This window comes from Cervus canadensis, chromosome 28 (genome assembly GCF_019320065.1).
Source record: "Cervus canadensis isolate Bull #8, Minnesota chromosome 28, ASM1932006v1, whole genome shotgun sequence".
Taxonomy (NCBI): domain Eukaryota; kingdom Metazoa; phylum Chordata; class Mammalia; order Artiodactyla; family Cervidae; genus Cervus; species Cervus canadensis.
The window spans coordinates 42,552,378-42,667,178 of record NC_057413.1 but is presented as its reverse complement, the minus strand read 5'-3'; the positions used below and the strand labels follow the sequence as shown (position 1 = coordinate 42,667,178).

General features: G+C 44.5%; 2 protein-coding genes across 3 annotated transcripts; one reads left to right on the top strand and one right to left on the bottom strand.

Annotated features, from left to right (window-relative positions):
• Nucleotides 1-22,117: 22,117 nt before the first annotated feature.
• Nucleotides 22,118-88,230, bottom strand: TBC1D22B (TBC1 domain family member 22B). Of its 2 annotated transcripts, XM_043449934.1 has the most exons (13): nt 88,027-88,230; nt 75,193-75,249; nt 66,271-66,578; nt 63,872-64,051; nt 63,252-63,322; nt 61,761-61,889; nt 60,104-60,169; nt 56,311-56,425; nt 39,029-39,135; nt 38,365-38,440; nt 35,740-35,867; nt 35,371-35,466; nt 22,118-23,170 (listed from the first exon to the last, which is right to left on the bottom strand). In XM_043449934.1, the coding sequence occupies exons 1-13, from the start codon at nt 88,080-88,082 to the stop codon at nt 23,042-23,044; spliced, it is 1,518 nt and encodes a 505-aa protein (XP_043305869.1). In that variant the 5' UTR covers nt 88,083-88,230; the 3' UTR covers nt 22,118-23,041. The 2 variants fall into 2 exon arrangements, with proteins under 2 accessions (XP_043305869.1, XP_043305870.1); XM_043449935.1 differs by lacking the exons at nt 22,118-23,170; nt 35,371-35,466; nt 35,740-35,867 and adding an exon at nt 35,880-38,120 and having other exon boundaries at nt 88,027-88,226.
• Nucleotides 88,231-88,364: 134 nt separating this feature from the next.
• LOC122429535 (transmembrane protein 217-like) lies at nt 88,365-108,920 on the top strand. The gene is made up of 3 exons (XM_043449936.1): nt 88,365-88,434; nt 107,675-108,350; nt 108,602-108,920. The coding sequence occupies exons 2-3, from the start codon at nt 107,780-107,782 to the stop codon at nt 108,613-108,615; spliced, it is 585 nt and encodes a 194-aa protein (XP_043305871.1). The 5' UTR covers nt 88,365-88,434; nt 107,675-107,779; the 3' UTR covers nt 108,616-108,920.
• Nucleotides 108,921-114,801: the final 5,881 nt, after the last annotated feature.

The following is a 114,801-nucleotide window of genomic DNA, read 5'->3' as shown; positions in this document are numbered from 1 at the left end:
CTACCCTTTCCCTTTGATAACCAGAAGTTTGTTTTCTAAGCCTGTGAGTCTGTTTCTGTTTTGTAAACATTTGTGTTTTTTTTTTAGATTCCACACAAAAGTGATATCATATGGTATTTGTCTTTCTCTTTCTGACTTACTTCACTTAATATGATAATCTCTAGTTTCACCATGTTGCTGCAAATGGCATTATTTCATTCTTTTTATGCCTTAGTAATATTCCATTGTGTGTATGTGTATACATATATATACACACACACACACACACACATACACACAATGGAATATTACTAAGGCATAAAAAGAATGAAATATATATATACACATACACACACCACATCTTCTTTGTCCACCAATGGATGAATTTTATGGTGTGTGAATTACCCTCAACAAAGCTATTAATTAAAAAACAAACAACTTTAGACTCTTTCCTTTGACTCTCCAGTATGGTCTGGTAACTGCTCCCTGTAGTAACTACATTATAACTCAATGCCGCCTTTCATCTTTTAGTTTTTCAGTATGTGGTTAACAATTTTCTTAAATTCTGTTGGCAGAAAATATATATACTAAATAATGAATCATACAAAATGAGATAGTAAATGGCTAACATTTATTGTCCTTTAATACAGTTCATGAGATTCTCATGGCAAGTATACTGGGGTGGTTTGCCTTTCCCTCCCCCAGGGGATCGTATGTTGTCAGAACTCTCCGCTGTGACCCGTCCAGCTTGGGTAGCCCTACACAGCATGGCTCATAGGTTCATTGAGCTATGGCAAGCCCCTTCATGACAAGGCAGTGAAGGAATTAGGGATCAAATTACCAACATTCGCTGGATCATGGAGAAAGCTAGGGAATTCCAGAAAAACACCTACCTCTGTTTCATCAACTCTGCTAAAGCCTTTGACTGTGTGGATCATAATAAACTGTGGAAAGCTCACAAAGAGATGGGGATACCAGACCATCTTATCTGTCTCCTGAGAAACCTGTATGGGGGTCATGAAGCAACAGTTTGAACCCTGATTGGTTCAAGATTGAGAAAGGAGTACAACAGAGCTGTCTGCTGTCACCCTGTTTGTTTATACACTGAGCACATCATGAGAAATACTGGACTGGATGAGTTTGAAGCTGGAATCAAGATAGGCGGGAGAAACATCAACAACCTCAGATATGCGGATGATACCACTCTAATGGCAGAAAATGAAGAGGAAATAAGGAGCCTCTTGATGATGGTGGAGGAGGGTGAAAGAGCTGGCTTATGACTAAATATTAAAAAACTAAGATCATGGCATCCGGCCCCATCACTTCATGGCAAATAGAGGGGGAAAAGGTGGAAGTAGTGACAGATTTCCTCTTTTTGGGTTCTAAAATCACTGTGGATAGTGACTGTAGCCATGAAATAAGAAGACAATTGCTTCTTGGAAGGAAGGCTATGACAAACCTAGATAGTGTGTTGAAAAGCAGAGACATTACTCTGCTGACAGAAGTCTGTATAGTCAAGGCTATGGTCTTCCCAGTGGTCACGTACGGTTGTGAGAGCTGGACCATAAAGAAGGCAGAATGCCAGAGATTTGATGCTTTCAAACTGGTGCTGGAGAAGGCTCTTGAGAATCTCTTGGACAGCAAGGAGATCAAACCAGTCACTCTTGAGGGAAATCAGGCCTGAATACTTGTTGAAAGGACTGATTGATGCTGAAGCTGAAGCTCCAGTATTTTGGTCATCTAATGCAAACAGCCAACTCATTGGGAAAGCCCCTGATGCTGGAAAAGATTGAGAAGGAGAAGATTGAAGGAGAAGAGGGTGTCACAGGATGAGATGGTTGCATGGCATCATTGATGCAATGGACATGAACTTGGGCAAACTTCAGGAGATGGTGAGGGACAGGGAGGCCTGGTGTGCTGCAGTCCATGGGGTCACAAAGTGTCGAGCAGGGCTGGGTGACTGAACAACAACAATAATATTTATTGAGAGCCAAGTGTCAAGTACTAGACCAAGCAGCCTATGCACTTTATCCTGATGGCTTCTCATAAACAATATGATGACAGTGGCTACAATTATAATTTCTACTTTAGGAATGATGAGAAAAGAGGCACAGAGAGGCTTAATAATCTTCCCAGAGTAACAAATTACATAGTGGTGGAGGCTGCCAGTTCAGGTCCATTTCCAGAAACTAGTTTCCTAACTAGACTGCAGTCCCAGCCTGGAACATTTTGTCTGTGTGCCTTTGAGTCAGGAAAATTGGTGGGAGCTGTGCCTGCACTCATGGAGATGCTTCCCTAAGCTTTGGATGAGTCTCTGTCCTCCCTCTCCACTTCGTGTTCTGTCCCAGCAGCAGCAAGTGCACCTGAAGGCCATCTTGACATTTAGTTATCACGTCTCCTTAGGCTCTTCTTGGCTGTGACAGTTTCTTGGACTTTCCCTGTTTTTGATGAATTTGACAGTTTTGAGGAATATTAGCTAGGTATTTTGTAGAATATTTCTCACAAGGGACTTGGCTCATATTTTTTTCATGATTAGATTGGGGTAATGGTTTTGGGGAGGAAGACCACAGGGATAAATTGCCGTTCTCATAGCACATTAAGGGTACATGCTATCAACGTGAATTATTACTATTAATGTTAATCTTGATTACCTGGCTGAGGTGGTGTTTGTCACGTTTCTCTGCTGTGAAGTTACTCTTGCCCTTCTTTGCCTGTGTTCTTTGGAAGGAAATCATCGCACAACCCACCCGAGTCGAGAGTGACGCTCCACTTTCTTAAGGGCATGGTATCCACATAAATTACTTGGAATTCTTCTGCAGGAAAAATTTGTCTCTTCTCTCCCACTTATTTATCAAGTCATTTATGACATCAGTATGAACTCATGAACACTTATTTTATACTTTGTGCTATAATACAATACCACTTTGTTACTCAAACTGTTCCCACTGTGGCTGTTGAGAACTCTTTCAATTGGCTACATTGTTTCTTTGGCATACTTCCATTATTGTGTTTTACTGAGGACTTTCTTACTTTCTAGCATAAGATGCTCTCAACTTGGTATGAGCCATTTCCCCAAGGAGCGCTGGTTCCTTTTATTGGAAAATGGTATTAGAAACCAGGATCTAGGCACCAGGTATGCTCATTGCTACTGGGATGTTCTCGCTTCTAGGTTCTCTCAACTGGCAGAGCAATGAGTATATGTCCTGGGAAGCCATACATGCGAATACTAACCCTTTTATATCCATATGGGCTTACCCTGGTAGCTCTGTTGGTAAAGAATCTGCCTGCAATGCAGGAAACCCCGGTTCGATTCCTGGGTCAGGAAGATCCCCTGGAGAAGGGATGGGTTACCTACTCCAGTATTCTTGGGCTTTCCTTGTGGCTCAACTGGTAAAGAATCTGCCTGCAATGTGGGAGACCTGGGTACCGTCCCTGGGTTGGGAAGATCCCCTGGAGAAGGGAAAAGCTACCCACTCCAGTATTCTGGCCTGGAGAATTCCATGGACTGTATAGTCCATGGGGTCGCAAAGAGTCAGACACGACTAAGCCACTTTCACTTCTATCCATATATCAATGAATATGTATGTATGCAAGCATGTATGCTGTGTGTCTATGTAATAACAAGTGTATATACATAAACATGCATATAAACATAAACATATATATCTCCATCTGTGAATTAAACATGTGCATATTGATGTCTTACAATGCTAATGCATTACTGCTGGATCATTCTTGCTTACCTGTGACCTTCCACTACTCCAAAAGTGAGAAGCCTGGCTCCCACCATGTGCCATCCATTTACTTAATCATCATTTCCAGTATACACGTACAGTGGTTTCAAAATTGTTAACCCATACACCCATGGAAAACAACTTTATCAGTTACACTACACAACTTACATGCAGGTCTTTTGCCTTTGGTCTCAAAGACTTAACTCATTTTCAAAGTTACTTAGGTCAGCACCCTTTTCCCCTATCCCCTTCAGAGAGGCTGTTTCATACAGTTAGATTCTTTTGCCACCATCTGCATTCTATCTGAAATTCCCTGACTGCCTAAATGATTTTTTAAAATTTATAAACATTCAAAGTTTCACTCTTTTGAATGCAAAGTTCTACAGGTTTTGGCAAATGTCTAGTGTCATGCATAGCATCACAGAGAATAGTTTCATCACCCTAAGAAGATCTCCCTTGCTTTAGGCATTCAACCGTCTCCCACGCCTGCACCTTACTTGTCTTATTTAACTATATCACAGCCATCACTCCCATAGAAGTATATGCACATTGTCCTCCTTCCCTTTGCAGGTGTATGTTCCTCCGCTGTGCTGAGGTACCACTGTTTGTTGATATATACCTTACTGTATACCTTACTGATATACAGTTGGGTTCTTTTCAGTTTTCACTATCACAAATAGCCCTGCAATGAATCAGTAGGTACATTTTTGAGTACCTACTACATGACTTTTGTATATTACCTTACTTGATTCTCATTTACCATCCTGCACCCATTTACATGTGAGGAACCTGGGGCTCCTGGGTTGCCCATGATGTCATTACCATGAGCTTCTTGAGGGGTTATGTCTTATTTTCCATTGCATTCCTGGCATTTTTATTGAATCATGAGTGACACTCTACTAATAATGGCAGCACAGGGGACTGAGTCCAGGGCTGTGAGGCTGGGTCTGTGTAACCCCAAAGCTGCATTCATTATGGTCCAGCAGCGGTCTCTAAGGTGGGATGTCCACATCTCAGGGAGTGCACAAGATGGGCCCATTTGCTTGTGGAAAGAATATATCAGGATATCTAATTAGGATTTTATCCTGTTCTTTTTAAAAATGTCCACTTTGGGGACTTCCTGGTGTTCCAGTGGTTAAGAATCCTCCTACCAATGCAGGGGACCCAGGTTGTATCCCTGGGCTGCGAAGATCCCATAGTCATGAGGCAAGTAAACCCCTGTGCCACAACTTCTGAGCCCGCACTCTAGCCAGCGAGCCTCAACTACTGAAGCCTGTGCACCTAGGGCCTGTGCTCTGCAAAAAGAGAAGCCACAGCAATGAGAAGCTCAGGCACCATAACGAAGTGTGGCTCCCTCTTGCCCAACTAGAGAAAGCTTGCACGTGTAGCAACAAAGACCCAGCACAGCCAAAAATAAATAAATATTTAAAATGTCCACTTGTGTGAATACTTTTTACTTACATAAAAGAACATAGAGAATATGTGTAGACTTTACATGAATAAGTAAATATTCATTTATGAGACTGTATGCTCAGACTGCTCTGGTGCTAAGAGTGCATGATGAAAACAGTTTGGAGTTACTGCCTTCTAAGATTTGGGGTATTTATTAACTCAACTCCTCCTGTGAAGTGAAAGTGGCTCAGTCGTGTCCTACTCTTTGTGACCCATGGACTACAGTCCATGGAATTCTCCAGGCCAGAATATTGGAGTGCGTAGCCTTTCCCTTCTCCAGGGGATCTTCCCAACCCAGGGATTGAACCCAGGTCTCCTACATTGCAGGTGGATTCTTTACCAGCTGAGCCCCGGGGGAAGCCCCAGAATACTGGAGTGGGTAGTCTATCCATTCTCCAGCAGATCTTCCCAACCCAGGAATCAAAACATCCTACAAACAAGATAGTCCCCACAATAAGAATTATCTAGTCCAAAGTGTCAATAGTGGTAAGGGTGAGAAATTTTGCCTTATACTCATCCCAAGAGGGAGAAATGGAGACAGCAAGAGAGCAGGATGCAGATAAGGAAGTAGGGTGTTATCTATATCTGTGGATCTAACACCTGTCTCATTACATACACCCAATTAATGTTAACTGAACAGAGTTGAGGAATGTTAGAGTTGGCAAAGGAGAGGTTTGGGGAATGGGAAAGGAAAATGACAAGAAGAAGAAGTACAGGGCAGGAAGAAGAAAAGGAAAAGGAGGGGATAAATATGGGGGAAAGTGCAACAGATTGTTTTCCAAGATGATTGCAACAAGATCACCCATGCCCTGCACTTTCATAATGTGACATTGACATTCCTCACATTGCAAGATGGCATCTCTATTTCCTTCCCTTGAATCTGGGTGGGTATGTGACTCCAGCAGAAATAATGCTATGCCATCAATGGTGATATAGCTTCCACCTGGCTTTTTGGGATGCTTTTAGAATCCAGTCAACCATGAGGAAGTGGAGAGGTCACCTGATAAGGCCACGTGTACATTTTCTGGCCAATAGGCTGAGGTCCCAACTAATATGCCAGACACAGGAATGAAGTTACCCCCTAGGGGATACCAGTCTTTGAGTCATTCTGCTGAGGCCCCAAACGTCATGGTCAGTCAGTCAGTTCAGTTAGTTCAGTCACTCAGTCGTGTCCGACTCTGCTACCCCATGGACTGCAGCACAACAGGCTTCCCTGTCCCTCACCAATGCCTGGAGCTTGCTCAAACTCATTTTCATTGAGTCAGTGATGCCATCCAACCATCTCATCCTCTGTCGTCCCCTTCTCCTCCTGCCTTCAATCTTGTCCAGCATCAGGGTATTTGGCCAAAATATTGGAGTTTCAGCTTCAACATCAGTCCTTCCAATGAACACTCAGGACTGACCTCCTTTAGGATGGACTGGTTGGATCTCCTTGCAGTCCAGGGGACCCTCAAGAGTCTTCTCCAACAGCACAGTTCCAAAGCATCAATTCCTCGGTGCTCAGCTTTCTTTATAGTCCAGCTCTTACATCCATACATGACTACTGAAAAACCATAGCCTTGACTAGACAGACCTTTGTCAGCAAAGTAATGTCTCTGCTTTTTAATAAGCTGTCTAGGTTGGTCATAGCTTTTCTTCCAAGGAGCAAGTGTCTTTAATTTCATGGCTGCAGTCACCATCTGTAGTGATTTTGGAGCCCAAGAAAATAAAGTCTGTCACTGTTTCCACTGTTTCTACATCTATATGCCATGAAGTGATGGGACCAGATGCCATGATCTTAGTTTTTTGAATGTTGAGTTTTAAGCCAGCTTTTTTACTCTCTTTCACTTTCACCAAGAGGCTCTTTAGTTCCTCTTCACTTTCTGCCATGAGGGTGGTGTCATCTGTGTATCTGAAGTTACTGATATTTTTCCCGGCAATTTTGATTCTATCTTGTGCTTCATCCAGCCCGGCGTTTCTCATGAGGTACTCTGCATTTAAGTTAAATATGCAGGATGACAATATACAGCCTTGACATACTCCTTTCCCAATTTCGAACCAGTCTGTTTCTCCATGTCCAGTTCTAATTGTTGCTTCTTGACCTGCATACAGATTTCTCAGGAGGCAGGTAAAGGGGTCTGGTATTCCCTTCTCCTTAAGAATTTTCCAATTTGTTGTGATCCACACAGTCAAAGGCTTTGGCATAGTCAGTGAAGCAGAAATAGATGTTTTTCTGGAACTCTCTTGCTTTTTCTATGATCCAATGGATGTTGGCAATTTGATCTCTGGTTTCTCTGCCATTTCTAAGTCCAGCTTGAACATCTGGAAGTTCTTGGTTCACGTACTGTTGAAGCCTAGCTTGGCAATTTTTGAGCATTACTTTGCTAGACTGTGAAATGAGATGATCCTAAAACATGATGTTGTGAAAGTGCTGCACTCAATATGCCAGCAAATTTGGAAAACCCAGCAGTGGCCACAGGACCAGAAAAGGTCAGTTTTCATTCCAATTCCTAAGAAAGGCAATCCCAAAGAATGCTCAAACTACCGCACAATTGCACTCATCTCACATGCTAGTAAAGTAATGCTCAAAATTCTCCAAGCCAGGCTTCAACAATACATGACCGTGAACTTCCAGATGTTCAGGCTGGTTTTAGAAAAGGCAGAGGAACCAGACATCAAATTGCCAACATCCACTGGATCATCGAAAAAGCAAGAGAGTTCCAGAAAAACATCTATTTCTGCTTTATTGAGTATGCCAAAGCCTTTGACTGTGTGGATCATAAGAAACTGTGGAAAATTCTGAAAGAGATGGGAATACCAGAACACCTGACCTGTTTCTTGAGAAATTCATATGCAAGTCAGGAAGCAACAGTTAGAATTGGACATGGAACAACAGACTGGTTCCAAATAGGAAAAGGTGTACATCAAGACTGTATATTGTCACTGTGCTTATTTAACTTATATGCAGAGTACATCATGAGAAACACTGGGTTGGATGAAGCATATGCTGGAATCAAGATTTCTGGGAGAAATATCAATAACCTCAGATATGCAGATGACACCATGCTTATGGCAGAAAGTGAAGAAGAACTAAAGAAAGCAACTTGATGAAAGTAAAAGAGGAGAGTGAAAAAGTTGGCTTAAAGCTCAACATTCAGAAAACAAAGATCATGGCACCCAGTCCAATCCGTTCATGGCAAATAGATGGAGAAACATTGGAAACAGTGGCAGACTTTATTTTCTTAGGCTCCAAAATCACTGCAGATGGTGACTGCAGCCATGAAATTAAAGACACTTGCTCCTTGGGAGAAAAGCTATGACCAATCCAGACAGCTTATTAAAAAGCAGAGACATTACTTTGCTGACAAAGGTCTGTCTAGTCAAGGCTATGGTTTTTCCAGTAGTCATGTATGGATGTGAGAGTTGGACTATAAAGAAAGCTGAGCACCGAGGAATTGATGCTTTTGAACTGTGGTGCTGGAGAAGATACTTGAGAGTCCCTAGGACTGCCAGGAGATCCAAGCAGTCCATCCTAAAGGAAATCAGTCCTGAATGTTCATTGGAAGGAGTGATGCTGAAGCTGAAGCTCCAGTAATTTGGTCACCTGATGGGAAGAACTGACTCACTGGAAAAGACCCAATGCTGGGAAAGATTGAGGGCAGGAGGAGAAGGGGACAACAGAGGATGAGATGGTTGGATGGCATCGCCGACTCAATGGACATGAGTTTGAGTAAACTCCGAGAGTTGGTGATGGACAGGGAGGCCTGGCATGCTGCAGTCCATGGGGGTCCCAAAGAAGTGGACATGACTGAGTGACTGAACTGAACTGAGTGCAATTGTGCAGTAGTTTGAACATTCTTTGGTATTGCCTTTCTTTGGGATTGGAATGAAAACTGACCTTTTCCAGTCCTGTGGCCACTGCTGAGTTTTCCAAATTTGATGGCATATTGAGTGCAGCACTTTCACAGCATCATCTTTTAGGATGTGAAATAGCTTAGATGGAATTCCATCATCTCCACTAGCTTTTTTGTAGTGATGCTTCCTGAGGCCCCCTTGACTTCACATTCCAGGATGTTTGGCTCTAGGTGAGTGATCACACCATTGTGGTTATCTGGGTTGTGAAGATCTTTTTTGTACAGTTCTTCTGTGTATTCTTGCCACATCTTCTTAATGTCTTCTGCTTCTGTTAGGTCCATACCATTTCTCTCCTTTATTGAGCCCATCTTTGCATGAAATTTTCCCTTGATATCTCTAATTCTCTTGAAAAGATCTCGTCTTTCCCATTCTATTGTTTTACTCTATTTGTTTGCATTGATCACTGAGGAAGGCTTTCTTATTTCTCCTTGCTATTCTTTGGAACTCTGCATTCATATGGGTATATCTTTCCTTTTCTCCTTTGCCTTTAGTTCCTCTTCTTTTCTCAGCCTTTCTTTTCTTGGGGATGGTCTTGATCACGGCCTCCTGTACAATGTCACAAACCTCTGTCCATAGTTCTTCAGGCACTCTATCAGATCTAATCCCTTGAATCTGTTTCTCACTTCCACTGTATAATCGTAAGGGATTTGATTTAGGTCATACCTGAATGGTCTCGTGGTTTTCCCTACTTTAAGTCTGTATTTTGCAATAAGGAGTTAATGATCTGAGCCACAGCCTGCTCCCGGTCTTGTTTTAGACATCATGGGGTAGATCTAAACCATCCCTGCCATGCCCCATTTGAGTTCCTGACCTACAGAGTTTGTGCGCATAATCCAATGGTTGTGTTAAGCCATTTAGTTTTGGCATAGTTTTTTATACAGTTATAAAAAATTGGAACAGGAAGGGTGTGTGAGGGCTACCTTAGGAGAATTGTCTGCTTTATACAGGCTTCCCAGGTGGCACTAGTGGTAAAGAACCTACCTGCCTGCCAATGCAGGAGATATAAGAGATGCAGGTTCAATCCCTGGGTCTGAAAGATCCCCTGGAGGAGGGCACGGCAACCCACTCTAGTATTCTTGCTTGGGGAATTCCATGAACAGAGCAGCCTGGCAGGCTACGGTCCATAGGGTCACAGAGAGTCAGACATGACTGAAGAGACTTTCCACATACACACTGCTTCACATACTAGTTAGGGTAATGATTGCTGCTATAACATACAAACCCCAAATTTCAGTGGCTCTACACAATAAGGTTTATTTTTTACTCAAATAATTACTCAGTGCAGTGTTCCTGACTGGGGGACAGCCTTCCATTAAATCACCCAGAACTCCAACTTCTATTCCGTGGCTTCTCTATTCCCCAGGGCTTGGGTTCATTTGCATCCGGAAAGCAAAACAGGGGAGGAGAAAGTGGAGAAGGCACACCTACTTCTTAATGGTCTTGTTGCAAAAGGGATATATATTTTACTGGAACTAGTCACATGACACCATCTACATCCAAGGAAGGCTGGAAAACGTAGTCCCTGGTTAATCAGCCAGTTTCCAGAAACAGGGACAGGCCCTCTGGGAAGGGCAGCATGGATTTCAGTAGACAGCTGTCACTGCAGACTTTAGAACTCAAGTTAATGAATTAAAATGATTTGATCATAATGATCAAATCTTTCTCTTTCTTTCCACCTCTCTCATTTCCTTTATCTCCCTGGAATAGAGGTGGTATAAAACAATGGTGTGTAAGTGATTGCCTTTTGCTCTGTGTTTTTTTGTGAGGCCAACCCCTACTCAATTCCTTGGTAAACCAAAGGCTACTACAGCATGGTAGTGAGGTGTGTGGAGTCTAGAGCCAAGTTGCCTGGGTTCAAATTCCAGTTCTGCTACTTATTAGATGTGCGATCGTAAGTTACCTGACCTCTCCAAGCCTCACTTTTCCCATTTTTAAGATGAGGGTCATGAAAATGATGGCATTAAACTTACAGGGTTGTTGTGAGAATTGATTTGGTTTTGGCTGCACCTCCTTACAGTAGAAGTGTGGAGTCTTAACCCCTGGACTACCAGGGAAGTCCCAGAATTGATTTTGTTAATACTTGTAAGATAATTATGCTTGGTACATAGTAAGTACCAATAATTGTTAGCCGTTGATGTAGAAAATGGGTTTCCCAGGTGACTCAGTGGTAAAGAATCTGCCTGCCAATGCTGGAGATGCAAAAGATTCGGGTTTGATCCCTGGGTTGGGAAGATCCCCTGGAGAAGGCAATGGCAACTCACTCCAGTATTCTTGCCTGGAAAATCCCACGGACAGCGGAGCCTGGGGGGCTGCAGTCTTTGGGGTCACAAAGAATTGGACACGATTGAGCCATAGAAGAATGGTCAGTTTCTGCAGAACCCACCCCCTGCAGGTAAAAACTATCTCCTTACACCTTTTCTATACTCCCTTGTCCAGACATAAAAACAAGATGTTTTCTTCTCTTTTAATTGTTAAGTTATAAAGTAGAAGTCCCTTGAATCAATTTTAGGCTCTTTTATTACCCATCTCCACCATGATGGGTTTTTTAAATGTCTAAACCAGAGTTCCCTCTGTGAGCAAGGGTTGATCCACTCTGGGGGCATAACTCTGCCAACTGATTTGAAGCATGGTTCTCCTTTGAGAGGTTCAGTAAGGGTGAGGTGGGACTTTTTCATAGCGTTTTCAAAAGATAGAGCAGAGAAAAAAGGTGTCTTGATGTAGCATCTTAAGTGAGGTCCTGTGTTTCTCCTTAAGGACTCTTTAATCTTGAGATCACAGGTCAATTTTTCAATAGACTGCTACATTTAGTCACCTTGGGGATGGGGTGAACAGTGAGTGCACAACTGAGTCTCTTAGACTTGGAGGAATTCAGGGTGAGTGACTGTTGGAGAGATAAGGCCCCAGATAGGATGATCCAGCCTTTGTCTCTGGGGGTAGGGGGACAGGGGTGGCGAGGTGGGGCTGACAGCTCTACATTCTCTTTCATTCTACTTTTCTCTTATTCATTCATCCTCCCATCATCTCTTCTCTGTCCATCTTCAAAATGGAAGACTCTATGCTGAAAGAATCAAGGAAAGATGTCTTTTATTTTTGAAAGGGAACTTTTTAGAAAACCCGAAGTAGGCGAGGAGGGGGAAAGGGACCATCTGCTCTGGATGGCTTGCTTATTAAGTGCTATTTTATGTAAACATGGGGCTTCAAGTATAGAGCTGTAATATATTTCTGAAACCTTTAATCAAGTTTTATTATATTTTGGAAGTACTCAGGAGTCATTGAATTTATTATATTCTGCAGTTATCTGTAATCAGTAATTAGCGTGGATGATTTGGAGGTACTTGAAATTAGTACTGTAGGAAACGAACTTCCTCCTTTTTTGTTGGGGCCCTGGCTGTTTCTTTAAGCATCTACAACCTGGTTCAAATATTTATTACCCATCTGATTCTATTAAAGGGGGGTGAGGAGGTAGGCAAGAGAGAAGGAAAGAAGGCAGTGAGAATCAGCTATCAATAATTACCGCCTTGTTTTCCTCTCCTTGCAGAGTAGGCTTCAGACTGTTATTTTTGGAAGTAATACATGGTATCAAGCATCTAATATAAAATCAGGCCTGGGATGACTTACAATTGAATCAGATCACTGTAAGTTGGCTACTCTGGGACTACAAAAATCACAAAGACTCATAACTTAGTGCACCTTTGTCCAGGGTTGGGGAAAGGGGCAAGAGTGGGGCTGTTCATCATTTGCAGAAGCTTGGGTTCTACAAACCAAGGTAATAATGCAATTTTCATCACATGCTTTTGGACTCATAAATTTATTGCACTATCAGCTCTAGTATTTATTATTCAGGACTTATTGAAATATGCTTACATTTATTACAGCTAGTAGCAGCCTTCTCTCTTTCATTTCCATAATATTTGGAGTTGTGTTTTTCAAACAGGTTAACATTCAGTAATGAATCTTTTAAAACTAAGTATTAAAAAAACCTAAAGGTCATGGCATCCAGCCCCATTACTTCATGGCAAGTAGAGGGGGAAAAGATGGGCATAGTGACACATTTCCTCTTTTTGGACTCTAAAATCACTGTGGATGGTGACTGCAGCCATGAAATCAGAAGATGACTGCTTCTTGGCAAGAAAACTATGACAAACCTAGACAGTGTGTTGAAAAGCAGAGACACCACTCTGCCAACAAAGGTCCGTGTAGTCAAGGCTATAGTCTTCCCAGTGTTCATGTACGGTTGTGAGAGCCGGGCGGTAAAGAAGGCAAAGCGCCAAAGAATTCATACCTTTGAACTGTGGTGCTGGAGAAGACTCCTGTCCCTTGGACAGCGAGATCAAACCAGTCAACCTTGAGGGAAATCAACCCTGGATACACACTGTAAGGACTGATGCTGAAGCTCCAGTATTTCGGTCAGCTGATGCGAACAGCCGACTCATTGGAAAAGTCCCTGAGGCTGGGAAAGATTGAGGGCAGAAGAAAAGGGCGTCAGAGGATGAGACGACTGGATGGCATCACTGACAAAATGGACATGAACTCGGGCAAACTTCGGGAGATGGTGAGAGACAGGGAGGCCTGGTGTGCTGCAGTCTATGGGGTTGCATAGAGTCGGACAGGGCTGGGTGACTGAACAACAAAGAATCTTGACCACTATTTTTGAAAAATGGAATACAATAGAACAGGTCAGAGGCCATCACAAATAGTGAGGGCAGGTGCTGTTTGTGAAACGTTGCTCATATTTGTGTATGTATCTATATGGGTCTTTTTTTTTTTTTTTTTTTTATATGGGTCTTAATGTAAAATGTGGTGTTGTTTTCACTAAAGGTTGGAAGGGTTTTTGGTTCTGGACAAGATGGAATAAGTCCACTGTAGTTTCTCTGCCAACGGTTACAACTAAATATTCTGGACAAAATATAACTACCTGAGAACTCTGCAAAGTAAACAAGCAGGCAAATTAGGGAGCTGGGAGAAGCTATCTGTAATCGCTGAGTGTCTCAAAAATGTTTTCCTTTTTTCCTTCACAGCTTTTTTGATCAGAGAGTAGGCCCCCTGCAGGGGAGTTCACAGTAGCAGAGTCAGCAAAAACTTCAAGAGAAACCTACAGGAAAACAACTCTTGTTTCTTCCACTCTTCTCACAGCTTTACTTCTGACACCAGACCTGTGTGGGTTGTTTTCCACACCAACCAATTCTCTTAACTCTCCAGACACCAACTGGGTGTCCTGCAGTTCAGTTCTGACACTAACTACCTGGAGTTAGTGCAGACCTCAGAGGTTCCGGGCTCATGCCCACAAGGTTGTCCGTTTCAGATGCCAGTCACACATCTCAGGATACCACCTTTACTTCTGAATAACTAGCTACAAATCAGGGGTTCCCATAACCCACCTCTTCCTCAGGTTTGATAATTTGCTATATCAGAAACAAGAAAACAGAACTCAAGGAAACACTTGCTTACCTTTACTGGTTTATTATAAAGTAACAGCCAGATGAAGAGGTACATAAATGGAAGTCTGGAAGGAAGGGAGCTGAACAGAGGAATTTCTGTCCCTGTGAAATTGGGGAGCACCACTCTACCAGCATAGGGATGTGTTCAACTGGAATTTCTCTGATCCTCTTCGGTAAGATTTTTTATGAAGGCTTCATCACATAGGCATAATTGATCATTAATTCAATCCCCAACCTTCCTCCCTTCCCCAGAGGATGGGTGGTGAGGCTGAAAGTTTCCAAGCTTTTAATCATGACATAATCTATCTTGTGACCAGGCCCCCATCCTGAATCTATTCAGGAGCCCACCAAGAGTCACCTCATTAGAACAAAAGATGCTCTTACCACTCAAGATTTAGGAGATCTGCGTCAGGAACTGGGAGGTCAAGATCAAATGTCAGGAAAAAAGATAATCCTAACACCCCTTGTTGTTTTTCGGTTGCTAAGTCACATCTGCCTCATTGAGACCCAATGAACCACAGCCTTCCAGACTCCTCAGTCCTCTATTATCTCAAAGAGTTTGCTCAAATTCATGTCCATTGAGTCAGTGATGCTATCCAATAACCATCTCATCCTCTGTCATCCCCTTCTCCTTTTGCCTTCAATCTTTCCCAGCATCAGGGTATTTTCCAATGAGTCAGCTCATCAGGTGGCCAAAGCACTGGAGCTTCAGCTTCAGCATCAGTCCTTCCAATGAATATTCAGGGTTGATTTCCTTTAGGAGTGACTGGTTTGATCTTGTTGCTGTCTAAGGGACTCTCAAGAGTGTTCTCCAGCAACACAGTTCGAAAGCATCAATTCTTTGGATTCAGTCTTCTTTATGGTCCAACTCTCACAGCCATAAATGACTAGTGGAAAAACCATAGCCTTGACTATATGCACCCCTATCTCTCAAAAAATTAAATGACTTTAGGAGCTCTGTGGCAGGAACCAGAGGCAGAGACCAAACACATATTTCTTTCACAAACCCCATCTCTCTGACCAGACTTGGGAAAAGGGTCGTTCCAAGTCAGAATTCTCATTAACATTTTTTTCTCTCTCTCCTGGACCGGTCCCAAGGGTAGCCCTCAATTCTGGAGCAGTGGTGGCAGCAATATGGGCACCTGAAATTTCAAGAGAAACACTGTCATTCTGGCTAACTGATTGGGAAATGAAGCCTTGGTGAACCAAAGGGGATAGGGAGAATCCAAAAGAGGGGCCAGCTAGAGAAGGGGGGGGGGTCCCCTAATTTTGTGAGTGAACTGGCACAATTTTTGCATCATCAGAACAAATCCTAAATAGCCGAGCAAAGCCTCTGAAAAACTGAAACGACATTGGAACGACAGCCCACAGCCAAAGTGACAGAACCTGCAGTTTGAACCTAACTGGATTGATTTCCTGCTAAAACAAAACAAAACCAACGTTTTCTAGAGCAGGGGTCAGCACACTCTTTCCATAAAGGGACAGATATTACATAGTTTAGGCTTTGTGAATCATAGCCTATCACAACTACTCAACTCTGCTATTGCTATACCAAAGCAGCAATAGGTAATATGTAAATAAACAGGCAGGGTTGTATTCCAACAAAACTTTACTTATAAAACAGGAGGAGGGAACTCCCTTGTGGTCCAGTGATTAGGACTCTGCATTTTTCACCAGGTTTAGTCCCTGGTCTGGGAACTAAGATTTCAAAAGCCTCGCAGTGCAGCCAAAAACAATAAAGAACAAAACAGGAGGAGAGCTGGATTTTTAATAAGACCCAGAATCTCATTCAGTAGCTCAGCAGTAAAGAATCCGCCTGCAATGCAGGAGACGTGGGTTCAGCCCCTGGGTCGGCACGATCCCCTGGAGAAGGAAATGGCAACCGCTCCAGTATTCTTGCCTGGGAAATACCATGGACAGAAGAGTCTGGCGGGCAAGGAATTGGACAGGACTTAGTGACTAACGACAATAACAGAGGCTCATACACAGTACTCAAAATGTCCAGGATACAACCCAAAATTGCTCAACATAAAAAAAAAATTAAGAAATGTTAGAAGCCAAAACCACAATATTTGAAATTAATATTCCCTGTATGGGTTTAGTAGCAGAATGGAGGTGATGGAAGAGGAGTCAATGAATTTGAAGACAGATGAAGAGAAACTGTCCAGTCTGAAGAAGAAACTATCCAGTCTGTTCTGAAGAACAGAAAGGGGGGAAAAAAAGATTAAAGAACCTAATGAATAAGAGTGTTAGGGATTGTGGGTCTAACATTCTTTAGAATCCCAGGGGATGAGTGAGAGATTGGTGCAGAAAAAAAAAAAATTTGAAAATGTAGCTGAAAGATTCTCAATTTTGGTGAAAGACAAGATTACAGATTCTTGGGACTTCCTTGGAGGTCCAGTGGTTAAGACTCTGTGCTTCCACTACAGGGGGCACAGGTTCAATCCCTGGTCAGGAAACTAAGATCTTGCATGCTACATGGTGTGGCAAAAATTAGAAAAAAAAAAAAAGTACAGATTCAGGAAATTCAGTGACTCCCAAACAGGATAAATGCCAACCAACCAAACAAACCCTCCAAAAACCAAAGAAACAAAATGACCCAGTCAGACACATAATCAAACCCAAAGAAAAGAAAAAATATCTTAAAAGCACTCTCAGAAACAAAACAATATGGTGGTTCCTCAGACAATTAAAAATAGAATTACCATATGATCTGTCAATTCTACTTCTGGGTATATACCCCAAATAATTGAAAGCAGGGTCTCAAAGAGATATTTATATACTCATATTTATAGCAGAATATTCACAATAGCCACACACACACACACACACAAGAGGAAGCAAGCCAACTGGTGATGAAGGGAAAAACAAAATAAATTATATGCATACAATGGACTACTCAGCCTTAAAAAGGGAAGTCCAACATATGCTACAACATGAATGAACCTTGAGGACCTTATGTTAAGTGAAATAAGCCAGTCACAAAGAGACAAGTGCTGTGTGATTCTACTTATATGATGCACCTAAAGTGGTCAAATTCATAGAGGCAGAAAGTAGAATGGTGGCTGCTAGGGGTTGGGCGGAGGGGGAAATATGGAGCTATTAATGAGTACAGAGTTTCAGTTCTGCAAGATGAGAAGAGTTCTGGAGATGGATGGTGGAGATGATTGTACAACAGTGTGAAGGTACTTAACACTCCAGTACACACACACCCCTGGAGGAGGAAATGGCCACCCACTCCAGTGTTCTTGCCTGGGAAGTCCCATGGACAGAGGAGCCTGGTGGGCTACAGTCCATGGGGTTGCAAAGAGTTAGATAAGACTTAGTGACTAAACAACAACAATACTATATATATATATAACCATGCCACGTGGTTTGTAGGATCTCAGTTCCCTGACCAGGGATTGAACCCAGGTCCTGGCAGTTTTAACCACTAGACTGCCAGCTCATTCCCCAGAAATGATTAAGATGGCAAATTTTATAATATGTATATGCACATTTTGCTACAATTTAAAAAAAGCCAGTCTGGTAAAAATGGTTAATTAGGTATAGAGCAATGATTTCAATTGCTAGGGATTTCTCATCAGAAATTGTGGAAGTGAGAAGACAGTGGGACATCGTTGTCCCACTGAAAGTGGTGAAGTCCCACTGAAGTGCTGAAAGAAAATAACTATATCTAGAGAGAATAAATTCAGGAATGAAGGCAAAATAAAGTCAGTTCTCAGATGAAGGAAAATTTAAGAGGACTACATACTTCCTATAAGAGAAGTGCTCACGGGAGTTTTTCAGGCTGAAGGGAAATAATAGCAGAGGGAAACTTGGAACAGAAGGAATCAAGGAAGAACATAAACGGTCAACGTCTCCTCTTAAGTTCTTTAAAAATATATGTAACTATTAAAGCAAAAATTGTAACAGTATCTGGTAAGGTTTTCAATGTATCCTGACATAATTTACATAACAACCCTAACATAAAAGGTGAGAATATACGGTTGAGAGGCATCTACGTTTTACTCAAAGTGATAAAATATTAACTGTAGGTAGTTAGATTTGTGTATTATACTCCTGAGAGCAATGTCAGATATAACCAAAAGTGAATAGACATATTACAATGAAATACTAAAAAATATTCATATAACCCAAAAGTGGCAGGAGAGGGGAGAGATATAAACAAAAAACAAACAGAACAAACAGAAACCAAATAAAATGGTAGACCTAAACGTCAACCACATCAACATCATTTGTAAATGGCCCAAATGCATCACATTAAGAGACTGTCAGGTTGGATTGGAGATCAAGACCCAACTATATCCTGTCTCTAAGAATCCCACATTAAATACAGGTTAAAGGGCTGGAGAAAAAGGTTGGAGACCAGTGGCTTGAAGAGAAGGTCTGGGTTCTCCTCTCTCCGACAGCTGGGTGGGGTAGGACAGGTGTGTTAGGGTCACCACAGAGACAGGCTTGGTATCCTCACAGCAAGTTGTGGGGCCTCGGGATCTGGCTTCCAGATTCCCCACCTCCAGCTATCAGTTCAAGAAGGGACTTTCACATTCATCACTCAGGAGCCAAAGCTCACAGATCACCTGCTCAATCAAAATCAACATGGATTCTCCTTGCTTCTAAGAATGCTAATTGAACCTTTGCCAAAATAAGGAGATGCTCTGATTGGCTGTAGCTGTGGCTATCCTGGCAAGTTGGCACAGGCTCCAAAGAGTCTGGTTACATACAACGTGCTGGATGTTCTCTGATCCTGTGTGAATCTCACCTTTCTCATCGTCAGTCTAATAAATTGACTTCTTGGAGTCTGCAGCAGCTTTCAAAATGGTCTTCAACCAGGAAGGGAGAACTGGAAGTCCTGAGGAGAGGTATGAAGGGCTCAGTTACAGGGCCTTAGGTTCTGACTCCAATCCTTGAAGCTTTACAAAGCTGTCTCTGACGTGCAAAGTCCAATCCAAGACAAGCCAAACTCTCAACATGAGATTCACGCCTCTAGGAGCAACGAGGTCACTAGCTGAGGAATATGTGCCACTCTCTCCTCATGGATGAATAAAAACAGAAATAGGGCCTAGTTAACTGTAGAGGTTCTGATTGCAGAAAGAACAGATAAACTGCAGGTCAGAGTATGCCAAGATTTGTCTGAAAAGTTTTCACCAATTTTCTAGTCATGATTAAACATATTTCAGAAAATGCTTAACTTTCTACATAAATGAAAAACAGAATTTTTGAATGAAGCCAAGTCTAGGTCAGTTATTTTCTCTACCAGTCTCAGGAACAATGAATGACCTCAGTCCAAATAATATCATATAGAAGTACTGTCCATGTTTCATGAAAAAAGTTAAATTCTAAGTCTGAGCATCAACAATCACTTGAATTTCAGTCAGATCCATCCCCTATGCTTATCAGACAGTCTGGTCTCCATTTTCAAAAACTCTTATTATAAATAATGCCACTCGAATCCTAGTATCTGTTCTTCCCTTCCTCCATGGTTTCGAATCCTGATTCTGAGCCAGGCAGATGGTGTCCTGGAATAGACTAATCCCCTTACCTTGGGACTAAGTCCTAGCCTGTGAGTTGTAAGAGGAGATATTATGGAGCGGCCTTCAGGAACCTTATATAACTGCTCACACATTTCCTACATTTTTTCTCCTTTCTTTAATCCATCTTGTTGCTTGGAAAACGGATGTAGTATCTGGAGTGCTAGCTACCATCTTGGCCAAGAAGACCTGGAGGAGTCCAGGTTCCTAAAGACTTTGTGAAACACATTCATCATACCAGCCCTGGGTTGCCTACTTTTGGACACTCATGGTAGCGAGAAGTGAATCCCCATGCTGTGTAAACCCAGCTGTTATTTCTGGTTTCTGTTACAAGTGGCTGAATTTAATCCTAATATAGCTTCTAGTGACTGAAACCAAGCAACACTCTCCAGTGAATCCTAGGGGGACGTTCTCGGTGGAGAAACTACCATTCCAGTCCATTCTTTGTAGAAGAAAAATGCAGTCAACTGCCTTTCTTAAAACATATCACAGTAAGGTTCCCAACAGAAAAACTACCTACCACCACTGAAATCTCAAAAAAACCCAAACACAAACAAAATGACTCCAAGCCAAAACCTAATTAAGACCCTAAGTGAAGGGCCAGTCTGTGGAAGAACTGTCCTCTGGTCCTCACTCTTGATGACCCTTCCTTGGCCTTGGCCTGGGTTGGGTTTTCCTCTGTGAACAATGAGGGTATTGAACTAGATGTCTTCCTCTGTGAACAGTGAGGGTATTGAACTAGATGTCTCCAGGCTTTCACCTAGCGCTGAAAGTCCAGTCCATTTTCTAACCTCCATGAGATTATATACTCCTTTTGCATAAATGAAATAAACCTCACATGCTTTTCACAGTGCTTTGCACACGGCAAGGTGCCCTATACACATGAGCGGTGAAGAATCACGAATCACGTTTGCGTCCACAGTATCCGGCACAGAGGAGGCGCTCGCAAGTGTTTACCGACATCCTCTGAGGCTGCCTCCCGCCCTCCCGTCGATCCTGTGCCTGCCCTACAGAAAGCTCGCCCCCCATGCTTACAGGCATCATCACGAGGAGCCTGACAACAGGAGACCTTAGGTTCGGGGTTACGCAAATCCATGGCAGAAAGATCAGCAGTGGAGGAGGAAATACACTATTTATTTACAGTTCTTTCACTTTATCCACAATTTCCCATACAAACATAAAAACTAAAAAAATAAAACCACCACTTGGGAACACAAGTGTCTTTCTTTAATTTAGTCCGGTCGAGGGAGGACCACAGCCCTCTCACTCTGTGAAGGAGGCTATTGAGGCACACGGACGGGGAGAAGGAGAGGGCTGGAAAGAATGCCTGAGAAACAGCTCCCGGTGAGAAATGGAACATGCCAGCGCCACGGGCGCCACTGGGAGACTCAGGGCCTCGCCCACAGGGGGCACCGCCCAGCTTCCCCAGAGGGTGCCGGCTGCCTGCCACCTCCCCCTCCACCAGCATCCAACACAGGTCACCCACCTCGTGAGCTGCGTGGGGTGTGATGGTGACAGTGGGGGGCACACCAGATGCCTCTCTCTGGGAAGAGCCCCAGGCCCCAGGAACACACAGGAAACCCTCTCCCTTGGCACTGACAGTCAGTCACAGCTTATCTTGAATACAATGCTGACTTGTAAAAAAAAAAAAAAACGTGAAAACCAAAGCCCTCCCCCAATTCCAGGGGAAAGGCAGGGGGCTAGAAACATGCAGAGGGGCTTCTGCCTCTGCAGTCCTGTCCCTGGGGGCGGGGGGAACAGTTGGGGTGGAGGGAGGGGAGCTCTGACTGCCGAAGATGGGGAAGGAACAGGGCAAATGCGTCTGGAGGCCTGGGGCTGGGGAGGGGAGGAGGAAGACAGGAAAAACTCGGAGAAACTGATGCTGGGGAGAGCTCCCGCCATCATCAGAGCAGCTCCATCTGTCGGCTGTGCTCACTGTGGCCGACGCCCCTTCACTTCCCTCACAGGATGGGCGCCCAGGAACCAACCTGGGGGCGCTGAAGTCACCTGCCTGGCAACTTCCTCTGTGCTAGTGACCTAGATTGCTTTCACATGTTGATGCACGTTATAAATATAAAAATCATATCTGCTACAAAGAAGACATATATTTATACATCTTTACCCATATACATAATAACACAATTTACACATAATAATATCTTGGAGTGGGTCATCACGGAAAAAGGGGGGGGGGTTTCGGAGAGGTAATAAGCCCCTTCTCCCTCCCCTGACCTGATCCTTCTCAAGGGATGCGTGTATACTTGGTCACTGGGGCCCTTCCCAGCTGGCTGTTTGACGGGGCTGGTCCGGACACATACGGACATTCGGACGTGTAACTAAACGTTGATGGGTGTGTACACCCACATACACACACAGACGCAGGCACACGCACAGACATCTGTGTGAGAAAAGGAAAAACAAAATTCCGAGCCCTTGGCTGTAGGTCTCTCCCCAGAGTTATAAGCATCAGTGCCTCCTCCGACTGAGAACAAAGCTCCTAGGAAGCTGCCCCTCACTGGCTTAGACTTGGGCGGAAGGGGAAGGGCTAGGAGTTGGGGGTAGACGGGAGGGGACAGGAGTCTTTTGAAAACATAAGGCATTTTTGACCTATGATCAAATCAAACTATGTCACAAAAAAGCAACGGTGTCAGTTGGGGCTGGGAGGCAAGAGACAGCCAGTCCACGTAGGGCAATGTGAGTTGAGACCCTGAGCCTTCCCCTTCTTCTCTCCGGTTTCTCTTAAAGGGGCAGACAACCCTGTACCTCCTTTTCTGTCCTCTCCCAGAGCTGAGCCCATCCACGTGTCATGGAATACTGATAGTGGTCCAGGAGACCCGTCCGGAGACATGGAGTGGTGGACAGGCACGCCAGAAAGTTAAGACCTGGGCGGCGGGTGTGAGCTTTTTACAGCAGGGGTGGCTCCTGGCCGGAGTCCACGGCTCGCACAGTGGCCACAGTGATCAGATTGCCATCAGAGATGGGGGCGGTCTGGGTCCCCCTGGGGAGACAGCACCTATCGGCGGTAGTGATTGGGGGCGTCGGCGAACATGTACTTGAGTCTATAGGCCTCGGCGAGGAGCAGCCCAATCTCTTCGTTGCCCCAGTGTATCGTAGGTAGGTTTTGCAGCAGCATGAGGAGACCCTGGAATGCAAGAAAGGACTTTTATCATTTGATCACTGTGGGACTACTGACCAAGGGACCCGCAGGCCGTGGAATGGAGCCCCTTCCTCCTCGGTCACCCATCCCCAGGGTCTGGCCTCCCTCCTCCCCTGCGGCACACGGCCCTTGGCCCCTAGTTCTCCTTCAGGAAGCCCTGAAAAGCCTCTGCTGAGTCTCTGATCCACTAACACCTGCCTCTTTAAAAAGATTATTAAAAAAAAAAAAAAAGATTATAAATAGAGGATGACAACAATACATGAGCATCTTTAAAGGAGAAAAATAATCACTCATCCAAATATACCTCTCTTAATTTCAAAGTATTCCTTTTCTGTCTTTTTTTCACATGCACATTTCTTTAAATAGCTGTAATCATAATTATGATTTTACATGCTTTTTAATCATCCTTTTTTACTATAATTTTTGTGTTTTTCCGCACAGCCTTCAAAAATGATTATTCTCAATGTTAGTACTCCATCATGTGGCTATACTCTAATTTACTAAAACATTTCCCTTTTACTAGATACTTCATTTATTTCCTTTAAGGGAAAAAAAAAACAAAACACCTTCATGGATAAGACTGCTACAAACCTTTTTGCATTGGACAATCTTTCGCCTAATCCCAATGTTTGCTTGTTAATCACTGTATTTATCCTCTGCTCTGTTCCCCGGAGACTGTCCTCAACCTACTTGTCCAGCTTATGTCCCACTATTCCCAAGGTATGAGCCTCATCCAGCCGGGTCCATTTCAGCCACATTTATCTGTGCCTCCAGGGTTTAATTTAGGTTGTTCCTTTTGCTTGGAACACCTCCTCTTTTTCTCCTCTACCTATCTAAATCCTATTCAGTTTTCAAAGCCCAGGTCCCTCAATCAGCTCCATGGAGAGAGCCTATTAAAAAGGATATTAGAATAAAGAATGAATGTGAAATTTTAGGTTATCTCTATAATTTAGTTACCCTTGCCTTTGCTGCCACTTTGTGTTCTTTCTCTGCCTCTCTTTCCGAACTGGATCTTCTTATTTTTCTGATTATAAAAGAAACAGTAGCAAGACAAAACCCAGAAAGAGACTGACGGATTTGATACAGTTTTGAAACCTGATTATATCAAGGCACAAAAACAAGGTTAAAATAAAAGAAAATTGACTACAGGAAAATATTTATAACACTTATAAAAGACAAAAGGTTAATATCTACAATAAAAAAGGAGTACCTAAAAATCAGTAAGAAGAAAAGGAAAACCACTAACTGGAAAAAAGAAAAAAAAAACGGATGCAAACAGGTAATGTACAAAATGCCAATGGCCCATCAACATGTTGTAACCCTGCCACTGGCCGATGTGTGCCCTCTAGCAATGTTTCGTAGTTTTTAGTGAAGAGGTCTTGCGTATCTTTTATAATATTTCTTCCTTTAGTAACAGAAGTTTAGCTGGGCACAGAGATACACGGGAACATCACCGCTGTGTATGGCCAGTATGATAAGTTCTGGCCAATCTGGGGGGCAGTGTAACTCCTGGGTTCTGCCCTAAACTACTCCTCCCCTTCCTAGAAAATGGTGATGAATGGAGGAGTTTGAAGCAGTCACCTTAGACCCTAAGAATAAAGCTGTGTGTTGAAGATGGCAGAGCCAACAAGAGAGAAGAAACCCGAGTCCTTGCCACCCTGGAGCCACGTTAGCCCTGGACTCACACTCGGCCTCTTAATGGAAAAGAAGCAAACAGCTACTTTGTTTGAAGCCACTGTTATTCTCTGGTCTTGGTTTCAGGAGACAAGTTCATATCATCTTAACAAACTCAGGCCACATCTGTCAAAACCAGAGATGCAGGGACTTCGCTGGCAGCCCAGTGGTTAGACTCAGTGCTTGCACTGCCGGGGCCTGGGTTCCAGCCCTGGTTGGGGAACTAAGATCCTGCAAGCTGCACAGTGTGGCCAAAAAACAAAACCCCAACCAAACAAACAATACGCCTCTCCCACAAAACAGAACAAAAAAACAGAGGGAAAAAAAAAACAACAAAGGGGAAAAAATAAACCCAGAAATACACATGGTCTCTGATCCAGCAACTTAACTTCTTAGTACTTCTTGGGAAACATTTGCACTCCTGTACAAGGGCCAGCACCGCACCATTGCTTCAAATAGTAGGGAAGAGGACATGAGGGAGGCGCCTGTCAGTACCGGGCACTCAGAGAAAACAACTCTCCAAATTCTGAAATACAAGCAGCACCTATAATACGAAGCAGGACTACATGTGTCAAGGTGTAAAGATACCAAAAACATTTTTAGGGGCAAAAACAAGCAAGTTGCAGAAAAACAGAGTTATGATCCCACTCAGGTAAAAGAGAAAATACAACTATATGTTTATATATGCACGTATGTATGTAAAATTTTTAAAAGGCTAGGTGGTGAAACTGTTAACACTGGTTACCTTTGGGGATGCAAGACTTGCTTTCTCTCATTATATTTCACCTCATTTTCAATTATTACAATAAAGTCTTTGTATATTACTTCTGTTACAGAACATTTTCCCCCTAGTAATACGCATTTTCTGGAAGCTTGTTTACTTTGTTGAAAATAATAGAGCACAAAATAAACCACCCTTAACTTCATAATCAAGAGGAAGCTACTTTTAAACCATTTGGCATATTTCCTTCCAGTCCTTTTTCTGCACATTTTTATACAGATGAAACATTTTCTCTAAATACTTTTGAATCTGTGTAGCACTTAGCATAAGCATTTCCTCTAATATTAAAAACTCCTTTTAGACATTTTCAATGGTCAAAGAATTTTCCATGATGCAGAAGTACCTTAATTTACTCAGTATCTTCCTGTTTTGAGCATTTAATTATTTCTGGTTTTTCACTATAATGAAATTATAATGAACAGCCTTGTGCATAAAGCCGTATTTTAGATTATTTCCTTGGGCTAAATACCTAGGAATGAAATTACGTGTCAAAGGGCATGAACACCTTAAAGGTACCTAAGACTCATCCAGAAAAAATGCTCATGTCCCGGGATCTCGAACAGGGCTTAATACTCTCATTCAACAAACCTGGCTAATTGTAAACGCTGTCTCTGGGTTTCCAAGCCTGAGAATCGAACTGAAAGCCCCAAGTCAAGGGAATTCCCTGGCAGTCCAATGGTGAGGACTTTATGCTTTAGCTGTTAAGTGCACAGGTCCGATCCCTGATCAGAGAACTGATCAGATACAGCGAGCTGCACAGTGTGACCAAAAAAAAACAAAACTAAAAAAATGAAGATAAATCTGTAAAATGGAATACCCTGCACTCAAGTTATTAATACTTTCACAATTTTTGTATGAGCATGTACTCATGTAATGTGCAAAAAATGCAAAAATGGGGAAAATTATACACATCTTTGCATTCTGACATTATGGAACATCTACTATATTTTGTACCAATGACAAAAGGAGGTTACAAAAACAACATATTTCACAACACCAAACAGAAAAACCTGAACAGGACTTCCCTGGTGGCGCAGTGGATGATGAGACTCCGCCTTGCCAGTGCAGGGGACATGGCTTTGATCCCTGTTCCAGAAAGAGATTCCACATGCTGAGGAGCCAGCTAAACCTGAACGCCACAACTACTGAAGCCTGCACGCTCTAGGACCCGCGAGCCACAAGTGATGGGCCCCTGCGCTGCAACTGTTGACGCCCTGCGCCCAGAGCCTGTGCTCTGCAAGACAAGACCCCACAATTAGAAGCCTATGCACAGCAGCCAGAGAGCTCCCCGGCTCTCCACAACTAGACCCAGCACAGCCAAAAAAAAAACTGAAATACAGCGGTGTGTACATGCCAGGTAAGTAAATAAATAAAAACCTTAAAAAAAGAGGAAAATCCAAACAAACTTTCTGGCCAACCCAATATACAGAGTATTTCCATTAAGGGTTATGTTCAGACAATATGTATTTATTCACACAGATCTGCATGGCAAAATGTCTGGAAGGAGATATATCACCTTTGTATGGTAAGATTTCAAGTACCTTCTTTTTCCTTATTGGTATTTTCTAATTTTTCTACAATGGTTTTTGTTAGTCGCTCAGTCCTGTCTGACTCTTTGTGACCCCGTGGACTCCACCAGGACCCCCCCACCAGGTTCCTTTGTCCATGGAATTCTCCAAGCGAGAAAACTGTAGTGGGTATCCATGCCCTTCTCCAGGGGATCTTCCTGACCCAGGGATCAAACCTGGGTGTCCTGCACTACAGGCAGATTCTGTAATGGTTACATACACTTGAATAACTCATAAGCAAAAATGACCAACAGTTGATGTGTCTAGAGGAGAATATTTTCTTCTAGGAGAGAATCTACCTGTAATTTCCAGTTTTTCTAGTCTTGCTAGAAACCTCCCAGAAGCCCTGAAATAATTCTACCCTTGAACATGTCAGCTTCCTACTACCTCTCCCACCAACAGTTGAGGTTTAGGTGGGAGGAACCATTCTGCCACCTGGTGGCCGTACACAGGAACTGCAGCTCGCCCCCCCCCCCCGCCAACACAGCGCTGTAAAAATGGGAACCCGGTCCATGCATTGATAAATCAGGGATAAAGAAGTAGAAACTGAATTATCACGGGTGGGAAAAGACGCTGTCAATTACAAATCAGGTACGTTAATCAAGGGGTAGAGAAGAGACACTGCTGGGGTGGGGAACCGAACATGTGTTACAAAGCCAGCTCATGGGAGCACGAAGCATTAATATACAGTCGGCGAAACACCACAGGTGTGAGCAGACAGCTTATGGGGCAAGCAGCTGAGAGTGATTCCAAGTGTACGAGAAGAGGCGGTGGCTTTCAGAGAAGAAAAGCTCGAAATGGCTAGAGAAGGTACCTGAGAATCCAGATTCCAAAGGAAAAAGAGGAAGGATGAGTCATGTGTGAGGGGGCGGAGGGGAAGACAAGGGGGCCGAAGGAGAAGGAGTAGCCAGGAATAAGCAGAGTCCTTGATAAGAAAACGTGCAGGGGAAACTCATAGAGAATGTTCAACGGAAGAATTGAAGAGCAAGGGGGGGACCATCAAGGATAACCACCATCATAGTGGCAATTACCGTTTATGGAGCACTTACTGCTCACCAGATGAGGGTCTTTACATGTACTCTAGCACATTTAAGCACCATATCAACTCTGTGAGGCACATCTTATTATGCCCACTTTACATACGAAACAAGTGAGGGTGAGGAGTTAAGGAACTTGCATAGATCACATAGTGCTGGGCTAGGATCTGAACCTGGGTAATCTGGGCTTCCCTTGTGGCTCAGACAGTAAAGAATCTGCCTGCAATGCAGGAGACCCGGCTTTGATCCCGGGGTGGGGAAGATCCCCTGGAGAAGGAAATGGCCACCCACTCCAGTATTCTTGCTTGGAGGATCCCATGGACAGAGGAGCCTGGTGGGCTACAGTCCACAGGGTCGACACGACTGAGTGACTAACACCAGACTCGTCTGGTTCCAGAGTCTGTGCTTATAACCACTATGCTAAACACCGTGTGCCTGAAACAAGAGAAGTGGGGCACGATGCAGAAGGCACGGAAAGAAAAGAAGCCACAGAAGAAGCTGCTGAAGGAAATCTATAAGAGCTGATTAACGTTACTTGGTAATAAGGGCCACGGACAACCAAATAAGACGTGAAATAATTAATAACAGAGAACTTAAAGGTCACAGAAAATATACACCATTAAATATGACACCGTGGGTGGAATCACCCAGGAAAACTGGCACATTCTTTGCAAACGTTAAGTGTATTCAGGCATGTAAAAATACTTTCCTAGTCAAATAAGTTTTCTCTGTGTGTGTGTGTGTGTGTGTGCACTCAGGGTTCTTTACCTCTCATTGTGAAAAATCACTTCTGAGGAACTGAAACCCCATAAGGTAACCATGACAAAAACACGTTAAGTGCTTTTTTCTTCTTTTTCTGAAAATGGTGACTCAAAGGCAGACTTGTAGACTTGTGGCTCGTAAGGAGACAGAAGGAACATGCAGCCTCTGAAGGGAATTGTTCTAATTATTGCCTAAAAAAGTAAAGTTATACAACTATATTCAAGGACATAAGACAAAGCACTACTTTAAAACTAGGATGACTGAACAGTTAGGTGAAAAACAGCTGAAATAGGAAAGGGAAACAGACTTAAGAATAATCTGAGTTGGGACAAGGATCCATCAGTCCTGGATGCGCCTGGTTATCTGAATATCTTGAATCACAGGGTTTCCTGTTTTACCTTCCACAATGTCTTTGCTGAAATCTCAAATCAGCATTCTCACAGAACTAAATAACAGTTATCATTCTGTTAGGATTCCAAATTTCACTCCAGAAGCCATCAGGATTGTGAATAAATGCCAGGCCTTTCATTTTCCCATCATCAGGTTTCTTTACACACTGGACTCCCAGTTTTTCAAACCTTTTACAAGCCCCGTGAACGTCAGGAACAGCGATTTCAATGTGACCGAATCCCCGAGGGCCTGAACCGCCATTGTGGTAACTCTGATTTCAGTGTCTGCACTGCTCCAACTGTGTGTCAGCTCAAGGGCAGCTTTTCCGGAGATGGCCCAGGATGCATCTTTTATTTCTGGCCACACCACGTAGTATGTGGAACTTCCCTGACCAGGGATCAAACCTATGCCCCCAGCAGTTGGAAGCGTGGAATCTTTACCACTGGACCACCAGGGAAGTCCTTTCATCTTATCTTTTGAGTGTCTTTTTTGCCTTCCTAAACCAAGGAACTGGAGAAGGAAATGGCAACCCACTCCAGTATTCTTGCCTGGAGAATCTCAGGGACAGAGGAGCCTGGTGGGCTGCCGTCTATGGGGTCGCACAGAGTCGGACACGACTGAAGTGACTTAGCAGCAGCAGCAAACCAAGGAACGGTGAAAACTTCCCAGTGGGAAAACCTAATTCTGGGAGTAGTCTCATTCCAACAATTCTAGCACAAAAACCCAATGACTTCCTAGGATCCCTAATTCGCAGCATCGTCTTCGGCAAGAGGAAATCCTCCCTGCTGGGATCTGGGAAGCAGCAGCAGCTGAGGGTGGTCTTGTCCGTGAGGCGGCTGGATGCACGCTGTGGTTCTGCCACGGCCTCACTGCTATATCGAGGTCGCCAGGAATGCTGCGGCCACCCACACTCATCCGGCCCCCTAAGTAAGTATTCTGAAACAAATCCCTCTTGTTTTGAGAATCAGTGAAACAATTCCCTTGGTCTCAATAAAAACTTCCAAGACACGTCCTTGTTATGTAAACTTTTTCAGCATCACACTTATTCATAGGTTTCCCAGCATCAAAGTACCCAGGACATTTAGTACAAGACTCCCCCTAGAGAAAGTGGAGTCCCCCTCCGATGTTTGTTTTGTTTCTATGTCGAGGAGTCGTGGCCTGCTCTGGGTGGAAGATCTTTAGTTCCCAGGGTACTAAAATCCGGGCACTTTCTGGGGACGATTCAAACTGGCGATTTACTGGATGTCTCTGAAGATGGGGCCTGTGTTGTGGGCAATGTTCCACAATCCCACCCTTGAGTTTCTGCAGAAGTGGTGGGTGGATGCCATCTGGTTCAAAGGCTTTATTTACTCTTAGTTGGGTATTCAGGCTTGGAACAGCCCACAGGCTTACCACTATTTCATTTAACAACTCTGACCTGTCTGCTGCAAAAGTCACTTTCAGGGTGGGAATCTCTCCAAGGTTTTCTTCTATAAGATGAAAGCAAAGGATTGAGACCAGCTGCTCCTCTGGTTTAAGAGTCATCAGCAGGTCCCACCAACTCCTCTGCCAGTTCCCTTTTTATGTATTTAAAGGAACTCTGGTTATTACTCTTGGCGCTCCCTGCACAGGGCTTCTGGAGGTCACTTCTGAGCCATCTGAGGGCTTGTCAGCGCCTGCCCTGACATCTCTGTGGGGTCCCGTGCTCTCCTGGACTCCCAGAGATGCTGCTTTTCCCCGAGGGGAATTTTTAGGTTACATGTGACCAGGCATTTGTTCAAATGCCTGTTCTGACTTACATTAAAGAATGTATCTAGGAAATCACTACCTCCATAATAGTGGAGGAGGGGGAGGAGGATGCAAACTGAGCCCCGATGGCCCAGGAGGTCCCAGGCCAGGCCCCGAGGGAGCAGCAGGACACACAGTCCACGCCCAGAGCCTGGCTTCCGGGGCTCCGCCGTTTGAGTCAAGCCAATCCTTGACTCCCTGGGTGACCCTGGCTTAGTCACTTCACCTCAGGTGTGAGTAGGCACACACTGTAGTCCTACTCACTGTGACTCAGTTTCCCCATTTGTGAAATAGGGGTAGTTACTACAACGTTTCTTGTGGGATGGCTGCAATGAGCTAACACAGAGAAGCACTCAGGATAGTGCCTGCTACATTAAGGGCTGCGAAGACGCTATTATTAGATTGAACCTTATTAAATCGCCAATACTTGACTGTGTGACCTATAGACAATTTCATAAAATGCAACTGGACACTATCATCATTATTCTATTCAGGCAGCCCAAGCTGAGGGCCAGGCAGCCCAGGCTGAGGGCCAGAATCACTGAGGCCCCCTCTACCAGGAAAGAGCCCTGGCCCAGCTCTGCCGGAAGCCCGTTTCAAGCAGCCTACGGCCCAGAGGACCGGGCCATTCTGCCCCCTATGGCCCCTGTGCATGGACATGCCTGAGGTTCTCTTGCTCAGAGGTCTCAGCAAGGAAACCTGTTGGAGTGATCCTCCTGTGTGTGTTTTCGGTCCCCCACCCCAGGCAGCATGACCCGACAACTGCTCAGCCAGGGAGAAGCAGGTGTCCTTCCCTCTGGGGGCTCACCACGGCCGGGGCACCGCCCTTTGCCCCTGCACCCTCTGAACACCTCCTCCAGCCCCACTTGGTCATCCAGCTTGGTCTTACCCAGGATTAGCCTAGTAGAGCTTACTCAGGTAAGTTCAAAGTCACTAAAAGACTTGGGTTCGTGAAGCTATCCTCATTTCACTGCTTCTCAGACTCAAGAGTACACTGCAGGAACTAATAATATTAGGGTTAATAAACTCACTGCTTTGAAGGCCACAGGCTGAGTATTCCATTCTGACAGCTTCAAGTGCAGCAGTTTGTATAACCCTCATTAACAGCTCTAGAAGGTAAGTACTCTCATCCCATTTTTCCGGTAAGAAAACTTACAGGGCCAGGTTAGTCTGCTGAAGGCTGCAGACCTAGAAAAATGGCACAGCAAGGATTCGACCCCGGGCAGACAGGTTCCAGAGACTGCGGCTTAACCACTCGACTATTCTGCATAGCCCCCAACTTTAGAAGGGGGCGGGGGCCGCTGGTTCCCCTGATATATGCGGCACTGGCTCCCTTTACAGCTAGGTCCCTTCCCCTGCTCTTTAAGGGTGATACATGTCTGGTCTGCCCAAAGTGCCGCAAACTCATTTATTTCTGCAGCTACTTCACCTGGTTCTTCTTTGAGTCACTCAGCTTTCAGCCCTAAAACCTCTCCCGTGGGCTGGGCATGTGAGGCTCTCTCGGACACCTGTATTCGTGGACAGAGTCTCCTCTCAGAGTTTTAGCTGCAGGCGGCCCGTCAGCAGCTGGGCAGTGCGGGCTGTCTTTCTCTGCAGAGGTCACGGGCCCGCATCTCCCAACGCCACACGATGCGCTCCTGCCCTTGTTGTGTCTCCTAAGGGACACCGCTGGCCTGTCCAAGTGCAGCCAGGCGCCCTTCTTCTTTCATTATTCATAGAATTATAGATCTGTGGAGTTGTGGGGAACTCTACAAATTATCATTTAATCACCCATTCCATTTTGTTTCAAGGAAAGAGGGGAGATTCCTCGATTGAGGAGGACTAGCTGAGGTGTTAATGAGTCAACAAAAAGCCCATTGTCTTTCTGTGGGTTACTGCAAAAAGGCCTCAGATCCATCAGATAGAACATCTCCATGTCTAAGGTAGTTTTGAAGTCTCAGACGATGGTCCTACGCTGCTGTCGATGTTGTGAACTGCTACGCACCATTCCAGGAGTCACCTCCCACGCCCCCAATCCCCGAGCTAATCTGGGAAGAGCTTCTATCACATGTGACAAGGCCCTCCGAGCCTGGCTCATGATAAACCAAATTACACTGCGGGCTCCAGATAGCTGCGCCTCCTCAACCACAGTATCGAAACTGACAGCTCACCCAGCGCGTGCCCAGCCAGCCCAGCCCCTTGTTCATCCCGGGCGCCGCACACGCTTCTGGCTGGCAGAAGCCTCAGCGCTTTGCCCGCCGCCCTGACACCTACCCGCAGAGGCCCAATCCTCCCTTTCTCTCCCAAAGCCCTTCCCTGGGCAAGTTGGGTCCTGTCTTTCCACCTATTTGCGGGACAGTTTTCTTGTGCTTTAACCACCTAACACCAATTACAGAGTGGGCCTGCCTGGGGGTCACGTGGAGAGGCTGCTGTTCCTGAGAACGCCCGCAGTATTAGTTAGAACCTAGAAAAATACCCAACTGGCTATTCTCTGGCTTTCCCCCCCTCGCATTTTTAAAAGGAATATATGCCCATTTAAAAAAAAGACACCCCACACCCCCCAGTTCAGCAACGTACAAAGCAGAAAAACAAGCCCACTGCCGCCGCCCCGAGAGATTATGACCATCAGGTACCCTCCCTCACCGGTCCTCTCTGCAGACAGCAGAGCCTGGCAGCCGCTCCCCGCAGTCCCCACGCCCCGTCCCCTGCTCCTGGGCCCCTGCGGCAGCTGGCTGGCTTCCACCTCCTCTTCAGTCTTCCTCGAATCCCCACCTCAGGTTCCAGGACACTGCACTCCCACTGGTCACGCCCCCCCCTTGCCTGACCACCTCTCCTCCTTGACCTTCCGTGAGGGAGGCTGCCGGGGCTCAGGCCTGGTTCTCGTATCTCTTCTGTTCACTCCCACCTCCTCTGGATTTCATCCAGGGGCCCGGCTTCAAGGACCATCTAGCCAGAGGCTCCTAAACACACAGGTCCAGTCCAGACTCCTCTCTCTTTCAAGCCCAGACTCACAAGATTTACTTCCCTACTCTACCTCTCCATTTGGATGTCTTTTAACGGTGTTTAAAATTCATCATGCCCCAAAATGAACTCCTGATCTTCCTCCACAAACCTGCTCCTCCTATAGCCTTCTTGCAAACTGTGGAGTCGGCCCGACTCATCCCTTTGGTATACTCTATACCTGATTTCTCAGGAATTCCTGTTGACTCTGCTTACAAAGAACATCCAAGACCTGGCCACTTGTCACATCTCCACCCCCCCATCCAGGTGCAGGCCACCCTCGTGGAGCCTCCGGGGTGGGCCCCAGCATCTGCTGGCCTCACCTGAAGCCCATACTAGAGGGATCCCCTGAAACTGTAAGTCAGATGATGCCCCTCCTCGGCACAAGACCCTCTCCTGGATCCTCTTCCACTCGGAGTAAAAGCCAAAGTCCTGACTCTGGCTACAAAGCTGCCATGACCTGAGTCCCTATGACTTCTCCGGCCTCTTTCTAACTCTTTCCTCGGGCCACTCTGCTCCAGGCCACACTGGTTCCACAGACAGCTCAGGCACACTGTACCCTTACTGCCTCTGCATGGCTGGTCCTGCTGCCTGGACACTCTCCCCGTGGGTCCCCAGATGTCCACGTGGCTCCCTCAGCTTCTCCCAGCCTTTGCTCACATGTCGCCTTCTCAGTGAGCCTATCCTGACTACTTTATTTGAAACTGCAACCTGTCTCTTCCCTACCACCTAGTAATCCCTTTATCCTTTATATATATATATATATATATATATAAAACTTATCTACTTAAAAAAATAAAAATTTACCACCCTCTAATATTCTTTTTAATTTACACTGCTTTTGTTTACTATGTCTCTCCCCAGCTAGAACGTAAGCTCTACAAGAATAGAGCTCTCTGTTCTACCTTCTCTATGTCTTACTCCCTCAGTGGCGCTGAGCACACTGCAGGCTTCAATAAATGCTCGTCATGAACGGCTGGAAGGCCTCTTAGACCTGCCCAGGTGTTCTGCAGCCTTTCCGCTGCTAAGACCCTTTCACACTGAAGAACTCTGGGCCCCCAGAGCTTCCTGCTACGCGTGAGGGGCACCCTCTTCTGAACATCCCCTCACCTTTCCTCTTCCCAGCCAGGTACCTGCTGCGGTACCTTCTCTCTGCACAGCCCCCTGATCGGGATAACGCCCCCTCTGACGTGCACCCCCGGCGCAGGCTGAGCGCAGGCCCCTCACCTGAAAGTCCTCCTCATCCAGGATCTCTTTCCTCCACTTGATCAAGAAAGCTGCACACACGTAGAGATGAAAGTGGGAGAACCCTTCTGGTTCAGACTGGGAAGGGGAAAAAGAAAAACAGAAAGAGTTAGGTCTCCAAGCCCTGACGAGAAGCCGGCTCCAGCCCTCTCACACCCATCCTTCTGCGAGGGGGGAAAGCAGTGCGGCAGCCCTTCCGTGGCTGGGTGCACAGCGGCCCTGCCCTCGAGGACAAGGCAGACAGAGGCAGGAAGGAGGGGGGGGACTTTCGAGCGGCTGCAGCCGGCAGGGAGTCGGGTGCCTCAGGGATGGCCTGGCGTGTGTGTTTGTTGGGGGGAGGTCTCCCCATACCTGGTACGTGTCCCACAGGCGGATGGTGCAGCGAAGGGGAAGCTCCCGCATCAGCAAGTTGTTCATCCAACGGAAGGCAAACTGCAGGTATTCCACCTCGTACCTCCTGAAGTGATTATGTACCTGCTCTGAAACAGGAAGGGTCATTGGCCCCCGAGCACAACCTAGGGGATCGGACCGTGACTCACATAAACCAAAAAGGCAGTTTCTGGTTCCTTTTTTTTTTTTTTTAAAGTATTTGTTTATTTAGCTGTGTCGGATCTTCACTGCGTCACGTGGGATCTTTCGCCACAGCGCTTAGGCTTGGTTGCTCTGTGGCATGAGGGATCTTAGTTCCCCGACCACGGATTGAACCTGTGTCCCTTGAATTCTAAGGTGGATTCTTAACCGCTGGACCACCAGGGAAGTCCCAGTTCCCATTGCTTTTCAGCTGTTCCCCCCGGGGAAGCCCGGACTAGAGGGGCCAAACTGGCACCTGAGTGTCCGGCGTTTGATCCCACCACCTCACAGCAACGCTGCTTGGTTAGCTCAGCCCCGCACGTAGGAGAACTACTTGAACATCCCACAGTGACGTTTTGGGGGCCTTTCTTCCTTTGCAGGGCTGCTCGGGCCATCAAGCGGGGGAGACATGAGGCTCTCTTGGCTGCTTGACCTTGTTACACATCACAGAAGGAGACGCACTGGAAAAGAGCTGTGTGGGTCACCTTGGCCACCCTCCCACCGGTGAGGATTCCTCTTCAGCATCTCTGACAGATGGCAGCCAGCAGGGACTTAAACAGCCGGGGAAAGAGGTTCACTGACTCCACTCAAGGGCAGCCTCTCCCACTGATTAAGTGATTCACCACAAAGAGCTTTGCCACATTCAACAGACACCAGCTCCCCCCACAACTCCCACCCCATGGTGTGGGCGTGGTGTTCTGGAGCAACCCAAACACACCTGACCTTCAGATACTGCCTGAAAGGATTAAAAAAAAAAAAAAAAAATCACCATCCTCCTCAGTTCTCTAATCTATAAATGGGGATACTCATTCAAACCTCAGTAAGTCTGGGGGCGAATAAAATGAGAAAATAAAAGTGTCTACAACAGCACCCTCATGTGGTAAATACTACAGCTTTTGAAAGAGTAACTATCAATAAATGGTTATTTCTAGGGAGCAAAATTTAAAGGAGGAGGAGGATTTTTACTTTTGCGGTTTTTTGGAACTGTCTATATTTTTGAACTGAGTATTACTTCTATAATTCAAAGCACAAAGATATATACATTTAAAAATATACTATATCCTAACATACTATGCCTTTATTTATCAGATATTTTTGATGGCAGAAGAGGACAAAACAGGCCAGACCAGACAGTGGAAAAAACTACAGCACAGGCCCTCTGGAAGCCGGTCCCTGTCAGACAGCTCAGCAGACGCCCCGTCCTAGGAGCCAAGTGAGGGAGGCAGGGGAGCTGGGTGTGGGCTCGGCATGGAGCTGACCGCTGGGCCAGGCAGTGGGGCAGAGAGATAAAAGCATCCCACATGCAATGCATGGGAAAGAGCAGCAAATAATCAAATCAGCTCTAGGGACTGAAATCCTAACTTGTAAAAGGAAGCTGGAATGAATGGAACAAATCAGGGAAGGTTTTCAAGGGAAGAGGACCCAGGAAAGGAGAAAGATATGCAATCTCCATATGGCGGGGGGTGGGGGGAGGTGGGGGCAGGGATGAGGAATGCACTGGTGAAGCAGAAAAATCCATGATGGAAAACCAGATAAAGGAACTTATTAGTTGTGTAGCAACTGATAGAATTAACTGGTGCTGGGCATTCCACTTAACAGAAGACCTTGCTGTTAGACCTGTACGTGATCTTCATGAAACTTAATTTCAACTTCTCTCCCCGGGCCTCAGTTTCCTCATTAGTCAACGGCAGGGCTTCCTGACTTGCCTTCAGTTCTAACACTCCAGGATCTCACGGTGGGGCCAGGACTTACTGCAGGGCTCCTGTTCCTCAAAGACATTCTGCTTCGGGAGGCTACGACTCCTGTTCCCCACTCAGACCGGTCACAGGGAGCTATGGGATGTCCTGCTGGGGTACCAGGCACACCTGAGGACCCTACATCGAGCCCAGAAATCCTGGGTCACATCACAGCGGGAAGGACGAGGTCAGACTACAGACTTGGTGCTAAAAGCAATGGAGAACATGGGCTTTCGGAGCAGAAGCGGGATGTGACCGGAACAGAGCTCTGGGAAGACGGAGGTGTGTGAGAGGTGTGCGAGAGGGTCGAGGATGGAGGAGGCGAGTGCTTCTAGGAGGAAGCTGGCTGGACCAGAGCTGTGGCTAGGGCCATGAAGAACAAAAGGGTGAATTTCAGGAGAGATGCTGGAGGAGGACTGGCAGAACCTGGTGACAGGAAACAAAGGCGAGAAAAGAATGTGACCTAGCAGCAGAGCTCTCGGGCACCTTCCCAGTGAGAGTGTGGAAGGATGTCAGCGCTGCCAACAGCACTGAGGGAACTGGAAGGGGTCACGGCCAGGACAGGGGCCGAGGAGACGCCCCCCGCCCCCAGCACCAGCATAATCACACTGTGTGTGAGGCACACTCGTGTCAGAATCACACTGCTAGAGAGTTCTTCCTCTGAACCTACCATCGATCCGACTGACAAGCTCTTCCAGCGCCTTGACCTTCTTCTGGATCCCTGGTTGTGCAAAGGTGTAGTTATCCTGCAAATAACACAGAACTGAGGCCGAGCAGGGAACAGCACACCGTCGGGCCACCCCTTCCCCAGGGTTACTGAAACATGTTTCAAAGCACAAGCTGTTTCTCCAAAGCTGCTGCCAGCAGCTGCTGCTGTGGGGAACAAAGGAACCTCACAGAACAGCAGAGTGTGGGGAAAGGCATGTGCTTTGGAGGCAAACTGCACGGCTGGGAGCACAGCAGAGCCTAATGAGAAAGGCAGAACAACACGGAGACTCCCCGAGACTCCAGGGGACATGAGACCATTGCCTTTTTTTTTTTTTTTTCGCTGCACAGCACAACTTGCAAGATCTTAGTTCCCCAAGCAGGGATCAAACCCGTGTCCGCAGGACTGAAAGCGCAGAGTCCTAACCACTGGGCCGCCAGGGAAGTCGTCTAGGATCACTGCCTTTTGAAAGCTGTAAAGCTAATGAATGAAGTAAAGATGGATGGAACAAAAGGGGAGGAGCCATGCTGGGGCCGGTGGCAGGGAGGGTGCTGTCTGATGCAGAAGAGCAACAAGGAACCCAAAGGGAGCCCCAGGCAGGGCATCCCGAAAGGGCAGAGTCGCTCACCTGGATCCCGTCCAGCAGTTTGCTCATGCACCAAAAGCTGTCGGCTTCTATGCTTCGCAGCATGTCCTGAGACAAATTGGTCACGTCAAAGTTCTCCACATCCTCTTCTGTAAAACAAAAGGTGAAGAAAGTCCAGAGGTTTTCTCTAAAAAAATGGAGAAAGAGTCTAGTATCTTCAACAGGTCCCTTAAGGCCCGGGGGGAGCCAGCTCATGTGAGGCCAAGAAGCAGGGGCCTGCCCCTCCCGTGCCCTTGCCAGGTGGGCAGGCGTGTCCCAGGAAGGCGCTCGAGAATCTCATACAACACTGGACAGGCCATTCTCACACCGGGTTGGCTGAGTCCAACACATCTTTCTCTTCCACTGCATTTTTCATTTAGTTTGAGGGGAAAAACCAAAAAACTTCAGGCCTCATGTTCAATGAGCTATATCCAGCCCCCTGGAGATGGTCTGGAAAAATTCTTTATTTCAGAAATTCAGTGAACTAACATACTCCCTCTTATGGGCAGTGAGAACAGCTGGGATCAGGGAGCCCCCACAGGTCCTTTTAAAGACAGAATCCCCCCATTCTGACAAGGCAGACACAGGGCCTCAGCCTCAGAAGTGAGTTGTGTGAAGGAAGATGGCCCAAACCCATGAAAGCGTCCAGGATTTAATTTCACCAAGCTGGCAGTTATCAAGCTGGGTTCTGCAAAAACCTCAATCCTATAGGATACTCAAGTAAAAAAGGTTCCATGGACAAACACGGCTGAGAAACATTGCATTATATATCCTCATCTTGGAGAGTCATAAAAGGATTCGAGAAGTTGTTAGGAATTCTGCATTAAGAAAATCTCCTTCATCTGGCTTACTCAGCACTTCCCCAGTTTCTTTAGCCTTGGCCTGCCCATGAGCGTGTCAGGGAAACCCCACACTGAGTGACAAGAGTGACAGGCTGTCCATCCGGTCTGAGATGCGAGAAGGGAGAACACAGGAGTCTTCCAGAAGAAGGAATGTGTGATGGTTCCTTCCTGTGGGAGACAAGGTGGACAAGACAGGCCACCTCAACCCACAGGCCCCGCATGCCCGTCAGAGGCCACACACGGACACTTGCGGGCCCTTGCATTCTGTGTCAAAGGCAGCTTCTCTCCTTGGAGCCCTGTTTGAAAACAGCATGTTCACTGCAGTCCCTGGTGCCGCAGAGACATGACACAATGTATTCAGAATCCAGCCCTTTCCTTTATGAGAATTATCACTCTATCAAGACTTACAACTGGACTTTCTCTGGATGCTGTGGAACAACTCTCTGATTCTCCTCCTATATAATCAGTGTTTTTCTAATGGACCTCAAGAGATGTAAACACCCTTTTGGGGAGGGTGGGGTGCTTTGTCAGAAAAGCTATGAGCCTGGCAACAGTGTAAAAACTCCACAGTTAATACAAGTAAAGTGTTGACAACAGACCCTGGTACACAGTAGGCATGATATGGTTAATTTTAGGTGAGGTTTATTAGGAATTTGTAATGACATGGGGAAGCACATCACAGCGTTGAGGGAAGGGAGTAAAGTACAAAGTTATTTATGGTTTACTCTCAACTACTGTACATACAATATTTATGTGTTTGTATAAGCACAGAGGAAAAACAAAATATATCACAAGGGTTTACAGTGCTTATTCCCAAGGTAGTAGGGATAAAGAATTTTTATTTTCTTTAAGCCTTACTATTCAAAATTTCTAAAGCATAACTTTTAGTCAAGAAAAAATGCACATGATTCTAGAAAAAAGGAGCTACCATGGACTACATCTGCCTTTTACTACCAAAAAGAGAACAAGATTTTGTAAAACAACATTGAGCCTGCAGAAATGAAGACTTCAGATAATATATAAAGGTCTATTTGAGAAACCACACCAAAAAATCCTTCCATGAAATACCATCTTTCTTTTTTTTCTAACTTAACCATTTATGTAGTGGGTGTTTTGACAGAGTAGGGGGTGGCCATATGTATACTATTAATTTAATCAAGTGATACTGGGCTCCAAGACCCAGCTTAGAGCCTTCCTTTTTCTTTTTGCTTCATCTTCCATTTCTAAGATCCCTCTGTGTTGCTGTTCAGACCTCTAGTTCACTGCCCCACACAGGCCACCACCTCTTTACCTATCTGTTCCCCGCCAAGGATGGATACCTAGGGGCCTCCAACACCCACTACCACAAATAATGGCTGGAGGAACCAGATGAGAACTGCTGTGGGCCAAAGGACCTAACCACGGGTACCAGCAGACCACTCTCCAGGAGCAGGCTCCCTGCAGTGTGCTAGGGAACCACGTGGGCTCTCCCCTTTACTGAGTGTGGCTGATCACACTAACCAGCCCAGGCAGTAGCTTCCCTTCCTCTGTTTAAAAAAAAAAAAAAGAAGAAGCCCATAAGGAAGGCTCGAGAAAAAAGCTCTCCCACTATTTTTATGTGTTTCACAAATGAAGATCCCGAGCTCCACAATAATCTGAAGGGTCTTGTCCTACCTGGGCATGCTACCATTCCAGGACACTGCAGCAGAAATGTCACTGGGGGTGGAAACCACACACAGCAGAGTAACTGGGGGAGAGAGCCAGGCTCCCCGAGTACGATGGGGAGCAGGCTGCCACATGAGCCCTGGGGACCTGTGGCTTTTTTTGTCAGAACAGCCAGCAGTCAGGAGCACTGACTCTGAAGCCAGGCCGTGCAGCTAAAATCCTGGCTCTGTCACTCACAAAAGCTCTGTGACTTTGGGCAACTGACTTTACTTCCTAAGCCTTAATGCTTCCTCTCTGAAGGTGGTAACATCCTACCACCAGTGGGGCACAGTGTAAGGATTAAACAAGTCAATACATGAAAAGTACGAACAGTGCCTGGGATAAAATAAGCATTACGCAAATGTTAAGTATTACTGTCATTAAAGTCTCTGTTATTTTAGATCTCTGCTATTTGCAACCAAACCTAACCTAATTCCAAACACACCTTAAAAAATTAAAGACAAATTTCAAAGCTTTCCATTTCCACCTTTGGCTCTTAAGGAAGAAAATCGAACAACATGAGGTTCAAGCGGATAAGAAGCTGCTCTCAGTAACTGTGCCAGTTCCCAACCTTAGCTGTCCCGGGGAGAAGGGGGTCAACAGAGGACGCTGAACCCTCTCTTGGGGCCTCGCAAATTGGGAGCTGTCCTTTCCCAGTGTTCTGCCCTCACGCCCCGCCTGTCTGTTGACTCTTGGCTTTCACAGACAGTAGGGGAGCTCACCAGCACTTCAGAGAGTGGGAGGAGGGTTTAGTTCTAGTGTTCTGCCTGCTGGGACGATAAAATTCACACATTCAGTCAAAAACTGTGAGCTAAGTGCACCAGCAAAAAGCAGCAGAGAAAGGGAGGCCCACATGCTCTCGGGAAGGGCTTCATTCAGCATAAACAGTCTGTTCAGAAGGATCATTAAACATCCCACTTGAGAAAATTCAACATATAATTGAAGCTGGAATGGGAAGCCACGCCAGCAATGCCGTCTCAGATGAGGGCAGCGTCTCTGGTTGTCATTATGGAGCATTCAGCAGCCAGGACTCAGACTGGAGGGAATGAGATTTTTAAGGGATATTTTATGGCTGTTTTAAGAGGCAAAGCATCCAAAAAGAGGAAACCCAACAGCTCTTTATAAAAATCGAATGGCCCACTCTAGGCTCGACAAGAACATGCTGTCAAGCCCAGTGTTATTACCCGATAAATGTACCTGAGTGGTGGCCCCAGTCAAGTGTTCATTTTTCTCACAACTCCAGATCTCGGGCCTAAAACTAGCCTCACCTGTGCCTCCAACACTCCCCAACAGCTTTTGGAAGAACTGGTTTTGCTAAAACTGGAAAGAGTAACTCGTCCACTCAGTGCTTGAGGCAATTCCCAGAGAGCATCTGTGATCGCAGGGCAACTGCTAGATTTTGTGATCTGTTGGGTCGGAATCAACCAGCCCGACCTGGCGACACAAGAAGATTCAAGGCTCCAAACTACGGACAGCCCTTCTATTTTCCAAAGCCTCTGGCTTACCTGATTCCTGTCTGTTTTTTTAACTGGACTCATGAGAAGAGCTTGCATAATATTTTCTGACCACAAAAACAAACTGCTTGAGAAAAGGAAAAAAATAACTCTTTTCAGCCATACATCTAAAGAACCTCATAAAAGAGGAATTAAATCTTTTATCCAGAAAAACAGTTTTATTCATCTGATCACCTGAATGCAATAATTTTAAAGTGGTTCAAGTGCTATAGAAACTTGTTGGGTATTACTCATCTGGCATTTTTCAGGCAAGTATCTGTGACAAGGCCGCCAGAGCTGAGTATGGACAAGGCGGAGGACTCCTCGGTTAAACCCAGTGAAGTCAAACCACTTGACAAAGAAAGGACAGTGAGGGCAGGGAAGAGGTTTCTACAGAGCAGAAACCCACGGGAGCGGGTGGTTCTGTTTCATGAGAACCCTGTTCCAGACTCTTTGAGAGGAGACATGCTGTTTCCAAGAGAGAGAAGCAGCTGACCACAGAGCCCTCCCCGACACGGTGCTGGTCAATGAGGGCAGCGGCTAAAAGGTAAACACCAACGCAGAACGATCTCTGGCCATCCACTGCTCAGCGTGGGGCACCTGGCTAAAACGAACTTTAAAAACCAACACACCACCAAACCGACTCTCCTTTCCTGAGGTTCCTGTATTACTTCTACTTTTATTTAACGAACACTAATGGCTGCTGGTTAACTCAGCCTCTTGGTGCCCGGATTACAGGAACCCAAACTGTGTGAGTATTCCAGTTAGAGGGGCAAGGGAGGGGTCAGGTCCGGCACACACTTGGCCTTCTAGGACCTGCCCAAAGACCACCCACAGAGCCAGGCAGCGTGTCACCAAGACTCTTGTATGCCAACAGGCCCTGGGGAGTCCAGGGTCCCCAGAGCCCGTGGTCAGCTGCCCACAGGCTCATCTAGGCTCAAACGTCTTGACTATGTTGGTTACCTCAATTTCTCCTGTCACAGCGTCTCACCTACGCTCGGGTCAGATAAGAGAGACAGCGAGTGAGCATGGACACGTCACTTGGCTCACTTCCAGGAAGATGGCAAGCCACAGCTTGCCCTTGGAGCGCTTACCTCTACGAGGGAGGAAATCCAGCCCTGGATATCCCACCAAATGCTCACACTGCTCTCAACTGCCCACTGAAAGTAACCCTGCTCAGCACTCTGACTGGGCGTCTCCACATAAATGTCTGTTGCTGGAAAGAGCCTCAAATATTCTTTGTAGCACGTACGAGGCTGCTTCGTCTATGAAGATGGGGCCGGGAGGCACCTTGAGGAAGGGGGTAAAGTGCCAAACAGGGTTGGGGCTAAAAATCCAGCATCAGCCCCACTCCCCAGTTCCCTCCAAACCCAGAGCATGAGAATGAAAATTGGAATATCTTTATTCTAATGACTCAATTTATATAAAGTTTCAGTTCAGTTCAGTTCAGTCGCGTCTGACTCTTTGCGACCCCATGAATCGCAGCACGCCAGGCCTCCCTGTCCATCACAAACTCCTGGAGTTTACTCAAACTCATGCCCATCGAGTCGGTGATGCCATCCAGCCATCTCATCCTCTGTCGTCCCCTTCTCCTCCTGCCCCCAATCCCTCCCAGCATCAGGGTCTTTTCCAATGAGTCAACTCTTTGCATGAGGTGGGCAAAGTACTGGAGCTTCAGCTTCAGCATCAGTCCTTCCAATGAACACCCAGGACTTATCTCCTTTAGGATGGACTGGTTGGATCTCCTCGCAGTCCAAGGGACTCTCTTAGAGACAGGCAAAACTAACTGAGGTGTCAGAAGTCAGTAAAATATCCATAGTTACCCTTGTGTGGGTGAGAAGGACTATATGCTTTTATTTTCTGTGAATAAATATCTAGAAGTGATAGGCAGGGATTTTTTGTCCACTTTGTTTATGGTCATATCCCCTGTGCCTAGAGCGGTGCCTGAATCAATAAGCGGTGTAAGAATCAATAAGTAACTGCTGAATAAGTGATGGTGCTCCACCTCTACTCCTTACGAAAGAGAAGAGATGAGAAGAGAAGGGAGGAGAGAGAACTTTTGGCTAAATCAGCACAGTATCAAAATGCTGTGATTTACTGCCCTCCAGTGGCCAAGGCCAGCAAAGCTCTACTATTTCCTGAATATCTTAAAACACTATGAAAATGTTCATTCTCTCATTCATTCAGTGCTAAAGAATCTGCCTGCCAATGCAGGAGACACTAGAGACGCGGGTTTGATCCCCAGGAAGAGGGAATGGCAACTCGCTCCAGTATTCCTCCCTGGAAATTCCATGGACAGAGGAGCCTGGCGGGCTATAGTCTGTGGGGCTGCAGAGAGTCAGACACGACTGAGTGAGCACTCACTCTTAATCGAGACACGTATGGAATATATGGACACCAAAATGAAAGCACCGGGAATGTTAAGATGTTTCAAATAGTCTCTGGCCTCAAAGAATCATAAAGACCGGCGGCAGATGGCAGGAGGGAAACACCATAGCTGGTGTGGTAGAATCCTTCAACAGGGAAATGCACAGAGTTACGGGAAGAGTGCCGCTGGGGTGCTGGTGGGAGGAGGAAGGGAGGAAGTCTCAGGGCAGGCTTCCAGGAGGAAGGGGAGCCTTAAAGAATGCACATGGATTAGCCCAGGGATAAGGAAGTGGTACAGGAGAAGGCTTTAAAGATGTCAGTTTTGGATTTCTGCCTTTAAGAGGTGAGGCAGAAGTAGAGGACACAGGGTCTTGCACAGCAAGCTACAGAATGTGGACTTTTTGTCTGTGCTGTGTGGCTTGCGGGGGTCTTGGTTCCCTGACCAGGGACTGAACCCGGGCCACGGCAGTGAAAGCCTAGTATCCTAAGCATTAGGCCACTAGGGAACCCCCAAGAATCTGGACATTTTTAACTGCAGGTGATGAGATGCTAGTGAAGGGTTTTAAGCAGAGGGGTCGAACAGGCAGGTCTGTGTTTAAATGGTGTGAAAGATGGTTTTGAAGGGGATAAAAACCAGAGATGGGAAAACACACCCGGCCATTTCAGCAATCCAGGCCTGAGCTAGAGTGGTCATAGGAGGAATGGAGAGAGAAAGAGATTCAAGAAATAGAACATGAAACCATCAGAGCTTTGTAACTGATTGGATATGAAAGAATGAGAAAAAAGAATCATTAATACAAACAAGTCTTAGCATTTCTGGGCTTCCCGGGAGGTGCTAGGGGTGAAGAATCTGCCTGTCAATGCAGGAGACATGAGAAATGCATGTTTGATCCCTGGGTGGGAAAGATCCTCTGTAGAAGGAAATGGCAACCCACTGCAGTATCGTTGCCTGGAAAATTCCAAGGACAGAGTCTGGCAGGCTACAGTCCACGGGGTTGCAAAGAGTTGGACATGACTGACTACGCATGCACACACTTAGCATTTCTGACTTAAGAGACAGGAAATGCTGGCAACTGAGAGAAAAGGATGGCTGGGCATGGGGAGAAGAGGAATTTAGTCAAACACCGAGTCCGAGGATCCAAAGGACAGCAAAGACCGTTGTCATCCATAAATACCTACTACCACCTCCTCCTCAATGAAAGGGCACTTAAGGGTACTGGCCACCTGGGATACAGACTGTGTTTTCCAGACCCACTTGCAGATGGGAATCAACCTAAGACCCAAGTTCAGATGAATCTCTCTGAAGATTCAAAACCAAGAGTCACGTGCTTGGGAAGTGTCTTTCAATGGAAAGAGTTATGTCTTTCTTTCTTTCTCCCTCCATATTGGCTGGAATATAGATATGATGGCTAGAGAACAAGCAGCTACCTTGGATCACGAGTAGGAAAACACATGCTGAGAATGGCAGGACAACAAAGACAGGCTGTATCTCTGATATCATGGAGCCTCGGACTACTCACCTCCTTACTTTTAATGTGGGAGAAATAAACTTTTCTCTCTTGCTTAAGGTACTGGTATTTGGGGTTCCCTGTCAAGTAGCCAAGCTAATCCTAATTGGTCATTTATGACATGTCATTGTTCTTCAGTCACTAAGTCGTGTCTGACTCTGTGACCCCCATGAACTATAGCACACCAGGGTTCCCTGTCCTTCACTATTTCCCAGAGTTTGCTCAAACTCATGTCCATTGAGCGAGTGATTCCATCCAACTTTCTTATCTTCTGTCACCCCCTTCTCCGGCCCTCAACCTTTTGCAGCATCAGGGTCTTTTCAAATGAGTCAGTTCTTCACATTAGGTGGCCAAAGTATTGGAGTTTCAGCTTCAGCATCAGTCCTTCCAATGAATATTCAGGACTGATTTCCTTCAGGATTGACTGGTTTGATCTCCTTGAGGTCCAAGAGACTCTCAAAGAGTCTCCTCCAGTACCACAGTTTGAAAGCATACATTCTTCAGGGTTCAGCCTTCTTCATGGTCCAATGCTTACATTTATACATAACTCCTAGAAAAACCATAGTTTTGACTAACCACAGGTTTGGGCTTTGTGGGCAAAGTGATGTCTCTACTTTTTAATACTCTGTCCAGGTTTGTCATAGCTTTTCTTCCAAGAAGCAAGCATCTTTCAATTTTGTGGCTGCAATCACCATCCACAGTGATTCTGGAGCCCAAGAAAATAAAATCTGTTACTGTTTCCACTTTATCTCCATCTGTTTGTCATGAAGTGATGGGACTAGATGCCATGATCTTAGTTTTTTGAATGTTGAATTTTAAGCCAGTTTTTTTCATTCTCCTCTTCCAACCTCATCAAGAGGCTCTTTAGTTCCTCTTTGCTTTCTGCCATTTGGGTGGTATCATCTGCACATCTGAGGTTATTGATATTTCTCCCAGTAATCTTGATTCCAGCTCGTGAGTCTTCCAGCCCAGCATTTTGCATGATACATTCTGCATAGAAGTTAAATAAGCCAGGTGATAATATACAGCCTAGTTGTACTCCTTTACCAATTTTGAACCAGTCTGCTGTTCCATGTCAGGTTCTAGCTGTTGCTTCTTGACCTGAATACAAGCTTCTCAGGAGACAGGTAAGGTGGTCTGGTATTTCCATCTCTTTCAGAATTTTCCACAGTTTGTTGCGATCCACATAGTCAAAGGGTTTAGTAGAGTCAATGAAGCAGATATTTATTTGGAATCCCCTTGCTTTTTCTATCTTCCAACAGATGCTGGCAATTTGATCTCTGGTTCCTCTGCGTTTTCTAAATCCAGCTTGTACATCTGGAAGTCCTTGGTTCACATACTGTTGAAGACGAGCTTGAAGGGTTTTGAGCGTTACCTGTGACATATCTGAGCATAAATGTCATGCAGGGAACATGAGTCAGAGGTTTTAAGACTTCCCTTCTGGGACTTCAATTGCTACTGTGCTTCTAAGAAAAACCTGAAATGAAAATCCTGCTGTAGTACTTCATGCAGAGAAGGGGGAGAGTTATTCATTAGTGTTTCATTTTGCAATGAAAGAAATCACCAGCCATCGCTCTTCTTTTGAAAACAGAACATGTCATGGGTCCCTCTCTTCCAGACAATTCCTCATTCACATCGCTTACACAGTTGCTGTTACACAGTTTATTCTGGTGATGACTCTACTATCAATTACATTATGTTCTGAATTAGATCAATAGTGCCATCTAAGTCCAAAAGGGTTTTGGAGAGTCTGGAGGTATTTAACTGCCTCAGGGGTCACGGTCCAGAGACTGTATCTCCCCAAGGGTGATCCTCCAGCACTGTCACCGCTGGACCCAGACACAGCTGGCTTATCCACAGTGGACCCACTTCAATGCGAGCTGTGGGTTTCAGCAAAAAAAAAAACCACACAAAAACGGGAACTGAGGGGGAGGGGGGCTAAGTTAGGTACAGAAAAATTCTCTCAACAGAGGGGAGTCACCGGATCGCCCCATTTTCAGCTATTTTACAACAAACATGACACGAAGCATGAAGCAAGCTCAGGTGCTACTTTATAAAAGTAACGGAGAAGAGGGACTTCCCTTGTGGTCCAGTGGTTAAATATCTGCCTTTCAACGCAGGGGATGAGGATGATCCCTGGTCAGGGAACTAAGATTCCATGTGTTGTGGGCAACTAAGCCCGTGCGCCTCAACTATGGAGCCTGTGTACCCTAGAGCCTGATGCAGCAAAAAAATAAAATAAATACATATTTTAAAAAATGTTTTTAAAGAGTAATAGAGAACAGATAGCGGAGGAGAAAGGAGAGAGGCCAAACAAGGTCCTGTGTGTCCCACAGCTCTTCTAGGGCACATCCTCCGTGCTACAGCTCAGGCAGATGAGGCGGTGGGCGAGGCTGCCTGGGGACACCTGCCTGGCCTGTTCCCTGGGTGAAGGATCCCGGAGGCCTCCCGTAGTAGGGAGAGTCATAACAAAATACCTTTCACAGCAGCTGCCTTTCTGGGATACGGCACTATTACAGCAAGGGAGAAGAGCAGCATTATTCCTCAGACAAGGGAACTGCTCTTGGAGGCCACAAACAATGCTGAGTCTGTGTTCAGGAAAGGCCTTGAGGCTGGAGAGAAGTCTGTATGCCTTGTTTCTTTGAAGCTTAATTTATATCCAGCAACTGATGAACAGATAAATGAAATATGGTATGTTCATACAATGGAATACGTATCTGACCATAAAAAAGGAGTGAAGTACTGACACAGGCTACAACCTGGATGAATCTCAAGAACAAGTTAAATGAGAGAAACTAGACATAAAAGATCACATATTATAGGATTCCATTTTGATGAAATGTCCAGAAAAGGCAAATCCACAGAGACAGAAAGTAAGAGCGGGTAGGAGTAGAGGGGGTTGGGGGGGCTTGGTATTGATGGATATAAGGTACAGAGTTTCTTTTGGGGTTGATGAAAATATTCTAAAATTGACTGTGGTGATGGTTATACAACTCTATAAATACACAAAAAATTATTGAATTGTACATGTTAAATGGGTGAATTATATGATATATGAATGACATCTCAGTAAGCTGCTATCAAAAAAAAAAAAAAACCCACAAAACTAATTTGTAAAATTACTGCATCTCCAATAAAAATTCTTCTTACCTCCTGAAGTAGGTAGGTTCCCTATTTCCTGAACTAGGCAAGTTCATCTGGAAGAAGAGTCAAGACAATTTTTTAAAAAGGATGATGAAATAGACCAGTCCTGAAATACTAATAAAACACCCTCTAAAGCTCAAATATCCAAGTTGTGTGGTACAGGCATAGTACGTGTGTGTGCGTGTGCACGTGTGTGTGTGTGCGCGCGCGCACACTCGTGCGCGCTCATTCATGTCTGACTCTTTGTGACCCTGTGGACTGCAGCCTGTCAGCTGACCATGGAACTTTTCAGGCAAGAATATCTGAGTGGGTTGTAATTTCCTACTCCAGGGGATCTTTCTGACTCAGGGATTGAACCTGCATCTCTTGAGTCTCCTGCTTTGGCAGGCAGATTCTTTACCACTGAGCCATCTGGGAAGATGCATAGAAATAGAGATAAATGGAATAGAAACAAGCAAAACCATGTAAATAAAAGAATTTATACTATATTATGAAGAGAGATTTCACACCAGTGAACAAAGTATGTACTATATATAAACAGTGATAAATAATGAAGTATCCAGCTGGAATAGTAACTTTAAATATCAACCCCACTGTAAAAGAAAATAAATTTTACTAATAGAATTTAAAAATCTAAATGTAAAATCAGAGCCACAAGAGTACTAAAAGAAAACATGAAAGAGCATCTTTATAATATTGCGGTGGGGAAGGTAAAACTTCCTAAGCAACATACCAAATCTAGAAACCTCAGAGGATGAGGTATTTCTCTCATGTCATGCTTTGCAATGACTTACTTCTTTGTGAGCCCCTCAGCTCCCCACTAGATGGGATGCTCCATAAGGGGGAAGGGCCCACACCTGTTCCCTTTATTCACTCTATCCTCTGGCATAGAGTAGAAGCTCAATGAACACCTGTTGAATGGACAGATTTGACTACATAAAAATTAGGAAGAGCTATATAAAGAGACATAATAAAAGTTGAAAAGATAAATGATGATCTGGGAGAGGAAAAAATACTAGGTTGAACCATAAAGAATTCCCATGGAGTGGGTGTGTCAAAAAAGGTTGAATACTAGCAACACATAACAGATGAAAAATGAGTATATCTAATCCACATAAAGCTCTTAAAAAACGAGACCAACAGTACAATAGAAGAAAAAAAAAAGTGTAAATATCTGAACAACCAGATGACAAAAGAAACAAATGCTAATACACAAAAGATAAACCACCTCGCTGACGAGTAAGTGGCAATAAAAACTGAAACACAAACCGAGTTTATCTGCCAGACTGGTGAACCACAATTAGACTTGCTAATAAGGATGTGAAGAAAAGTGCACCTAAACATTAGTGGTTGGAGTACAAACCGCCGTAAACCTCTCTGCAGTGTGAGTTAGTGGCATCTATGAGGCATGCTTTTAGGACTAGCAGATTCACGTCTATGGACGCTCTTTCAGAAAAACATGTATTTCAAGACAAAGGTATAAGAAAATATGCATAAGGATATTCATTAACATGTTACCTATAATGGCTAAAAGTTATAGACCATTTAAATGCCCTACTATAAAAGAACTGCTCACTGCACTATAGTAAAGCTAAATGAAAATAGATGGAATTGCTGAAAATGACAACACAGACCTGTATGTCAGAACCTGGAAAGCTGGCCAGATACTTGTGAGTGAAAGCAAGAAAGATTGAGAAAAGTATGGATAGTCTGATTCTATTTTTCTGGGCAAAACAAAGAAAAATAACATATGCAGGTCTGTTCTCACACATGAAAAGGGCTGGAAAAATACACATCAAAGGGTGTTATCTCTTGTGGTGGAGGGTACGGGTGGGGTAATAATACTTCTTTATTGTTTTGATCTTTTTTTTTAAACAAGCAAGTACTTCTACTGTAATTTTTTGCTTATTTTGGTTTTTTGTTTGAGGCAAGGAGTAACAAGAAATGTGCCGCCTGCTCTGCAGCAGAGAATGGAGAAGATACATCTAAACTGTGATACCGCCAAGTCATACAAAGAGCACAAGTGAAAGTGAAAGCCGCTCTGCCGGGTCTGACTCTGCGACCCCATGGACTGTAGAGCCCATGGGATTCTCCAGGCCAGAACACTGGAGTGGGTAGCCTTTCCCCTCTCCAGGGGATCTTCCCAACCCAGGGATGGAACCCAGGTCTCCTGCGTTGCAGACGGATTCTTTACCGCTGAGCCCCCAGGGAAGCCCAAAGAGCACAAGCATTCAGGTTAAAAGATGGAGGCTTGAGTTTGGGAAGCTCATTAAATATTTTAGAGTCTTCGATTTCTCATACTTGTAAAATGGGTTCATATATCTACTCTAAAGAGATACTGGGGGCTACTAAAGGAAATCAGGTCAAAGTACTTTGCAAATGGTAAAGTGTTTTAAAAATCATTGTAATATTACTGGTTGGCATGGCAAAGTCCCAGTTTGAAAACTGGGAAAATAACAGAGATGGATGGGAATTGATAGATTGAGACTTAAGAGATATATCAACAAACCAGTAGAATGTGTGGACCTGATCTGAACCTTGATTCAAACAAAATGTTAAATATATTTATGGACTCAAGAAAACCTGAATACTGCTGTATATCAGACTATATTAAGGAACTATTATAACTTCTCAGATGTAATAACTACATTATGGCTGTGAGTTTCTTTAACCATGATCTTTGAGTGACACATATGGAAGTATTTATGGATGAAATTATATGTTGCTTGACATTGAGATTTGCTTACTCACAAAGGTGAGTGAGTGAAGAACTGACAGAGGTGTGAAGTTGGGTGGCAAGTGTATGAGGATTTATGCTATTGTTTTTTTCTACTTTTACATATGTTTAGAAATGTAATATAATTAAAGCTTTCGTAAAACATGAATGGGCTCCACTTTCCTAGCTCTGGGAGGAGGTACCAAAGACCTATCTGAAGGCTGCAGAGGTGAGGCTGACTGCAGCCTTACTCAGAAAGGCCTCCTTGCTGAGGAGGGGAAGAGAAGCCCACACTTTGCTGGGTAAACGCTGCAGGCGAGCAATGATTCCACTGGTCAGCAGGTGGGGCTGACAAACCAAACACAGATCAGAATGCAGTCATACCTATCAGAGAAAGGCACAGCGCACAGTGGGGCTGATGGAGTTAAGGTAGTAATGGGATGGGTGCCTATAGAAGGTGGAGGAAAATTGGGGACAAAAAAAAACACACAAATGACAGCTCACAAGATAATTAACAGCCAACTAGAACTGCAGCTGCTGAGGATTTCCTAAACTAGCATAATATCTGGCAATGCTGCATGCCAGTCTCTAGGCCTCAAATGTAGATTAATGAATGGATTAATATCTTCCTGGGCTCATCCTTGGGTTTCCCTGGTGGTTCAGTGGTAAAGACTCCATCTGCCAATGCAGGAGACCTGGGTTCAATCCCTGGGTTGGGAATATCCCCTGGAGAAGGATATGGCAGCCCACTCCAGTATTCTTGCCTGGAGAATCCCATGGACAGAAGAGACTGGTGAGCTACAATCCATGGGGTCACAGAAGAGTCCAGACACGACTTAGCAACTAAATAACAACAACAAGGCTCATCCTTCAATACCATTTCAGAAAAGTACTCCTGCAAGAATCAAATCCCAAAGCATCAGCTGCACTGCTCTTTATAATTAAGTTACACACACAGAATGAAGGCACTTGCAAAAACTGATCAATTGATAAGAGAGGAAAATAAAAGTTCTCCAGCAAAAGCTTTATTTATATGCTTTTGCTTAGGGTGACTTGACAGTGTGGACAAGAGTTTGACTTTCATCCTTACTCCCAGGTCTGCCCTGGTCGCTGTCACTTAAGGCAGAACAAGGAATGACATCATTTGGTTGCCTTCCTTTTCAAATCACTAAAAAAAAAAAAAAAAAAAAGGTGCCTCATGAAAGCCCAAAACACCATCCCTTTGGTCCCACCAGAAAACCTGCAAGGGAAAGATCAAGTGAGACATCTCTCATGCCCCCAACTCCAAGGGACTCTAAGCCAGCCCCCTTCTCATGACTGACCTACCCCCTGCGATGGCATCATCTCATTACCTACCACCCCCAAGGCCTGAAGAGAAGGGTTCTAGTCCCAGCTCTGCCACTAACGAGGCAAGAAAAGGGGCGGAGGAGACGGATAGTTTCCTAAAATCCTTTCCCACGTTCCGATTCCCACATGAGCTTCTTTTTGACCGATAAGAGAACAAAAACATCAGGCCGCATGGCAGATGGGTTTTCCCGTGAATCTCGAAGCACAAGTGTTAGGGAATTAAACGGTCTCGTCTGGCCTCAGAGACAAAGCAGAGCAGGCCTCTGACCTGCATCCATCCTGCCTGGACGCCGCCCTGACTTCGTGCTGTGAGTGCAAGTCTGGCAGCACCACAGATAAGATGGGGCTGAATTTTTAGACTGTGGAGCCCCTGGACGGGGTCTGGCCCACTGAGCCCCAGGCGTAACGACATTCCAAGTTTTTCACAACAAAACAAACAGCATTAACATGAAACCAGAGATGCAATTTGCTCACAGATTGATGACGATATCAGTTTGCATCCTGGGATTATAAGCGGAACCCTGAAATGGAATTTTTGAAGTCTCACCCGTGCAGGGGATACGCTGCCTGGACCTTTGCCCAACTAAGACTCCAGATGTGCTGTGACATGGGACTTCCAGGGCTGTTTGAGTTTATGGATGTTGGTCAAAACCCAACTTGATGATATATCCTCTGCTATTTCTATTTCTCTTTTCTTTTAATGTTAGTATATTGAAAGTAAGCGATATAATTCTCTAATAAATATTGAAAGTGAAAGTCATTCAGTCATGTCCAACTCTTTGCAATACTATACAGCCCATGGAATTCTCCAGGCCAGAATACTGAAGGGGATAACTGTTCCCTTCTCCAGGGGATCTTCCCAACCCAGGGACTGAACCCAGGTCTCCCTCATTGCAGGCGGATTCTTTACCAGCTGAACCACCAGGGAAGCCAAAGAATACTGGAGTAGGTAGCCTATCCCTTTTCCAGGGAATCTTCCCGACCCAGGGATCAAATTGGGGTTTCCTGCACTGCAGGCAGATTCTTTACCAGCTGAGCTACCAGGGAAGCCTAATAAATACTGGTATTGTTTATTTGAATATAACGAGTGGCTTCTTTTGTTAACAAATCCTTTGAACCTGAGACAAAAGTGAAAACTTTCTGCAAAACAACAAGAGATTAAGGGAATCAACAGGAGAAGCGGAGAATCCTCAACGCCTTTTGAGACTGCCTGATTTAGGCCTGGCTGGAGTAGTGTGGCTGGCACTGTAAGAAAACCTAACTGCTGGGGACTTCCTTGATGATCCAGTGGTTAAGAATCTACCTGCCACTGCAGGGGACATGCATTTGATTCATGGTCCAGGAAGATTCCATGTGCCACGGGGCAACTCAGCCTATGTGCCACAACTACTGAGCTTGCCCTCTAGAGCCCATGAGCCGCATGCTGAGTCCACACGCCACAACTACTAAAGCCCCTCGCGCTGGAGAGCCCGTGCTCTGCAACAACACAAGGTCCTGAAATGAGAAGCCGGTGTACCGTAACTGGAGAGTAGCCCCCACGTGCTGCAACTAGAGAAAGTCCACAGGCAGCAATGAAGACCCGGTGCAGCCATAAATTAATGAACTTTTTAAAAAGAACTATCTTCCTTAAACTTAAAAACAAAAAAAAGTGACAAGAACACAGTGAGGTAAGGGGCGAAGAAGGAAGTGGGAGAAACCAAGGTCCTGGAGCTCTCCTTGGCCCCTTTCATCGCCTCCAACGTGAGCTGAACCTGGCACCACCCTGCCGCCTCTGCAGACCCATATCCTGCTCCTAAGATACGGCGTATGAATGAACGCATGGAGGCCTGATGTATAATCTGAAATTCCAGCTTTCACAGGTGAGGGCCTGTGTTAGAGCCAAGTTCAAAATAATCCTAAAAGAACCTCAGATGAAGGATCAAACCATCTGTTTATGGTGGAACGTAAGTATGCCAACTTGGCCATTCTTGTGGCAAAGCAGGTCTTTTTAGCAGAGATCTGTGACCATCTCGAGAGATAAATTCCAGGCTGCTGTTGCTGTTAAAACAGGTTCAGCTGTGTATTCTAAAGCCACTATCTCTTTTTTAGCAAGATGTGCCCACTGGCTGCACTCTTGGGAAAAACAAACAGACCACAGATGAAAAAAGAGCAAAAGCTTGTTCAACTTGGGACTCATGCTTCTTACCCACATATTCTGAGAGGAAGACGACAAAGAACGGAGTGACCAGGTCATTAATTCCCTGGACATACCCACTGGCGGGGTGTCGGATGGCCCAAATAAATAGAATTCTTTCGAAGATCTAGGAAAATGAGAAAGAAAGATGTCATGACGTTAAATAATGGGGATACCCTCCCTCCCTCCATTTACCTCCCTCGCAATTTAACTCAGCACTGCCGCAGAATTTGTAGGAAAAATTTAAAAATTACTGTGGGACAAAGGAAGTCTGTAAATACAGAAAATTTCTAAGATACAAACTGCTTTTAAGCAGGAGTTGGTAAAGAATCCATCCGCCAAGGCAGGAGATGCAGGTTCGATCCCTGGGTCGGGAAGGTCCCCTGAAGAAGGGAATAGCAACCCACTCCAGTATTCTTGCCTGGAAAATCCCATGGACAGAAGAGCCTGCGAGGCTATAGTCCATGGGGTTGCTAGAGTCGGACATGACTTAGCAACTAAAAAACAACAACAATAACAACAGGTACTTCTTGCCCTTAGCTTCTCTTTCTAGTATCTAGTCATCGTGATATAAATTTGGGAAACAGAAAGGAGAGTGACATGGGTGGCTTAGGGAAAGGGTTGCTATGGATGTCATTAATTCAGGCCACTGTGTTCATTTATAGATGCTGTTTCTCTATTTCCAGGAGCAAGATACCGGAATATCTAAGTTCTGATATGTTTTCTAAATCTCTTTTGCTCATTACAGTACAGAGAGGAAATCTCTTCTCTGTCAACCCTCCTCTTTCTCCCTGCTGAGATGGAAGGAGACCTAGATCTGGATTTACTTCTAACCCAGTCTGACTAGGAACCAGTGACAGACAATACATGCGGGAAGTCATTTCACATATCAGGATGCAACCCAGATGTTTGCTGGGGATAGGAAGTCAAATGAACCAAATCCTACAGCTGGGAAAGCCTCTGGGGTTGAGTATATTAGCCACAAGAGGCCAGAGGCTTAGTCTGGAGAGAAAGAAAAGACCCTTATGGTTCCCTTTACAGAGTCTCTTACCCTCCTCTCTGCTTTCACTAGACCCTCAGGGCTTCCCCCTGTCTTCTCTCAACCTGCTGGTACTCGTTCTGGCTTCAGCCTGTTGACCACAGCTCCTGGGCCCAACACATTCCTCAGACTGGCTCTGACTGGACTGTCTCCTGTCTCTGGACCACAACAGAGGGATGACAGAGGTGATGATGACCACGTGCAGGGGGGACAGGAGATGAGGGGGCCTCCACTGCATGTGTACTCTGCGGAGCCCCATCAGTCAGCTCTGCGGGCAGAATGAAGAGGCCTCCCGGAGGTCAGGCGCGAGGGAGCAAAAACTTCCCAAGGAGAAAAGTGAAAAATAGATGGTTGTATGGTTTTGGAGTTGGTTAGCCAGTGTAGGAGAAACATGGAGAATCTAGAGACAAAGGATGTTTCCCAGCCCAAATCCCGTGCTGAGTATGCCTTACAGCTGGCCAAGCCAGCTGAGAAACACTCCCATCATTAACACCCTTGTCCTTGCAGGCAGTGTGAGCAAGGCCCTATCTGGAAGGAGCTGGCCTCTCTGCCTCCCCTAGAGGGGCCTGCTTGCTCCCTGGGGCTGAGGGGAAGGGCGTGGCATCCTCATTTGTGTCAGGCCCAGCATTCCAATGGGGCCACTCTGACATTCTTTCCTCTGCTGCTAAACACCCTCCTCCCTCCCTTGAAACTAGGGCTCAAGCAGACCCACCAGGTTCAGGAAGCTCTCAAGAGTTTCCCAGCCCACTCTGAATCCTCACACACCCAGTGGCCCGTGCCTGACTGGACGTCTCTATTAAAAGCTCCTCCAGCTCAGCCCTTCTGAAGGACTTATCAGCGCTTCTATTTCAAACTATCAGTTCCTCGTAAATACACACATCTCTGGTGAGTAAGTGCAGGGAGGCTAGCCATTCAGAATCAGGAGACCTGCAGTCATCCCTCTCTAGTAAGGATGGGACAAGCAGACATACACGCCATGCAAGTGGAAGTGCCAAAGAGATGGGAACTGAAGAGCGCCAAGCCTGGTGACCTGGGGAGACCATGGAATCTTCACTACAGAACAAGGCTGGGACAAGCCTCTCTGCCTCTGAGACACCGCTGCTACTAGTGTGGGTAATTCTCACTATTCTCAATCCTCAGGTATCTTTCAGGTTTGTAAAGCAAGTCTCTCAATAGTCAATGTTACCTAATTTTCTGCTCCCTGGTTGGCTATTCTGTTTATGATGGCTATAGTTTGCTAGACGGAAAGGTGATTCAAGGAAAACTGGAAAGACGGCAGTTTGAGTTTCTTTCTCTGTATGCCGGTTCCACTGCCTGGAGAATCCTTTTAAATGAAGTACTTTGCCCTATCTCCAAGTTTAAAGAATGCATGCACAGGTGAGAGATCTGAACATCTTCAAGTTAAAATGAGGAATAAATAGGGTTGAGCCAAGGGAAACTGAAAGGGAGACACAAAGATAACCTGAGTGGGTTTTCACCTTCCTTTGAGCTGATTCTTACAGGTAAAACAACGGCATGACCCTCAAAACCTTCTTTACGCTACTGGTAAGTTATGAGGGATCCCATCATTAGACATATCTATATTTAAACAGAATTATGAACATAATCTAAAGTCAAAAAGAAATTATTCTGAGCATTTTAAATCACATTCTTTACTCTGAGGATGAGTGAAAACATAATTCAAAGAGCACTTCCACCCAGAGTCCTAGCTACTATTAAGTCGTAAGGAAATCCCTAATCTCAAGGAGTTTATACTTCTTGCTTGGTCAAAAGATAATAGTCCCACTGAAACCTTTCATGTGCTTTGCTAACTGCTAAATTGTTAGGTCTCAACGTATCACTACTAATTTGACTTCTGGGTATGTATCTGAAAAGAATTTAAAATGGGGACTCAGACGCTTGCACAGCCACGTCCATAGCAGCACTGCTCACAATACCCAAAAGGCGGAAGCAACCTGAATGTCCGCTGACAAACAGCAGATCGACAATGTCTTACGTACGTACAATGGAACATAAGCTCGCTTTTAAAAGGAAGGAAAGTCTGACAACATGAATGAACCTCAAAGGTATTATGCGAAGTCAAATGAGCCAGTCACAAAGCGACAAGTACTGTATGACCCCATTTATCTGAGGTACCTATAACAGTCAGACTCACAGACACAGGAAGCAGAACGGCAGCTGCTGGGGAATGGAAAGTTACTGCGTCACGGCTACACAGCTTCAGCGTGGGGAAATGAAAAAGTGCTGTACAGGCGAGTGATGGTGACGACTGAACAACAATATGAATGCGCTTCCTGTCACCAAACTACATGCTTAAAAATGGTTACGACAGTAAATGTTACGTTTTGTATCGTTACCACACACACACACACACGCACTCACACACCAGTCACTACTCCCAGCTTTATCAAGTACAGCAAACACAGGACTAGGAATTCTAGCAGCTTCCAGTCTTCATTTGGTCACCAGGTGGACTCTGACTCTGGGCAAGTCCCTTAAACCCCTCAAAGCACTACTCAGCCCACAGGTTTGTTATGAGGACCTAATGGGAACCCACAAGAAAGTGCTCTGAAAGACAGAAGCTCCATCTGGAGTACCATCAGGATTAGCCATAGCGCCCCGAGGCTGGAGGTGGGGCCGAGCACTCCCCCAGGGACAGCGCTGCAGAGGCGTGTGGGGTTGGGGGCGGCCGAGCACTCCCCCAGGGACAGCGCTGCAGAGGCGGGTGGGGTTGGGGGCGGGCGACCGTGTGAAGCACTCCCTCACCTCCTGCACAAGAGGCTGCTGGAACAATGGAATGAGAGGATTCGTCCTTGGAATGTCAATGTGAATCTGAAAGAGAGAAGCCGTTATCCAAAAACACAAATGCCACTTTGTTCTTTTGAGAAGTTATTTTCTTAGGATCTGGGAATCAAAGGGAGTAAGAATGAGAGTCAAATTTATCTTTAGAAAGAACTTTAGAAGGCTTTAGAAACCTACCTGTCCATGTGGAATACATTCCCATGACAGCAACACCTAACTGAACAGTAATGAAACCTCCCTGAACAAACCACTTAACACCAAACAGCAATAGGCAGTTTCACAACTGTCTCACAACTCAGGAGAACCAGCTGCTTTCCCCTATTGTCTGGCATCTGTTTTACTCTGGGCCTGTACTTAAATTTAACAGATAGGATCAAAATGTGTACACCTCTTTCAGATTCTTAATCCTCAACAGTCCATAAGAACTAAAAGAGCTCGGGAAGCTCCAAAACTGTACCAGGATAGGGAACCAGAGGGAGTTGGCGTTGAACAACTGGCACTGAAAGTTCTGGTTTCTGTTACCAAAGGTGTCATGATGATTGGTTTTGGGATTTACCAACGTCTAATAACCCACCAGGCTTCCCTGGTGGCTCAGTGAGTAAAGAACCTGCCTGTCAATGCAGGAGACACGAGTTCAATTCCTGGGTTGGGACGATCTCCTGGAGAAGGGAATGGGAACTCACTTCAGTATCTTTGCCTGGAAAATCCCATGGGCAGAGGAGCCTGTTGGGCTACAGTCCATGGGGTTGCGAAGAGTCAGGGACATGACTGAGGGACTAAACCACAGCAACAGCCCCAAGGACTGTATCAGCAGCGGCTGAGCCTGCTTCAGCTCTTGGGGCCCATTGCAGACAGCTGCCCATACCAGTGTCTTCCCCTCTGCAACCATCAGGCCCCTTTTCACACCTTCCACCTTTCCACAGGCTGTACGGACCACTATGGGCAATGGTTAGCCCGGCTAAGGCTGCTGATGGCTATGGCTCCTACAAGACAGACAGACAAAGCCAAAGAGGCACTGCAGCTGTCAGAAGGACACAGTGATGTCACAGGCCTGAGGGATGGACTCACTGAGCGAACTCATCCTTCATCTTGTGTCCCAACACCCTGACTATTCTCGCAAGGGTCGTCTGTGGACCAGCAGCGCTGGCATCGCCTGGGAACTCACTGGAAGCGAAGGGCTTGCCCCAGATCTCCTGAATAAGAATCTGCATTTTACCATAATCCCGAGTTGGGATTTTATCAAAATCCTAGGTGATTTCTATGCATATTAAAGCCCAAGAAGCACTGCTACTGACCAGGGACTCCCCAAAATCTATCTGTTGAAAATGTCTAGGGACTTCCCTGGTGGTCCAATGGTTAAGATCCCAAGCTTCCGCTGCATGGGTTTGATCCTTGGTTGGGGAACTAAGATCTCACATGCCGTGTAGCACAGCCAAAAAAAAAAAAAAGGCTAAAATCAGAGCTACTGAATTAGAAAGAGGGGATACAGTTCTGGGAATAAATTTAATTCCTAACCACTGCAGCCTGAAGACTTGGCAAACCTGTACCCCAAGAGCACCTTCCAGGAGCCACACCTGAGGATTACGACTAGTGGGCAAAAGGGCAGCAGGTGATGACGTACCTGTCTGTAGGTATCCTGGTGATGTTCCTCATTTCGGGAGTCATAATACTGCTCAATGAAGCCAAAATACTCTTCCCGCTTCCGCTGCAAGGTCAACTTCCTCCTCTCAGTGTTTGCTGGGAGATAACCCTGTAGATAGGACCGCTTGTCAGACGGGGACAGGCACTGGTTGGATGAATCCTTAACTTTTACTTTAGCCAGAGCAGTGGCTTTGAAACTTTCAAAGGAAGGGAAAGAAAGCTGCCAAGAGGACAAGGGTAAATCCCTTTTTGGTTTTGGCCACCCAGGGTTTGCCCTTTCCTCATTCAGTGAGACACACGTGTGGGCAGATAAAGCCCGGCCGGGTTTCTCGGGGTTATGTACTCCTGCAGCCCCGGGCACAGGTCCTGCTGGGGAGCACCGCAGAGCTCCGGGCCTGGCACAGTAGAGTAGCGAATGTAGGTCAGTGGGAGGGAACTGGACCCAAGTCAGGACTCCTGGGGCTGTGTGTGTGTGAGGCAATCCTTCCCAGGGTCACGGAGAGGTGGCAGCCTCCACGGCGCATCTCAGTGGCGAGCCGTGTGAGCTTGTGCTAGTTACATAATTCTTTTCCACAGTAATGTTGAGAATTACCAGCTTAGGAGGCTGAATGGAATCTGTGACACAGCAGCTGCAACGTCCAGACACAGAACTTCTGGCAGCAGCCCCTCGCTCCTGGCCCCAGCTCTGGGCCATCCCTGGTCTAGATCCCACTCTCAATTCTGACATCTCTTGTTCCCCTTCCATTCTCACCGCAGCTACTTCTAATAGCATTTGGAGTTCTTAGAAGAAGCAGGGGCAGTGACTCCAAGGCTACGTGAGTCAGGGGTGGGGGCCGATTAGAAGCAAGAGTCGTCCTCTCACAGGCAGGGAAGGGACACGTCCACAGAGCAAGCAAGCGCCTGGCGAGCCGGAGCTGTGCGGGGCCCACCTCTGTGTATCCTCACAGCACCTGGCATCATGCCCGCTAAACAGCTTGCCCTCAATAAATCCTTATGAATGAATGGATTTTACGAGCTCAGGAGATCAGAGTGTTCCTACCACAGCGGCTGGCACAGGGCTCCGTGACTTAGTGAACGTGTGACGACTGCAGGCTTCTGAGGGAGGCCCGTTTATCAACTCTTCACGGTTGGGAAGTGGGTTTCAACCCCCTTAGTCATTCCTACTGAGAAAGGAGGGAAGCACAGGGAAAGTGGGACCTGCCCACACGATAGCTGGCTCACCCAGCCTCACTGGACGCCTCCTTGGTGCTGAGAAGGCGAGATCGGGACTATCCACACAAACCTATGCTCTTCAAATGAGTGGGAACAAACTATCGAGGATGTGATTCTTTATGCAGAGACAGGACTTCAGTCCCATATCGGCTAGGATCAGAGAAGTCTATGGGGCAAGACCGATGTGCCCAGACCAGCCCCCACAGGCAGGCGGGGCCGTGTGAGGCTTGCACTTCTCTACCCAGTGGGCAGAACTCACCGACAGGAGTCTCCAAGTTACAGGCCGAACCTCCCTGGGAACCCCCGGCCAGCTACACTTCCTCAGCTCATCTGCAAAAAGATGGAAGGTGTGGTTGGACTTAGCCCTTCCCATGGGGGCCCTGAAATGGGCCTCAGCCAGCGCTGCCTGGAGCCTCCCAGCGTTTCAGTAGGATGACCGCCATCGCCACTGCCACCAGCACCGCCAGCTACCAACAAGCACCGGTGAAAAGCCCAAAACAACAGCCCTGAGCAGCCAAGGTCATAGCTCTGCAGCAGTGATCCAGTCAGCTCAGAGATTAGAGTTAGAGGGAGGAGGAAGACCAGGAGGTGTGGATTTCAGGAGGAATCGCCTGGAGGTAGAGGAGACTGAAGCCAGAATGGGTGCACTAGGGTCTACAGGCCACGGAGTCCAGTCCCGCCTAACTTGGCCCCTGATTTCTAGTTAATGTATTTCTGACTGCGATACCTGCGTGTCACTTCAATGGGCACCAGATCAGGAGATGCTGGAAAAGTAAAAGAAGGAAGAATAAAGAGCAATAGCTTCCGGGTCTCTGAGAATTCCAGTCACCGAGAGGTCCGAGTTTGCCCAGGGCTCACGGGGGTTGGGGGGGGACTCACCCAGGTCAGTGTTGTGGCTGGAGAGAAGCTGACGGAACTTTTCCAGGCGCGTTTTCTCCCGGACGGTCATCGGGGGCGCCCCAGAAGCGTTCTGGTCTGAGATGCGGGCGACGAGCGGGATGACGGGACGGAGAGGGAGTGACTGCTGTTTGTGGAGCGGGTTCCTCAGGCATGAGTCACCTGAGGGGTCGTTTGAGAGAGAAAGAGGACAGGCCGTGTGACGAGCGCAGATCCAGAGACAACTCAGACCTGACCGCTGGGCACGGGGCTCCTCCAGAGGCACGGCTGCCAGGTCGCCCGCAGCGGGGCTGCCAGCCAGTGGGTGGAGACCCAGCCGCCCTCCGACAGCTCAGGGAAAGGGCTGCGTGTTTATCATACATACCAAGGCACCTTCTGCGCAGAGACTCCAGCTACTGAAGCAAATCTGACAGTTTTTTTGTGACTTCAGGGGAAAAAATCTATTGTTTTCTTTTTATCCCAACCTGGAACTTTTCTTGGTGTCTAATAGTGAGTTTGGGGCTGGAGGGGTTGGCAACATAGTCAAAGGCAGTATTAGACTTCCCTTTCCATGTCTCAGAGCACGTAGAAAATGACACTGTAAAAGCACACCACGGAAAAAAAAAGGTGATGGCTGCTCTCCCGAAGCCCCAGGCCCCAGCCGGCTGCCCCAGGGGCTAAGAGGGTCAGTATTCCTCGCACAGCTCGCACCTGTTTTTGGCCCAAACACGAGAGGCTCTGGCCTAAGGCTAGCCCTCCGTGCTTCGACATTTCTCGCCAAAATGAACTGGCTTTTAGTTCTGCCGGGATTATGACTGAAATAACAGGCACACGGACTCAAGCTGAACTCTATGTCTGGTTCTAGACACTTCTGAACAAGATGGTGGCTAGGAGAAATGAGAAGGATAGCGCGAACATTTACTGACTGCTCACTAAGGCACTGAACTGGTCACAGTTACCTACGTTCTCTCATTTGATCCTTATAACATACTAAGCAGGAATTTATCACAGTTTTGAGGGAACTATAGCTCAGAGAGGTTAAGTAATTTGCAAGGGAGAGCTGAGTTATCTTGGGTCTGTCTGACGCCAAAACCCTTATTTATTTTACTCCCCCAAACAAAACTCAGTTTTAAATTCTGACCATCCTTTCATGACTGTTTCATATTCTTTACATATTTGGGCCTTAACAAGTAGTCGTCACAATTAAACAGGGAATCCTCATCAACCAGCATTAGGAGGTTTACAGACTCAACGGCCACAGGGTACTCGGTCTGGATGCCTAGTGTGACATGGGGCTGAGAAAACGCAGACCACACGCTACAGAGCTGAGACTGAAGGCTGCTTCCGGTCATCAGTGACTGCCTGACCGACGCCCGCAGAAGGAGCCCCGTGACGGGAGCGTGCCGGGTGGTCCTTGCTGCACAAGGGCAGCGCGTCAGGGATTGTGGTGGGGCCTCCCCTCACACTGGGACCCTCTGGAGACCCTCGGTCTCATGTGAAGACACTTTCCACATCCAGGAGCTGTGGTCACCTGGGGGCACTGAATGCCTGTCTGGGCGCATCACTGGGGCCCAAATCAGAGATGCGAAGTGACTGTGGAATGATTTTCCAGGCCTTACAGCCTCCTTTCTGGAGGACATCCTTGTCTGAAACTGTAAAAGAAGTTCTCCTAGAACAGGAGCCAGGACACGCACCAGGGCTCTGATATTCTACTCCCTTTTCACCTTTTACCACAGTCAGCTGTTTCAACTCTCCCCAGCATGAGGGCACTTCCCCCTCCAGCTCAGAACTGACTCCCATAAAATGCGTTAGGGCAACATGAGACACAGCAATGGATACTAAAAAGAGATGTCTCCAAACATCTCATAAAACCTCCATCCTCTCAACCGGTTACTGCTGCCAGTTTCCCGAAAAGAAGGTGGGATCTCCTCCTGCGCCACCCAAACCTGGGACTCCGTTCCTGAGGAACAGCAGAGAGACGACCTGCTGCTAGGGGCTCTTCCCCAGAGCAGAGGAACGGTGCCAAGCATCTCTGAAATTCAGCCACTAACAACTTCAACTCCATTTAGTCAACACACTTCAACCTGACCAGGCCCAAAGAAACGTGAAGCAACCACACCATAAGTGTTCTGGACCCCAGCACAGGGAAAGGAAGGAGAGAAGGGCAGGCAGCCAGGGGGTGTCGGCAGTGAAGCCCCGGGTCCCAGGGCCAGGCAGCCATCCGGGCGGCGGAGCGAGCACACTGCCCAGTGAGGTTCCCTGAGGGCCCTCAGGCTCCAGCTCGCTTATGGATCACCCGGTGGACGATGAGGGATGCCCCGCCCCCCGCCAGAACCTGTTTTTATTTAAAGTGCGCTCTGCTGAAAAGGCTGAGCCTATGGCGGGGAGCTGGACCGACTTACTGGAATTTCTGGACAGCTGGGCGTCGCTGCTGGACTTCATGACCTTGTAGCTGGCAGGTACATCGGATGTCGTTGACTGGGACCGTTCTGGTTTCACCCTCAGCTTGCTGTGGTTTTCCAGCACTTGGGCAGCAGTCGCCAAAGCAACTTTTGAGTTCAGAGTTTGGAAAGCAGGGGATGAAAAGTCCTCTTCCTCATCATCACCAATGTCCCAAGCATCACTGGTGTTCCGGGCAAACTCGTGAAAACTGGAGGCTTTCTTATTTTTCAGAGGAACCGTGCTGACTTTTGACCGTTCTTTAATGAAGCTTTAAGAAAGGAGACATTGTTACCAAGGAACAGTCTGACATATCCGACCACTTTCTCTTAACAGATTATTAACAGTGTTACAAACTATCTCATACACAATCATTACCCTCTTCCAATAAAAAATATCCATATCCATTCCTTATCTAGAAGCATCTAGACCAGCATTATGCTGCAGAACCAGATGAAACAAAGACAGCATAATTCACCAAATATTCCACGTGCTCCTCTATACTTCCCAGCCCCTGTACTTAGGTAAGGCTACTGATTCTGGCCAATGGGCTGAGGAGAGAAGTGAGGCAGTCCCTTCTGAGCCAAAGTGTAAAGAACAGGTGTGAGTTCTCCCTCTTTTTTTTTTTTGCCACACAATGGGCATGCAGAACTTCCCCTGCCAGGGATCGAACCTGTGCCTCCTGCAATGGAAGTACAGAGTCCTAACCAGTGAACCATCAGGGAAGTCCTACGTGTGAGTTCTCTGTAAGCCTTCTTCTGCTGTGATAACTGGCGAGGCTCCAGGTGGTGGCACCTCTTTTGGCCTGGATGACAGAGTGACTATGTGGAGCAGAGCCTACCTTCCACACCCACTTTACCCTCCCTTGGTCTGGAAGCATGAGTGAGAAACAAGCATCTGTTGTGTCAACCCACTGAGATTTCAGAGTTAATCTGTTACGGCAACATACCCTAAAATATTTTCTAGAGCAGGACATCTCCTGGTAGAACAGGAGATAATTTTAGGTAGCCCACGTGTATTATTATTAAACATTGAGTTTCAAAATGAACAAGTGGTTCTTTTTATTCTGTTAAAGTCCTGCTGCCCTTGGGGAGGGATCTGAGTTTGACACCACTCTGTCTTTAGGACTATTTTTTAACAAAGTGAGGGCAGCCTCAGGTTCAACATTTTGTAAGCAACAGGATCTGGCTTAGAATTTAATTAATAAGACTGTTTCGTGTTTCACTGTATCTCTAAGGTTATTTTCTATTTTGGGCAAATGACACTGGTTTTCCACTTACAGAACTAATAAGATTGATTTTAAAAGTAAATCTAATTGAGTACATAAGTTTATTTTTTCAAGTGCATTTAATAAACAATAGTATAAAATATTGCAAAAAAGTCGTGAAGATGGTACATGACTTGAGTTTGGGAAATACTCAATTAACTTGTTGAGGAAAGACAGCCTAGTCCTAAGGGTCAGGAAGACCATTCCAACTTTCCTGGAATTTCCTCTTTTTTTTTTTTTGGCTGTGCCATGCGGCATGTAGGATCTTAGTTTCCCAACCAGGGACTGAACCCACGCCCCCTGCAGTGAAGCATGGAGTCTTGACCACTGAACCGCCAGGGAAGTCCCCCTGAAGTTTTCTTCTTTCTGTGAATCCCTTAAGGTCTGGTGGCCCTTATTCTGGTTCCAGGGGACTACGTGGTTGGAATGTTTCTATAATTCAGTCTTATCTAGCATCCCTCATACCCCAAGGAGGGAATCAAAGAATACAGCCTCCTGTAAATTTACACCTGAGGACTGGAAAGCAACATCATTAAAATGCCTCACTATTTCCCTCGGCAAGGCAGGGCAACTCTAGTCTAAAAACCAGGCTCTGCCAGAAGACCTGAAGTGCCCCATTTCCAAGAGATATTCTTCCCTTTAGGTAGAGGAGGCTGGTCTAATACCTATGACACCTCCCAAGATATGTCCAACAGTCATTCTGAAAGATAACTGTTGTTAGCATTGATAAAGACAGACTGTTAACTCACACAGCTCATTGGAATGACCCTATTATTAACACCAAAAAAGGAGTAAGATATGACAGGCATATTTTCAAACACTGACCTCGCACAAAGTAAAGGAAAACATATCACACAAGATGCAAGAGATAACATGAGATTACACAATGTAACAGTTCAAACGTGATGGAAACGAGAAACCATTTTCCAGCCACTAAATTAGCAAAGGTTCAAAGACGTATCCTCTCGGTGCTGACCCAGGTGTAGTGAGACCAGCTCTCTAACAGCACAGGTGGGGGTGTATGTCGTACCACCTTTCGGAAAACAATCTAGCAATACACCTACCATAAGCCTTAAAATGACTCATCATCTCTGACCATAAGAAAATAATCAGACAAGGACCTGTTGTGTAGCACATGGAATCTGCTCAGTGTTAACGCGTCAGCCTGGATGGGAGGGGGGTTTGGGGGAGGATGGTTACATGTATATGTATGGCTGAGTCCCTCTGCTGCTCACCTGAAACTATCTCAGCATTGTTTATCGGCTATACTCCAATACAAAATAAAAAGTTGAAAGTATGAGGGAAAAAAAAAGAATCAGAGTCAAACAAAGGTGATCTGAAGTTTATAATGGTATTATGTACTTTGGTTAAAAACTGCAAACATAAACATCTAGAAATTACAAATGATGAAATATACTATGGTTCAGCCACCAGATGCCACTGAAAATCACATTGTGAAGGCTATTTAATAACACTAGAAAGTGATCTCAATAAAGTGAAAATTGAACCAAAATTATGTATTTTTTATGATCTCTATATTTCTTAAAAAGTATGTGCACAAAAAAGACCAGGAAGAAAACGACCAGAAATGTTAACACTGCTTATCTCTGGGCTGCGGAATGATAGGTGACACTTAATTTCTATACCTTCTCTGAATTATTCATGTTTTCTACAATGAGCATATTATTTTTATTAATCACTGGAAAAGGTTGTTTTGTTGGCTCTCGTCAATCCCCAAAGAAAGAGTACTTCTAAACCTACTGGAAAAAAAAATAAAACTGAGGCAACGCAGCACAAAAATCTGCTCATCCGAAATCCACCCAGGAGCCAGAGGTAAATTACTCCTCTGTAGACCCGCTGAGGCTGTACATTCTGGACTCGTCACTGTGACGGCTTCTCCTCTGTGAAGAGGGACCCAGATCCACAGCCTGCAGTAGTCACCTCAGAGGGTCCGCTGTCAAGAACAAACAGGCAGATGTGTCAGAAAGAGCTGCCATCAAAAAAGAATGGAAAAAAGCACAGGAGGATGTTGTTTTCCTCCTTGGAGACCATGTGAACCTCAAGACTGTGCATGCTGAATCCAACAGAGTGATATCAAGTGCTTGGGAAGGCAAGGCTGTTATTTGTTTTCCTCTTGGTTGATGTTTCCTAAATACCCTCTTGAAGTCTTAAGGATTCTTTAGGGCTGTATGGCTGAGTCCCTTCACTGTTCACCTGAAACTATCACAGCATTGTTAACTGACTACACCCCAATACAAAATGCTTTTGGTAAATACAATCTTAAAAAAAAAAAAAAAAAAAAAAGAATTATTTAGGGAATTCCCTGGCGGTCCAGTGGTTAGGACTTGGCGCGTTCACTGCCGTGGGCCCGGGTCCAATCTCTGTTAGGGAACTGAGATCCCAAAAGCCACTCTGCATGGGCCAGAAAGAATTCTTTAAATAAACCATGAATCAAGAGGCTCAAAATCAAGCTGAATTTTAGATCAAGTCAAAGAATGGACTGGATACTGCTAGTCCAACACTGGATGAAGCAATATGCGCACCCTGGAAAGGATTAAAACACTGTACCAAGAGGTGGGTCATGCTGAGCGTCGGGTTCTGACAGATGCTGAGGTTTGTACACAAGTGAAGAAGGTAAATTAGCTGAGTGGTGGGTACATGAGTGTTTGTTATCTTTTTCCTTTAATCTTTTTATGCATTTAGAGTTTTTCATTATACATTTGAAGCAGATGAAGGTTCAAAATAAGTGAACTAGAATAAGAATTGGAATTAAAAAAAAAAGAACTGGAATTACTCAGATGAACACTTTGCAAGTAGACATTGGAAGGAAACATTCCAACACAGTGGAGAGGAGAGGAGGGAGGAAGGAGAGGCTGCCTTTCCCTGTGGTGAGAAGACACGAGAGAGTCCAAGCTGCCCATTTACAGTCTGCGAGAAATTAGAGACACCTACCTCACAAGAGCCCAAACTCAGTCATCAGCCAGTTAAAGAAGTCAGCTCTGTCCTTAGGAAAGAGACCTTCGTGGAGGAGGGGGTTGGCATCACCTATAGGGGAAGGAGTCTGAGGACAGAATAAGGTTGTAAGAACCGCTCTCAAGAATGAAAGAGGAGGGAATTCCTTGGTGGTCCAGGGGCTAGGACGCTGTGCTTCCACTACAGGGGCTCAGGCTCACTCCTGGTCAGGGAAGTAACATCCTGCAAGTCACGCGGCACAGCCAAAAACAAACAAAAAAAGAGGAGCGTGACAGTGACGAGATACCTCTCAGAGGAAGCAGAAAGAGCTACAGACCTGCAACAGTGATGGGCAGATTTAAAAGCTTCAAAGCTTTTCTAAGTTTATTAATGTTGTTCTCCACAGGGAATAACGTAACTTCATACATACATGGTTCCGCTGTTGTACCCAACTCTTTTGCGACCCCATGGACACATGGGCCTGCCAGGCTCCTCTGTCCATGGGATTTCCCAGGCAAGGATACTGGAGTGGGCTGCCATTCCCTTCTCCAGCGGATCTTCGTGACCCAGGGATCAAACCCGTGTGGCAGGCAGATTCTTTACCACTGAGCCACCGCGGAAGCCCTTATATACACGGTGGTTAACACTATTGGCTGTTCACTAGATGCCAGGCTCTGTACTACCATTTATACACAGCCATTTTTCTTACTAAGGCTCATTCATAAGCCTATGGAGGTACTATTATTATTATTCCTATAGACAGATGAGGAAACTGAGGCTTCCTGAGGTCATGAGCAGGCAGCAAAGTCTGGGCCCAAATCCAGGTCTACCTGACTGTAGAGCCTGCCTATACTTTCTAGGCCTGGAAGAACTGGTTAAAAAGATGAATCAAGTTGAGGACGACTAGGATCTGCAGCCTGGGAAGAGGAGTTACCAGGCAAACTGAGCACATTACACCACAGCCATAATTCCCACGTGTCCACGGCTGACAGCCCGAACTCTCTGTAGGGAGGCCCTGCTCTCTACATGAAACAGGCTGTGTGCGTTGGTAGCCGGAACGGGAATAAGCCACGTCTGGGGATGGGGTCCTCGGAGGAGAAATGTCTCTCTTCCCCTTGACCCCAGCAGTCACAGTAAGAAGCGAATCCAGGTGATTCGAGCTTGGAGTGCCTCTGGCATACAGGCTGCCTCATTTTAATATGGTCCCAACTTAACCAATAACTAACCCAAGGCACAATAATGCCACAGTGTGGCTTCAAGTTTAACCAAAATTATTTAAACAGAACTACACCAAAGTTACAACCAAACTGGCCTCGTAAAAACACCTCCTTCCAGCTGTATGCCACATTATGGTTTAAAAAGCACTTTCAAAGATACCTCATTTAATCCTCACAACAACTTTTTGAGGTAAGCCTTATTATTTCTACTTCATGGCTAAGGAATCTAAGGGTCAGAGAGGTTGAGTAATTTGCCCAAGATCATGGAGTTAGTAAGTGATGCAGAAAAAGAGATTCAAGAAGTACAGGTGACACTAAAAACTCACAAACACATAATGAATGACCCATTAAGAGAAACTCAGTTGTTTGATGATTAATAACTTGTTAAATGGTAACACAAACCAAAGGATATTTTGGAGGAGAGTGGCTACAGGTTATAGGGGTTAAGAAACAAAAGATCAATAACTCTGTAATTGGATTAATACTATACTGTTTTTACTGATATGGCTGTTCACTTAGTAGAAATATGACAGATTTATTTGACACTGGTAAGGGATGTAAGCAAGTGGGGAATTCAGTAAATCCAGTTATATCAATAACTAGAGGGGCTTTGCATGAACTAGAATTATAACTCAGAACTAGGATATCAATTCAGAAAACAATAAATTTAGAAGCCTGTCATACCATCAGGTAGCCAATGGGGCCACTCTGCGGTAAGACTAGTTTTATCTGAGCAATAAAAATTATTGCAGGCAGTATTACCACTAATGGCAATAATTTGGCAAATGGAAGTCAATACACACAGACGGGGAATGACTGGTTGTGCTTGTGCAGTTTAGATGATTGAAGATCCAACGTAAAGGCTTCTGCTGTGATGAGGATTAACCACTCAGTAATTAATGGTCTAAAGTGGAATGATAATCATGTATCAGAGAAAGTAATAAAAATGTCTCAACAAAGGTACTAAAATAAGCGCAATAAATGTTTTATAGTAACAATCTGGAATTGTAAAATGGTCCAGCGCAGACCCACATGTTATCTCTTACTGTAGAGTGCTAATACCAAACCACCATGTGCACACACACAAAAAATAGGGGATGCAATTTATTTGGTGACAATTATATTCCTCCCAAATTACAGAGCTAAATAACTACTTCTACTGGTCGCATGAATGCAATTCTGCTGAATGACCAGTGGAAACATTCATGGTTTTATATTGTTAACAGGTGCAAAACAAGAGTGTATAAAGTTTGCCTTTGCAGTTTGGGATATGGTGATATTTTAAGACCCATCCTAAATACAGATTTCAAGGAAAACTCAGCGGATGACAGGTGCAGGCAAGGTATGGTGACTCTGAACCAAACATAAAATAGGATAGTACATCCCACTGCCTTACAAACATGGACAAATCCTGGCAGTGAACAGAATTGGCTAAAAGGAACAGACTACTCAACCCTGACACTTAAATTATAAAGACCGTGATGTCAGGGTACTGAGCTGGTGTCTCTACAATTCTCCTGTCTTTCCCTCAGGTTACAAGTTAACTGTTAACAGTTTTTGGCACCTTATTTTCACATTAACACATGCAAAAGCAGGCAATGTGAGTGGAGGCAGAATGTGGCTTTCTTCACAAAATGATCTCTCACTGACTGGAAAAGAAAATCCTGCTAAAAACCCTCCTTCAGGAGACTTTCTTTTATAGCTCACTGGCCAGAACCAATGAGATGAGCCCATCACAGATTAGTCACTGGTAATACCAAGGAATTATTATAAAAGGCTTAAACTAACCCAGATGCCTACTCTAAGTACACTGTTGCCTGTTCAAGAGCTGAATGAAACTATGGTCTTGAGCAAGGAAGAAGCAGGGGCCAGGAAGGAGGCTGGGTAGGTAATTAACAGTGCCTGCCCCACTGGCCAACAAACCAAACGGTCCACTGTGAGTAAAACCGGGAAATAGAACTCATCATGCTTAATGGAAATATCACGCAAATAGCACAGAAAACATGTATCCCCTTGAGAAGATCTAATACAAGATACATACTAAGAAATGTTAAAGAAAAACCTACTATCTAAGTAAATGGAGGGATTTCATTCCTTCTTTCCATAAATATTTACTTAGTACCTGAGGACCTAAAATAAGGGCAATAAATGTTTTATAGTAACATTTACTGAATTTTCTTTTCTGCTTGTCTGGGTGTTAAGGCACATTGGTGAACAAAACAAAGTCCCAGCCCTCAGAAAGCTTACACTGGCGATACCTGATTAAAAAAACAAAACAAAACTGCATTTTACAGAAATGAACAGCAGTCATGCTTCACAGTATTTCAGAAGACTGTTCAGTTCAGTTCAGTTCAGTCGCTCAGTCGTGTCCGACTCTTTGTGACCCCGTGAATCGCAGCACGCTGGGCCTCCCTGCCCATCGACTGTACCTTCTACATATTGGCCAAATTGAAAAAAGAATGGGTTGGTGGAATTAGAGAAAAGTTCACCACACATTCAGCTAAGTTATTAAAAGAATATTAAATATTGATAATGCATATTTGTAAGGTATTTTTCTAGGTATTCAAAATACTTTAATGTGCACTCTCTTTACTTCCCCACTGACTATGAAGGAAGAAAGGGTGGCTATGATGACACAGGCCCCGGAAGGATGAAAATCTAGGTCTCCTGTACGTCTTAAATCATTCAGCTTTCATTATGAATGACAGCTTTCCTAGAGGTAAGACTCTAAGATTAAACCTGCAAAAAGAGAGAGGCCAAAGTTCTTAGAGCATGTGAGAAGATGACCCATCATTTAAACTTATTGTGACCGAACGATGGCCTATGGGAGAAAGGTGTGATAAAGTGATAATTGGGGGTATGAATACACACCCACACATCTGGGATTTAACTATGGCTCTTCTGTGTTTGAAAATAATTTATTAGAATTTTACTAGGAGAAATAGCCTCTAGGGAGCTTTTAACTCCACTGTCTGGCTGGGTTTCCTTGAGTGTGTCAAAGAGAAAAAGGACCTGGAGAATGCCAGCTCCATAGTTAAGTTCTATTTGCCCTGGTTCTCAGACAGTAAGTAAGGAAGAAGGGAGGTGTATCTATCTGTCTATCTATATATATATATATATATACAGAAGCATGGTCTCCAGAAGCCAGAAGATCATCAATCAGCCAATTTTAGGACAATATTTACCAAATAAAGACGTTCTCACGGAATAGAGACAAACCCTATATAAACCAACTTCCAACATAAGAAAAAGATCTCTGATGTAACTTAATTTTCCACTTAGTGACAGACTGCTTAGAGGTAAGAAGACTGTTCATCTTCTGAGCCAAAACAGAACAGAGGAGAAGCTAGAAAAGGTCGAAGCGGAAACTGTCACTTCTACAAGGTAGGGGAGGGTTCCACGGGTTTTAGAAGAAGTCCATGCATGAGAGGAAAAATATCTTGACTTACTTTTTGGTGAGCCGAGGGTCCAGAGGAGGGTGCTGTGCTCCATACACGGGCTGGATGCTAAAAGCGAGAGAAAAAAGGAAGACACAAGTTGTCAGGAAGGTAGATATGTTGGGTGAGTACCACCTGCATCACAACATTGGAAGGGACTCTGAGAAACAGGTTACCTCCAAGAACAACTATGCCCAAGCCGAAGGACGGCAACCTGCTCTTTAAAAAAAAGAATTCATCTTCCCTGGTGAGGTCTCAGCCCCCTATGCAATTATCAGGAAGTTCTATCCATAAAGGCAGCATGGGAAGGCTTACAGTTGGAGAGAATACAGTTCAAATGCAGGTTGCGGCATCCACTATAAACTTTCACTAAACTACCTGACCACTTTGAACAAGCTTTCTTATCTGTAAAGCTGGAATATCGCCTACCTCAAAGGACCACGTGGACCACACGACAGTGAAGCACACCACAAATCAAGGGAGGAGCAACCCAGGGGTTCTCACAGCCGCTGGCAGGGGTGTAAACTGATAGAACTACTTAGAAAAAGTCTGGCTAACTGAGGAAGATCAAAATATGCATCCCCTAAGACCAAAGACATATATATATATATATATATGTCTTTAGAGAGACAAAGATATGTGTATCAGGAAACACATATAAAAGTGTTCATAATCTCAGACATGCAGATGACACCACCCTCATGGCAGAAAATGAAGAACTAAAGAGCCTCTTGATGAAACTGAAAGAGGAGAGTGAAGAAACTGGCTTAAAACCCAACATTCAGAAAACTAAGATCACGGCATCCAGTCCCATCACTTCATGGCAAATAGATGGGGAAACCATGGAAACAGTGAGAGACTGTATTTTTTCGGGCTCCAAAATCACTGCAGATGGTGACTGCAGCCATGAAATTAAAAGATGCTTCCTCCTTGGAAGAAAAGCTATGACAAACCTAGACAGCATATTAAAAAGCAGAGACATTACTTTGCCAACAAAGGTCCATCTAGCCAAGGCTATGGTCTTTCCTGTAGTCATGTATGGATGTGAGAGTTGGACTATAAAGAAAGCAGAGCACCGAAGAATTGATGCTTTTGAACTGTGGTGTTGGAGAACTCTTGAGAGTCCCTCGGACTGCAAGGAGATCCAACCAGTCCATCCTAAAGGAAATCAGTCCTGAATATTCATTGGAAGGACTGATGTTGAAGCTGAAACTTTGATGTTGAAGCTAAATCCAATACTTTGGCCACCTGATGCAAAGAGCTGACTCATTTGAAAAGACCCTGATGCTGAGAAAGATTGAAGGTGGGAGGAGAAGGGGACGGCAGAGGATGAGATGGTTGGATGGCATTACCGACTCAGTGGGCGTGAGTTTGAGTAAACTCCGGGAGTTGGTGATGGAAGGGAGTGCTGGCGTGCTGCAGTTCATGGGGTCACAGAGTTGTACACAACTGAGTGACTGAACTGAACTGATAGCATTATGGATCCTTTTAGCTCCAAGCTAGAAATAACCCAACTGTCTATGAACAGTGAAATAAACTTCCGTGTGTTCATGTAATAAAACACTTTATAGCAATGTAAATAAATGGAGTAAGGTTGCAAGTAATGTGAATGGATCTTACAAATGTCAAGTTGAACAAAAAAAACAAGCAAAGAATAAAAGAGTAAATACTGTATGATTCTACTTATACATATTTCACAAACTGGCAAAAATGATTTCTATCCCTTAGGGATCATCCATACTAGTAACACAATAAAGGAAGCACGGAGTGGTTAACATAAAAGGATGTGGTTATCTCTTGGTGGGGAAGGAAGGAGGTGTGATAGAAAACAGACATGGGGGCTTCCGGGGCGTTCACTTTCTGACTATTTATCAAGCTTATCAAGTTACCATACCACACAATTGTTTCATGTACTTTTCTACAGTAGTTCACAGTTTAAAAAAAAACAACAAAAACAGAGTGACCTGAAATAATTGTATACTAAGCCGAACTGTTGTTTCAAGTACACAGGCAACAGAAAAGCATGCTTCAGCATGTAAGAACTCAGGGAATCTGGTTTCCTTGACTCCTTCCTGAAGAAACTACTAGAGGAAAAACTTCAATTAATAACATAATAAATGGAGAAACTATGGCATGGCAAAAGGCTGTTGGTGGACAAGAATCCGCCTGCCAATGTAGGGGACACAGGTTTGATCCCTGTTCTGAAGAGACTCCACATGCTTCCACACGCCCCGGCGCAACTAAGCCCGTCTGCCACAACCACAGAGCCCAAGCTCTAGAGCCGGAGAATCCCAACTACTGAGCACACACGCTGCAGCTCCTGGAGCCCGCCTGCCCACCCAGAAGCTGGACTCTGCAACAAAAGAAGCCCCTGCACCACAGCTGAACAGTGGCCCCCACGTAGAACCAAGACCCAGTGCAGGCAAGAGTCAATCAGGGCGTAAATTTTTAAAACTGTAAAGACTGAGCCTTAAATTTGAGGCTTTCTGGTTGCAGAAGAGAAGGCAAAAATAATGTAATTGGCAAAGGTTAGAGTGGGATGGAGGAAAAGTGGACTGAAATAAGTAGACTGATTTCCTCATCTTTTACTGACAAGGCTCAAAAGATACTTATAACTGGTAGTTCAAGCAATATATAGGTATGTTGTTGTTGCTGAGTCTCCCAGTCATGTTTGAGTCTTTGTGACCCCGTGGACTGCAACATGCCAGGCCTCCTTGTCCTTCATCATCTCCTGAAGTTTGCCCAAGTTCATGTCCACTGCACTGGTGATGCCATCCAGCCATCTCATTCTCTGATGCCCTAATATACAGGTATGTTTAAAGATATAAAACTAAGAAAAATAACTGTAATCAACTAAAAGCAGGTGGGAAGGAGGCAGGAAATAGTACTAATTTCATCATTACTCATGGTAGGGAGTCAACAGACACTGTCTGAAGAAACATGGTATAAACTTACACACAATCACTAGAATAACAAGATAACTCTTTCAAATCATCAGAACCTACACCAGAATACACCCACCTCCCAAAGCAAGTACAGTCCTGATAATGAAAGTTTTTTAAAAGAAAATATTAAAAATAGAACTAAAACCAAATATATCAGTCCCTCCAATAAATATATATGGGTTGAACTTATCTATTAAAAGAAAAGGGACTATTATCAATGGGACTGGTAAAATCAACTACAGTACATCTGTTAAAAAGAATGAGGCGGGACTTCCCTGGTGGTCCAGTGGCTGAAACTCTGCATTGGTCATGCAGGGGGCCTGGCTTCGATCCCTGCTCAGGGAACTAGATTCCACATGCCACAACCAAGACCCAGTGCAGCAAAAAAAAAAAAAAGAAAAGAAAAGAATGAGGCAATTCTACACCCACTGACATGAAACACTCACTGAAAAAAAGATGCAGAATTATATGCAAAGTAATAACTCCATTTTGTGTAAAAATCTTTAAAATAAAATATATCCACATACTTACATATGATTATGTTTATGTATTTACAGTATACATCTGAAAGAACACATAAGACATCAGAAGCAGTGGTATGGAGGTAGAACTGATGATTGGAGGGTCCTGTGGCAGAGAGTACGTTTTCACTGCAAACCTTTTTATACCTTTCTCAATTAGTATTGTATACATGATCACCTTTCTAAGAAATAAATTAAGGGGAGAGGGGATCGGGATGGGGAACACATGTAAATCCATGGCTGATTCATGTCAATGTATGGCAAAAACCACTACAATATTGTAAAGTAATGAACCTCCAACAAATAAAAATAAATGGAAAAAAAAAGAAATAAATTAAGCAATCTTAAGAGCACTGGGAAGTTTAAATGGGATAATGTGTAAAAAGTCCTTCAGCACAATTCCTACAGGTAGTTAAGCAATAATAGCTGGTGATGAGGTAAATGCTGGCATACACTCAGTGCTTAAGAAATGTTGGTTTTCTCCCTCCCCCAGATTTTTGTAATTTATTCTTTACTAACATTTAGAAAACAGAACAAGTAGGTTTACCAAGTACCTACTTTGACATAAAGATGTGATCCTAAAGTTGCGTTTAAATAAAAATGGAGTCAATCTGATCATTTTCACATTGATTTCACGTTGATTCCAAAGGGAATATTCTTGTATAAATCTTTAGCTATGACTAGGGCCCTGACCTTTTTAGTAGTAAGATTTCTGAACATCTCGGAAGGTTGTTAAGTAATTTGTAAACAAACCACCACATGTACTATTACAGAAATACAAACAATGCTACTTGAATGTGTTTACAGTTTCCCAGGCAGAGGAAAAGAAGAGAGAAAAGAAGGATTAAAGAATACAGGAAAGTTTGGCTGAGAGAGAGAAAGCTCAGATAAAACAAACAGCACAAACAAACTAGAAAACCCAAAGGGCAACTGATTTGTATTCAGCATCTGCAAATACTCTTAAGATGAGTACACTTGAACTCTCTAAGTCCATAAGCTTCTATGTTAGCAAAATAAAAAGATCAGAGAATAAACTCTGCAGGAATATGTTACTGGGAAAGTTGGGTTGGGTGACTGAGTAGCAGAATAAGACAGACTCCTTAGATTCTCTCCATGAAACAGTGTTACCACCTGCCAGTAACACAGCAGAAAGAAAAGCAATCCTAATGGTGCAGGTTTAGGCGCTAAAGGCCATCAATAATCACCCAGGAAAAGGACCTTAACATCACTGTAGACTAATTTTTAAAGATGTCAGCCCAGAGTGCTGGCATAGCCAGAAAGGCCAAGATAAATGACGGACTTTATCAGCAAAGGTATCACAGCCTAAATTGAACTTATTTCTGAACTAAAACCATAATGTATCTGTTAACATTTTAATTAACATATTCCTGAACTAAACCATAATGTGTCTGTACCTGGGACACTCTGGATAATTTATCAGTTTATTGAATCTCAAAAACGAGAGGCAAGAAGTTAGAAAAGGAAGAGAAGCCCAGATGACTAAATGAAGACAAACTGAAAGAGCCTGGTGATTAAGGTGCTCAATTTCCGGGCATGTATAATTCACCTATCAACCTGTACAATACTCTTCTACTAGACCCAAACTCAACTCTAGAGTAGGTCGGTCTCCACACACCCTAACCTCAAACACGAAGCTGGGCTCTTCTCCCCGTTTCACTTTAAAAATCTTATCCATCCTGAAACAGTCCTTCAAATTCTATACCCTCTGCCCCATGAGACCTTCTCTGAACCTATCCCCAGCATCCACTAACCCATGCATGCCTTCACCGAATCCCTAAAACACAGAAATTAAGGCTTATACTGCTTTTAAAGAATAAACTATTTTTTAAGTAAACTAGATTTAGAGCATAATATAAAGTATACCCAGGTAGGTGCTCAACACCTACATAAGAAATAAGATATTATGGAGTCAAAACCCCAGCACAACTCTTCTCAGGAAACCATGGAGTCTGGCATTTTTCATCCTCATTTTTGTTTTTATATTTTCCATGCATGTAACCTGAAACAATATAGAATATTGTTTTGCATGTTTTAAAAACGTCATATAAATGGGATCACACCATATTTACGACTTACTTGGATGCTAAATCATAAATGCTACTTTAAATCTTACTTAATTTCATGGCTGGCTGGCTGATTTCTCCAACACACATTTAAAAAACATTTGCTTTACCACAAGAGTAAAAGGCATTTAATTCACATTTTCAAAAACATAGAAAAGTATAGAGAAAGATATAACAAACACCCACGAACCCATCACTCTGACTTAACAAATAATTAACGCCTGTCACATTTCTTTTTCTTTTTTTTAATAAAGTGTTAAAGAGACTTCTGAAGTTCCAGGTGCAGTCCCCAGCCCCGTTCCCCTGCCTACCCAAGAGATAACCACTATCCTGAAGTGGATACAAAATCCTTCCCGTCTGTCTTTATACTTTTACATATATTCATGTATCCACAAACATGCAGTATGTTTTTTTATGTTTAAAACTTTTACATGAAAGACTGCACACTGTACATATCGGTCTACGTCTTGCTTTTCTCACTCAACAGTGTGTTTTCACCCAGCTCCACTTCTCAGTTTTTCTGATTACAAAAGTAACATATGCTTAAGTGGAAAAACCAGAAAGACAATAACACTGAGCATCCTCTCCAGGGGGAAGCTGAGCTGCCAAGTACTTTCAGATTCCACACAGCAGCGGTGGGGCCATGTCTTTTGCTGTGGTCCCCTCACCACCTGGCAGAGCATGACTTAACAAAACTCCGTGAGCCAAGCCTGGGACGATGGAGAACCCCGGCCTCTGTTTAAGCTGACTCCTGTCTAGCTACGCCTCAAAATGAAGAGGCAGTCACACTGTATCTCAGAGAAACCAAAGTGCACATACAGAGAAAAGAAGGCCACGGGCTGCGCCACAAGAAAGGAAAAAATGAAGCAGAAGTCTTGGTCAACCTCCATCGTTCCCCTCAATAAACCAACACTGCAGAACGTGTTGGCATAGCTGGCTGCCGTAGTTGGAACAGTGCAAAAAGCCTGATAGGAAAAAAGATCAACAGGTGTTTGTTCAGCACTGTCAGAGGAGCTAAAGCAAACAGGGGAACAGAGCTATTCACTTTGAAGCCAAACACGCTGGCAGTCAACGCAGGGTCACACGCTCACTCGATGGAAGTCTTCCAGAACTGGGGATCCACGCTGCTGCGGTGGTAATTTAGCATCTCCTAGTCACTGACTTAATCAGTAAAGCATTTCCAAGCTAAGAATAGGTTGTAATGTACCTGCTCAGACAGGCTGGGACCATTACACTGAGTCTACTATCAGATTCTTTAATGTTATGAAAAACGACCAAATGACAGAGAAGGTTTCAGTTAAAAATCTACGGGCTCCTAAGTAATTCAAGGGATCAGACACTGCTCAGTGTCACTGAATATTCAAAGAGCTCCTTGACTTTAATGATAAACGTGCATATGTGCTAAGTCATTTCAGTTGTGTCTGACTCTTTGCGACCCTATGGACCATGGCCTACCAGGCTCCTCTGTCCATGGGATTCTCCAGGCAAGAATACTGGAGTCGGTTGCCATGCCCTCCTCCGGGCGATCTTCTGACCCAGGGGTTGAGCACCCATCTCTTATGTCTCCTGCATTGGCAGGCAGGTTCTTTACCACTAGCACCACCTGGGAAGCCCACTTTTGCTTAAAAAGAGGGAGAAGCCCTTCCTAGAAGGATTGGGGGTGAGACTGTGGGGAATTAGCCATGGTTTGGCTCACATTTGTCTCTTCTATTCCAAGTCTCATCCACATTTTCACTGGAAGCGTCCATACCCTTGAACCAGATGAGGTGCTTGGACAGAGGGTTATTTACCATCTTAGCAGAGACTGAGGGAAGGGGGAGACAGCAACAGAGCGTGGACCAGGAGTCAAGAAATTTGCAGTGTGATTTGGGGCTACTTTCCCTCTCTGGCCTCGGTTTCCTCATCAGCAGTGCTTTCAGGGTTGAATGATAACATTCTATAATTTCGTGACACTCAAACGTGCGGTGGGGCCAGAAATTCACCACTTTCAAAAGCATAAGATAGAAAAACCTACCTTCAGTGCTCCCTGCCCACCCCTAAGCTATTCTTACCTATCAATCATGCCTCTGTGACTGACAGAGCAGAAGAGAAACATTCAGTGACATGAGTTGGAACTGGCAAGTTTAACATTCAACTTCAGAACCAGTAAGAGCCTCAGAGCTCACTTAATCCAGACTTCATTTCATAGATAAGGAAATTGAACCTGGAGTAGTTAGCATGTTGTCCTAAACTGTGACTTTTTCTGAAGATAGGACACCACTATCTTACCTGACCACCTAAGCCAGAAACCTGAGGGTACATCCCTTCAGCCCCTCTTTCTCCCTCACTCCCCAAGTCCAAGGATTTACCAAGTCCCAAACTTGTCCTTTATTGCTATTACCCCAGTCGAAGACCTCATGGCCTATCCGTGTACTAACTGCAGCAGACTCTTAACTACAGCTGATTTAAACAATGGGGGTTAGGGGCACCGACTCCACTCACAGCCCAACCCAGGGATCGAACCCAGGTCTCCCGCATGGCAGGCAGATTCTTTACCAGCTGAGCCACAAGGGAAGCCCCCACTCACAGCAGGGAGACCAATGAGGAAGGTACAGCAGTGGTCCAGGCAAGAGAGGACTCAGTTTGATCCTGGGAGTAGGGAGTAGAAGTGATGAGAACTGCTCATATTCAGGATATATTCTGACAAGCCAACACAGAACCTGCTAATGAACGGGATGTAGCAGGAAGAGAAAGAGAATGAAAGACATTAGGATTTTTGGTCCGAGGGACTTGGTGAATGGCTGGACCATTTACGTGAGACTGGACAGAGTAGATTTGCAGGAGTGGGCAGATGTGGAAATCAAAAGTTCTGCTTGGATGCGTTACGTGAGAGATGCTATTAGAGAGCAAAACAGAGATGCATTAATTGTTCAGTATCCAGGGACTTCCCTGGCAGTCCAGTGGTTAAGACACCATGCTTCCACTGCAGAGGGCACAAGTTTGATCCCTGATCCGGGAACTAAGATCCCACAGGCCACACGGTGTGGCAAAAAAAAAAAAACTGTTCAATATCCACTGAGGAAAAGCATCCAGCATCAGAAATCAGGTTTCTTTCAATCTAATTCAAGGCTCTTTTCTCAGTGGTTCTCAAAGTGCAGCTCCCAGATTAGCAGGAGTGGTACCCTCTGGGAACTTCTCAGAAACTCAACTTCTGGTGCTCCACCTCAGATGGACGGAATTAGAAATTCAGAAGTGGGGCTTGGCAATCTATGTTTTAACAAGCCCCTCCAGGTGACTCATTAAAGTTTGAGAAGCACTGCTCAAAATCATACCCCTCATTGCTAATGAACCTCTGGCAGTCACAGTGACCCTGCATTAGGCTCTTTTGTGCTCCCATAAACCCTCTGCCTAATTAACAACAGGCAGTATTTTTTCCACCCAGGACTCGCTGGGGGCCTCCAGACGTGCCACTGATCAAAGTTCTTCAATTCAAGTTTCTGAAACTAGAGCGAGGAGGAGAAACAAATAAAAATAGAAGCTACTGTAATCACAACTAGCATTTTCATAATGGCTTATGTTATTGAGTACCTTCTATGCACTTTCTATGCATTACCTCATTTAATTCTCATAATGGCCTTATAAGGTACTCACTCTGCCCTCATTTTACAGGAGGAAACTAAGGCACCAAGAGGTTAAGTAATTTGCCCAAGGTCACACAGAAAGCGGCAGAGCTGAGATTTGAAACCAGGCAGTCAGGTTCCAGAGCTTGCATTCTTTCCCATGTTTTCTCCCTTTTTGGAGATATAATTGACACATAATCTTGTGTAAGTTTAAGATGTACATTCTGTTGGTTCGGTACACTTACAGTCTCTCTCTGAAGTTTGGTCCACAGTTGGTTGAATTTGTGGATGGATGCAAAACCCATAGATATGCACCTCATATAAAGGACTTGAACATCTGCAGATCTTGGTATCCAAGGGGGTCCTGGAACCAATTCCCTCCCAGACACTGAGGGACAGCTCTACTGCAATATGATTACTACCGTCGCACTGGCTAACACTTCTATCATGTCACATAATGAACATTTCTTCTTTGTGGTAAGAACAATTAAGAGCTAGTCTCCTAGCAACTTTGAAGATTATAATACAGTGTTGTTGACTATAATCACTATGCTGTCCATTAAGTCTCCAGAACTTATTTATCTACTAGTTTCAAGTTTCCAGAGCCTGTATTTTTAACCACATGGTACATACTGCCTCCTGCCTTCCTAGGCATCCACACAAGGACCATTTGATATATTAAGCACACGGGGCTCTTATGAATAACTGAGAGCACTTATAAAGATGCTTAATTCCATCAAATGACTATATGAAGCAATTCCACTTCTACATATAGTCAAAGGAATGGAAAACATACTTTCACACAAAAAAACCTGCACATGGATTTCACAGTTTTATTCATAAGAGCCCAAAAGTGGAAACAGCTCTAACGTCCATCACCCAACGAATGGATAAACAAAGCGAGGTGCATACATACAAGGAATGTTATTCAGCCGTGAAAGGAATGAAATTCTGATACATGCCACAACAAGAATGAGCCTTGAAAACACTACACCTAAAAGAAACCAGTCACAAAAGGCCTCTTACTACATTATTCCATCTATGCAAAATGTTCAGAATAGGTAAATCCATATAAACCAAAAGATCAGTGGTTGCCAAGGGCCAGAGGGAGTGGGGGGGTGGGGGAGGAGGAGTGACTACTAATGGATATGAGGTTTCATTTCGGGGTGATGAAAATACTCTGAAATTAGTGTTGATGGCTGCACAAAACCATTTATACTCTAGATGAATATACTAAATACCACCAAATTATATACTTCAAAAGGGTAAAGTTTTATGATATGTGAATTATCTCAATAAAGCTGTTATTTCACTAAAGGATGTTTAATTCGTTTTGAACTTGAGGCTATTTTACTACATAAAATTCCTATTTGCTGTAATTAAGGTTGATGGATCATGATCAAAGAAACTGGAAGTCATCTGCTATCATTTTGGATTTTTACCTTTCAATTTGCAAAGAGGAAGCTAGCCCCGCTTCTAAGTTGCCATGGACCGAGACAGTTATCTGTGTCACTGCTCCACCCAGACAAAGTTTTTCTTCACTATGACCGAGAGAGTACAAATGCAAAAGTTCTATTCTTGAGAAAATGTACTAATACTTTCCTTACATCAAAGCACTTTTTTATTTTCTCCCATAACCAAGGGCTCCTAAGGCTTCCTTGCTAAACACATAGTTGAGCAATATTTCTCTTCAACAAGCAAGGTACTAAAAACCATTATGAATCATGGCAACATTTTAATGTCTTAAGATAAACAATGAACATAAATACCTCTTACTGGAATAAGGATCAGAGAAACATTTTAAATGTATACTTTCTCTAATAATAACAGAAGTATTAATAGCTAGTATTTATTGAGCAACTATAATGTGCTAAATATAAATAAACATTGTTTTAGGTTCTTTACAAATAAGATGTTTAATTCAATCCACACCGGACTCCTGAAAAAAGTATTTATATCCTCTTTTCACAGATAAGGAAACTGAGGCTTAAAGAGATTCACTGTCCTTGCTCACACAGATAACACTCCAATAATAATCCAAAGCTTTCAGAATTCAAATGTTCTCTCCTCTATCCTTTCATATTCCTCTTCAAAATGAAAAAGGAAGCCACAAACTTGAAGAAACTGAAAAGATTCCTCTTCCTATCTCACAAAAAATAGTGCTCTGCAAAAAAGATGACTGCTTCTACAATCCAAAAGAGGAAATATAGAAAATAAACACTGTTAGTAACAACCAGCAGTTGGTAGGCACAAAAAGACTATGCCATGTCCCACACCTCAAATACTGCTTCCTGATTTAACAGTTTTCCCATAGATTCTGATGATCACTTTTGATGTCAAAATTTAATGATCTCACCATGGAAAACCCCGGAGAACAGCAGTTAGCCAGACTGGAGAGCTCCCTAGACCAGGAAGGAAAAGGAATCAGTAGGCAGGAAGTGGTGCCTATCTAAAAACATAGAAGTCTTTAGCATTAGCACTGTTATTCCATATTTCAATCTGAAGTTATTTCTGAATTCCCTTACCCTATTTTTTACTATATTAAGAAAAACTGATCCCCGACTGTCTAACAGGATCCTATCAATAAATAAGTCCACTATATAGCCACCACTGACCCTGATTTCTCTCTTGCTATTGATAAACCAAAAAAGCTACAGGTTTAAAGGATTATCCCTTTATCAATCAGCTAGGAAGGGTAGCACATGGGGTACAATCAATTATGAATTTCATTATCAAACAGACTGTGCCTGGCCAAAATCTTAAATTTAAGACTGAAACATACACTCCTCCTTTTACTTCTCAGCACTACCCCCAAACAAATTGAAACTATAAACCAACAGTAGACTGATGAATGGACAATTGTTAACAGTCTCAACGTATACCAAAAAAGGGTGGGACGGGACAGGAGATTATTTTAGAAATAATCTGTTCTCCAGCTAAACAACTCTAGAATGAAAGAATTTAATGCATTTGCACAAGAAGTACATTACATTACCAGGCAGAGGAGAAGAGGCCACTGGGGTATGACAAATCCTTAGAAAATGCTAAAGAAATCATCTCGATTCTAAGTTACCCTGTAATAATTCCTAATGGGAAAGGACCAACTCAAGATATCTTAAGTGAGGTCGAGTTGAAGAATTTTCCTCACTTTTTGTGTCCACCCCCTCACACCCCCGCAGACGGTCTCAAGCTCCCACCAGAACCTTTCTAGGAGTCCAGAAGAAAAAGTCGTACGTGCAGAAGTGGGGGAGCAAGTGAAGGGGCCATCCTCGTGCAAACAACCACCTGTGCGTGGTGAAGACCCCCGCCCCCTCAAGAAGGAGTTCTGTTTAAAGTGAGAAGCACCTCTGAGGATAGCCTTCCAAACCCAGAACCAACACTGATTACTCACCCAACTCCACTGTCCCCTATGCGCGAACTCCGGCCACCTCCCGGCAGAGGGAAGCCCCTCAAGAGCCCCACGCCCCCGGACCCGGGTCTGCTCCCACACCCAACCATCTCCAAAGCTCGCCGCCCACTCCTTTGCCTGACAGCCGTCCAGCCGCCACTAGGCAGTCCCAGCTCTCCCCCGCCCCACGCCCAGGTTCTCCAAACCAGCATTCTTGGATCGCTGGCGCCCCAGGCCCGCGGAATTTAGGGCTTAGGATTTAGGAGGGTTTGGTCCAATCTCCTCTTCCTCTCAGGGTCCTGGGCTCACCTCCCCGGCAGCTTGGCGCTCCTCTTCCAAAACTGCTTGCTATTCTCGGCGGCCATTGCTCCGGCCCGGGGAAGGCCTTGTAGGCGGGCCAGGGGGTTACCCAGCGAAATGCCCCCAGGACCCCGCAATCGCAGGGCCAGCTCAGGCCGCTTCCCCGCTGCCGGTCACCCGCTCCCAGCTCCCGGGGGCGCCATCTTGGATGTGGGCACCCCCCAACCCACCGCCGCTGCCATTGGTGGGCTGCGCAGGCTGTGGGAGACGGACCAATCGGGAGCCAGAATCCTGCAGGCCGCTGAAGCCGAACAGTGACGTCAGGGGCTGGGCACACAGGTGAACCGAGAAGGCGGAGCAAGAACGAGCTGGGAGGCGGGGCTGAAAGTTCCTTCGCCTGGGCCGGGGAAGAAGCAGGTAAAGAAAGCGACCTTTGGGAAGAAGGAGAAGTGCTGTTTTCTTTGGGGGTGATGAGGTTCTTGAGTCAAATGTTTTTTGAAAAGAGAAAGCATATATATTTATGTATATTAATCTTTGACCTAAATATAAGGGCCCATGTATTGGTTGCTGCCCATTTTTAACATCTCCCAATTCAACGACACTCTGGTTATTATCCTCCCCACTACCCTCGTTCCGTTCGGACTCTGATTTTTTCAATCGGTGGAGGAAAATCAATAACTGACCCCGACGGTCCAGCGTTGTTAACTGTTCAACACAACACGTGACTAACGGTTGGTTCCTAAGAGCCTCTCTGTCCTCAGATAATTGATCCCTGTAAAAGGACTTGTGCCATGCCTGAAATTCAGATGATCAAATCTCTGTTTCAACCAGTAACCGTCACTTTCTGACCAAGAGAACCTAGATGCGGACAAACTGTTCAGGAAATGTTCTTCTTTTATCTATCCAATTCAGACCGCCAATGGACATCCTTAATCCCTTATTAATCTACTATAAATCTTCACCCTTGATTTTATTTTCGATCTAGTTTTGAATTAGAATGATTTTTAATATTAGCATTTTGAATCCTTTGAAAGTCTTGTCAGCGTTTTTTGCCCTTTTTGAGTTTCTGTCTTTGTATACCACAGTGATGGGGGGCCCGGGGAGGGGGGGAGGGCAGGCAGCGCATGCTAGTCCAAAGTAGTTTCTGTCCCATCAAAGGACTCTTGAAATGGGCTGATTGTTCCTCACCCGCGACTCCTGGTTATTGCTAGCACAGTCCTTCCACATACTGGAAGGTCTAAAGGACCTTTTTTAATAGGCCCGCTAATGGCCTCTTTCTTCATAGATATTACCCCCGTTTTTAAGCTGTTTTTGTCCCCTAATTTCACAATCATGAGATTTCATGAAAAGGGCTATTTTAATTTTCTCTGAATGTTTCATGTTTTTGTAGACGTTCATCTTGTTTTGTCTCAGATATTCATATTTATAGACATATCCCCCCCCATCAAACAAAAGTCCCTCTATCTTTTTAATCATTTTAGTGGCCTTTCCTTGGCTGTTGTTTTTCATAGGATGCAGTGACTAGCACTGCATACTGAGATCCATAAGGGAGTTCCTGAGGTTTTTGTTGAAGCTGAGGTTTTTGTCATTATTCTGAAACCACCAGAACTTTTACTGGCATTTTGGATTTTACAAGAGCTGATGTCTTGAAGGAATAACCTACAGCAGTTTCTGATCCCTTTCCTTGGGGGCAGCTGGCAGTCCAGAGTTCATTATCTTAAAGATGTCACCTGAATTGTCTCCTCCTATGTGAACTGCTTTAGAGTTGTCCACATAGCAAGTCATCTGCCACTTTCCAGCCTAATCATATAGCTTTAGAAATGTTCCAAGAGACACTCCCAATTGACTTGACATTTCACTATGTGGAAAGCAGAGTATAATTTGTGTACCTAGAAAAGTCTCAAAGTATTCCTTTTTCTTAATCATTTATGAAATGTTAAATAACACTGATTCCCAGAGGATGCTATTAACATTGTTCAACCCTGAGAAGCCATTAATATTCCTACTTTTTATTTTCTACTTCTAAGCCAGTTTCCCGTCCAAGACTAAAAAAAAAGAAAGAAAAAAGTTGTCTAGTGATAACTTTTAAAATTGTCTTTGTTAGAGAAGTTGAAATCCTTGAGCCTTTTTTCATCACCACCACCACTGTGACCAACCAAATGTAGACCAACCACATCCTTACAGCAGCCTGCTGGTAGGCCTCTTTCTTCCACTCTTGTCCCCTTAGAGTCTGTTCCCCACACAGCAGAGGGGGAGAGAGAGAGCCCGTTAGAATGTCAGTCAGGTTATATCACTCCTCTGCTCAATACCCTGCAATGGCTCTGTCTCACTTGGCATAAAATTCCAGCTCCTTAAAGACTCTCTATGGTTTGGTTCCACTCTCTTCTTTGCTTAATCTGCTCCAACCACACTTTACTGGCTTTTTGTTGTTCCTTGAACACTCCAATCATGTTCCTACCTCAAGGCATTAGACACTGCCTCTGCTTGGGATTCTTTCCCCTCAAATATCTATTTTTTTCTTTAAAGTGTTACCCCTACCTGCCATATTTTATACCTGTTTCTTGTCCATCTCCATCCCCTAGAATGTAAATTCCACTAAGGCAAGGATTTTGTCAGTTCTGTCTCTGCTCTTCTCACCTAGAACAGTGCTTGGCACACAGTAGGTGCTTAATATTTGCTGAATGAGAGAATGAAGAGTATAAACTATTCTTGTCTTTTGGTTCTATGTTGTTCACGTGCATTTGTTGTTGGAAAAGATGATAGAAACCATTTTTCCAATCCCTGGCAGGTGTGTCCACCTTACCAAAGAGCCTATAAGCTTGTTTATGCTCTTTGTTGAAAAACAGCCTTCCTTTCCTGGGAGAAAATGTCCTCTTAAACCCTTTTGCAGCTTCAGAGGGATGAACTTGTACCTAAAATGATGAGGGACAGAGGTCATCCACCTAGCCACCTGTCCATCAAAAGATGATAGCTATGGCAGCAAGACCACCCTCACAGCAAACTTAAGGTGAAAAATCATTGGTTTGAGGTTTCCAAGGGGTGCATGGAGCACTTTTGGTAGAGACCCTTAGTGATACGCACTGACTGGTCCATTATACTGGTGCTTCTTATACTTTTTAAAAATGTATTTATTTTTGGTTGTGCTGAGCCTTTGTTGCTGCATAGCAGGGGCTGCCTTTTGTTGCGGTGTGCATGCTTCTCATTGCAGTAGCTTCTCTTGCTACAGAGCACAGGCTCTGGAGGGCCCGGGCTCAGTAGATGTGGCCCAAGGGCCTAGCTGTCACATGGCACATAAGATTCTCCCGGACCTGTGTCCCCTGCATTAGCGGCTGGATTCTTAACCACTGGACCACCAGGGAAGTCCCTCTCATACTTTAATGTACATGTGAGTCACCTGGAGATCATGTTGTAAGTCTAGATTCTGATTTAGTAGGTCTGGGGTGGAACTTATATGGTAGAGGATGAGATGATTGAATGGCATCACTGACGCAATGGACATGAGTTTGAGCAAACTCTGGGAAATGGTGATGGCCAGGGAAGCCTGGCATGCTGCAGTCCATGGGGTCGCAAAGAGTCAGACATGACTGAGCAACTGAACAGCAGCAACAGCCGCCTCCCAGGTGACCCCGATGCTTGTAGACCTCACTTTGGAGACCTTTTGCTCGTGAAACAGAGTGACCTATGATCCTTAAATTTATTTCAAAATTTATTTATTATTTTGAAACTGTAAGTAGAAAACTCTCAATGAATGTTGTCTGGCTGCAAGTTTTTAACTGTTCCCTCTTTAACTTCACCTTCATTTAGAAGAGAGTAAAACAACTCAGATTGGAGCAAAGAAGAGTTTGGAGCAAAGGGAATGAGCTATGTCTGGGTTGAATGTGGACTCAAAAGAGGTGATTCTATCTCAATCCTTAGAGAAAGTTCCATGGAAGAGTTAAACCGAGAATGGAGACATGCAGGGAAAGAAAAAGACCCAAAGGACCTTTCAGAATAACAGCTACAGAGGGAGATAAAAATCAAGGAAAAAAAAAAAAAAAAGCCTTTGGACTAAGTTCCAAAGAGATCACTAAAAGTGAAAGTGAAGGGTCTGACTCTTGTGACCCCATGGACGACAGCCCGCCAGGCTCCTCCATCCATGGGATTTTCCAGGCTAAGAATACTGGAGTGGGTTGCCATTTCCTTCTCCAGGGGATCTTCCCAACCCAGGGATTGACCTCAGGTCTCCCACATTGCAGGCTCTTTACCATCTGAGCCACCAGGGAATCCCAGAGATCACTAGCAGACTTTAATCTCAGAGTAGGAGTCGAGTGGACCCTGTGCTGAGAGAAGAGTTAAGAAATGAGAGCAAGAAGCAGCCTTCACAATGTACTGCAGAAAGTTGGACCCCCCAAAGGAATGGTGAGGCCAAACTGGAATCTAACAGCAAAAGGGCTTTTTCAGCACCTAAAGAACCACTGAGAGAGTCAACTGAGAGAGATCAGTTATGTCAGGGAAGGCAGAAGGCTAAGCAAAATGACTGAAGAAGCAAGAGGTCATAGGAGTAAAGAAAGAGAGAATCGAGTCTGAAGGGGTGGAAGGAAGATAAAGCATTTCTTTCCTAGGAACTTATTCTAAGAAAGTCAGTTAAAAAGAGGGAGGGGGAAAGCTCTGTATACAAAGGTGTTCTTTGCCTTGTAACCAATAACAAACGGGGTAAATCAAAAGATTGCAAAAGGTTTAAACATGAGAAGGTGGTTAAACAAATTATGGTGTGTGGTTTGTAAACTTGAACCATGCTATGTCATTAAATCTTGCAAATTTGCATGCTACATAGCACGTCAGAGAGGTTTACGAAGTGATGTCCAGCAGGGAAAAGGCAGAATGCAAAAAATCTTTGCCTGATTTCAATAAAAATACATTTGACTCTTTTATCAAAGAGTAGAAGAAAACATGGAAAATTTTAGCAACTTTTGTTAGTAGAATTATGCATCTTTTTCTTTCTAGAATTCTTCTCTAATGCTACCATATTTTTATCATTATAAAATATATGTCATATAATAAATTAGGGGTGTTGAGACTTCCTTGGCAGTCCAGTGGTTAAGACTCTGTGCTTCCACTGCAGCGGGTGTGAGTTTGATCCCTGGTCAAGGAACTAAGATCCCACATCCCACATAGTGGGGCCAAAAAATATAAGTAAGTAAGTAAGTAAATAAATAAGTTAGAGGGTGGCAAACCTTTTCTATAAAGCGCCAGGCTGTAAACAGTTTTCAGCTTTTCAAAATTAGCAAGGCTGTGTTCCAATAAAACTTCATTTGTAACTACAAAAATTGGAATTCTATGTGATTTTCCCAAGTTACAAAATATTCTTCTTTCAATTTTTTACAAATATTAAAATATGTAAAAACCATTCTTAGCTTACAGACCATGCAAAAATACTGTACCAGATTTGGCTACGGGTGCAGATTGCCAACCCCACAGTAAAGAATAAAGAATAAATAACATTTGAGAATAAGATTAAGAAAAAAACCTTCCAAATCCCCATTTTGCCCGTCCTTGATCCCATTCCCCTCCCTCTCTCCAGTGGAAACCACAATCCACTCTCTTCCATGTTACACACTTTTACTATATATGCGCGTATCTATAAACAACATGTTTTTCATGTTTTGAAACTTTATAAATAGCAACACACTGTACATATGCTTCAGCAACTGGCTTTTTTCACTCTGCATTCTGTTGATACAAGGAGCTCTTGTTTGCTCATCTTAACTGCCCTATTATGTTCCATAATGTAAATATTCCTCAATTGTCATCGCCAGTTATTTCTATTTTAAGCTGTGCTCAATTAACATTCTTTTACACATTACCATATGTACAATTTTCTCTAGTGTGGTGTTTTTTAAAGGACAGTTTGTCAACTGTTATAGTGAGTTGAAATACATTTAAAAATTGGAACCTTTAATGAAATAGAATAAATGGGGACATTTATACCTGATTGGAGAAGGAAATGGCAACCCACTCCAGTACTCTTGCCTGGAAAATCCCATGGATGGAGGAGCCCGGTAGGCTACAGTCCATGGGGTTGCAAAGAGTCGGACACGACTGAGCGGCTTCACTTTCACTTTCACTTTATACCTGATACACAAAATTGACAATGTTGTGTCAATTATACCTCAATTAAAAAAAAAAGAATAGACAGGATTAGAAAAGATCAGAGTGTTGCATGTAATAGGAAAAGGCATTATTGTGCAAAAATTTTATTTCCGCTTTTTACACACTTATACATATGTGTGTATGTGTGTACTTGATTATAATGTAAAACATATATCTCAGTAAGAGATTGTTGTCACAAAGCTTGAAAAACCACTGCTTTTAAGGTGCTGAGCGAGGGATACCCAAGAAAAACATGCTGGATCATAGAATATGCACAATTTCTACTTAACTGGATACTGAAAAATGCTCTCCAAAATGGTTTTTCCTATTTATACTGGTCCTCACGGCAGTGGCTAAGAGTTACCATTGCTGCACATCCTCACCAGTAGTAGGTTTTTCTCATGGGATATTAAATACACCACATACACAAAAGATTGTATAACACTAATATGTATAGTTTAATGAATAATAGTAACATTTCCCTGAACGTCCCCCACTCCCCACACTATGCAACAGGACATCACCAGTACCTTAGATGCCTCTTGGGAGTCCCTTCCTATGGGCACTTCTCTGCCTTCAAGTGTATCCACTGTGCAGAATTTTGTATTAAACATCCTCTGTGTATGTATATTTTCGACCTGTTTTTGTAACCTTAAATAATGTGTTGTTTATATTAATAATTTAATGATATTGTATGGTATTCATTCTCCCTGTTGCTTGCTTCTTTTAGGCAACAGGATGGTTTTGAGATTTATCCATGTTGATAGATTATAGCTGTAATTCACTCATTTTCACTGCTGTATAATATTCCATTTTATAAATAGCACCACTTACCTATGTCACTACCAGTGAGTATTTAACTGTTCCAGGTTGACCTGCAGCCTGAAGCATAGTGAGAAAAATAGATGCTTGTGGTTGTAAACCACTGAATTTTGCGTCACTAGGGTGGCCATAACTGATTATTACAAAGTGAAATGGAAAAAAAAAGTAGAAGGGGAAAGAGAGCTAGGAGTACCCTTTCAAGAAACTTAGGAGTGGGGAATTCCCTGGCAGTCCCATGGTTAGGGCTCAGCACTCTCAGTGTCTAGGACTGTGTTCAGTCCCTAGTTGATAAGATCCCACAAGCAATGCAATATGGCAAAAACAAACAAATGAGAAACAGCTTAGCTGTGAAGCGATTGAGAGGCTAGTTTCTTCCTCTTCCTCCCCCTCATCATTGTTGTTCTGTTGTAGTTCTTTATAAGGGTATGATATAAATCCCTTCCCCATGTATGGAGAATTTTTCACTCTATGAAACCTTGTGGGAAGCAGAGCCCACCTATCAGGATTGTAGCTAGAAATGGCAGCTACTTACTTTTCCGCCCTTTCTTGTGAACTAAGTCAAGTGCACATGTCATAGGCGCTGCTAATGAAATTTTTCCAAAGTATACTTTGAATCAGGAGGAGCTTATGATGCAAACAAAAAGAGAACAAGAGAATTCATTCTTGGTGAGCAGTAGCAGTTGTGACAGTAACACCCAACTTAAGGAAAAAGCTCTGGCAGCGGCCATACCTAGAGTCTTGTGCCAGAAGGCCTCTCAGTGTGACTTTGGCATCAAACGCTCATCACTGGCAGTGGCCTGGCTCCGTGGCATGATATTGGCTGCCATCCTGTAAGCAAAGCCTCCGAATGTGGTGTGATAGATGGTGGTATTAACGCCCTAATTCTGCACCTCTCCCTGCATCCGTGTTATCTTGTGGGACCTTCTCATTCTAACTCTGGACTCAGTCTTGTGACTTGCTGTGATCAAGGGATTTTAGGAAGCATTATACAAGCAGAGGGCTTCCCATGGGCACTAGTGGTAAAGAACCTGCAGGCCAGTGCAGGAGACATAAGAGACTTGGGTTCAGTTCCGGGGTCAGTAAGATCCTCTGCAGGAGGAAATGGTAATCCACTCCAGTGTTGTTACTTGGAGATTCCCACGGACAGTGGAGCCTGGCTGGCTACAGTCCATAGGGTTGCAAAGAGTCGAACTCAACTGAAATGACTTAGCATGCACCCACGCATACAAGCAGAAACTTGGAAAACATTCATGTGGCTGCACTTGCTCTCTGTCTTAGTCTGTGTGCGATTATATAACAAAATTCTACAGACTGGCTTGTAAACAAGAGATATTTATTTCTCACATTTCTGGAGGCTGGAAGTCTAAGATCAGAGTGCCAGCATGACCTGGTTTTGGCAAAGGCTGTCTTCTGGGTTGCAAACTGCCAACTTCTTGCCATGTCCTCACACAGAGGAAGGAGCAAGGGATCTCTCTGGTACTTGTTCATTCAGGAAGGCTCCACCCTCCTGACCTAATCAATTCCCAAAGGCCCTACCATCTAATACCATCTCATTGGGCATTAGGTTTTCAACATATGAATTTGGGGAGGACAAAAGCATTCAGTCTGTAGCACCCTCACTGCTGGCCTCTGCCATTGCAACATGCCTAGGCTAGCCTGTTGGATGATGAGAATCACATGGACCTAGGCCAAGTCTCTCTGAGTTATCCCAGCTGAGGCCATCCTAAGTCAGCCAACAGCCAGTTGACCCTCAGGCATATGAATGAACTCAGCCAAAATCAACAAAACTGTCTAGTCGACCAACAGTTGACCCCAGATGTCAAGTAAGTCCAGCTGAAATCAGCCCAGCTCAGCCCAGCCCCAGAGAAGCTGAACCCCACAGACTTGTGAACTAAGTATTGTTCATTGTTACACGCTGCTGAGGTTTTGTGGTTGTTTATGTAGCATTGTTGTGGCAATAAATAACTGGCCCTTTGCACACATCTATGAGCTATGACTTTTCTGCTTAAATCAGCCAAGAGCCAGTATTTGTTGCTTGCCCTGACACCAAGATTGAATGTAAATGAGAGAGAAACACAGGGTCAAAGGAGAGATTGTTTGAGCTGGAAGAGACTTTGGCATGCTTACAGGCAAAGGATTGGAGGCAGTTGTGTTTGTTAGGACATGAGTTTGGGTGCAAAATAACCGTGCTTTAACCATGACGGAGGGCTTCCCCGGTGGCTCAGCTGGTAAAGAACCCAAGGAAGGAGACTCAAGAGACAAGGATTCGTTCCCTGGGTCGGCAAGATCCCCTGGAGGAGGGCATGGTTACCCACTCCAATATTCTTGCCTGCAGAATTCCATGGACAGAGGAGCCTGACAGGCTACAGTCCATGGGGTTGCAAAGAGTTGGACACAAGTGAGCGTGCATGTGCGCACACACACACACACACACACACACACATAACCATGACAGAAGTTTATAGTTTCCCTCAGTCATGTAAGAGCCTAGGTATGAGTGGTGGCCCTGCTCTGTGAATCTTCAGAGGCCTAGATCCTTCTGTGTTTATCATGTCCTTGTCCAGTTGGTCCAAGGTCACCCTCTATTCCCCCTACTCCATCCACATTTCAGCTATTGGGAAGAGGGAAAGGAAAGATGACTTTCTCCTTAATACATGGTGTGTGCATGCTTAATCATGTCTGACTCTTCGCCACTCGATGGACTGTAGCCCTCCAGGCTCCTCTGTCCATGGGATTCTTCAGGCAAGAATACTGGGTTGCCATGCCCTCCTCCAGGGGATCTTGACGACCCAGGGATCAAACCCATGTCTCCTGCATTGCAGGCAGATTCTTTACCCCTGAGCCAGCAGGGAAGCTGGTCCCATTCATTTCTCCCCCTTTAAACCTATTCTCAGGAATTGGTCATATGGCCATATTCAGCTGCCAGGGAGGCCAGGAAAGGCAAACCTTATTCTGGCCAACCATGTGTATATCTAAACATCCTGCTTCTGTGGAAGGAGGGGAAAACAAATAATAATAGTTCTTCCCATGTCAATGAGGAAGAAGGGATAATTAATGGAACAGGATCTCTATGGTTGACTTTATTAGCAATTTCCTTCCTTCTTCCTTGGGAAGGGGACTCATTTGTTTTGGAGAGGTGGGGCAACTGTGTTCCCAGTTGGCATGAATCATGATATGTCTTAACCAGTTATGGCAATCCTACTGAGCTTGTCAGAAACTGATTTCCACAGCCTCCCCTGCAGTGTTGGGTGACCCTGTGACCCAGCTCTGGCCAATGAGCCAGGAAAAGAAGGCTGCTGGGGGGTTCTGGGAAGTGGTTTCCTTCCTATGAAAGAGACAAACGCAGAAGAGAGCTTGTTGGTGCTCTCCTGCTTTTGCTACCAATGTGAGACTTCTGACCACAAAAGAAAGGTCAAGAGAATCACAAATGCCAAACTAGAGCCCTGGCACCTTCTTGAGGATTCACATGACCTTGAGGGATGAGTATGAATGAGCCCGGTGGAGAAGGGGAGGAAAGACATCGGAGGAAATGAGAGTATTATATACACAAGAAGGAATGCACACAGGTGTTCCTGGAAAGTTGGATTGGAGTCAGATGGTGAGGACTTTGTAAGCAGCAGTGTGATTTATTGTCCAAATTGCCTCATTCGTAGCTGGGACTGGTTTCCTGTTTGTTGACTGATTTACCACAAAGCATGACAGGCATCTTCCTTTTGTAGGTTTAAGAGGACTGCCCATCTCTTCCCCTATCAGAGAGTTAAAATACTTTTGCTTTGGAAAATCTAGGCTCTCAAAAGTAGAGATCTTGATTATGTGGGTGGGTGGGGGGATAGATCTGAAAAGATGAGGGAGCAGGGAATCACTTCCGATTCCTACAGTGAATGGGGTTTCCCTACCCTCAGGGAATGGAGAAGTGCCTAGTTCTGCCCACCTTGGGACCCATGTTTGACCTCGGAGTGACAGGATGATTGATGGGTTGGCTGCGTGGACCCCAGGCTGGGGACTGAGCTGTGAGCCACAGCCTTTGAAGCTATGAGCAGTGGGACCACTAAGGCTAGGACATGAAGCCTCTCATACCCTCACATGACTGACCACACGGCCTGAAGTCCAGAGCCCTTCCATGAGATTCTAGAATTGGGTGAACCTGGGATTTCAATATGACTCCATCAAGGGGAGAGAGAAAAACACTTTGAGATAGAATTTCTCCCTAACTCCTTAAGACAACTGAGTCCAATTTTATATTATTAAAAAAAAAAAAAAAGAAGAGGGGGCTTCCCTGGTGGCTCAGTGGTAAAGAATCTGCCTGCCAATGCAAGAGACATGAGTTTGATCCCTGGTCCAGGAGGATCCCACATGCCGCAGAGCAGCTAAGACTGTGTGCCACAAATATTGAGCCTGTGCTCTAGGGCCTGGGAACCACAGTTGCTGAGCCTGTGAGCCCTGGAGCCCGTCCACAGCAAAAGAAGCCACCACAATGACGAGCCTGTGCTCTGCAACTGGAGAGTAGCCCCCACTTGCCACAACTAGAGAAAAGGCCACACAGCAACGAAGATTCAGCATAGCCAAAAATAAACAAGTAAATAATTTAAAAAATAATAATAATAAAACTGCTTTCTCACACTAGAGTGTCCAATTATGGTACAAATTCCTTCTGTGGTATACAAAGCCAAAGGAGAGGGAGTGAGAAGTGTTCATAAATTATCTCAGCAGTTCTTTTTTTTTTTTTTAAGTTGATAGATTTATTTTAAAGAGAATGTAGAAGATATATCTCAAAGAACTCAGGCTCCTATATATGCAAAGTATCCATTTTCATTTTTAAAAATCCAATTAAATTGGCCTGATACTGCCAGGCTAGGAGGAAATCCAGCCTCCATTATGACCAGAGCTCCTCTGGCCCTCGGGGATGCCTCAGAATCCAGAGGTAGAACCTGGTGCCGGACACAGGGGCCAACCTTTTACCCACGGCCGTCATGGGGCTGCTGGCAGCTGCCTTGTGCAACCCACAGAACAGAGACTTGAAGCCCACCAGCCCCTGTTTCAAACCCCACGTAAGGTGTAGGCATTTTTACTGAGGTGTTAAAAAAAAATTCTTGAGGGAATTCCTTGCTGCCCAGTGGTTAAGACTGCACTTTCGCTGCTAAGGTTAAAGGTTCCCCAATCCATGATTGGGGAACTAAGATCCCACAAGCCGCATGGCACAGCCAAAAAAAAACACAAAATTATGACAAATATGTTCTAAACCAGGGATGTACATTTACTTTTGGTGGGAGAGTGAATTTGTAACAAGCGTTTGGTGTTTTGCTTATAACTAGTATTTTTATAATTATATATATATAGCTCTGGGACTTCCCTTCCTATACGGAGTGTGCAGGTTTGGGCCCTGATCAGAGAGCTAAGATCCCAGTGCCTCATGCCAAAAAACCAAAACCTAAAACAGAAGCATTATTGTAACAAATTCAATAAAGACTTTTTGAAAAAATGGTCCACAGGGACTTCCTGGTGATCCTTGCTGTTCTGGGGACTCAGGTTCAGTCCCTGGTCGGGGAGCTAGGATCCCACGTGCTTCGGAGCAGCTGAGCCTGACTGAACACCACAACTGTTGAGGCCGTGCGTCTCAAAGAAGGACCTTGAAAGACTCAACGAAGATTCCAAATGCCACAGCTAAGATCCGATGCAGCCAAATAAACAATTTTTTTTTTTAATGGTTCACATCAGAAAACAAAACAAAACCTTTTAATTGACATAGGTGACTTAGGCTCTTCTTTTTCTTTTTTATTTATTTGGCTGCACTGGGTCTTAGTTGCAGCATGTGGGATCTAGTTCCCCGACCAGGGATGAAACCTGGGCCCCCTGCATTGGGAGCACGGAGTCTTAGCCACTGGACTGCCAGGGAAGTCCACTTTATAATGTGCTCATTGCCATTGTTATTTCCCTGCCTCAACCCAATAATGCCAGAGATCCAGCTGAAGGGAGCTGGTAGCAACATCCTCTGTTGGAATCACAAGTCAAATTGTGAAAAGAATGAAAAATATTGAGGGAATTCCTTGGCTGCCCAGTGGTTAGGATTCTGCACTTTCATTGCTAAGGATAAACGTTCAATCCTTGATTGGGGAACTAAGAACTAAGATTCCCCAACCAAGAACTAAAGTTCTTACCATAATTGTGTAAGTCTAAGATATTATCAAATGAAAGATGCATTAATATTTCAAATATCACTGAGAGAAAAATACTATTAATTAAATTATGCCTTCATGCTTTCTTGCCATTTTGTATTTTTATTTTCTACTTATCAAAATGATTTTAGACTTATTTATCTTTTATTTATTTTGGCTGCACCAAAGACCTGCATGAAAGGTCTTAGTTCCCTGACCAGGGATCAAACCCATGCCCCCTATAATGGGAACGCAGAGTCTTAACTACTGGACTGCCAGGGAAGATAGTTTTAGATTTATTTAGGTGTAGATTTTTTGGTATTTTTTTGTTTATTTATTTAATTTTGGCTGCACTGGGTCTTTGTTGCTTTGCAAGGGCTTTCTCCAGTTTTGGCGAGTGGGGTCTACTCTCCATTGTCATGCACAGGTTTCTCAATGCAACCGTTTCTCTTGATGCAGAGCTCTAGGGCGTGGGCTTCAGTATCTGTGGCTCACAGGCTCTAGAATTTGGTCTCAGTAGTTGTGGAGCATGGCCTTAATTGCTCCGTGGCATGTGAAATCTTCCTGGGCCAGGGATTGAACCCATGTCCCCTGGGTTGGCAGGTAGATTCTTATCCACTGAGCCACCAGGGAAGTCCCTAGACAGAGATTTTTAAAATCACATATTGATATTTATAAAAATATTCAACTTTAGAAGTAATCAATAAAATACAAAAAGATGCTCTCTCAGTGTTGACATCCTTAGCATATTTGCTTTTGTCCCTATGCCTGTTGCCTCATGGTAACAAAATAGCTGCTGAGGTTCTAGGCATCATACCACATTCAAGCTAAAAAGAAAGAAAATGTAGAGATAGTGTTACCTCAAAACTGAGTTTGCTTCTTGGTGGGTGCCAATAGACACAACCAAGCCAAAGATTGGGAGAAGGAAGGATTTATTATTACTGGCAGCAAATAAGAACACGGGATCTTTTCCAAAGCAATATCTCCCTGAACAGCGAATTGGGGAAGTTTTAAGCTCGGGGTACATGCATATTCATGAGAGGGCTTGAGCAGAGGAGAATTCAGCATAGAACTGGGGCCAAGGTTGACAGAGTCCAAGCTTTAATTGACCTAAAGTAGACTTCTGTTAGCAAAGAAGAGGAAATGGGTATTGGGAAGGAAGCTGAAGATATTTTCTGCAACACAACTTAATAAATAGTAGTTTTACATGCATAATAAATAGTAGTTACCCCTTGGCATAAAGCAAAAATGACAATAGCAAAAACTCTTATATAGTACAATGCTTACCATGTTCCAAACACTGTCCTGAATATTTTAAATATATTAACTCGTTTAAGCCTCACAGCAACCTTATAAGGTAAATACTGTTATTATCCTTGTTTTATTTTAGTGTTTTTTTTTATCATACTTCATATGCTCACGGTTAGACTTATCATAATCTTTGGTGCATGACATAGCCCTAACTGATCTATGCATAACTCCTTTATTTACTTTAAAAATATTAGTTCTTTTTAATAAAGTAACATTTACCCTCAAATCCTCTACCTAAAGTAAAATTAGGATCTTGACAGTAAATCAGATCTGACTATATGATCTCCCCAGCCCATTTCACTTCCTCCCCTGACCCAAGGTGATGGTCGTTTAGAATCCTAAGTTCATCATTCCTTTATTTTCCTTATATAGTTTTGTAGTTTTATTGCATCTATATATACAGTCCAAAAATTGTGTATGTGTGTGTATGACATACCTATAGTTGCTTTTATTTATTTATTTATTTATTTTTCTATAGTTGCTTTTAATTGTATATCTTCTTTTGGTACTTTTTCACTTGCTATTATATTACTAAGATTCGTTCCAATTGTTCTGTGTTGCTACAGTAATTCATTTTGATGACTGCTTAACATCCCATCGTGTGAATATGTAACAGTTTATTCATTTTCAAACCATTTTTTACTGAAGTACCTATTATGTTCTTAGTGATTTTTTTTCTTTTCTGGTTATCAACTGCACTAACTCTATCATATCCAGGATTACTAAAGGCCTCATGTAATTTGAGCAGTTTTCTTCATCATTTTTAATCGCTGCATGAGATCTTGCAAGACTCGCAATGATGCTTTGCAAATTATTTGCTTTGTGTCATCAGCTATTTACGTTGGGCTCTCAGAGAGAGGCTGAACAATAAAGACTTGATTTGATGGGTTTGGTGCACACACAGAACCCTTAGTTGCAGCCTAGAGGAATGTTGTGGTGATAGGGGAAAATGGGGAACATGAGTTCATTGGTGAGTATTTCCTTGTTATGATCACTTTTCCTTCCGTGGTCAGCCCGGCAAATGTGGAAGTTTGGATTTTGACCACTGAGATAACAAGAATCCCCTGCACCTCAGAAAATTCCCTAACACTCCTGACACAAAAGGTAGACTCCATTTCTCCTCCCTCTGAAAATGGCCTAGCCTTGGTGATTCACAAGAATAAAGTGCAGCTTTGTTTACAATAGCCAAGACATGGAAACAACCTAAATGGCCATCAACAGTTGACTAACTAAGGAAAATGTGATATATATATATATATATATATATATATATATATATATATATATATATATATGATATATATCATGGAATACTATTCAGCCATAAAAAAGAATGAAATGATGTCATTCGCAACTACATGAATAGACCTAGAGATTATCATACTAAGCAAAATAAGTCAGACAGAGGAAGATAATACCACATGATATCACTTATGTGTAAAATCTAAAATATGACACAAATGACCCTAGCTACAAAACGGAAACAGACTCACGAACGTAGAGAACAGATTTGTGGTTGCCAAGGAGGAGAGTTGGATTGAGAGTTTGGGATGAGCAGGTATAAACTATTCTATATAGGATGGATAAACAAAGTCCTACTGTATAGCACAGGGAACTCTATTCAATATCCTGTAATAAACCAAAATGGAAAAGAATATGAAAGAGAATACACACACATACACACATAACTGAATCACTTTGCTATACATCAGAAACTAACAACATGGTAAATTAACTATACTTCAAAAAAAGAGAAAAGAACAGAGTATAGTAGAAGCGACCCTGTGCCGTTTCCAAGGCCAAGTTTAAACAAGGTGAAACAGCTTCCCCTAGTTCACCCTTCTGGGGATATTCACTCTGGACAAGCCAGTCAGCAAGAGGTGAAGAAACCCAAATGAATCCACACAGAGAGACCACATGAAAAGTCCTATATGGAGAGGGACTGAGACCCCCAACTGACAGCTGGCGACAGTCACCAGACATGTGTGTGAATGAGTCTTCAAGGAGAGGTCCCCCAAATTCATGAGTGGTGACAAGATTCCCTGGATGTGTCCTGTCCAAATTCCTCATTATGCACAGTGTTAAGCTAACCTCCAGAGTCCTCCACGCACAGAATCCACATGCATAATAAATAGTTGTCTTATTTGTCTTATGCTACTAAGTTTTGGAGTAATTTGTTATGTTGTTGTTGTTTGGTTGCTAAGTCATGTCAGAAGGCTTTGGCGACCCATAGACTGTCGCCCACCAGGCTCCTCTGCCCATGGTATTTCCCAGGATATGATACTAGAGTGGGTTGCCATTTCCTTCTCCATGGGATCTTCCCAATCCCAGGGTCCAACCCTCATCTCCTGCATTGATAGGCGGGTTCTTGACTGCTGAGCCACCAGGGCAGCCCATACTTTGTTATAATAATTAGTAAAATTACAGAAAGAGAAAAAAGTAACGAGTACACCCAAATTTAAAGATGTGGGGACTTCCCTTGGTGATCCAGCAGTTGAGACTCTGAGCTCCCACTGCAGGGGGCATGAGTTCAATCCCTGGTTAGGGGACTAGGGAACTAGGATCCTACAGGCTGTGTGACACAGCCAAAAAAAAAACAAAATTGTGGAGGGAATTCCCTGGTGGTCCAATGATTAGGACTGCATGCTTCTATTGCAGGGGGTACAGGTTCCATCCCTGTAGCTGGGGAACTAAGATCCCACAAGCTGTGCAGCAAGTCCAAAAAAAAAAAAAAGATGTGGAAGCCGAGGCCTGGCAAGGATAAGTACACAGTAAATGGAGAAGCTAAGCAGAAATAATATTCTTGCCTGGGAAATCCCATAGACAGAGAAGCCTGGTGGGCTACAGTCCATGGAGTCAAGAAAGAGTCAGACAGAACTTGGCGACTAAACACCAGCTTATACTTTAAAATGGTTAAGGTGATGAGTTTTATGTTATGTGTATTTTACCACAGATAAAAATAAAATTTAAAAACTTAAATAATTCCAGAAAGTGTCACAACCATGCTTGTTTCATAATGTGGTTTTTTTTTTTTTTTTTGTAGTTCTGTTGTTTCTGCTGGTTCTCCTAGTGCCTTGTTCCTTACACACTCAGTCATTTTTCACCATGTACTAATCATTGTCCCTGAAGAATTACTAAGGGAGTTCTTTAAGGACCAGCACAAAGATGTATCCCTCCAGAGGGGATGTGAGCTTGTTTCTCCCAGGCACTTAGAGACACTTCCAGGTTAGGACTACTGTGTTTTTTATTTTATTTTTGGCTGCACTGGGTCTTCGTTGCTGTGAACGGGCTTTCTCTAGTTGTGGCGAGAGGGGCCTTCTCATTGCAGTGACTTCTCTTGTTGCAGAGCACAGGCTCTAGGACACACAGGCTTCGGTCCTTGAGCTTCATAGGGCCCTGGCTCAGGATGTGTGGTGCAGGGCTGAGTTGCCCTGCCGCATGTGGGATCTTACCAGACCAGGGATTGAAACTGTATGCCCTGCATTGGCAGGCAAATTCTTAACCACTGGGCCACCAGTGAAGTCCTAGGACTACTTTAAACTAGATTTATTACTTAAACGTTTTTATTTAAATACTTCATGGAATTTGGGCTACAAATCTGTAAAAAGTTAGTTACAGTGATAGTGTCTCAAGGAGAGTTTTCTCCTGAAATGTTCAGTTAGTACTAAGTTAACTTTCCCTGGAGTCTGCTGGGAGAAGATGGGGGCAAGTTTACTTCTGATTCCCCTTTACTGTAATCATAACCCTTTGGGGCCATGACTAATACAGGGAAGGCCTTCTAATAGACTCCCCACCTTGGTGGACACTGAGCTTTAATTTCATTCCACGTTACGCTGCAGAGTTCTCAAAAGGAAATTCAAGTTTGCCCAGATTGGCAAAGGGGCTTCCCAAGCGGCGCTAGTGATAAAGAACCTGCCTGCCAATGCAGGAGACTTAAGAGATGTGGGTTTGATGCCCGGGTCGAGAAGATCCCTGGAGGAGGGCATGACAACCCACTCCAGTATTCTTGCCTGGAGAATTCCATGGACAGAGAAACCTGGGATCACAAAGAGTCAGACACAACTGAAGCAACTAAGCACGCACACACAGATTGGCAAATATCCTCAGAGCAAATTTGACTTTCATGCTTGCTTATCTCTCCCAGTTCCTGAAGTCCTATAGTCTTTTGTCTCCTACTTCCTATCTTGTCAGTGCTTCTGTGCTTTCAAGAATATTTAAGAACTATTTCATCCAGCAGTTTTTAGTTTTTTTTTTTTTACTCAGCAAGTTGGCTCCACTAACCTTAGCAATTAGAAGTCCCTCTACTTTATCTTTTCTTTCTTTTTATTGATTTCTGTTCTTTTCTTTGTTTTCTTCCACCTATCTTTTTTTATTCTTATCATTGGTTGGATTTTTTTTCCCCTAACTCCCTGAGTTGAATGCTTAGCTCATTACTGTCTTTTCTTTTTCCATGATAAGGCTATTCCATTTTAAGATTTTAAATTTCCGTTAAAGTACACCTGTCATTGTATTCCTCAAGTTTTGATACATAGTGGAGGAGTGATTACTCAAAACCTAATGTTTTCATCCACTCACCCAGCAAGGCCATTGTGCTGCTACCCCGACTTTTCTCCCGAGATGCCTGCACTGAAGGTCTGGACAATGCGGCCAATTTTCCCCATCAGGGGGCAGCAGTGATAACCCAGGGCAAAACTGGAAGAGACAAAGAGCACAATTTAACTTTCTTTATTCAGTATTTTAGGCTTCCCTGGTGGCTCAGATGGTAAAGAGTCTGCCTGCAGTGAGGGAGCCCCGGGGTTCGATCCCGGGATCGGGAAGATCCCCTGGAGAAGGAAAAGGCAACCCACTCCAGTATTCTTGTCTGGAAAAATCCCATGGATGGAGGAGCCTGGTCGGCTACAGTCCATGGGGTTGCAAAGAGTTGGACATGACTGATTCTTTCTTTCTTATTCAGTATTTTCCAATACTGGCTACAGATGAAAATCACTAGGAAGTTTTTAAAAATGCTGATATCTGGGTCATACCCAGAGAATGTTCTAGCTGGTGTGGGGTGGGACTGTCAGTGATTATAAAGTGAAGCCGGGGTTGAGAACTACTCCTCCAATTAATCTGCTCACTGCCACCAGCCTGGGACTGCCTTCTCCTTCCTCCCCACTCAAACTCCCAAACAGTTTTAAACAGCCTGCTGTCTTCTCCAAGCTGTTACTGCCTGGTGTCCATATTTCTCTCTGTTGTTTCTCCAGGTGAATTGGGGGAAGGGGGCAGAAGCCCTGGGTAATTTCCCACATTGGCAGGAATCTGAATTATCCCCGCCCCCGCTATTGTCTGTCTTCACGGGAGGTCTCAGCATGAAAGAGCAGCACTGGTGTGGCATGACCGCTAGAATGGGCTCCCTGTTGTCAGGGGTCTTCACCATCACCGCTGTGGACTTGTACCTCATCTTCGAACAGAAGTACTTAAGGAGAAACAATTGCACTGAGCATGCGTCACAGATCAAGAGCGCAAGTATCCTGATAAAACTGTTCATCATCTGCTGGAGCCTGACTATCGTCTTCTTCCTATCTTTCATCACCATCCTCGTCAGCTGCTTGCTCCTCTACTCAGTGTATGCCCACGTGTACAGGGGCCTGGTAATCTACATTGTTTGGATCTTTTTCTACGAGACGGTAAACATTGTGGTACAATGCCTTACCAATGACGACTCTTCCGTTGGAGAGGTCAGAGTCATGCGCTGGTTTGGTCTGGTGTCCCGTATATGCATGCACTGTTTCTGGATGTTCTTTGTCATCACTTACGCCTACATGATCTACAAAAATAAAAACCAGGGCAATATCATCTCCTACAACAGACGTATTTCCAGCAGCAGTGGAGACTTCCCACGGCGGAAATCCAAAATACTCAACTTTTCCCGCCGCTACAGTGAGTAACATAGCCCTATTCCACGATGGCAGGTTCTCAAGGTAGTTCATTTTCCATCTCATTCACTTTTCAGCAAGTAGAGACTCCACTGCCACTCTTTTGGGGGAGATACTGCCACTCTTTTGGGGGAGATACGGTGAGAAAAGGGATTACCATCACAACTGGAACACCTTGCTCATAGAGGATGTTTAATTAGAAGACATTGTTATTTATCAAGCTCTCCTTGACTTCCTCTTTCCTTTTCTTGTCAGTACCACCTTATTGATCAAAATGAAGAGAGGCAGGGATGAAATGAAGCTGAATTGCAGTCTGGCAATCCTTTGATCTTGCTGTGTCTTCATCAGCCTTCAATCCACAGCTCTCTGACGTAACCCTACAGGCAAACCTGTATTTATATCTCAGATTGTTGTAGCAAAAAATATATTGTTGGGGTCTTGAGGTGGTTTTTTGCTGTTTTTCTCTCCCTGTATCATCTATACTATATTCCAGATAAGTAAAAGAATAAAAATAGAGCCAAATCATACTTCATTTTCTGTCTTGATCCCTCCATCCTCTCCCCCAATAAACACTGTCAAGGAGCACAAATGCATTTGTGATTAATCAAAAGCTATTTGTTAAACTCTTCTGTCTGTCACTGTGCGGGACACACTGTGTCTATCTCCACTGCAGGAGGATACAAAAAAAGTATAAGATATAATTCCTGACCTTGAGGATTTTGCAGTTTAGTGGGAGAGATTAAATCATGTTTATGTTTATGAATTGATTAGCCAACCACATAAGATGGTACAAGATTACACATTATCACATATCAACAAACTTCACTTTGAGTTCAGGGGTCAAGAAATGTCAGAAGCAGTTTAAGAAGCCAGGATGGAAGATACACTGAGGAAACCTCTACTTCAAACATTATAGACATTATGTTAGAGGTTTACTAATGGCTTTCTTGAGGTATAATTGATATACAATATATAGCACAGGCTTCCCTGGTGGCTTAGATGGTAAAGAATCTGCCAGCAATGCAGGAGACCTGGGTTCAATCCCTGGTTTAGGAAGATCCCCTGAAGAAGGAAGTGGCAACCCACTCCAGTGTTCTTGCCTGGAGAATCCCCATGGACAGAGGAGCCTGGAGGGCTGCAGTTCATGGGGTCCCAAAGAGTCGGACATGACTGAGCGACTAAACCACAACCACAACAAATGCATGTTTAAAGAATACAATTTAATAAGTTTTGGCATAGGTATATCCCAGTGAAAACCATCACCATAATTCATACACATGAACATGTGTATCACCCCCAAAAGTTTCCTCTTTATCCCTATCTCCTGCCACTTCCTGCACTGCCATCCCCTACCCTGCCACCACAAAGCACTGATTTGCTGATTTTCTCTATATGTTAGTTTGTATTTTCTAGAACTTTACATAAATGGAATCATAGAGTATATAATCTTTTTTGCCTGACTTCTTTTGCTCAGCCTAAGCCCTTGAAGTTTCATTCATGTCATTATGTGTATTGCTAGTTCATTATTTTTTTAATACTTATTTATTTGGCTGCCCTGAGTCTTGGTTGTGGCATGTGGGATCTTTAATTATGGCATGTGAACTGTTAGATGCTGCATATGGGATCTAATTCCCTGGCCAGGGATGAAACCCAGGCCCCCTGCATTGGGAGCTTGGAGCCGTAGCCACTGAACCACTGGAGAAGTCCCTATAGCTCTTTTTTTATTGCCGAGTAGTATGCCATGGCAAGAATGTACCACAGTTAATCCATTTGGTCACTGAAGGACATTGAATGGTTTGTAGTTTGGGGCAATTATGAATAAGAATGGTATAAATATTTGTGTATAAAACTTTGTGTGGACTTAAAATTTCATTCATCTTGAGTAGTGCTAGTGGTAAAGAACCCTCTGGCAATGCAGGAGATATTAGAGACAAGGGTTCAATTCCTGGGTCCAAAAGATCCCCTGGAGGAGGGCATGGCAATCCACTCCAGTATTCTTGCCTGGAGAGTCCCATGGACAGAGGAGCCTGGCAGGTTACAGTCCATAGGGTAGCAAAGAGTCAGATATGACTGAAGCAACTTCAGTTCAGTCGCTCAGTTGAGTCCGACCCTTTGCAACCCCATGGACGGCAGCACTCCAGGCCTTCCTGTTCATCACCAATCTTCCAGAGTTTACTCAAACTCGTCCATTGAGTTGGTGATGCCATTCAACCATCTCATCCTCTGTCGTCCCCTTCTCCCACCTTCAATCTTTCCCAGCATCAGGGTCTTTTCAGATGAGTCAGTTCTTCACATCAGGTGGCCAAAGTATTGGAGTTTCAGCTTCAGCATCAGTCCTTCCAATGAACACTCATGACTGATCTCCTTTAGGATGGACTGGTTGGACCTCCCTGCAGTCCAAGGGACTCTCAAGAGCCTTCTCCAACACCACAGTTCAAAAGCATCAATTCTTTGATGCTCAGCTTTCTTTACAGTTCAACTCTCACATCCATACATGATCACTGGAAACACTAAAGCTTTGACTCTGCGGACCTTTGTTGGCAAAGTAATGTCTCTGCTTTTTAATATGCTGTCTAGGTTGGTCATAACTTTTCTTCCAAGGAGCAAGTGTCTTTTTATTTCATGGCTGCAGTCACCATCTGCAGTGATTTTGGAGCCCCCCAAAATAAAGTCAGTCACTGTTTCCACTGTTTCCCCATCTATTTGCCGTGAAGTGATGGGACCAGCTGCTATGATCTTAGTTTTCTGAATGTTGAGTTTTAAGCCAACTTTTTCACTCTCACTTTCATCAAGAGGCTCTTTAGTTCTTCTTCACTTTCTGCCATAAGGGTGGTGTCATCCAAATATCTGAGGTTATTAATATTTCTCCCGGCAATCTTGATTCCAGCTTGTGCTTCATCCAGCCCAGCGTTTCTCATGATGTACTCTGCATATAAATTAAATAAGCAGGGTGACAGTATACAGCCTTAAAGTTCTCCTTTCCCGATTTGGAACCAGTCTGTTGTTCCATGTCAGTTCTAACTATTGCTTCTTGACCTACATACAGATTTCTCAGGAGGTAGGTCAAATGGTCTGGAATTCCCGTCTCTTTCAGAATTTCCCACAGTTTGTTGTGATCCACACAGTCAAAGGCTTTGGCGTAGTCAATAAAGCAGAAGTAGATGTTTTTCTAGAACTCCCTTGCTTTTTTGATGACCCCATGGATGTTGGCAATTTGATGTCTGGTTCCTCTGCCTTTTCTAAATCCAGCTTGAATATGTGGAAGTTCATGGTCCACATACTTTTGAAGCCTGGCTTGGAGAATTTTGAGCATTTCTTTGCTAGAGTGTGAGATGAGTGCAATTGTGCGGTAGTTTGAGCATTCTTTGGCATTGCCTTTCTTTTGGATTGGAATGAAAGCTGACCTTTTCCAGTCCTGTGGCCATTGCTGAGTTTTCCAAATTTGCTGGCATATTGAGTGCAGCATTTTCACAGCATCATCTTTTAGCATTTGAAATAGCTCAACTGGAATTCCATCACCTCCACTAGCTTTATTCATAGTGATGCTTCCTAAGGCCCACTTGACTTTGCATTCCAAATGTCTGGCCCTAGGTCAGTAATCACACCATTGTGATAATCTGGGTTGTGAAGATCTTTTTTGTGTAGTTCTGTGTATTCTTGCCACCTCTTCTTAATGTCTTCTGCTTCTGTTAGGTCCACACCATTTCTGTCCTTTATTGTGCCTGTCTTTGCATGAAAAGTTCCCTTGATATCTCTAACTTTCTTGAAGAGATCTCTAGTCTTCCCCATTCTACTGTTTTCTTCTATTTCTTTGCATTGATTGCAGAGGAAGACTTTCTTGTCTCTCCTTGCTATTCTCTGGAACTCTGCATTCAGATGGATATATCTTTCCTTTTCTCCTTTGCCTTTCGCTTCTCTTCTTTTCTCAGCTATTTGTAAGGCCTCCTCAGACAACCATTTTGCCTTTTTGCATTTCTTTTTCTTGGGGATAGTCTTGATCACGGCCTCCTGTACAATGTCATGAACCCCCATCCATAGTTCTTCAGGCACTCTATCAGATCTAATCCCTTGAATCTATTTCTCACTTCCACTGTATAATCGTAAGGGATTTGATTTATGTCATACCTGAATGGTCTCGTGGTTTTCCCTACTTCCTTCAATTTAAGTCTGGATTTGGCCATAAGGAGTTCACGGTCTGAGCCACAGAGGAGCTTCCTAATTCCCACAAGCCTGACACCAACAGGAGTACCCTCTGTGCCACCTTAAAGCATAGCTGCCACTGAAACCGCAGAGCTACCTGAGAAGTATCCCAGGTCAATGACGCCCCCACTTCCCAAGGATGTGCTCACCTTTAGCTAGCGAGGCCAGAGCCCACGTGCCTTGACTTCCAGCTTGTTGCTTGTTCACCCATCACTATTACTGTTAGCTCTTCCGTTTACATCTAGTGGCTTGAGGATTTGCCTCAGGACAGCTCTGCCATCTCATCGGGTATCACCACAATTTTTTTTTTTTTCTCCTGCAGCCGATGTTTCTGGTAAAACAAGTATGAAATGAATGACAGGAAGTACTCCATCGTGACAGGCACCTTCTGTTTCCTTAACACTGTCCAGTTCCTCATCTTTGAAGTGAATGAGGTTGCCTTCTTTGGCTACGAAGAGACGTTCAGTGTCTACCAGGAGACCAGGTCTGAGCTGGTCTCTTGGGTTGTGACCCACAAGAAGAACATCAGCGTCGGCCTGTCCACCGTCACCCTTCTGGTCTGCTCCTTGCTCCTCTACTGCATCCACACCAAGAACTACGTGGGCATGCTCTGCTACAGCGTGTGGATTATCATCTATGAGCTACTCAGCCTCTCCATCATCCTGCTCACCAACAGGGCCATCAAAGAGCAGTTCAAGGAGCTGAGGTACCTGCGCTTGACCTTCCAGATCTCGCGGATGCTGCTGCACTTGTTCTGCGTGCCGTTCGTCACCAAGTATGGATACTCCATCTTCAAGGACCCCAGGGCTGTAAGCAAGATTGGCCAACGCAGACGCTCTAGCGTCAGTACCATTGAGTCGTGGCCACCCGTCAGGATGGGAAGCTTGTACTGCAAGATGAACTGAACCGTGCCAGGAAGAAGGACGTGAGGGCAACAGCACTCCCCAGCGATGGCTCCCACTTCCCTGCCTGCCTTGGGTTGATTCTTGCTTACCTTTTCAGGGTTCTTGAGTTTTAAGTGCTTAAGAATGGCCTTTGGGGGTGGGGATGGGGGAAGGGAGGACTGCGTGGATCAATTATCATACAGGTGTGTGTTTGTGACTTGTTTTAGCCTTTAATTGTAGACCGCCTTTGTGTTTATTTAAGCATCTCTTTGGTGTATGCTGTGGTCTCTCTCGGTACCCTACTCTCTGCCCATCCTAAGTTTCTAACTTTTCTCTTATGGATTGTCCCACTGATGCCTAGTTCTGCTGAGTCCTTTATGAGTCCCTTAGTTTCTGCTGCTCGAGAGAAAAATCTGTGCTGATGGGACTGTTGAATATCAGTGCTGACAGCTGGTCACATGTGGCTATTGAGCACTTGGGGCATGGCTATTAAAATCCAGGAATCAAGTTTAAAACTTTATTCCACTTCAGTTAGTTTCCATTGCAAGAGCCATACGTGGCTGGCTGGTGGCCACCATATCAGAGATTTTCAGTAATCTGCAGCTTCATTGTCCTCCTGAATATTACTGTAGACCCCCTTTCCAGCTTCATGCATCACTCTGCTTTCCTCATGATGTTCAAAAAGCAGTTCCTCATGTTGGTTCATAAAATGGCAAGAAGAATCCCCATTTAAGAAAGTCCCATGATTTCTCAACTAAAGCACTGTTGACATCTTGGCCTGGATAATTCTGTCTCATAGAGGGCTGTCCTGTGCATCGTAGGATGTCTAGCAGCCTCCCTATCCTCCATCCACTAGATGCCAGAAGCATCCCCCAGCCTTGGGACAAACAGAAATATCACCAGGCAACCCAGAACATTCTCTGGTGGGGGGCAAAACTGCCCCCAGTTGACAACAACTGTTTTCAAGAAATGTACTCCAAGCCCACGGACAGCTTAGGCCACTACTCTCATGGAGAGCATCTTTTACTGGGAGCTCTTTACATTCACCACCGTGTATAATTTTAACCCCAATGTTCCCATTTTATGACTTGATGAAATTTGAGACTCAGCACTTAACTGATACGATCAAGATCATACAGTATCAAAACTCAGCATTTGAATCTAGATCTTGTAACTTCTCACGGGAATGTCCTACTCGGTTCCCTGAAGAACTCTTCAGTTTCCGTCCAGTCGTTCAGTCGTGTCCGACTCTTTGCGACCCCACAGACCGCAGCACACCAGGCCTCCCTGTCCATCACCAACTCCTGGAGTTTACTCAAGCTCATGTCCACTCAGTTGGTGATGCCATTCAACCATCTCATCCTCTGTCGT

Excerpts from the sequence above, each read along its gene's own strand:
- TBC1D22B (XM_043449934.1), bottom strand. The coding sequence starts at position 88,082 with ATGGCCGCCGAGAATAGCAAGCAGTTTTGGAAGAGGAGCGCCAAGCTG. Across the intron at positions 61,890-63,251 it reads TAACTTGGAGACTCCTGTCG|GGTTATCTCCCAGCAAACAC; the intron begins GTGAGTTCTGCC and ends TCCTATCTACAG. Across the intron at positions 35,868-38,364 it reads GCTTGTCAGTCGGATCGATG|AGCAGGTACATAATCACTTC; the intron begins GTAGGTTCAGAG and ends TTCCTGTTTCAG.
- LOC122429535 (XM_043449936.1), top strand. The coding sequence starts at position 107,780 with ATGAAAGAGCAGCACTGGTGTGGCATGACCGCTAGAATGGGCTCCCTG.